The 144,179-nt window shown below is 45.6% G+C and overlaps 1 long non-coding RNA gene across 1 annotated transcript; it reads left to right on the top strand.

Annotated features, from left to right (window-relative positions):
* Nucleotides 1–24,034: 24,034 nt before the first annotated feature.
* LOC137339454 (uncharacterized) lies at nucleotides 24,035–113,910 on the top strand. The gene is made up of 3 exons (XR_010966632.1): nucleotides 24,035–24,111; nucleotides 30,376–30,444; nucleotides 113,734–113,910. It is a non-coding gene; the product is annotated as an uncharacterized lncRNA (long non-coding RNA).
* The last annotated feature ends 30,269 nt before the right edge of the window (nucleotides 113,911–144,179 follow it).

The raw sequence follows: 144,179 nt of genomic DNA, 5'->3' as shown, positions 1-144,179 counted from the left end.
TGCTGAAGTCCATGTAGACCACGTCTACTGCACAGCCCTCATCTATCTTCTTGGTTACCCCTTCAAAAAACTCAATCAAATTCGTGAGACATGATTTTCCTCTCACAAAACCATGCTGACTGTTCCTAATTAGTCCCTGCCTCTCCAAATGCCTGTAGATCCTGTCCCTCAGAATACCCTCTAACAACTTACCCACTACAGATGTCAGGCTCACTGGTCTGTAGTTCCCAGGCTTTTCCCTGCTGCCCTTCTTAAACAAAGGCACAACATTTGCTACCCTCCAATCTTCAGGCACCTCACCTGTAGCGGTGGATGATTCAAATATCTCTGCTAGGGGACCCGCAATTTCCTCCCTAACCTCCCATAACGTCCTGGGATACATTTCATCAGGTCCCGGAGATTTATCTACCTTGATGCGCGTTAAGACTTCCAGCACCTCCCTCTCTGTAATATGTACACTCCTCAAGACATCACTATTTATTTCCCCAAGTTCCCTAACATCCATGCCTTTCTCAACCGTAAATACCGATGTGAAATATTCATTCAGGATCTCACCCATCTCTTGTGGTTCCGCACATAGATGACCTTGTTGATCCTTAAGAGGCCCTACTCTCTCCCTAGTTACCCTTTTGCCCTTCTATGAACGTAGGCCAGAGGTGGGTATGCTTACCGTGGTACTTCTCCTGCTGTTACTGGACTTCTTGTGCATTACAATAAACTTTGAAGCCTGCATTCACTTGCTTGGCAACCTCTTACCATACCATAATAGGGGGTACTCAGGTAGCTGCTAACATCTTCCTAAATGCGTCCTTCTCAGAAGACAAGGCAGCACACAACCACCAAGAGGCAGTGACATAGCAATGCTTAAGCAGCTCATCCAGTATAAGGAGATGGCCTGGACATTTTTAGCCTTAAATCTGTGGAGGCAATTGATAAGGGGAGATTTGGAAGCGCGATGTCATCACCCAGCAAGTATTCTCCATTCATTATTACATTTTCTACACTTTCTTAACTCTTACAGCAGGTGCATGAAATAAAAAATGCCTTATGATCTTCTCTCTCTTTGAATGCATTGCGTTGGGGACAAACTGTAAATTTGCATTTCTGTTTTAATGAGTGGGTGGCCTTTGGAGCCAGAGTGCCACCCTTCTTCACTCTACCTCCTGGAGCAAGACCTCTAAGAAATCTGTACTAAATGGCTCCAGTGGCTGGAGTCATACCTAGCACAAAGGAAGATGGTAGTGGTTGTTGGAGGCCAATCATCTCAGCCCCAGGACATCGCTGCAGGAGTTCCTCAGGGCAGTGTCCTAGGCCCAACCATCTTCAGCTGCTTCATCAATGACCTTCCTTCCATCATAAGGTCAGAAATGGGGATGTTCACTGATGATTGCACAGTGTTCAGTTCCATTTGCAACCCCTCAAATAATGAAGCAATCCGAGCCCGCATGCAGCAAGACCTGGACAACATCCAGGCTTGGGCTCATAAGTGGCAAGTAACATTCGCACCAGACAAGTGCCAGGCAATGACCATCTCCAACAAGAGAGAGTCTAACCACCACCCCTTGACATTCAACGGCATTACCATTGCCGAATCCCTCACCATCAACATCCTGGGGGTCACCATTGACCAGAAACTTAACTGGACCAGCCATATAAATACAGTGGCTACAAGAGCAGGTATGTGGCTGGGTATTCTGCAGCAAGTGACTCAACTTCTGACTCCCCAAAGCCTTTCCACCACCTACAAGGCACAAGTCAGGAGTGTGATGGAATACTCTCCACTTGCCTGGATGAGTGCAGCTCCAACATCACTCCAGAAGCTTGACGCCATCCAGGACAAAGCAGCCTGCTTGATTGGGACCCCATCCATCACCCTAAACATCCACTCCCTTCACCACCGGCGCACTGTGGCTGTAGTGTATACCATCTACAGGATGCACTGCAGCAACTCGTCAAGGCTTCTTTGACAGCACCTCCCAAACCCGTGACCTCTACCACCTAGAAGGACAAGGGCAGCAGGCGCATGGGAACACCACCTGCACGTTCCCCTCCAAGTCACACACCATCCCGACTTGGAAATATGTCGCCGTTCCTTCATCGTCGCTGGATCAAAATCCTGGAACTCCCTTCCTAACAGCACTGTGGGAGAACCTTCACCACACGGACTGCAGCGGTTCAAGAAGGCGGCTCACCACCACCTTCTCAAGGGCAATTAGGGATGGGCAATAAATGCTGGCCTCGCCAGCGATGTCCACATCCCATGAACGAATAAAAAAATAAAATAAAATAAATAAATGCAGGAGACTTCCCCATTGATCTCATTGTATACATTTTTTCAATGAAACAATGGTATACCTCCTCCCAGCCACTACGTTTGACCATAAGATCATATAAAAACAATGCACCAGTTCCTTAAGCCTGTCCCATACTGTCATGGTGCAAGTTATGCACACCATGACCCCAACCTGCCCCTCTTCGTCCACCAGCCAGCCATGCAATCTCCTGGAAGAGGGAAAAAAAAGTACAAAACCCTAGGCCAATTTAGGGTGAAAACATCTCTGGGAAATTCCCGTCTGACCCCGAAAGGTGATCAAACAAGTTCTAAGAGACATATCCGCCAATACCCCACCTACTTTCCATACATTCAGGAACTCACGTTTTGACTCCAAATGCCACCGACTCTGGTTCCAAAGGCCACCCACTTGTTGATGGTGCCCACATTCATGAACTCCGCTTTGAATGTTCGCAGTGAATCAGCACTCACTGCATGAGCTGACAACTTGCTGCATAGGTCGACAACTCGCTGTGAAAAGAAATGCCTCCTAACATCTAACCTAGTTCGATGCTTATGTAACTTATATCCCATGGTCCTCCCTAGCCTACCTATTACAAATAGCTTATCCATCGAATCTAATCCTTCCATTCATTTATTTTAATCAACTCTCCTCAAAGTTTACGCTTTTCTAGAGTAAAAGAACAGTTTTCTAAGCCTATTGTGGTACTATGGGCCTGAGAATTGGGAGGGTTTTAGAAACCAGCAAAGAATGACCAAAAATTGATAAAAAGGGAGAAAACAAAATATGAGAATAAACTAGCAAAAAATATAAAAATGATCGTAAGAGTTTCTACAAGTGTGTAAAAAAGAAGAGTAGCGAAAGTTAACTTGGGTCCCTTAGAGACTGAGACAGGAGAAATTATAATGGGGAATAAAGAAATGGCAGAGACATTAAACAAATACTTTGTATCGGTCTTCACAGTAGAAGACACAAAAGGCATACCAGAAATAGTGGGGAACCTCGGGTCTAACAAGAGGGAGAAAGTTAAAATAATTAATATCAGTAAAGAAAAAGTACTAGAGAAACTAATGGGACTAAAAGCCGACAAATCCCCTGGACCTGATGACCTACATCCTATGGTTTTAAAAGAGGTGGCTGCAGAGATAGTGAATGCATCGGTTGTGATCTTCCAAAATTCCCTAGATTCTAGAACGGCCCCAGCGGATTGGAAGGTGGTAAAATAACCCCATTATTCAAGGAAGGAGAGAGAGAGAAAACTGAACTACAGGCCAATTAGCCTGACATCAGTTGTCGGGAAAATGCTGGGATCCATTATTAAGGAAGTGGTAACAGGGCACTTAGAAAATCATAATATGAATAGGCAGAGTCAACATGGTTTTATGAAAGGGGAATTGTGTTTGACAAATTTATTAGAGTCTTTTGAGGATATAAATAGTAGGGTAGATAAAGAGGAACCAGTGGATGTAGTATATTTGGATTTTCAAAAGGCATTCGATAAGGTTTTTTTTTTATTCGTTCATGGGATGTGGGCGTTGCTGGCAAGGCCAGCATTTATTGCCCATCCCTAATTGCCCTTGAGAAGGTGGTGATGAGCTGCCTTCTTGAACCACTGCAGTCCATGTGGTGAAGGTTCTCCCACACAGCTGTTAGGAAGGGAGTTCCAGGGTTTTGACCCAGCGTTGATGATGGAACGGTGATATATTTCCAAGTTGGGATGGTGTGTGACTTGGAGGGGAACGTGCAGGTGGTGTTGTTCCCATGTGCCTGCTGCCCTTGTCCTTCTAGGTGGTAGAGGTCACGGGTTTGGGAGGTGCTGTCGAAGAAGCCTTGGTGAGATGCTGCAGTGCATCCTGTAGATGGTACACACTGCAGCCACGGTGCGTCGGTGGTGAAGGGAGTGAATGTTTAGGGCGGTGGATGGGGTGCCAATCAACCAATCGTGCCGCATAAAAGGTTGTTACGCAAGGTAAGGGCTCATGGAGTTGGGGGTAACTATATTAGCATAGATAGAGAATTGGTTGACAGACAGATAACAGAGAGTAGGGATAAATGGGTCATTTTCAGGTTGGCAGGCTGTAACTAGTGGAGTGCCGTAAGGACTGGTGCTTGGGCCTCAGCTATTTACAATCTATATTAATGATTTAGATGAAGGGACCGAATGTAATGTATCGAACTTTGCTGATGATACAAAGCGAGGTGGGAATGTAAGCTGCGAGGAGGACACACAGAGTCTGCAAAGCGATATAGACAAGTTAGGTTAGTGGGCAAGAAGGTGGCAGATGGAATAAAATGAGGGGAAATGTGAAGTTATTCATTTTGGTAGGAAAAATAGAAAAACAGAATATTTTTTAAATGGTGAGAAACTATTAAATGTTAGTGTTCAGAGGGATTTTGGTGTACTCGTACAGAGAGTTAGCACGTAGGTACAGCAAGCATTTAGGAAGGCAAATGGTATGTTGGCCTTTATTGCAAGGGGATTGGAGTACAAGAGTAAGGAAGTCTTGCTACAATTGTACAGGGCTTTGGTGAGACCACATCTGGAGTTCTGTGTACAGTTTTGGTCTCCTTATCTAAGGAAGGAAATACTTCCCTTGGAGGTGGTGCAATGAAGGTTTACTAGATTGATTCCTGGGATGAAAGGGGTGTCCTGTGAGGAGACATTGAGTAGAATAGACCTATACTCTCTGGAATTTAGAAGAATGAGAGGTGATCTCATTGAAACATATAAGAGTCTGAGGGGGGTTGACAGGGTAGACTATTGTGGATAGCACGTTCAGTGAGGTGGTCACACTGCAGGTAAAGATTATGCAGGAAGAAAGGAAATGGGTGACCGCCAGGCAGAGTAAAAGGACTAGGCAGGTAGAGCAGGAGTCCCCTGAGGCCATCTCCCTCTCAAACAGGTATACCGCTTTGGATACTGTTGGGGGAGATGGCTTATCAGGGGAAAGCAGCAAGAACCAAGTTTGTGGCACCACGGGTGGCTCTGCTGCACAGGAGGGGAGGAAGAAGAGTGGCAGGGCTATAGTGATAGGGGATTCAATTGTAAGGGGAACAGATAGGCACTTCTGCGGCCGCAAATGTGACTCCAGGATGGTATGTTGCCTCCCTGGTGCTCGGGTCGAGGATGTCACGGAGCGGCTGCAGGGCATTCCGGAGGGGGAGGGTGAACAGCCAGTAGTCGTGGTCCATATCAGTACCAACGACATAGGTAAAAAAAGAGATGAGGACCTGCAAGGTGAATTTAAGGAGTTAGGAGATAAATTAAAAAGCAGGACCTCAAAGGTAGTGATCTCAGGATTACTACCAGTGCCACGTGCTAGTGAGTATAGGAACAGGAGAATAGACCAGATGAATGCGTGGCTGCTGGGATGGTGTAGGAGGGAGGGATTTGGATTCCTGGGACTTTGGGACCGGTTCTGGGGAAGGTGGGACCTGTACAAGCGGGATGGGTTACACCCGAGCAGGACTGGGATCAATGTCCTCGTGGGGGTGTTTGTTAGTGCTGTTGGGGAAGGTTTAAACTAGAGTGGCAGGGGGATAGGAACCTGAGCGGGGAGTCAGAAGGGAGTAAAGTTGAGAGCAGCAAAAGAGGGGAAGACCCAGGGGAAATTTACAATACAAATAGTACAAACAGTTGTTCAAGAACAAGTGAAAGGGAAAAGCGTAGAGCAGCGGAAAGAAACTGTACTTTAGGCACTACAGATAAAGTGAAAACTAGAAGGCGTAAAGAGATTGACCCAACATCAAAGCTGAAGGTCAGGCTAGGTTGTGTGGCCCAACTAAGAGTTCTATATCCAAATGCACGGAGTATAAGGAATAAATTAAATGAACTACAGGTTCAAATTCAAATTGGAGGGTATGACATGATAGCTATCACTGAGACATGGCTGCAGGATGGTCAGGATTGGGAACTAAATATACTGGGTTATAAGGTCTACAGGAGAGAAAGGGAAAATGGAAGAGGGGGAGGAGTAGCCTTAGTGATTAGAGATGAAATCACTTCAATGATAAAGGAGGATATAACGAGAGGTAAGCAGCCAACAGAGACCTTATGGGTTGAATTGAGAAATCGGAAAGGATCTAAGACTATAGTGGGGGTTGCGTATAGGACCCATGGCAGCAGCTCTGAAGTGCTAGATTGTACAAATGCAGAGATTAGACAAGTGTGTAAAAAAGGCATAGTGGTCTTAATGGGGGACTTTAACCTTCACATAGATTGGGAAAAGCAGACCAGCAACTGTCAGAAAAGTAGTGAATTTCTTGAGTGTGTCCGGGATAGTTTTCTACAGCAGTATGTCCTAGAGGCAACAAGGGGGCAAGCCATACTAGGTTTAGTAATGAGTAATGAACCAGATTGAGTTAACAGCTTAACTGTGCGCGAATATCTATCCAATAGCGATCATAACATGATCGAGTTCAATGTAGTGTTTGAAAGGGAAAAAAGTGAATCAGCTGCTAAGATTCTAGACTTGGGTAAGGCCGACTTCAATGGGATGAGACAGAGACTGTCCACAGTAAACTGGGCAAATCTGTTAATGGGTAAAACGACTGATGATCAGTGGGAAATGTTTAAAGAAACATTTAACGTGATACAGAATCGATTTATACCCCTGAGGGGCAAGAACTCTACTTGCCAAAAAAAACAGTCATGGACAACTAAAGAGGTACGGGACAGTATAAGAAATAAGGAAAGGGCATACAAAAAGGCAAAAAATGGCACAGATCCTGGTGAATGGGAAAGATACAAAGATCAACAATGGGTCACAAAACAGATAGTAAGAGCCACAAAAAGAGAGTATGAAAAGAAACTTGCAAGGGATATCAAAACCAATACGAAGAACTTTTATAGTTATATTAGGAAAAAGAGGGTGGTCAGGAGCAGTGTTGGCCCTTAAAAAGTGAAAGTGGGGATATTGTCATTGACAATGGGGAAATGGCGGACATGTTGAACGATTACTTTGCGTCAGTATTTACAGTAGAAAAAGAGGATAGCATGCCAGAAATCCCAAGAAAACTAATATTGAATCGGGGACAGGGACTCAATAAAATTAACATAAGTAAAGTAACAGTAATGAAGAAAATAATAGCACTAAAAAGTGACAAATCCCCAGGACCAGATGGTTTCCATCCCAGGGTTTTAAAGGAAGTAGGGTGAGTGCGTTGTGGATGCCCTAACTATAATCTTTCAAAGTTCTCTAGATTCAGGAACTGTCCCTCTAGATTGGAAAATTACACACCTCACTCCGCTTTTCAAGAAAAGAGAGAGAGGGAAACCAGGGAATTATAGACCAGTTAGCCTAACATCTGTTGTGGGGAAATTGCTGGAGTCTATAATTAAGGATAGGGTGACTGAACACCTCGGGAATTTTCAGTTAATCAGAGAGAGCCAGCATGGATTTGTGAAAGGTAGGTCATGCCTGACAAACCTGATTGAATTTTTTGAAGAGTGGACAGAGGAATGTCAATGGATGTTATTTATATGGACTTCCAGAAGGCATTTGATAAGGTCCCACATAAGAGACTGTTGGCTAAGATAGAAGCCCATAGAATCGAGGGAAAAGTACAGACTTCGTGAGGAAGTTGGTTGAGCGAAAGGCGACAGAGAGTAGGGATAATGGGTAGGTACTCACATTGGCAGGATGTGACTAGTGGAGTCCCGCAGGGTTCTGTCTTGGGGCCTCAATTATTCACAATATTTATTAACGACTTAGATGAAGGCATAGAAAGTCTCATTTCTAAGATTGGTGGCATTATAAGCAGTGTAGATGAAAACATAAAATTACAAAGCAATAGTGATAGATTAGGTGAATGGGCAAAACAGTGACAAATGGAATTCAATGTAGACAAATGTGAGGTCATCCACTTTGGATCAAAAAAGGATAGAACAGGATACTTTCTAAATGGTAAAAAGTTAAAAACGGTGGATGTCCAAAGGGACTTAGGGGTTCAGGTACATAGATCATTGAAGTGTCATGAACAGGTGCAGAAAACAATCAATAAGGCTAATGGAATGCTGGCCTTTATATGTAGAGGACTAGAGTGCAAGGGGGCAGAGGTTATGCTGCAGCTATACAAAACCCTGGTTAGACCGCACCTGGAGTACTGTGAGCAGTTCTGGGCACCGCACCTTCGGAAAGACATATTGGCCTTGGAGGGAGTGCAGCGTAGGTTTACTAGAATGATACCCAGACTTCAAGGGTTAAGTTATGAGGAGAGATTACACAAATTGGGGTTGTATTCTCTAGAGTTTAGAAGGTTAAGGGGTGATCTGATCGAAGTTTATAAGATATTAAGGGGAACAGATAGGGTGGATAGAGAGAAACTATTTCCGCTGGTTGGGGATTCTAGGAGTAGGGGGCACGGTCTAAAAATTAGAGCCAGACCTTTCAGGAGTGAAATTAGAAAACATTTCTACACACAAAAGGTGGTAGAAGTTTGGAACTCTCTTCCGCAAACGGCAATTGATAATAGCTCAATTGCTAAATTTAAATGTGAGATAGATAGCTTTTTGGCAACCAGAGGTGTTAAGGGATATGGGCCAAAGGCAGGTATATGGAGTTAGATCACAGATCAGCCATGATCTTATCAAATGGCGGAGCAAGCACGAGGGGCTGAATTGCCTACTCCTGTTCCTATGTTCCTATGGTCCTAGATACAGAGAGGTTGTTTCCCCTAGCTTGAGAGTCTAGAGCTGGTGCATAGTCTCAGGATAAGGGCTCAGCCATTTAAGGCTGAGATGAGGAAGAATTTCTTCACTCACAGGGTTATGAATCTTTGGAATTCTCTACCCCAGAGGGCTGTGGATGCTCAGTCATTGAGTATATTCAAGGCTTAGATCACTAGATTTTTGGATTCTAGGGGAATGAAGGGATAGGGGGATTGAGCAGGAAAGTGGAGTTGAGGTAGAAAGTTATTGAATGGTGGAGCAGGCTCGAGGGGCCTTATGGCCTACACCTGCTCTTATTTCTTATGTTCTTATGTTCTTTAAACTAGGTACAATCTAGTGACCCTCCTCTGAACCATTTCCAAGGTCTTTCTATCACCCACCCATATGAGAGGACAAAACTGTATACAGTATCCTAGATGAATCCTGACCAAAGTCTTATACAAGGACCGTACAGTATTTTTTGTTTTGCATTTGATCATCCTGGTAATTCATCCTAGCACTCTATTTGCTTTTGCAGTAGCCTTTAGCATTGGTTGTGAACCTTTAGAGATTCATGTACCATACACCAAGGTCTTTCTCCCACTCAACAGGCTAAATTCACAGCGCTGTACAGTGTACACATGCATAACATTACATTTACCTATATTAAATGACATCTGCTGAATGTGGTCCCATTCCCCCATCACAACTAGATCTGCTTGTAATGTATTTTTCTCATCTACAGCAACAACAACAACTTGCATTTATATAGTGCTTTTAATGTTCCAAGTTGCTTCACAGAGGAGTAATCAGATAAAAATGGACACCGAGCCAAAGAGATGTAGGTGGGGAGGAAAAAAGCTTGGTCAAATAGGCGGGTTTTAAGGAGGGTCTTAAAGTAAAAGAGGGAGGTGAAGAGGTTTAGGGAGGGAATTCCAGAGCATGGGGCCTTGGAGCTGAAGGCACGACTGCAAGCGGTGGGTTATGGAGAGGAGGTGATGCACAAAAGGCCAGAGTCAGAGGAACAGAGATCTGGAAGAGTTGTAGGGCTGGAGGATGTTACAGAAATATGGAGGGGTGAGGCCATGATAAAATTTAAACATGAAGAGGATGAGGATGAGAATTTTAAATTGGAGGTGTTGGGGATCTGGGAGAAAATGTAGGTCTGCAAGGGTGGGGTGTTGGGTGAGCATGAGTTGGTGCAGGATAGGATACAGGCGGCAGAGTTTTAGATGAGCTGAAGTTTACAGAACATGGAGGACGGTCAGGTGAGCATTAGAATAGTTGAGTCTGGATGGGGACAAAGGCATCGACGAGGGTTTCAGCAGAAGATGGGCCCGGGTGGAGGTGGGTAATGTTATGGAGGTGGAATTAGGTGGTCTTTGTAAAGGAGAGGATATGGTGCCGGAAGCTCAGCTCGAGTTGAATAAAACGCTAAAGTTGCAAACAGTCTGGTTCAAACTGAGACAGTGACCAGTGAGGGGGACGGAATTGATGGTAAGGTTACAGAATGTGTGGTGGGGGCCGAAGTCAATTCCTTTGGTCTTCTCAATGCTTAAGTGGAGGAAAGTGTGGCTCATCTAAAATGGACGTCGGACAAGCATTCTGACAACATAGAGGCAGTGGAGGGGTCACAAGAGATGGTGGAGAGGTAGAGCTGGGTGTCATCAGTGTACAGGTCTTAACACCCCCACAAATCTTGGTACCATCCATGAAGATGCGGACTGTTCCCCTGACACCTTCATCCAGATCATTGGTGGAAAGCAACAGCCCTAACACCAATCCCTGTGCGATTCCACTAGTAACCGGTTCTCACACAGAACCATTGCCATTGATAATAAACTTCTGTTTATGAAAATGCAACCAATTCCTTATCCAACCTAAAATCTGCCAACTACTCCCACAGGACTCTATCTTATAAAGTAGCCTATTGTGTGGCACCTTGTCAAAGGCTTTTTGAAAATTCAGGTGATCTCAACCAGGCTACATACAGTCACCAACCTAGTAACCTCAAAAAATTCAACTAGCTTGGTAATGCAGGACTTTCTTTTCCAGAAGCCGTGTTCAGATTCTCTAATAACCCATTCTCTGTTAAGGTGGTCATACAGTGTATCTCTAATGATTCGTTCTAGTAACTTACTTATAACTGAAGTCAAACTAATGGGCCTGACATTTCCCTGTTCTGACTTATTGCCCTTTTTAAATATTGGCACCACATGGGCCTCCCTCCAGTCCTTGGGAACAATCCCAGACCCCCACAAACTATTGAATATATGAACAAAGGGCTTGCAGAACACAGCTCCTATTTCTTTTAACACTCTTGGGTGAATGCCATCAGGACCAGCAGCCCAATCCATTTTGAGGCCTCTTACTCTAGCCAGGACTATATATCCGCATCCACTTTGATATTTTCAATCTTTAGCTACCTTACGATGTATGATTAATAACTCAGTATCATCTTCCGTAATGAGGTAATCATTTAAAACCTTCTGTCATATCCTGGGAGTCCACCTGAAGGAATCATTTAATAGGCCTGTACAGTCTTTAATGGCCTCCTAAGATAGCAGAAAAAGACCTTCCTATTGCTAACATATCTATCCACTATCTTCTTCTCCAATGTCATAAGAACATAAGAACATAAGAAATTGGAGCAGGAGTAGGCCAATCGGCCCCTCGAGCCTGCTCCGCCATTCAATAAGATCATGGCTGATCTGATCCCAACCACAAATCTAAAGAACACAAGAAGTCGGAGCAGGACCCGGCCACATAGCCCCTGGGCCCTCTCCGCCACCCACAGGGCATTGACCGATCCGAACTCAGCTTCATGTCCAATTTCCTGCCCGCTCCCCATAACCCCTAATTCCCTTTACTTCTAGGAAACTGTCTATTTCTGTTTTAAATTTATCTAATGATGTAGCTTCCACAGCTTCCTGGGGCAGCAAATTCCACAGACCGACCACCCTCTGAGTGAAGAAGTTTCTCCTCATCTCAGTTTTGAAAGAGCAGCCCCTTATTCTAAGATTATGCCCCCTAGTTCTAGTTTCACCCATCTTTGGGAACATCCTTACTGCATCCACCCGATCAAGACCCTTCACAATCTTATATGTTTCAATAAGATCGCCTCTCATTCTTCTGAACTCCAATGAGTAGAGTCCCAATCTACTCAACCTCTCCTCATATGTCCGCCCCCTCATCCCCCATATGTCCTTTTGACTACTCTGATTGCAGCTTTCTTTGACCATTAGCTGAGATCAATACCTATCCTTGCTCTCATGAGAACTATTTTCTTTAAGTCTGTAAAAATATTTTTGCTTGAGTTCGACTTGTCATTGTACATGACCCGTTAGCTAACTTGGCGTTGTTTTACCATGTGCCCTGCTGTTAACTCTAGGGACATATATGGCTTCCTTTTGCATGAGAATAGTTTTGAAGGTATTCCATTTTTCGTCTGTGTTGGTAATGTTCCCGCCTAGTATGGCTGCCAATCAACCTGGCTCAAGTCATCTGATTTCTTTTCCTTCTTTCCTCCAGGGAGCTGAGGCCAATTGCAGCATTCCTACTCCTGTCCTGGCTGAGATCAACTAACTCAGAACAGAATAGGAATTGAACCTGAGCCATTGGAATGTATTTAATTTGATACTTTTTCTCCCTAATTTGTGGCACATCGTAGAATGGCGCACCACAAAGAAAGTTTTCCTCTGTGCGCTATGTGTAGCGGAATCATACAATTTCACTACATGTAACACACAGAGGCAATCTTCCCCCTACATGTCCAATTTTTGCACGGAAAAAAAACTACTTGACCTTGAGAATGTGATGAACACAGCAGACACTGTCTTATGGGTGCCAGTTTTTACTGTTTGGCACCAGAGCAAACAGCAGTAACATTACAAAGGTGAAGCTCCTATGAGAGCTCTACACTAAATGGAGGCAGAAATGCAATGCTAGTCAGTGGGAGACTGGCTCTCAAACAGATTCTTAGAAAGGGAGGCATTTACCAGCCAAATACTTGGCAGAGGTCAAAATAATGACCAGACAACATGCAGCGGAGAACTGAAGAAGTCCTTTATTCCATGCAGCCTGTAACAAGCCTGGTGCTGACACCTTAAATACTTCTCAATCAATTTTAAAGTGATGCCTGGAACAAATAGGCATTGCTTTGAAATCTGCTTCCTGATTCTCACACAGCAGTTGAACAGAGCAGTCCTTGTCAGCAATGGCCACAGCAGAACAGAGCAAAAGCATTTCGATTCTTCCCAGGGACTGCTGGGGAAGCAGGCAATTTTATGCTCATTTGGGTACAATGCCATAACAAAATGATTAAAATTGAAAAAAAGTGATAATTAACTGGGAAATTATAAGTATAAAAATAGAGGTGCTCAATGCAGTGTGTAATATGATTGTGCCCTATTTTTGCTAAAGCATATGTATAAAGTTACACATATATAAACTTATTATTTACTGTACTTTTGAATATGTGAGGAAAAACATCATGTGGCCTATTGACGTATTGGTATAGGATATACTGTAGTGTCTATGAATACACAGAACAAATCAATCTCAGCTCTGATAGGGTGTCCTCTAATGTTAGACTGAGTGCCGACTCAAGGTCAGGGCAGCACTGCTGAGTACCATCCCACATACAAAACAGGACAATCTGCTTTATACTATAACAATAATAGCTGGGATTTCTGGCTCTGTTACACTGCATAATGCACATGATGCACATTTCTAACAGACGTTCTAAATGGTGCAGGAATGTCTCACCCAGAAGGAGACGGGAACTTCATCCTAATATTGTAATGAGGGGGGAATGATACAATACAGATATCCCCAGAGGTAGATAGTGTCAGTGAGGATGAGGGACCTGGTGATCAGGGAGTTGGAGGAGCAAGGAGTCGGTAAGGATGTGCCAGATCCCCAGCAGAGTCTGTGGAGATGGCTACATATGGTGACAGAGTCATGGGATTCAGATGTCATTGCATTGTATCCAAAGGAGCATAAAATTGCCTGCTTCCCCAACAGTCCCTGGGAAGAATCAAAATGCTTTTGCTCCATTCTGCTGTGGCCATTGCTGACAAGGACTGCTCTGTTCAACTGCTGCATGAGAATCAGGAAGCAGATTTCAGAGCAATGCCTGAAAAGAAGGATGTTCGAGGAACATAACACCTCTGTACAGGCTCTGAAATCAGTTTCCAAGGGTTTGTAGCAACTGATGGATGTGACTCCGGAGGCTATAGCTCTCATCTTCGGTATCATAAAGGAAGCTTTTTCCTTGTTGCAGGCATGAATGGAGCATGTAGCAGCTTCATTGGAGTTAGTGACCATCCCCCATCTCAGAAGTGGCCCAGGACCAGTTGATGCATCCTCCCACATGAAAGCACGGACTGTAGCTCTGGAGAGAGTAAGGGACAGGATAGACAGAACCCTACGTTCCAGCTTTCAGACACTTGAGGCCGTGATACAGAACACAATCTCTCAGGGCTTTCAGGATTTGAGAGCAACCATTAGATCTATCATCCCACTTATCAGTGGACAAACAGCTCCAGGGTCCAGTAGAATGTTCTACTCTTTTCTCCGAAGGGATTTTCATTTGTCTCTTTTACCTTGTTCATCTTCATTGCTTTCTGTTTCCCTTCTCGTGTTTGATCAGGTATCTACTAAAACTCACTTTCACAGCCACATCTCTTTCCTCAGCAACTGTCTCCAGCTCCAACTTATTCCTCGTGGATTCCAACTTAAATTTCAGCCTTCATGTTTCAGATCCACCCATGGTTACAGATATCTCCATGATATTTAGCGTTCCTTGAACCACTGCTCTCGCCACTTCTTGAGATCCACGTTCAACGGCACGCGCTGCCACATGCACGCTCTCTATTCTCTCTATTTCAGAGTTGTCCTGGTCCCCAGTTCCATTTCATCCTTCGCCTCATCTGGCGTTTTAGCAAAAACCTTTTTCTCTTCCTTTCAGGTATCAAGGAACGCAAGCTTCAACAACTCTTAAATGCCACATTCCTCCTGATCCTTCTTCTCCTTCACTTTCTTCTGACCCCATCCCTCCCTCTAATCTCATCCTTTGTTGTGTTTTCACTATCCCCTCTGACCTTCCCCTCTCTAACCCCAAATGATTGTTCCTCATCAAAGGCCTCAGCTTCATTCCCTTACGCCCCCACCTAAATGTATTTCAAGCTTGACACAATGCTGAGCTCTTCTTGGGTCGCCTTGGCTTTTGCACCCATTTCTTTGGCCAGGCGTCCTCCCCCTGCACAGTGGTCCCTTTTTCCTGCCTTCAGAATTCTCGTTCGACCTGGACCCCTCCCTCTGGCCTCTTAATCTCTCTTGATCTTTTCACTGGGAACTGCTGGTGCGACATCTGCTGTCTCAATTTCTCCACTCCCCTCACTCACTCTAACCTACCTCCCTCTGAACTTGCAGCACTCCATTCTCTCAGGTCCAACCCTGACATGGTCATTAAACCTGCTGATAAGAGCGGCACTGTTGTTATGTGGCGAACAGACCTCTACCTTGCGGAGGCTGAACGCCAACTCACCGACATCTCCTCCTGACTCCCCCTGGACCATGACCCCATCGATGAACATCAAGCCATCGTTTCCCAGACCGTCACTGACCTCATCTCCTCTGGAGATCTTCCCCCCCCCGGCCTCCAACCTCATAATCCCCCAAAACCCGCACAGCCTGCTTCTACCTCCTTCCTAAGATCCATAAAGAGGATTGTCCCAGTAGACCCATCGTTTCAGCCTGTTCTTGCCCCACGGAACTTCTTTCCTCCAATCTCAACTCTATTTTCTCCCCCCCTGTCCAGTCTCTTCTGACCTACATCTGCGACTCTTCCAATGGTCTCCGCCACTTTAACAGTTTCCAGTTCCCCAGCCCTAACCGTATCCTTTTCACCATGGACGTCCAGTCCTTCTACACCTCCAGCCCCCACCAGGACAGCCTGCGGGCCCTCTGCTTCGTCCTTGAACAGAGGCCCAACCAGTCCCCATCCACCACCACCCTCCTACCTGACTGAACTTGTTCTTACATTGAACAACTTCTCCTTTGACTCCACTCACTTCCTCCAAATAAAAGGTGTCGCTATGGGAGCCCATATGGGTCCGAGCTATGCCTGCCTTTTTGTGGGATACGTGGAACATTCTTTGTTCCAGTCCTACTCAGGTCCCCTCCCTCACCTTTTTTTCCGGTACACTGATGACTGTATTGGTACCGTTTCCTGCTCTTGCCCTGAACTGGAAAATTTTATCAACTTTGCTTCCAATTTCCACCCTTCCCTCGCCTTCACATGGTCCATCTCTGACTCTTCCCTTTCTTTCCTTGACTTCTCTATCTCCATCCTGGGAATAGGTTGTCAACTAATATCTATTATAAGCCCACTGACTCCCACAGATACCTTGATTACACTTCCTCCCTCCCGGCTTTCTGTAAGGACTGTATTCCTTCTCCCAGTTTCTCCGTCTCTATCGCATCTGTTCTGATGATGCCACTTTCCATACCAGTGCTTCCGATATGTCTTCCTTTTTCCTCAACTGAGGATTCCCCTCCACTGTAGTTGACAGGGCCCTCAACTGTGTCCGTCCTATCTCCCGCACTTCTGCCCTCACCCTTTCCCCTCCCTCCCAGAACCATGATAGGGTCCCCTTGTCCTCACCTTCCACCCCATCAGCCTCCACATTCAACGTATCATCCTCTGCCATTTCTGCCACCTCCAGTGCGATGCCACCACCAAACACATCTTCCCCTCCTCTCCCCTTTCAGCATTCCAAAGGCACCATTCCCCGTGCGACACCCTGCTCCACTCTTCCATCACCCCCAAAACCCGCTCTCCTTCCCATGGCATGTTCCCGTGCAAGCACAGGAGATGCAACACCTGCCCTTTCACCTTCTCCCTTCCCACAGTCCAGGGCTCCAAACAGCCCCAGGTGAAACAACGATTTACTTGTACTTCTTTCAATTTAGTGCTCACGATGTGGTCTCCTCTACATTAGGTGATCGCTTTGCTGAACACCTCCGCTCAGTCAGCAAGTGTGACCCTGGTCACTTGCCATTTTAATTCTCCGTCCCACTCCCACTCTGACCTCAGCCTCTTACACTGTTCCAATGAAGCTCAACGGAAGCTCGAGGAACAGCACCTCATTTTTCGATTAGGCATTTTACAACCTTCTGGACTCAACATTGATTTCAATAACTTCAGATCATAACATCTGCTCCCATTTTTTCAGACGGGTGCTGGTAATGGTTCTGATGTTGCCATTTACAACTCCTCTGGACCCATCTTTTGTCTCTTTACTTGTCCCATTATCACCCTCCTCGCCTCGCACCATTATCCCTTTTGTCACTTAATCACTCGTGCCCTCCACCCTATCACAGACCTTCCCTTTTGTTCTTTCCTCCCCTCCTCCCCCTCTTACCCTGGCTCTGCACTTGCTTAAAACCTGTCTAATCTTCAATTTCTTCCAGTTCTGACGAAAGGTCATCGACCTGAAACGTTATCCCTGTTTCTTTCTCCACAGATGCTGCCTGACTCGCTAAGTATTTCCAGCATTTTCTCTTTTTATTCCAGTAGAATGGCAATAGCTGGCATGGACCTTCATGAGACTTCCGTATCACTGGACAACAGCACATGTTAGGCATCTAATCTATCCTCTCAGAGGTCCAAGCAAATTGCATGTTGGAGACAAGACCAGGCTGCCAGGAAGGCATTTAAGAGTTGTAGCCTGCAGTAGGTCCTTACCAGGGCTAAGCTGTCATGATAAGAGGGCCACCTTTCTCCCATGAGCCTTTGATACCACAAAAACAGCCAACCCCTTGTAAAGAGGACAAGCTCATTTGAGCTTAATTGCTTTTTATGTTCCTAAAAATCCTTCAGTTCTTACAGATACAAATTCCCTTCCAGCAATAGTTTTTAATGACACTTCAATTATATCAGAATTTAAATTACAATGCCTTTTCGTCAAGTAACTTGAAGAGTGCTGCAGACAGATTCATCATGTGTACAATGGTATGAAGAGACCAATTTACTACCTGGTACTCTGTCACTTAATTCTTTAATGGCTGAGTATTATTCATCAAATTCAAGGTTCTAGGGCTGACAATGTTATTATTAATTCAAGGACTTGACTTCCTTTCAACAAATATAAAATTCTCAGTGAATAACAGTCAAAAAATGTCCAAACAAACATGCAACAAGACATTCTTTCAGTTAAATGAAGTAAACTGTCCATGAGGTAACAAAAGAACATTCACATCACCTTAAAACATATCTGTGAAAACAATAGCCCAGAATTTGCTGGAGCGGAGCATCTCATGGCATGTCACATTTGTTAGCTGCATATGGTGACATCGCTATTCCCGACCAGAATGGAGATGATTGGATAATTCCCCTGTCAATCACACCTGGAGTCCACCCTGCTGTAAGTGACTGGTATTGATCTTACACACATAATTTGTACGTAATTATCCTCCACTCACTGCATTTTGCTGGAGAAATCATCGTGCTTTTATCAAGAGGAATTGCTACAGTTTTGGTCATGAGTTCTGTTTGCGGCACATTCTTTTTAAATAGACTCTGTAAATAGACTTTCTTTGCTTTGCTGTTTGCTGAGTAAATAAACTTTATTTGCTGTAAAATACATTGTTTATTGTAAGCCCTGCAGTAAGTCCCACTCCGCCTTCAACTCATTGACTGACACAGTGGTGTCAATAGACTCTCTGCCGTTTGTTAGATTTTTTCCGCACCCTTCAGCTCGAAAAATTTTTGTGCCGCAAATTGCTGGAAGTGCGAACTGATAACGGCACAGCGAGGGCAATGGGGCATCTGGGACCTTGGTGAATGATGGGACCATCAGTCTCTCTCCTTAACCAATGAGATTTAGGAATAGAGAAAGAAACAGAGGAACGACGGAGGAGGAAATAGGGTGAATCAGATTGGGTACAGAAAAAGAAATAAAGAGAGAGAAAGAAAGATTGGATTAACAGAGAGAGAAAAAAGAGACAGAAAGGAAAAGTAAGAAAATAATAAAAAAATTAAAAATTAAAAATTTTTTAAAACCCTAACAACAATTTACTACCTGCAGGAATGAGAGTCCGCAGTTTCAATTGTTCCCTTTCTGGGCCGATGAGGTTGAGTGGCATTGCAGGAACATAAATCTCCTTGTTAAAAGGGTCCTTACATTGTTAAGCACCAGCCCTAACTTTCTGCGCCGAGTTTAATTCGTATTAACTGCACAAATCCAGCAATTTCTTGCAGGGGAGATTGATGATGAGATCTCGTTTTTTCGAGGCTAATGGTGGAGTGGCGCAAATAGTCCAGCAATTTGTGATGATTCACAATTCACAGGGTATGTCTTCCTTACCACAAATTACTGGACGATTTACACACTAATAACGGTGTGCGTATTAAACTCACAGTTATTTTCCCAGCAAATTCTGGGCCATTATTTCTGTGCATTATTTTGTACATTCTTTTTCACTCAAGGAAACCATGAAAAATGGGCTTGTATTGAGTAAATTGCACACAGTGAATATTGTCATGGTCTTGAATACATTTCAGGTGCTTGTGGCAAAACTGTATTTAACTCTTTTGTAAGTAAAGCGTTCAGCTGTATAATGTAACAAGTGGTCTTTATTTTAGCCTCATCTTTCCACACAACACATACAATAGCTGCTTTTAAGATCTGAGTTTGACTCATCACTAGTCAGCTTGGAAATTTAAACAAATATGCATCAGGATGATATTTGAATTAGCTGTGTAACTGAAAAAAATAATACATTTGTCCAATTTAAACCTTTCTGAGAACAGCAGGCTTTTTTTTTAAAGCAGGTATTGTTTCTAGCCAAAGATACGTTCCTGTAGCTTTAAATAAGAAATGATGTTTTGTCAAGTTTTTCTTCCAATTCCTAGCCAAGGAAACAAATTGCAGATGAGTGCAGCAGGCAGCTATTTTTAAGGTTTTTCTCACTCTCAGTTATGCGACAGGTACTATTTTCATTATTCAAGGTTTGATTTTGACAAAATTTAAATAATACAAATTCCAAAACTGAAGTATGAAGAATTGGGTGGGGGTTGGGAGCTGTTATTCTATCTTCGAGCAAAAAAAAAGGGCGATTTTAACCCTGGACGGATATCAAGCGAGTGCCGCAATCACGCCTCCTGGCCGAAGTCATTGGCATGAGGCCCGAGTCAATTTGCGGGCCGTCCAACACTTACATTAGAACAGTGAGGTGCGCTCACAGGCAGTTCACTGGTCGGGGTGAGGGTGGGGGAGCCCGATTCCGGCGAAGCCAAGATGGATATTTTATCCTGGGTCGGGGGAGGTAATCGCAGGGAGGGGGCATGGACAGGCTGGCAATGATCATTCATGCTTCTCCCGCCACCACAAAAATCAAAGAAAAATAAAAACATTTACCTTTTCCCAATTGGTCCCTTTAAGGACCACTCACTAGGCCGCTTAATACCTGATACCTAAAAATTGAGTCGGGGTCCTATGTGCACATGTTAAGACCCTCATTAGCATATTGGAACGAGACTTCCACCTGGCGTCTGGACCACCCATGTGGAGCCTGCCTGAAAAAAAATATTGGGAGGCGGGAAAAGGGCTGGAACATGATGATAAGTATAGCACCGTGACCACAACCCCCTATTCTGCCATACTCTAATAGAAAAGTCGAGAGGGTGGCAGGAAGTGTGATAAAATGAGATGCGGGACAGTTACTGAATAACACTGCGGATGAGCTCTCAGTCTGTGGCTGGCAGCAGACTATGTAACTCATTTGGTTGAAACTAATTTGTGCACAACCTCGAACAGAAAAACAGCTGTTTAACTGTGCATTTGATCTGGATTTGGAGGAAAAAGAGCTGCCTTTTCTCTAGGTTTCAGTAGGGAAAAAATTACAAGGAAGCACAATGAAAATTTAATGCTGTGCAATTTAATATAGATTTCTGACCAAAAAAAAATGCTAGGTGTCCATGAAGTTTAGATTGGATTCAGAATTCTGCTTTGCTCAGATAAGCAAACAGTATTGAAAAAGACACTACAGTGGATTTTCCGTTATCTGCACTCCAGTTAACAGCCTGCCCAATTATCGACCAGAATTCTCATGGACAAACGTGAGACGTTAGGTTATTGTGCAGCTTGCTCATATTTCATTCATTATTTGTACTCCGTGTCCTCTTTATGTTAAATAAAAACTACAATTTTTTTTTACTTTGTATTGTCTGCTCGTCATTCGGGTACTTTCGTCTTTCGGATGAGATGTTAAACCAAGGCCCCATCTGCCCTCTCAGGTGGACATAAAAGATTCCATGGCACTATTTCCAAGAAGAGCAGGGGAGTTATCCCCGGTGTCCTGGCCAATATCTATCCCTCAACCAACATCACTAAAAAACAGATTATCTGGTCATTATCAAATTGCTGTCTGTGGGACCTTGCTGTGTGCAAATTGGCTGCTGCACTTCCTACATTACAAGAGTGATTACACTTCAAAAATACTTCATTGGCTGTAAAGCACTTTGTGACGACCTGTGGTTGTGAAAAACACTATATAAATGCAAGTCTTTCTTTCTTTACTGCTATTCAAGATAGAATTTGTGGTGATTCAATTATCCACCAATTTCTATTATCCATGCCGGTCTGCATTGAGGCTGCATGGGGAGGAGGGCATGAAGAGCTCCAGATTCAGGCCAGGAATAAGCAACATATACCAGGGTGAGCAAGAGAGAAGCGATTTGATAATCAGTGCAATATAACTAACATTCATATTTTGAACTTCCTAACAGCACCAGTACTAGCATAAGCAAAAAAGATGAAAAGCATAACGGATGTTCCTGGCAGTTATTTTCTGTTGCATATGGGAAATGTCGTGCAGTCAAAGGGCTTGTCAACCATTGCTGAGGGAAGAATTAGATGAGGAAAAAGGACCTTTAGGAACTCTGGTGTGGAAAGTAGATTTATTAGAGCAAATATGACAGAGAAGGAGAAAATTAGAGAAAGGGATGAAGTATTGACTGGAAGTGGGGAGTGAAGAAACACAATCCAAATAGTTGTGGGAGTCTGAGCTTGTATTAAAAATCTCTGGACAGCTCATTACCAAAGAGGGAAGAGATGGACCACACAAAGGCAAAGAATGGATGCGAATTAGAAATATATTTGGATTGCTATAATTTATATTAGCTAAAGAGACAAGTTGTTATAAAATTTTATGATTCTTTCAAGTAATTTGACTGCAGAATGTTCCAATATTTCAGATTTTGACATTATTCTTAAAAATATACACTTGTGCACATACTCAAGGTTGATTCAGGATGTTAACAATTGATTATTTTCAGTATATTTAATTGAGTGATGGCTGGAAGAGTGAATAGAGACCCAACACAAACAACTCTCAGCCAAACGTTCGCCTGAGAGAACTGAGAGACCAGCTGCAATCCCTGAGCTGTTATTGAGATGTGTCAATCATAGGTTTAAAGGGCCAAATCAACTTCTGCATGAATCTCGCCTCCGTTTCACTGGCGTGATTGAGAAGCCATGGGAAACCTGTGCAGATAAGGTAAAATTAGTTGCTGGTTCAGAATCCACAAAAAATTACCTACCTTAAGTATTCCAAGTAGGTAAATGTGTGTGCATCCAAACACACCTGGATTAAACCCGGAAGTGGGCGCATTGGAGCATGGTTGTGGTCCCGCTGATGAAATCTACAATTTTAACTACTGACCTGCCCCCAGTCCACCCGTTCTTGGGGGTTATAATTCCCCCCATAGTGTCTGTTCTTGGATGACAAAGTTGTTGTTGCTTTAAGAGAAAAGGAACCTCCAATAGTCCAATTCTATAGGTTGTATCATGTTATAATAATCCCAGGTCATGAAGCATTCGGATATGACATTCATTTGTCATTATTGTAATTTAAACACCATTGTAATATTAGTGAAGTGTATGATGTTACAACCTTCAAATAAAGTGCTAGCTGTCAACAATGCATAAATGTCAGGAATGAGATTTATGATCAGTGAAGACTGGTACTGATTACAAACTGATTACAGCACATGGAGCTGTGGTTATTCTTCAGAGAGACAAATATCAAAATGGATCACTAATAGTTTGTACAGCTGAGTTCCAAAACGCATGGGTTAGGAAGGATATCCGAAAATGTACAGTTCTGGAATTATAAATTCGTAGCATAGATATAATGCAACATCAATGTGCCTAACAACACTAACAATACAAGATATATAAAAAAAACATAAAGTTAGACATCTGGTTTGATTTAGCATTAAGTGAGCAATATAAACAGGGTCATTAATATTGTGAACGAAAAGTAACCTTAAGAAGAATTTATCAAACTGCTGTAACAATCCCATGGGCCCCGAGATTGCTTGAGTTGCGATTTTAGCGGCTATGCCCAAAGCTGCCCTGTCTCTGCCAGAGTTTGCAGGGTCAGTGGGAGGGCACCTTATTGGCATGGGGCAGGTAGATGCAAGCGCCACTTCAGGTGCATCTCTGCCTCACGCCAATCGAAATGTTGACCCACCGGTCCGCAGTGGGGGGCTGCTTTTGCCCAACTCCCTCCCTCAACAGGCACAGTTGAGCTCTGCTCAGCCCCTGAACAAGTGGGCCAATGGATGAAATTTTGTTTTTAAACTGTTAGCTCTGTTCGGGGCACCGGGTTGCTTGCCTAGCGTGGACCCCACCGGTGGGACCCTTGTGCGTCTTCTGGAGGCTGGTGTGCCTCACCTCACTGTGAATACTGGCTCCCCTTCCAGGTCCAGGAGTGGGAGCTCCCAGTTTGGAGAATCCACACTCTTGACCCTGCCTGGCCTCTCATCTGCCTTGTAAGGGGTGAGTGGAAGTTGAGTCCAATACCGAGCACTAAGGAACCTCCCGGAACCGGGGTAACTGGGGTCTGCTGTTTCCCTGGAGAGCTCTGCCAGTTTTCTGTCAGGGTTTTGGAGGCAGGCTGGTGGAAACCCAGAGGAATTTCAAGCCCCATTGAGCTTTACGGTGAGGTTCGCCGTTTTGTGAAATGCTTGGCTGCACAGAGAGAGTGCTCCTAAGTAGCTGTGAAGAATAGCTGCTTTGCTACTTGCAGTTTATTCGAGTCTGAGGTTTAGATTTTGTTTTAGCGTGAAGACAATGTGAAATACAACAACAGACTGTAAGTTTTAATCTCTAACACGTGGTAGGTTGCAATGGTTATAAAAATTGTACAAAGTTATCCAAGGTGTGTGTTAGGTTAGGTAAAATGTAAAGAATGTGTGTCAATAATTTTTGTGGGGGTTCTCCCGATCACCCACCATCACTGTTGCGGTAGACTAGCGGAAACCCTGGAGAAATGGTGTAAATAGTTGTATCCGTCGTTTCTCCGCAGTTTATGCTAATCTTCTGCTTAAGTTGCGGCAGGAGATTGGGGACCCTCTGTGAAAACTCTCCTCCGCAGTGTTTGTACTATGTTTATTTCGAATAACTCTCAGTAGGTAAGTGCATGGCAGAGTGCGGGACTTACCTACACTGACCCCAGGTTCAATCGCTGGCCTGTGCCCAGTCAACTGATCTCAGCCACGGCGACAGGAGGAATGTTACAATTGGCTGCACCAGCCCAAGATAGGGAGGGGAAATCTCAGCCAGGGTTCCTGCATCTCGTCTTTACTCAATGTCCCGTGTCAAGAAATGCGTGCATGTGAACATCAGGTGAGGGAAAGATTGCACTTGGCAGTGATATCCCCAATTGCCTGTTTACACTCACTGTATGGGCTCATACGTGGCAAGGTAGCAGAGATGGTGAGTGGTTATGGAACCACGTCCCAGCATAAGTTAGCACCTTTGGTGGGGGCAACTCTATAAGGGTAATTAGAATTGATTAGATATTCAGCAGTATACTGGTACTATTGTGGTAGTTTATTGATTCATGTCATGTTAACCAGGAATTAGTATCATAGTAGTTACAGCACAGGAGGAGGCTATTTGGCCTTCGTGCCTGTGCTGGCTCTTTGAAAGAGCTATCCAATTAGTCCCACTCCCCTGCTCTTTCCCCACAGCCCTGTAAATTTTTTCCTGTCAAGTATTTATCCAATTCCCTTTCAGGCAGTGCATTCTAGATCATTACAACTCGCTGTGTAAAAAGATGTTTCCTCATGTCGCCTCTGGTTCTTTTGCCGATCACCTTAAATCTGTGTCCTCTGGTTACCGACCCTTCTGCCACTGGAAACGGTTTCTCTTTATTTACTCTGTCAAAACCATTCATGATTTTGAATACCTCTATCAAATCTCCCTTTAACCTTCTCTGTTCTATGGAGAACAACCCCAGCTTCTCCAATCTCTTCACATAATTGAAGTCCCTCATCGCTGATATCATTCCAGTAAATCTCTTCTGTACCCTCTCTAAGGCCTTGACATCCTTCCTAAAGAGTGGTGCCCAGAATTGAACACAATACTCCAGCTGAGGTCTAATCAGTGTTTTAGAAAGATTTAGCGTAACTTCCTTGCTTTGTACACTATGCCTCTATTAAGTCCAGGATCCCACATGCACATACTTTTTAAGAGCCTTCTCAACGTGTCTTGCCACCATCAAAGATTTGTGTATGTGCACTCCCAAGTCTCTCTGTTCCTGCGCCCCCTTTAAAATTGTAATATTTAGTTTATATTGCCTTTCCTCATTCTTCCTACCAAAATGCATCACTGCACACTTCTCTGCATTAAATTTCATCTGCCATGTGTCTGTCCATTTCACCAGTCTGCCAATGTCCTCCTGAAGTCTGTTACTATCCTCCACATTGTTTACTGTATTTCCGATCTTCGTGTCATCTGCAAACTTTGAAATTATACCCTCCATACCCAAGTCCAGATCATTAATATATATCAAAAAGAGCAGTGGTCCTATTCAAGACTGAGATCGACCGATATTTGGACACTAAGGGAATCAAGTGATATAGGGATAGGATGGGAAAGTGGAGTTGAGGTAGATGATCAGCCATGATCTTACTGAATGGCGGAGCAGGCTCGAAGGGCCAAATGCCCTACTTCTGCTCCTAGCTCTTATGTTCTTATCAAAAAGCACAGTGGTCCTAATACTGACCCCTGGGGAACACCACTGTATACTTCCCTCCAGTCTGAAATACAACCGTTCACCACTACTCTCTGCTTTCTGTCCCTTAGCCAATTTTATATTCACGCTGCCACTGTCCCTTTAATCCCATGGGCTTTAATTTTGCTATCAAGTCTATTATGTGGTACTTTGTCAAATGCCTTTTGAAAGTCCATATGCACAACATCAACCACACTACCCTCATCAACCCTTTCCGTTACTTCATCAAAGAACTTAATCAAGTTAATCAAACACGATTTTCCTTTAACAAATCCGTGCTGACTTTCATTTATTAGCCCATACTTTTCCAAGCGGCAATTAATTTTGTCCCGGATTATTGTCTCTAAAAGTTTCCCTACCACCGACGATAGGCTGACTGGCCTGTAATTGTCGGGTCTATTCCTCCCCTTTTTTGAACAGGAATGTAACATTTGCAATCCTCCAGTCTTCCGGCACTGTCCCCATATCTAAGGAGGATTGGAAGATTGTGGCCAGAGCCTCTGCAATTTCCACCCTTACTTCCCTCAGTAACCTAGGGTGCATTCCATCTGGACTGAGTGACTTTTCTACTTTTAGTACTGTCAATATTTTAAGTACCTCCTCTTTATTTTTATCCTATCCAATATCGCTACTACCTCCTTTACTGCTACAATGGCAGCATCCTCCTCTCTGGTGAAGACGGATGTGAAGTATTCATTTAGTGCCTCAGCCATGCACTCTGCCTTCACAAGAAGATTTCCTTTATCGTCCCTAATTGGTCCCACGCTTCCTCTGACTACCCTTTTACTATTTATATATTCTCAATTACATTTATGTAGTCTCAATTACATCTCCCATTTTGATTTTAGTTTAATTGTCTGCCTTTCACCCTTCATAACTCACGTGCCCCTATTCTGAAAGGATGGTCGGATGAGCTTTAGGCTGCCATTACAACACTTATTGTTGCTGTGTCATTAGTCAACTTGTGACATTACAGCAGGACAGCATTTGTCTCTTCTCGCATGGAATGTCCGGATTTTTTTTCTAGTTTTTCTTGTCTAATTGGGAGCTGATGGACCTGACTGAGCTGAGGCAAGTCCAAATGGTTAGAATTCGGAATTTACTGCCACAAATCATTTTTGGAACATCGTTTATTAATATTTTACAAATGAAAATGCCTCAAGTTGATGACCATATTTGGAGCAGGTCGAGGTTCTGTTTGAAACAGGCCATTCAGCAAACTTGAGCACTAGGTCAGGATTTGGTATAAGCAGGTCCTGGCTTGGTTCCCATGGAGCATAGATCAGAGAACTTGGTCTACAGTTTTGTATGCCTACCTCCAATCCATTTTCCATGTGAGCACAGCTCCTCAGTGGAAATGCAAATTGTTGAATCACTGACTATAGTGTCATGGAATGTTATAGCACAGAAACAAACCATCGACCTGCGACGGGGACCTGGACAGGGGGCAGGGTTTCGGAATGTTGCTGTTCCCACACCCCGAGCCACCTAAGGGATTTGGGGTAAAGTTGGCACTAACAGCTTACCACTTGGTGGAAATAGGCCCCATCTGGAGGTCCAAGCCAATCACAGCCAGACATCCTGATATAGGAACAGGAATAGGCCATTCAGCCCCTCGAGTCTGTTCCGCCATTCAATGAGATCATGGCTGATCTGTATCCTAACTCCATTTACGCCCTTTGGCTCCAAATCCCTTAGTACCCTTGGCTAGCAAAAATCTATCGATCTCAGATTTAAAATTATTAATTGAGCTAGCATCTACTGCTTTTTGTGGGAGGGAGTTCCACACTCTACCACCCTTTGCGTGAAGACGTGTTTCCTAACTTCTCTCCTGAATGCCCTGGCTCTGATTGTAAGGTTATGTCCCCTTGTCATAGACTCCCCCACCAGCGGAAAATGTTTCCCTCTATCAACCCTATCAATTCCTTTCAAAATTCTAAAAACCTCAATCAATTCACCCCTTAACCTCCTATACTCCAGGGACTACAAGCTGAGTTTATGTCATCTCTCCTCATAATTTAACCCTTGGAGCTCTGGTAACATTCTGGTGACTCCTTCCAAGGTCAGTATATCCTTTCTAAGGTGTGGTGCCCAGAACTGTACACTGTACTCCAGATGTGGTCTAACCAGGGCTTTGTATAGCTGTAGCAAAACTTCCTCCCCTTTATATTCTAGCCCTTTAGCTATAAAGGCTAACATTCCATTAGCCTTTATTATTATTTTTTATACCTGACCACTACTTTTTAGTGATCTGTGTACATGGACCCCTAAATCTCTTTGGACCTCCACTGTTCCTCGCTTTTCACCATTTAAACAAATTACTCGGATCTATCCTTTTTGGTCCAAAATGGATGACCTCACACTTACCTTTGTTGAAATCCATCTGTCACAGTTTTGCCCACTTACTTAATCCATTACTGTCTCTTTGTAATTTTATGCTCCCGTCTACACTACTTACTATGCCACCAATCTTTGTGTCATCGGCAAACTTGGATATATGGCTCTCTATTGTGTTATCTAAGTCATCAATAAATATAGTGAATAGTTGAGGCCCCAGCACAGATCCTTGTGGGATGCCACTAGTCACTTGCTTCCAATTCGAGTACATACCCATTACCCCATACTCTCTATCTTCTACCGCCTAACTGATCTGCTAACCACGTCAATAATTTGCCTTCAATTCCATGAGCTTTCATTTTAGTTAACAGCCTCTTATATGGAACCTTATTGAATGCCTTCTGGAAGTCCATATAAACTACATCCATAGACATTCCCCTGTCTACTACTTTAGTTACTTCCTCAAAAAATTCAATTAATTCATTAGGCATGACCTACCTGTTACAAATCCATGTTGGTTCTCTCTAATCAGCTCAAATTTCTCTAAGTGCTCAGTCACACTGTCCTTAATTATAGATTCCAATAACTTCCTCACAACAGATGTTAGACTGTTTATAATTTCCTTGATTCTCTCTCTCACCTTTCTTAAATAACAGAGTTACATTTGCAATTTTCTGATCTAAAGGGACAATTCCTGAATGGAGACCGTTTTAGAAGATTATGACTAAAGCATCTGAAATTTCCTCACTTACTTCCTTTAAAACCCTGGGGTGGAAACCATCAGGTCCTGGGGATTTGTCAGTCTTTAGTGTCATTATTTTTTCTACTGTTGTCTTGCTTACATTAACTTTAGTGAGTTTCCCTGGAATGTCAGGTATATTATTCTCTTTTTCTATTGTGAAGACTGACACAAAGTAATTATTCACCAAGTCTGCTATTTCCTTATTTTCATTTGCAATATTACCTACATCTGTTTTTAAAGGGCCCACATTACCCTTGAGTTCTTCTAATGTAATAAAGAGCTCCTTTAGTTATTTATTAAATGACAACTTATCCTACACGAAATACAGGAAGCTGGCTGACGTTTATGCATCTGTTTAATTAAAGCAGAAAGTTGTGGTTTCCCAGTGCTTTTATTGCTCATCCTGGAAAAACATTAACCCTATGAGGGCAGCATTGTGTTGCAATTATTTACTGCTTGGAAACATGACGGCCTAGAAATTCGATCGCGCCCGAAAATGGTCACGCAGGGGGCGGAGCTACGCTGCACGCACCTGTACAGGTGATCTCAGGGACCACATGAAATTGGTGCTGACAGCTCATTATAATAATTCTGGTGTACAGCCAGCACTACCCACACTATTCATTGGCTGCGTGCCTGTTTGGAAGGGGGGTGGGAATCTGGGCGTCTCTGATGTCACTTAAAGGCAACCAGCACCTCTTTAAGGGAAGGTTCACTCTGGTTGCAGATAAAAGGGAAACATCTGAGATTTTAAAAATGGCTGCAGAGGTCCAGAGAGCGAGTCCAGGTTCTCCGATGCCGCGCCGAAGTTCCTAGGCGGTGAACAGAAGGAGGAAGATCATGTTCCCTCAGGGGGCGAGAAAGCCCTCCAGGCAATAGCTCTACCATCAGTGAGAAGAAGTTGTAGAGAGGTCAATGCCAGGAGCTTAGCTCCAAGGACATGGCTGCAGTGTCGAAAGAAGTTCAATGACCTCACCAGAGTTGTCAAAGTAAAAATACTTACTCTCTGCTCACACCTCCATCTCCTCCAGCCTCACTACTTATAGTACTCCCCTCCCCCACTTCCCTTCACTCTCCTACAATCACTGCACTACACTTCCATCCGTTTATTTTTCCTCCTACTCACTTACCACTACTGGAACCCTTACTTCCCCACACCTCACATCTGACACACTGCATACGAGCTATTCCACACTGACAGGCACAGTCTCTAAAAACCTCAAAAGGATGTCACTAACAAACTCCCTTCTTTATTGCAGAAGGTCGTGCACAAATTGCGCCAGAGAAAACATGCTGGCCATCAAGGGTCGGCGAGAGTCATGGCCATGGTGAGTGTAATAAAGCTTAATGGTTTGTTGTAAATATGGATGCTCGGCTTTTTTTGTTGTTGAAAGTCATGCAGAATTATGCACATTTTATGCTGTGGGGTCATGCCCACCAGGAAGCAACATGAGACCGCCCAATGTTATTTTCAATTTGTGCACAGAAAGTTTACTTAAAGTTTTAAAAATGAACAGAATGTGTTGGTATCACGATATGATTATATTGGTGTAAATTAAAGTGAATTGACGAAAAAGCTTGGGCAGTGTGCACAGTTTTCCAACCTGCGCTCATGGTGTGGGCAGCTCTGCTCCAGGTGCACTCTAGATTTAAATGTACTGTATTGTCAAATTAACGTCACCTGATCAGTTCCATGCATCCTGGGTTAACATCACATGGGCTGGGAATTTCCACAGAGCTGGTCCCGCTCTGCCGGCGTAACTTCGCCGGACGCACAGCAGAAACTCCGTTTACGCCATCCTTCCGTCGAAGTTACGGCTGCGAAGTGAGAGCAGCTGTGAGGAAATTCCTGGCCATAATGTTTGATGGGATTGAGTTCAATCAGTGGTGCGCTTAATGCTAGACTGTTACTAAAGAAAATATAACAAAAGGTCATGGGAGATAATGGCCAGGAATTTCCATGGGGGTTTGCCTGATCTACAACTGTACCATGGGCGGGAGACCAGCAGAACCCGCGAAGAAACATGAAAATGGCCTTTCTCAGCAATTCACGCTGGTTCTCTGGGGGTGCGGGCGGGAGTCGGGCCTGGTGTATTTAAATGAGGTTTCATTCTCGCAGCTAGCCCCGAATTAATATCAAGGTTAAATTCTTTTTAAATCAAGAGAAACACTTCCATTTTCCATCAGTTCTCTGGTCTCCTTGTGGTACACATGAACTCCAGCCAACTAGACCTCAGGTATAGGCTCCTCGGCCTCCACCAGTGGTTCTCTCAAACACCACTAGGAGGAAGTATGACATAGTGACTCTATCGTGATTCACCTATCAGTTTTCTCTTTCTCTCCTGTGCGGAATCCCATGTCTTTCACTTGATGCTTCCCATGGCAGAACAGCTGAAACCAGGAATGCGATTGCATGGGAACTGCAGGTGTGAATATGGATTCAACCACTTCCTGCCGGCTCATAAAGGACTTCTGTGGTTTAGCGCAGTTTTAAAACTCAGAATCTTTCTGTAATTAACTGGTTATTAAGCCATTGCCTACAATGGGGTGTGCACATGCATTCCTGTACAGCAGACAAGCTGATGGATTCCCTGCTATTTCTGTAACCACCACAATATCCATACAGACTACCACAGTATAAAATCCTATAAGCATGACCAACATACAACATTTTTCAGCATAAACACTTGACACAAGTGCCCTTACTGCAGTGCTTGTAGGACATTACTGATTACAGTACTTGATTCTTTTAACATTACAGGCCACCCCCTTATACAACCAAAGATCTTTTCTGTCACATATCCAGAATAATTCTGGCTTTGAAATTATGCTGCGGGGGTGGGGGGGGGGGGCATAATAACAAACGAATGCTTAATGGATGTAAGAAATTGGTTTAAAACTAGGAATAGCCAAACATCCCAACTTGCATAGCTCGCATGTTTAGGGGGGCGAGGTTCAGCATCTCTGTGAAAACAAGCACAGCTTACACAGCAGAACATCAGGGAGAGTGAGGACAACATTCAATAAAATAGATAACATTGATGTCAGAAGGTGGTCTACACCAAATCAAGAGATGTGGTAACCAAGGACCAATACATTCCTTAGAGGAGCAAACAGCTTATAAACAGAGATGAAGGTTGAGGTCATTAGTTGCATTATGTAAAACAACTTAGTAGAGTAGAATGGGCCTATACTCCCCAGAGTTTAGAAGAATGAGAGGTGATCTCAGTGAAACATATAAGATTCTGAGGGGGCTTGACAAGGTAGAGGCTGAGAGGTTATTTCCCTGGCTGGAGAATCTAGAACTAGAGGGCGTGGTCGTAAGATAAGGCTGAGATGAGGAGGAATTTCTTCACTCAGAGGGTTGTGAATCTTTGGAATTCTCTACCCCAGAGGGCTGTGGGTACTCAGTCGTTGAGTCTATTCAAGGCTGAGATAGATAGATTTTTGGACTCTGGGGGAATCAAGGGATATGGGGATCGGGCAGGAAAGTGGAGTTGAGGTTGAAGATCAGCCATGATCTGATTGAATGGCAGAGCAAGCTCGAGGGGCCGTTTGGCCTACCCCTGCTCCTATTTCTTATGTTCTTATGTTCTTATCTTGAGTTGCTAACGTGGCGTCAGCATGATGGGATGACTTATGACTAGAAGATAAGGCCGGAGATGCTTACGTACAGAACATTGCAGCTGAATAGTATAAAGAAAGGGCATGCTCCCTCCCCAAGGTGAGAGCTTTTGAGAGGACAGTCGGAAGTCCATAGCCACAGGCAGTCTACAGAGGCCAAGTCTGATTGTTTTTGGTCCGCGGGAACCAGGTTGTATGACTTGTTTGTCATTTAATGTAATTTGAAGATAGTTATAATACTATTTACGTCAATATATTAAAACTTGTAGTTTAATAACCACTCCTGCCTGAATCATGTGGAAAGTTATTGTTGAAGGATTAATAACCCTTTTGTTGTGACATAAAGGAAAAATCCGCCAACAATGGATTCATCTGATAGTGCTCTCCCTGCTACTTTAATGGAAGCTTGAACCCATTGCCCATCTGGAGGCCATTACTCCGCGCTTTCTGGGCATACTGCTCTCCACTGATACATTAGGTCCTAACTGACCCACTTGAGTAGGAGTTCCGAGTGTTGGTAGTCCCCACCCCTGGCTCTGTCCCTTGTATCATTTGCCTTGTAAGGGGTGGACGGATGTTCTGCCCGTTACAAGGCAAATTTGAAACTCTCAGGTCTCTGCCATTTTCCAGGGAGTTCTGCTGGTCTTCCACTGGAGTTATGCTGGGACTCTGATGGGAACCCCCCACCCCCCACCAAGGAATTTCAGCTCTCCAGCTTCCATTTTTATCGATAGAATTGTGACTAAAATTGTGTTTCAACCATTATTACAGATTAAATCATTATTACAAATGTCGGGGTAGATTTTTGTTTCCACCGCCAATCATTTAGCGGAGAGGGTCGCCTGCCCTTTATAGAACCTGCATTGATTTCAATGCAATGTAAATCAGGCAGGTTTTACAATGAGTGGGTGATCCGCTCCCAGATTCCCACCCAGGCGGTAGAGACAAAGATCTACCGTTCTTTTTCTCGACACAATAATTCCTCATATATCAACACTGTGCAAAAATGATGTGAAAATAAATAACTGCTTTAACTGTCTTCAACTGTTTCAGCAGTAAGAACTAAGTTGGACTATCCAATATAACTGCAGGCTTATATGCCCATTCATTAAAAAACTGTCTGACATTCAAGTGAATTATTGACCTTCGATAGTGACATTATTGAAATACCAGGGACACCTTACACCACTTGGTATTAAATCATATGTTCCTCCTTTCTTATTCTCAGCTCACCTCTTTCCTTCTTTGGGCAGAATTGTATTATTACAACCGGCAACAGCATGAGTTAGAAAAATGACATCCTATCTGGAAACACAATGCACTTGTGTGCGCAAATACTCGCATATGTAAATGATACAACATGCGTTTAATAAACTGTCACTGCATTTATGTTACTCCACCAAATTTTGTCTCTGATTAAATATTATATTTGTTGAACGACTCAGAGCCACAGTGTGCCAGTGATGAAGGGGGTGGATACCGAGTCCAGGGGCAAAAGTGCTGATCAAATAGATTGCTCCGGGAGACCCATTGTTTCAGCCTGTTCTTGCCCCACGGAACCTATTTCTTCCTATCTCGACACCTTTTTATCCCTTTGTCCAGTCTCTTCCAACCTACATTCGCGACTCTTCTGACACCCTCTGCCACTGTAACAGTTTCCAGTTTCCAGCCCTAACCATATCCTTTTCACCATGGAAATCCAGTCCCTCTACACCTCCATTCCCAACCAGGACGGCCTGCGGGCCCTCCGCTTGTTCCTTGAACGGAGGCCCAACCAGTCCCTATGCACCACCATCCTCCTCTGCCTAGCTGAACTTATTCTTACATTGAACAACTTCTCCTATGACTCCACTCACTTCCTCCAAATAAAAGGTGTTGCTCTGGGTCCTGGCTATGCCTGCCTTTTTGTGGGATACGTGGACCATTCTTTGTTCTAGTTCGACTCAGGCCCCCTCCCTCACCTCTTTATCCGGTACATTGATGACTGTATCGGTGCCATTTCCTGCTCTTACCCCGAACTGGAAAATTTCATCAACTTTGCTTCCAATTTCCACCCTTCCCTCGCCTTCATATGGTCCATCTCTGACTCTTCCTTTCCCTTTCTCGACTTCTCTATCTTCATTTCTAGGGATAGGCTGTCAACCAATATCTACTATAAGCCCATCGATTCTCACAGCTACCTGTATTACACTTCCTCCCTGTCCTGTAAGGACTCTATTCATGGGGGGGATTTTTGGAGATCATGGTGGGGAAGGGGGTCGGAGATCATGGGGTTATTGCAGGTAGGTGTGTTGGGCTTGGGGAAAGCATTCCTGCTCCTCCGGGTCCAGAAGCTGTGCTATAAAGGCACTTGCCTGCAGTTTTGGGCCGTCTCGCCTCCTCTCACGTGGGATGAAGTAGTAGGCCCGGGAATCTCGGCCCCCATGGGTTAAAAACAAAAAACCTGTCAAAATGGAGGTTCGCAGCCTCCTTGAAAGCTTTCACTGACCTACCCGCCTCCTGAGAACGGGTTGGTTGCCCGCCACTTGTCCCGCCTCCGTAAAAAACGTAAGTGGGCAGGATGGAGGCGGGTTTTAGATTTTTAAAATTTTTACTGGCCCCCTGCCCCCAACCCACCCGTTTTTCCCATTTAAAATCATGCCCGTTATCTCTGTTTCTTTCTCCACAGATGCTCCCTGACTTGCCGAGTATTGCCAGTATTTTCTGTTTTCATGCTCTGTCCTGGTGTTTTTACAGTTGCACCCATGTAGGCAAGTGGTGACTTGAACCTTGTAGATGGTGGGGAGGCTTTGAGGTGTCAGAAGGTAAGCCATTCATTGCAGGGTACCCAGCCTCCACTTTGCTCTTTAACCAAAGTATTGATATGCCTGGTCCAGTTCAGCTTCTGATTAATGGTTATCCTGAAGAAATCGGGGATGCACAAGAGGTAAGAATTGGAGGAACGCAGAGTTCTCGGAGGGTTTTAGGGCTGGAGGAGGTTACAGCGATAGGGAGGGGCGAGGCCATGGAGGGATTTGAACACAAAGATGAGAATTTTAAATTCGCGGCATTGCCAGACTGGGAGCCAATGTAGGTCAGCGAGCACAGGGGTGATGAGTGAACGGGACTTGGTGCGGGTTTGGATACGGGCAGCAGAGCTTTGGATGAGCTCAAGTTTACGGAGGGTGGAAGATGGGAGGCCGGCCAGGAGAGCATTGGAGTCTGGAGGTAACAAAAGCATGGATGAAGGTTTCAGCAGCAGATGGGCTGAGGCAGGGGCAGGGACAGGCGATGGTGGGGATGTTTGCTGATGATTCTATAATGTTCAGCTCCATTCACAACTCCTCTGATAATGAAACAGCCTACAGCAGGGTCTGGATAATAGCCAGGCTAGAGTTGACAAAGAGCAGGTAACATTCATGTTCGATCATTGCCAGGTAATGACCATTTCCGATATGACAATGAGAGCCACCTCCCCAGATCTTCAACAGCACCAGCATCACTGAGACCTGTACAATCAACTTCTTGGGGGTAACCGTTGATCAGAAGTGGAACTGGATCAGGCATATCAACACTTTAGTTAAAGAGCAAAGCAGAGGCTGGGTACCCTGCAATGAATGGCTTACCTTCTGATCCCTCAAAGCCTCCCCACCATCTACAAGGTTCAAGTCACCTCTTGCCTACATGGGTGCAACTGTAAAAACACCAGGACAGAGCATGAAAGCAGAAAATACTGGCAATACTCAGCAAGTCAAGGAGCATCTGTGGAGAAAGAAACAGAGCTAATGGGCATGATTTTAAATGGGAAGAACGGGTGGGTTGGGGAGGGGGGGGGGCAGTAAAAATTTTGTAGGCAAGGTCATTGATGAAGCATGAAATGTGTATCCTCACTCACAATGTTATCTTGTTCACGTAGAAATAAGTATAGTACTGGACACTTTTGTGTGTATTTTGCTTGACTTGTAACATTTAAGATTCTGTGATAATTCGATGAAAGGTTTTTTTACGGGCATTAGCTTGGCATTTCTCTCTTGATAGTAATCCACACCAACAGGGTTAGTGCCAGGCGTTATTAGCTTTTTTTTTTGCCTGCTGGCAGTGGCTTTTAAATTTTTCCTTCATCCCTAATGTCTGCAGTAGGGAGCTACTACTACAGAGATGGAATAAAGTAATACATCTAATTTTCTATTTTTATAATTCAGCAGAGATAAGGTCAGTCATTTCCAAATTGTTTTTTTTCTTCAAAAGACTCCTCTTGTATTGGATATGGCTGGAATTTTGATGTCGACAGGGCTAGTCTTCAGTCAAATGACATTTCGAGAGATGCAACAAAGATACTTTAAAAACTGAAACCGAGCCCTCTTAGAACTTGAGCAGATTTTCCACACCAATGATGGTCAAAATTAATGCCAGCTGCACTGATAACGGACTCAATGAGCCAACATTTAAATTTTTGCATGTACCAAGATTACTGTCAACAGTAAACTATTACCATCCACTCAGGCCATTATATCTTTTGTTTTCATGACGCAAGTACTCGTCTAACAACAGGGCAACATGTACTGAAGCCAACAACTCTGTGCTGTTGTTCTTTCCCTTTACATGGTTTTCTCTGGAGAAACAGCCTTCTTCTATAAGGACTTTTACTTTGATATTTGGTCCAGATCCTGGTCTAGGAGCAACCAAAATCTGCTGCTCTTCCCAAAGCTTATACAATAAAGTGAGCCAGCCTCTTTGTATGCAGCTCCTGAAATGGAAAACCACTGTTTTGCGCAAGCTCTTTTATCTTCAGCAGCACTGTGAGCTTTGAGCACTGCACATATGGTGAATGTTTTAAATTCAAAGCCACAAAGCCAATTTTGGCTCTGAGCTGATCTTGTGGAACAGCATATTTGGAATTTGGAATATAGAATCATAGAATATCACAGCACAGAAACAGACTGCTCGGCTCATCAAGTCAGCAGAAGTGCTTTATTCCACGTGTGTCAACTAGTATAATTCCACTTTCTTACACGCTCCCCATTACCTTCAGTATACCTTATTTTCATGTAACTATCCAATTCCGTTTTTTTTATTTGTTCATGGGATATGGGCATCGCAGGCAAGGCCAGCATTTATTGCCCATCCCTAATTTGCCCTTGAGAAGGTGGTGGTGAGCCGCCTTCTTGAACCGCTGCAGTCTGTGTGGTGAAGGTTCTCCCACAGTGCTGTTAGGTAGGGAGTTCCAGGATTTTGACCCAGCGACGATGAAGGAACGGCGATATATTTCCAAGTCGGGATGGTGTGTGATTTGGAGGGGAATGTGCAGGCGGTGTTGTTCCATGTGCCTGCTGCTCTTGTCCTTATAGGTTGTGGAGGTTGTGGGTTTCGGAGGTGCTGTTGAGCAAGCCTTGGTGAGATGCTGCAGTGCATCCTGTAGATGGTACACACTGCAGCCACTGTGCGCTGGTGGTGAAGGGAGTGAATGTTTAGGGTGGTGGATGGGGTGCCAATCAAGCGGGCTGCTTTGTCCTGGATGGTGTTGAGCTTCTTGAGTGTTGTTGGAGCTGCACTCATCCAGGCAAGTGGAGAGTATTCCATCACACTCCTGACTTGTGCCTTGTAGATGGTGGAAAGGCTTTGGGGAGTAAGGTGATGAGTCACTCACCACAGAATACCCAGCTTCTGACCATCTCTCGTAGCCACAGTATTTATGTGGCTGGTCCAGTTAAGTTTCTGGTCAATGGTGACCCCCATGATGTTGATGGTGGGGCATTTAGCGATGGTAATGCCGTTGAACGTCAAGGGGAGGTGGTTAGACTCTCTCTTGTTGGAGATGGTCATTGCCTGGCAATTGTCTGGCGCGAACGTTACTTGCCACTTATGAGCCCAAACCTGGATGTTGTCCAGGTCTTGCTGCATGCGGGAACGGATTGCTTCATTATCTGAATGGAACTGAACACTGTGCAATCATCAGCAAACATCCCCATTTCTGACCTTATGATGGAGGGAAGGTCATTGATGAAGCAGCTGAAGATGGTTGGGCCTAGGACACTGCTCTGAGGAACTCCTGCAGCAATGTCCTGGGGCTGAGATGATTGGCCTCCAACAACCACTACCATCCTCCTTTGTCCTAGGTATGACTCCAGCCACTGGAGAGTTTTCCCCCTGATTCCCATTGATTTCAATTTTACTGGGGCTCCTTGGTGCCACACTCGGTCAAATGCTGCCTTGATGTCAAGGGCAGTCACTCTCACCTCACCTCTGGAATTCAGCTCTTTTGTCCATGTTTGGACCAACGCTGTAATGAGGTCTGGAGCCGAGTGGTCCTGGCGGAACCCAAACTGAGCATCGGTGAGCAGGTTATTGGTGAGTAAGTGCCGCTTGATAGCACTGTCGACAACACCTTCCATCACTTTGCTGATGATTGAGAGTAGACTGATGGGGCGGTAATTGGCCGGATTGGATTTGTCCTGCTTTTTGTGGACAGGACATACCTGGGCAATTTTCCACATTGTCGGGTAGATGCCAGTGTTGTAGCTGTACTGGAACAGTTTGGCTAGAGGCGCAGCTAGTTCTGGAGCACAAGTCTTCAGCACTACAGCTGGGATGTTGTCGGGGCCCATAGCCTTTGCTGTATCCAGTGCACTCAGCTGTTTCTTGATATCACGTGGAGTGAATCGAATTAGCTGAAGACTGGCTTCTGTGATGGTGGGGATATCGGGAGGAGGCCGAGATGGATCATCGACTCTGCACTTCTGGCTGAAGATGGCTGCAAACGCTTCAGCCTTGTCTTTTGCACTCATGTGCTGGACTCTGCCATCATTGAGGATGGGGATGTTCTCGGAGTTTCCTCCTCCCGTTAGTTGTTTAATTGTCCACCACCATTCTTTTTTTTTATTCGTTCATGGGATGTGGGCGTCGCTGACAAGGCCAGCATTTATTGCCCATCCCTAATTGCCCTTCAGAAGGTGGTGGTGAGCCGCCATCTTGAACAATCCACAACTGGATATGGCAGGACTGCGGAGCTTTGATTTGATCTGTTGGTTGTGGAGTCACTTAGCTCTGTCTAAAGCATGTTGTTCCGCTGTTTAGCGTGCATGTAGTCCCGTGTTGTAGGTTGGCACCTCATTTTTTAGGTACGCCTGTGATGCTCCTGGCATGCTCTTCTACACACCTCATTGAACCAGGGTTGATCCCCTTGCTTGTTGGTAAAGATAGAGTGAGGAATATGCCGGGCCATGAGGTTACAGATTGTGCTGGAATACAATTCTGCTGCTGCTGATGGCCCACAGTGCCTCATGAAACTACATATGCGCTCTGCATCAACAACAGTTTGCAGCAGAGAGTTTGACATTCTAACCACCCTCTGTGGCTTTCCACCCCCTCCACCCCCTCCACCCCTAATGGGGTACATCTCCAATGGGGTAGGATTTCCTGAGATACCACCCTGGCCGTATTTCTGACCCTGGGGTTACTTACATATGGGAGGCGGGCTCCCGGCCTCCACTGGGAAGTCACACTAGTCTGGAACTGTCTAATGTTCAGTTGTTGGTAGTTTCTACAGGCATTTGTTCAACCAAATAAGCACTGAGAGGACAGATGCTGGACTACTATTTACTCTGACAAGCCCCCTAATTAATGTATCAAAGACAAACGCCAGGAGTTTTCACGGGGGTTCTCCGCGGAACCTTCAGCAGAAGATCAGCGGAAACCATGGTTTGAACCATAAACGTCGATCTTCTGCCAAAGTTACGGCGGATAAATTGGGAGAACCTCGAAGAAATTCCTGGCAAAATAATAAACTGAACAGCCTGAGCAACAGACCACTGTCAGAAAGAAAAAGACTTTGTAGCACCAAATGCCAATAAACCATTATGAATATAGGCCTGTTCTGACAACTTGCAGTCTTCAATTGGAGTAATGCCAAATGAAGGGTTGAATTAGATTTTGTTTTTTGATCTGTGTCTGCACCACACTGATACAAAACAGTTTCATGACTGGTGTCCAGGAAATCACGATTATATTCCGCTGTAAAAACTGCTGTTTTACATTACTAAATTAGTGTCTACAATGCGCTTGCAATTTGTTTCAGGTCTGCTCTAGGATCACCATGCCAAAATTACGTCCGTGTGTTGGTGAGAAAATAGCCTAATAGTCCAGGAATAATGTAAGAGGCCATTTTATTTGTAGTTGTAGAGTGACTGTAAACAAGTAAACAGGAGGTAATGGCACAAAGACTATTGTTCTATGAGCTGTTTAAATTTGTTAAAATAAAACAAATTTTAAAAATGCTGGCACAGCCACACCACTGCAAGTTGCCAAATAGCTGATAAAGGAGCCAAGGCTCTAAATGTAATTATAACTTTGATGGTGCTGCTGCCTTGATATTTCTCTTGCTCTCTCCATTGCAACAGCAACATAATGCAAACATCCTCAGCTAGTTTTGGTTGAATGTCATACAACTGCTGCCATGCCACAGAACAGCAATAAAAAGCAGCCAAGTGTCTTTAGTAGGGAATGATTTAATGCTGTCACTGGGAGCAAAGTAGGGGGAAAAAAATCATCCATTTTCCAGTAAATCTTACATCATGTTTTGTCTTTAAAGGACAACTACCTTCAGTGCTATGGGGCCATAATAGAATGAGCAGTCTGCACCAACAAGATTATCTAAATATTGTGATTCTTATCCCCTTTCAATTATAATATTGTCATCCCTACACCAAAAGGTTTGTGAACGATGTAACATTTTTGATTCCATGGCTATTTATCAGGTTGTTACGGTCTCATAACACTTATCATCTGTGCATTTAAATGTTTAATGAACCCTTAACAGCTGGTGCCGTTTGGACCCAATTGATAACGAATGGGTCCATAGGGTAGCAGCAGTCACTGGTTTTAATGTCTGTGGAAAGACCTTTGAAGTGCCAATGAAGCGCAAAGGACTTTATTAAAATAGATCTGATGCAGCCTGTCATTTACCCAAGGATCACCTTCACCAGTGCGTCAGAGAACAAATGTTCTGTAATTCTGAGCATTAAAAATGAAGCAATGTGAAGATAATGTATTGCATATTATGTGCTTGCAGGCTGAAGTAATAGGGAGAGATTTATATTTTGATGCACTGTGTTTGATCTGTACAATTTTTTTCCAGTTTACCCAATGAGCTATTTTTCTTCACTGTGAATTTTACATGCACACATACATTTCAGGATTTCTGACTATGCCACTACATGGGGACCTTGGTGTAATATACGTTAAAAATGCTTTGAGCTGAACTTATCTTTCAAAGGTTTAAATTCAGAGGAGAGCAAGGCTTGGAGATGTAAATTAAAATGCAGGTGGCCATGTCTGAACCAGTGTGCTGCAGACAATAAAAGATAATTTAGCATTCAAGTGATTGTCCATGTTTATTGCTACTACAACAACTTTATTCTTTTGAACTCAGCAAGGATCATTGCCAAGTTAGGCTGATAGATTCTGCTTTTGGATGGGAGGTAGTAAGTTTCACTAAAAACTGACACTGCAGTCACATTGGAAGGAGAAAAGACAGAAGGCTGACAACTTCCACATAAATATTAGGCAATCTTATTTAAATCAACCAAGACAACCCACTGATCTTTATTTTGTGTCATTATGTGAAGATAAGTTGACTTGATCATAACTGTTGCTATGTATGTTTACCTAACTGTGAAATAATGCAGCTTAACAATTTGTATCATGCCCCGCCTCAACAAGCATTTGCTCGGTCCAAATTTAGAGAGATTAACAAGTACATGTGAAAGACATGACTATCAGTTCAGGTCACAAGGGGATATTATTGTAATACCTCGGGTTATGCTATCATACAAGTAGGTATTAGGCAGTGTGAGTCAACTGCCATAAAAGTAAGATCCTCAGACGACTTACAGGAGGGACTGACACCACCGAACCTCATAAGGTATCTATAACTGGTGCGGCTGTGCTAGTGCATTTCAAGACTTTACTTGAACAATCCTTTAGCTCCATGATTATCCATTCCATATGTTGCTGTGCCCCTCAAACTGCTAAGTCTTTAGTCCGGTTTCCATCCCTCCGTTCTTCCATTTACAATGTTTCTACACGTTTTTGGTCACAAGTTATTTCAAGCTAATCTATTATTTGAGTTGCAACCTTTTCCACTTTATACCAATGCTCAGATTTGCAGCCATGTTGAGTTAGGTTCAGGGCTGGACTCAGACATAACCAGGAATTTGTTTCTGTTCTTCTGTTCTTCGAACTCCAAAGTTTCCACACGACCTAACACATTCAGTCAGAATTCATTCCTCACCAAACTAATACTTTAGTTGGAATGTCGTCCCCATTACATCGGTGCTCAGATGCATGGTCATGTTCAGTAGGTTCACAAAGGGACTCGGATGCATCAGCATTTAGTTTCAGCTGCTTCGCGCCACTGATAGTTGAAGGCTTACGAATTCCGAAAACGAGGATGCTTTACACCATTGTCTGTTCACTTGGCAGCTTCCTGGTAGTTTGTAAACATGAATTTTTTTTTTCTGAATTGAATACATGTGGATTATTGAGGGTAAAGTTTGGGGCTGTCATATAACATTGTCATATAACATTCCAGTGGCTGGAATCAGACCTAGCGCAAAGGAAGATGGTAGTGGTTGTTGGAGCCCAATCATCCCAGCCCCAGGTCATTGCTGCAGGAGTTCCTCAGGGCAGTGTCCTGGGCCCAATCATCTTCAGCTGCTTCATCAATGACCTTCCCTCCATCATAATGTCAGAAATCGGGACGTTCGCTGATGATTGCACAGTGTTCAGTTCCATTCAGATAATGAAGCAGTCTGCCTGCATGCATCAAGACCTGGGCAACATCCATGCTTGGGCTGATAAGTGGCAAGTAACATTCGCGCCAGACAAGTACCAGGCAATGACCATCTCTAACAATGATGTGGAGATGCCAGTGATGGACTGGGGTTGACAAATGTAAGGAATCTTACAACACCAGGTTATAGTCCAACTGTTTTATTTAAAAATCACAAGCTTTCGGAGGCTTTCTCCTTCGTCAGGTGAGCGAGTGTGGGATTCCATGGAAGGTTACCGCATTTATATTCAGAGAACAATACCTGGTGATTACAGATAATCTTTCCAACTGCCCGTTGTCAAGGCAATCAAAGTGTTCAGACAGAGTGATGTTACCTACGGGACCACCGAATACACAAACGGCCAGAACACAAAACAGACAGAGAGAGGGAGAGAAACATCCGAAAGGAAGAGAAAGACAGAGAATGACCCGTTGTGTTAAAAACAGATAACTTTTTTTCGCTGGTGGGGTTACATGTAGCGTGACATGAACCCAAGATCCCGATTGAGGCCGTCCTCATGGGTGCGGAACTTGGCTATCAATTTCTGTTCGACGATTTTGCGTTGTCGTGTGTCTCGAAGGCCGCCTTGGAGAACGCTTACCCGAAGATCGGTGGCTGAATGTCCTTGACTGCTGAAGTGTTCCCCGACTGGGAGGGAACCCTCCTGTCTGGCGATTGTTGCGCGGTGTCCGTTCATCCGTTGTCGCAGTGTCTGCATGGTCTCGCCAATGTACCATGCTCTGGGGCATCCTTTCCTGCCTCATACGTTTCAGGAAAGGATGCCCCGGAGCATGGCACACTCGCTCACCTGACGAAGGAGAAAGCCTCTGAAAGCTTGTGATTTTTAAATAAAACAGTTGGACTATAACCTGGTGTTGTAAGATTCCTTTCATTTCTATATGTTTAGTTGGCATTGATGGACTCACATGATGTCATCAGGCTTTCCAGATTACCACACTAAGAAAGCTGAAATTAAACCCATTCATTGTTTTCACCTTGGCTAATTCTGAGCTCCTTGGTTGGGAGATAATATTTTAATCCTTTGTTCTATACACAGCCATTGTTTTTGTAATACCTATGCAAACCCTTTTCAATTTATTTACTTTTCCACATTACTTTAGATGTCTTATATTCCTTAGCCTCATTCATTTCCTTGTAATATTTTTTCTTGACATATTCTTCAGCTTGGATTTTGCTATAAGTGGTAATTTTGTAGCCCTACCCCGTTTTCAAAGAGTTTTAGTTGGCAGTAACAGTGGCCACCAATTTAGAAGATTTTACTGATGATGCCCACATAGGTGGTAAAGGCTTACCAGCCACGTGAGAATAATAATCAAGACAGGACAATAGAATTACTACTCTACATCCAATTTTCTATTGTTTTTGAGTCAGTTGTGATAATTATCATTCAATCATTCATTTTCCAGTGCTCCTTTCCTATTCCGCAGTACTGGAGATGTGTTCTTAGAGAGGCAGTGCTCAAGCTGTTTGCTTACAGTTCAATTGGAGGGGGTGCATTAGTTAATTAAAATATTTCCCTGAATCTTGTGCCAGGCTGGGAATCTCATCCCTCACTTTCACATCAGTAGTATTCTTCACTTCAGACATTCAAGCAATTTAACAGTTCCCGCAAAAAATATGTGAACCACAGGCTTCCTACTGGCAGTAGAAAATAACAGTTTAGGAGGCAACATGACTATTTTGCAAACATACTGATGTGTCCATTGTAAAATCATAGATATGCTGATGAGGTTAGATGAAGTAGGGAGGGTGGAGGCTGGTGTGGAGCATAAACACCGGCATGGACCTGTTGGGCAGAATGTTCTATTTCTGTGCAGTACATTCTATGTAAGATTTCTTTGCAAATTGACATTGATAATTAATGGGAGTTCCATTAAATTGTGTAATGCTGAGATTATCTGTGGTCATTTGAAGTGTTGAAGTCTGCATGCTAGTGGTGTCAGTTTTGGCTCTGTTGGTAGCACTCTCGCCTCTGAGTCAGAAAGTGGGTTTAAATCCCACTCCAGAGTCTTAAGCATATAATCCAGGCTGACACAATTGGAGGTGCCATCTTTTGGATGAGACGTTAAACCGAGGCCCTGTCTGCCCTCTCAGTGGATGTAAGAAATCCTACGGCACTATTCGAAGAAGAGCAGGGGAGTTCTCCCAGCGTCCTAGCCAACATTTATCCCTCAACCAACATCCAGAACAGATGATATGGTCATTTATCTCATTGCTGTTTGTGGGACCTTGCTTTACGCAGATTGGGAGCTGTGTTTCCTACAGTACAACAGTGACCACAATTGAAAAGTACTTCATTGGTTGTAAAGCGCATTGGGATGTTGTAAGATTGTGAAAGGCGCTATATTATAGTATAGTAGGTACAGCACAGGAGGAGGCCATTCGGCCCATTGTGCCTGTGCTGGCTCATCAAAAGAGCTATCCAATTAGTCCCATTCCCCTGGTCTTTCCCCATAGCCCTGTAAATCTTTTCCCTTCAAGTATTTATCTAATTCCCTTTTGAAAGCTACTATTGAATCTGCTTCCACCACCCTTTTCAGGCAGTTCATTCCAGATCATTACAACTCGCTGCGTAAAAAAATATTTCCTCATGTCGCCTCTGGCTCTTTTGCTGATCACCTTAAATCTGTGTCATCTGGTTACCAACCCCTTTGCCACTGGAAACAGCTTCACCTTATTTACTCTATCAAAACCGTTCATGATTTTGAACACCTCTATCAAATCTCCCCTTAACCTCCGCTGTTCTAAGGAGAACAACCCCAGCTTCTCCAATCTCTCCACATAACTGAATTCCCTCACCCCTAGCACCATTCTAGTAAATCTCTTCTGCACCCTAAGGCCTTGACATCCTTCCTAAAGTGTGGTGCCCAGAATTGAACACAATACTCCAGCTGAGGCCTAACCAGTGTTTTATAAAGGTTTAGCATAACCCCCTTGCTTTTGTATTCTATGCCTCTTTTAATAAAGCTCAGGATCCCATATGCTATTTTAGCAGCCTTTTCAACTTGTCTTGCCATCTTCAAAGATTTGTATATATGCACCCCCAGGCCTCTCTGTTCCTGCACGCCCTTTAAAATTGCACCATTTAGTTTACATGGCCTCTCCTCATTCTTCCTACCAAAATGTATCACTTTGCACTTCTCTGCATTAAATTTCATCTGCCGTGTGTCTGCCCATTTTACCAGTCTGTCTATGTCCTCCTGAAGTCTGCTACTATCCTCCATATTGTTTACTACATTTTTGAGTTTCGTGCCATCTGCAAACTTTGAAATTATACCCTCTATACCTAAGTCCAGGTCATCAATATATATCAGATCATTAATATTTTGTATCTGTCTTCACAGAAGAAGACACAAAAAACATACCGGAAATAGTGGGGAACCAAGGGTCCAATTAGAGTGAGGAACTTAAAGTAATTAATTAAGATTAGTAAAGAAAAAATACTGGAGAAATTAACATGACTAAAAGCTGACAAATCCCCTGGACCTGATGGCCTACATCCTAGGTTTTTAAAAGAGGTGGTTGTAGAGATAGTGGATACATTGGTTTTGATCTTCCAGAATTCCCTAGATTCTAGAACGGTCCCCATGGATTAGAAGGTAGCAAATGAAACCCCGCTATTCAAGAAAGGAGGGAGAGAGAAAATAGGCCAGTTAGCCTGGCATCAGTAGTAGGGAAAATGCTAGAATCTATTATTAAGGACGTAGTAACAGGGCACTTAGAAAATCATAATATGATTAGCCAGAGTTAACATGGTTTTATGAAAGGGAAATCGTGTTTGACAAATCTATTAAGAGTTTTTTGAGGGTGTAACTAGCAGGGTAGATAACGGGGAACCAGTTGATGTAGTATATTTGGATTTTCAAAAGGCTTTCGATGAGGTGCCACACAAGAGGTTGTTACACAAGATTAGGGCTCATGGGATTGGGGGTAATATATTAGCATGGATAGAGGATTGTTTTAATGGACAGAAAACAGAATAGGAATAAACGGGTCATTTTTGGACTAGTGGAGTACCGTAAGAATAAGTGCTTGGTCCTCAGCTGTTTAAATATATATCAATGACTTAGATGAGGGGAACGAGTGTGATGTATCCAGTTTTGCTGATGATACAAAGCTAAGTGTGAAAGTAAGCTGTGAGGAGGATGCAAAGAGACTGCAAAGGAATATAGACAGGTTAAGTGAGTGGGCGAGAAGGTGGCAGAGTATAATGTGGGGAAATGTGAAATTATCCACTTTGGTAGGAAGAATAGAAAAGCAGAATATTTCTTAAAAGGTGAGAGACTAAGAAATGTTGGTAGTCAGAGGCATTTGGGTGTCCTTGTACATGAATCACGGAAAGTTAACATGCAGGTACAGCAAGCAATTAGGAAGGCAACCCCCTTGCATTGAAGGTATGTTAGCCTTCAATGCAAGGGGGTTGGAGAATAAGAGTGAGGAGGTCTTGCTGCAATTATATAGAGCTCTGGTGAGGCCACACCTGTAGTATTGTGTGCAGTTTTGGTCTCCTGACCTAAGGAAGGATATACTTGCCTTAGAGGGGGTGCAACGAAGGTTCACTAGATTGATTCCTGGAAGGAGAAGGTTGTCGTATGAGGAGAGGTGGAGTAGAATGGGCCTATATTCGCTGGAGTTTAGAAGAATGAGAGTTGATCTTGTTGAAACGTATAAAATTCTTAGAGGGCTTGACAGGGTAGATGCTGAGGGGCTGTTTCCCTTGGCTGGAGAGTCTAGAACTAGAGGTTATAGTCTCAAGATAAAGGGTCGGCCATTTAGGACAGAGATGAAGAAAATTTCTTCACTCAGAGGGTTATGAATCTTTGGAATTCTCTAACCCAGAGGGCTGTAGATGCTGAGTCATTGAGTATATTCAAGACTGAGATCGATGGATATTTGGGTTCTAAGGGAATCAAGGGATATGGGGATAGGGCGGAAAAGTGGAGTTGAGGTAGAAGATCAGCCATGATCTTATTGAATGGCAGAGCAGGCTCGAGGGGCCGTATGGCTTACTCCTGCACCTATTTCTTATATCTTATGTTCTTATCAAAAAGAGCAGTGGCCCTAATACTGACCCCTAGGGAACAGCACTGTATAATTCCCTCCAGTCTGAAAAACAACCATTCACCACTACTCTCTGCTTTCTTTCTCTTAGCCAATTTTGTATTCACACTGCCACTGTCCCTTTAATCCCATGGGCTTTAATTTCGCAAACAAGTCTATTATGTTGTACTTTATGAAATGCCTTTTGAAAGTCCATATATACAACATCAATCGCACTACACTCATCAACCCTCTCCGTTACTTCATCAAAAACTCAATCAAGTTAGTCAAACATGATTTTCCTTTAACAAATCTATGCTGACTTTCATTTATTAGCCCATACTTTTCCAAGTGCCAAATTATTTTGTCCCGGATTATTGTCTCTAAAAGTTTCCCCATCACTGATGTTAGGCTGACTGGCCTATAATTACCAGGTTTATCCCTCTCCCCTTTTTTGAACAGCTGTGTAACATTTGCAATCCTCCAGTCCTCCGGCACTGTCCCTATATCTAAGGAGGATTGGAAGATTGTGGCCAAAGCTTTGGCACCCTTACTTCCCTCAGTAACCAAGGATGCATCCCATCTGGACCGGGTGATTTTTCTACTTTGAGTACTGCCAATTGTTTAAGTACCTCTGCTTTTCTATTTTTATCTTATCCAATATCGCTACTACCTCCTCCTTTACTGCTACAGTGGCAGCATCCTCTTCTCTAGTGAAGACGAATGCAAATTATTCATTTAGTGCCTTCGCAATGCCCACTGCCTTCACTAGAAGATTTCCTTTTTTGTCCCTAATCGGACTCACACTTCCTTTGACTTTCCTTTTACTATTTATACGTTTACCAAGCCTTTTGGGTTCCCTTTTATGTTAGCCACTAATCTATTCTCATACTCCCTCTATGCCCCTCTTATTCCCTTTTTTAGATCTGCTCTGTACTTTCTGTATTCAGCCTGGTTCTCTACTGTATTATGAAACTTACATTTGTCACAAGCCTCCTTTTTCTGTTTCATTTTAATCTCTGTTTTAACTTCTCTAACTTTGGGCGCCCTTCCTTCCTCCCCCTCCCCCCTCCCCGTATGCGAACCAACTCCTTCTTAAAGGCCTCCCATTGTTCAATTACAGTTCTGCCTACCAATTTTTGATTCCAATCCACCTGGGCAAAATCCCTTTTTAACTCACTGAAATTAGTCCTCCTCCAGTTAAGCATTTTCGCATTTGAATGTTCCTTGTCTTTCTCCATAACTATTCCAAACCTAATGATATTATGATCACTGTCCCCCAAATGCTTCCCCAATGAAACATGCTCCACCTGCCCCACCTCATGCCCCAGAACTAGCTCCAGTATAATTTCCTTCCTGGTTGGACTTGAAACACACGGGGTCCGATGTTAGCAGGCCTGCGGGTTCTCGGCGGGGGGGGGCTATCGGGCGCATGGGTAACGCGGCCGGTGAAATTAGTCAGCTTCCCGCGCGATTGCAGCATCCAATCCACTAATTGGATCCACTTACCTGCTCCTCCGGGTTCCCCACTGCTGATCTGCGCATCGGGCGGGCTGCGCATGCGCAGTAAGATCTGTCAGCTGGAGGCGCTCTATTTAAAGGGGCAGTCCTCCACTGACTGATGCTGCAACAAATAGCAAAAATTACAACATGGAGCAGCCCAGGGGGAAGGCTGCTCCCAGTTTAATGATGCCTCACTCCAGGTATCAATACATGGGGTGAGGAGGAGGGGGAGGACAGAGATCTTCCCCCCGGCGGGCGGGAGGAAGCGGCCTGCCTCTGCCACCAGGAAGGCCTGGCTCAAGATGGCAGAGGAGGTCACCAGCGCAACCAACATATCGCCCACCTGCATACAGTGCAGGAGGCGCTCCAATGACCTCAGTAGGTCAGCCAAAGTGAGTACACGTAGTCTTTCCCCTACACTCCGTCTGCGACATCACCGCCCCCACCCCACACCTCCTTCAGCACTGCCAACACAACTCTGTCACATCACCCCTCATACCCACATAAACCTCATCCTCATCTTACCTGCACCTACTCACCTCGCCAGTACTCATCCCGCCACTACCACTCAACCCAATCCTCATACAATCTCATGGCTCTATCTCATACTCACCCTCTCATGCATCTCTTGCATGGCCAGCCTCACTCAACCTGCCACTACCTGTGCTGCAGCCACAGGGCATGCATCACATATGTGCAGTAGGCAGCGTAAGGCAAACGTGTCATGAGCATGAAGGGGATGCACAAGGGTGTTTGAGGGTTTGTCATGGTTGTTACTTATATTGAATTTCTGACCAACTCACATTACATATTATATTGGCACCACTACTGCCATGTCCTCGCGAATCCTGTCCAGTTTGTGCAATAATGGCCGCTCCTGAGGATCACTATGAGGACCCACAACTGATGCCACCCATTGTGTCACTGCAGAGTGGGTGTAGGTGTATTTGCAGGGCTCTTCTGCGCAGACGACTGAGAGACATCGGCGATGTCCCCGGTTGCACCCTGGAAGGACGCGGAGGAGAAGTTGTTGAGGGCAGTGGTGACTTTGACAGCGACAGGTAAGAAGATGGTGCTCGGGCCAGCCAGGAGCAACTCGGCATGAAAGAGGCTGCAGATGTCCACGACTACATGTCGAGTGACTCTGAGCCTCCGTGTGCACTGCTGCTCAGAGAGGTCCAGGAAGCTGAGCCTCGGTCTGTGGACCCTGTGGCGAGGGTAGTGCCCTCTGCGACGCATCTCTCTCTGCAGTAGCCCTCCCTCCTGCTGTACAGCTGGATGTGTCACAGCACTGTGTTGTGGAGCTCCACGTGTCAGAGGTGGACGGCGTGGCCGGCGAGGCTGGTGAGGCTGGTGATGCTGTTCGCCCTCCGAGGAGGTCATGACTGCAGCTACGGCGGCCCCCATCCGTAAGATGTACATCTGAGGGGGTCCGCAAGGTAGGTACATGTCTCTGGACCCCGGGGTAAGTGTGCAGGTTGGTGACTTTTCTTGTCAGGAGGAGGGTGGTGGAGGCCAAACTTTGTCCCAAGTGACAGAGTGGCCTCCTGCAATGGGTGAGGGTCTCCCCCCACCCCACCTGTCAAATGGACCTTTGCAGCTGCCACTGGCTGACAGCTGCAACACGTCCATTTGACCTGGGAGTGTTTCCCCCAGTATGGGAAATAGTCCCAGTTTGCTCTAAAATCCCACCCCTCCTCACATAATCCCTTAATCAGGTCAGTTAATGACCTGAAATAGCAAAATAAATACTGTCAAGTGGAACCCCGCTGGCTTTAATTGCCTGCGGGATTCCCACCAGCGGGGGCTGTGCGCGCACGCCGGCGCGTCAGCGGGGAACCCGGAAGTGCGCGGGTTCGGGGCGGTCTCCGGTCCCACTCCGGGATTCTCCGATTTTCGGACCCCACCCACCGGGAACGCACCCGCTGGCGGGTGACAAAATGACGCTCACTGTTCCAGAACATTCTCTTGTACAAAGCCATAGCATTAGGGGCTTGGATGGAGAGAAATTTGTTGAGTGTATTCAGGAGGAATTTCTCATTCAGTATGTGGATGGCCCGACTAGAGAGGGGGCAAAACTTGACCTCCTCTTGGGAAATAAGGAAGGGCAGGTGACAGAAGTGTTAGTGAGGGATCACTTTGGGACCAGTGATCATAATTCCATTAGTTTTAAGATAGCTATGGAGAATGATAGGTCTGGCCCAAAAGTTAAAATTCTAAATTGGGGAAAGGCCAATTTTGATGTTATTAGACAGGAACTTTCAGAAGTTGATTGGGAGAGTCTGTTGGCAGGCAAAGGGACGTCTGCTAAGTGGGAGGCTTTCAAAAGTGTGTTAACCAGGGTTCAGGGTAAGCACATTCCTTATAAAGTGAAGGGCAAGGCAGGTAGAAGATGGGAACCTTGGATGACTTGGGAGATTGAGGCCCTAGTCAAAAAGAAGAAGGAGGCATATGACATGCATAGGCAGCTGGGATCAAGTGGATCCCTTGAAGAGTATAGAGATTGCCGGAGTAGAGTTAAGAGAGAAATCAGGAGGGCAAAAAGGGGACATGAGATTGCTTTGGCAGATAAGGCAAAGGAGAATCCAAAGAGCTTCTACAAATACATAAAGGGCAAAAGAGTAACTAGGGAGAGAGTAGGGCCTCTTAAGGATCAACAAGGTCATCTATGTGCGGAACCGCAAGAGATGGGTGAGATCCTAAATGAATATTTCACATCGGTATTTACGGTTGAGAAAGGCATGGATTTTAGGGAACTTGGGGAAATAAATAGTGATGTCTTGAAGAGTGTACATATTACAGCGAGGGAGTGGCTGGAAGTCTTAACGCGCATCAAGGTAGATAAATCTCCGGGACCTGATGAAATGTATCCCAGGATGTTATGGGAGGTTAGGGAGGAAATTGCGGGTCCCCTAGCAGAGATATTTGAATCATCGACAGCTACAGGTGAGGTGCCTGAAGATTGGAGGGTAGCAAATGTTGTGCCTTTGTTTAAGAAGGGCGGCAGGGAAAAGCCTGGGAACTACAGACCAGTGAGCCTGACATCTGTAGTGGGTAAGTTGTTAGAGGGTATTCTGAGGGACAGGATCTACAGGCATTTGGAGAGGCAGGGACTGATTAGGAACAGTCAGCATGGTTTTGTGAGAGGAAAGTCATGTCTCACGAATTTGATTGAGTTTTTTGAAGGGGTAACCAAGAAGATAGATGAGGGCTGTGCAGTAGACGTGGTCTACATGGACTTTAGCAAAGCCTTTGACAAGGTACCGCATGGTAGGTTGTTACATAAGGTTAAATCTCATGGGATCCAAGGTGAGGTAGCCAATTGGATACAAAATTGGATTGACGACAGAAGACAGAGGGTGGTTGTAGAGAGTTGTTTTTCAAACTGGAGGCCTGTGACCAGCGGTGTGCCTCAGGGATCGGTGCTGGGTCCGCTTTTATTTGTTATTTATATTAATGATTTGGATGAGAATTTAGGAGGCATGTTTAGTAAGTTTGCAGATGACACCAAGATTGGTGGCATTGTGGACAGTGAAGAAGGTTATCTAGGATTGCAACGGGACCTTGATAAATTGGGCCAGTGGGCCGATGAATGGCAGATGGAGTTTAATTTAGATAAATGTGAGGTGATGCATTTTGGTAGATCGAATCGGGCCAGGACCTACTCCGTTAATGGTAGGGCGTTGGGGAGAGTTATAGAACAAAGAGATCTAGGAGTACAGGTTCATAGCTCCTTGAAAGTGGAGTCACAGGTGGATAGGGTGGTGAAGAAGGCATTCGGCATGCTTGGTTTCATTGGTCAGAACATTGAATACAGGAGTTGGGATGTCTTGTTGAAGTTGTACAAGACATTAGTAAGGCCACACTTGGAATACTGTGTACAGTTCTGGTCACCCTATTATAGAAAGGATATTATTAAACTAGAAAGAGTGCAGAAAAGATTTACTAGGATGCTACCGGGACTTGATGGTTTGACTTATAGGGAGAGGTTGGATAGACTGAGACTTTTTTCCCTGGAGAGTAGGAGGTTTAGGGGTGATCTTATAGAAGTCTATAAAATAATGAGGGGCATAAATAAGGTAGATAGTCAAAATCTTTTCCCAAAGGTAGGGGAGTCTATAACGAGGGGGCATAGATTTAAGGTGAGAGGGGAGAGATACAAAAGGGTCCAGAGGGGCAATTTTTTCACTCAAAGGGTGGTGAGTGTCTGGAACGAGCTGCCAGAGGCAGTAGTAGAGGCGGGTACAATTTTGTCTTTTAAAAAGCATTTGGACAGTTACATGGGTAAGATGGGTATAGAGGGATATGGACCAAGTGCAGGCAATTGGGACTAGCTTAGTGGTATAAACTGGGCGATATGGACATGTTGGGCCGAAGGGCCTGTTTCCATGTTGTAAACTTCTATGATTCTATGATTCTATGAAGCAGACAATAAAAATGTGTTCAGAAAGCAATTAGATACTTTTCCAGAGAGGGTAGGGTTGGAAAGGGTATCGTGAAAAGACAGGTAGGTGGGGTTGATCTATCAAAAAGGTACTTGGTTATTGGGCCCAAAGGCTTTTCTTGATTCAAAAAATCCTTATGTATTAATCTGATCTCAGATGGAAATGGGAGGGGCAGGAGTCTCAATGAATGAAAATTCATTGTACAATGTGAGAATGTGATACAGAAAAGTTTTGCTTTAAAAATCAAGATTGAAGCACGTTGATGCTGAAATGACCTACCTATAAAATGAAGGCTCGGTGAGTCTATTATCAGTGTTTAATCTCATTTCTGTTAGTTAGAATTAATTGCAAAATGTGTTTCAGAAAATGAAGCTTTTAAAACCATTGACACAGCTCACTAAATAGTTGCCTGGGAGCTCTGCTGCACTGAACCTAACCTCTGCCACTATTCAAACACACGAATTGTGAGGCAAGTTATTTCTTGCCAAAAAATGACTTCATTTGCCTACATAGAGGAGCACAATTTGATTTTCTTAACCCTCTGAGGACTGTAGCATAGTTCTACACAAAAATAATAAGAAAAGACAGAGTAGGTTTCTTTTAGTTTATTGAGAGGATATAAAGATAAATGTTCTGTGGCTCCTTATATTTATCCAAATGTATTTCATAGCTAGCTGATTCCTCATGACATTGGCTAGTGGTAGTTTGGGATCTGGAGCACAGTTGTAATGTTGTGGTCCTATTCCAAGCTGGGTAGAGAAGCACAATAGGGAGCCGGAAGTAGAGCACAGCAGGGAGCCTGGGCAGTCAAGCACAGCAGTGTTGGAGAGTGCAGTACAGTGGTGGGGAGTAGGGATAGAGCACAATGAGTACAGAACTTTAAAATTAAAACCAGTGGACCCTGAACGAAGTAAGAGATTAACTGTTTGATGGCAGCTGTTCTGAGAGAAAATTTTTATTCCTGGATCTGACATATTTAGAACACAATATCTGGGGGAAATTTTATTTTAAATTGTCCAATTACAATTTCTATCTTTAAAGCACCGGACTTTTTAATGATTGAAAATCACTGACCAATCACAAAGCACGTCATGTTATGGAGATAAAATTCATCTTGGGGCGATAGTGCAAAGCAGGCACTAGCGAATCAACAGCCTCTTTTACATTCCAACCAGTTTTCTTTTCCGTGGACTATAAAATAGGCGGTCTATTCGCGATCGCTGGTTTTGTACTACTGCACAAAATGAATTTCACCCCCATGTTTGTAAGCCCACCCTTCCTGTCCACTACTGTGTTATACTCAGCAGAATGTAGTAGGCTTAAACAGCATTCTGCCAGTCATAGTTCATTAAAGTGATATGTGCAATGGCATTTGTGTGTTCTGGGAGGCTGCTTCTTGCTTGATCCTCTTTATTCAGCAGGCAAGGCCCAAGTACACTAATGTTGTTGGGGACACCTACACAGGGGAAACTTCTTGGAGGCATTTCTAACATATACTTGCTGACTTTATGCATAATTATTGAGAATTTTTAAATGTATTTATTATGTTATAAATATTACTTATATGACTATAAATTCAGCTGGGTCAGAAAGCACGATGGTGGCTGAAACATGCTTGACAAATAAGTGAATCAACATGTCTGGTTTGTTGTGTGGTAACTGTTGCTGACAGATTGATACCTTGAAAAATATTTGAGTGATTGAATTGGTCCTGATTGGTAGCTTTTCATACCTCTCTGTATTTGAGCAAGTCAGTATTGTTAACCTAACATGTAGTAGCTATTTGAGCCAATCAGAAGAGTGTGACAGGTGATTTTTTTTGAACTATAGATACATTTAATGTATAGGGTGACAGATTAAATGATGAAGCATGATAATATGCAAGATATTATTGGGTAGATGTTACAAATTCACACGCTCAGTGTGGAGCTTTATCAAAATTCCACACAGCGTTTTGGATGGATAATTCTGAGGGCCTGCTGACCTCCACATACATCAAAATTGTTCATGGCATGTGAAGGGAACGATCATGCCAGGGTTGTAAATCTTTGGAATTCTCAACCCCAGAGGGCTGTGGATGCTCAGTCGTTGAGTATATTCAAGATCGGTGGATTTTTGGACATTAAGGGAATCAAGGGATATAGGGATAGGGCAGGAAAGTGGAGTTGAGGTCGAGGATCAGCCATGATATTATTGAATGGCGGAGCAGGCTCGAGGGGCCATATGACCTACTCCTGCTCCCATTCCTTATGTTCTTATCTATGCATTTTGAAAATGGTTAGGGCTATTCAGTATTTGGAACATTAAAGCTCCTTTCACTTCACATAACTGTAGAAACTTGTAATGGAAAGTCTATGTTCCTTTTAATAATATTCTCCACAGTGATGATTTCTCCAGATTTACGTAGATCCTTAGAGAGCATTTCAAAGGAGGGCAAATCTTCCTGCATAAAATCAAAATACTGCAGATGCTGGAAATCTGAAATCTGAAATAAAAACAGAAAATGCTGGAAACACTCAGCAGGTCAGGCAGCATCTGTGGAGAGAGAAACAGAGTTTCAGGTCGAAAGGTCACAGACCTTCAGCAACCTTGCCATTGTGCCTGATTTATCTGTAAGTACACATAGAAGCTTCGAACACAGAAAATTAACTCCACTGCATTGGTGGAGTAACAAAATGATGCTATGGACAGTCAGAAAAACCCACTTCCTTGCTCTCCGATTAACAATCTAAAAGCACACTCACTGTTCTATGATTTTGAACTGCTCTTTATAGAAAATGACAACATTGTACAGAACATGCTGTCATTCTGTTAATTCATTCTACATTGTAGCATTTACTGTAAGTTTGTGTACAAATTAGAATTTACAAGACAAATTCTCAGTTGTATAAAGGGAAATTAATGCTGTAAGAAGTATAACTCTGATTTGCTGTCAGTGTTGGAAAATTAAATAGTTTGACCTACACAAGCTATTTTAGTTGCTTCTGAATGTGTCCCCTGTGGCCTTTGAAACACGCCATGGAAACGGGGGCGAGTTACCGCCAACATCCATTTGGACCTCTAAACCAGTGATTGACACGTGAAGAAAAGGTGAGTTTTTGCAGCTGGGCAATCAGTTCACTCAGACAAACATTTGGCTGGGAGTTCTTTGTATTTAGACTGAGATTTCTTGGTTCACATTCACAATTCTTGTGTTCACACATATTTACCTACATTTTGGACCACCTCAAACTGACAACATCAGGATGGGGGGCACAATGGATTTATACAGCAGTATTTCTGAGGAGGAGGCACATCACCATCTGCTGCAGGCACGGCGTGCAGTTCTGGGAGTTGCAACTCCACAAGACAGAGGTGTGCCACAAGGGCCTGCAGAAGAGCAGAGAGGGGACCAATGGAGGGGCCGACTTTGCAGGAGGCACTACTCATGAGAGGGTCAACAGACAGAGGCTGAGCTTCCTGGGCCTCTAAGGAGCAGTGCGTACAAAGGCTCAGATTGAGTCGCCAGGTGGTCACAGACATCTGCACACTCCTTCATGCAGAACTGCTCTCGGCTAGGCCTGGTGGCCACGCACGATTCCTTCATTTTGCGCGAGTCCTCTTCTACACACAAGGCAGACTTAAGGGATGGCTCCTTGGAGACAAGGGATACCCCCTGCAGACATGGTTCATTACACCTCTGAGAAACCCCACTGAGACACAGCAGCGGTACAACGACTATCACATCACCACCAGGTTGGTCATTGAACAAGCCGTTGGAATCCTCAAGATGCGGTTCAGACGCATGGATCGATCTGGGGGATCCCTTCAGTACTCAACGGTGAGGGTGTGCAGAATAATAGTCGTGTTTTGTGTCCTGCACAACATCGCTCAACAGAGAGGTTTACAGGTGGATGAGGTCCCATGTGCTCATGAAGCACCCACATCAACATTGAAGAAGAGGAGGAGGGGGGAGGGGGAGGACGGCGACAATGACAGTAGCACGAGGAGGACCAGGACCAACCATCAACACCAGCACCTCCCCCACCCCCACCCCCCCCCCGCCTCCACCCTCCCTCTCCGCTTGCACAAAACAGTCGTACAACCACACATACACCCAGCGTAAATGCGCCCAATGAGTGGCATCAAGTCTTGCCGTTCATGATGAGGCATATCTAAGGGCACTTTCATGAAAGGGACTCAAGAATGGACAAGATGTGACATTGGAGGTGACAAGTATGACATTTATTGTGAATGTAACAAAACACAAAGAGAAATGAAAATCTTGACATTTTGTCCGACACCCTTGTGCCTACCCTTGATGATCACAAAACATTCGCTTTCCTCTTCCTATTACTTCTACGGGGTGCATCCCCTGTGGCTTCAGCAGAGGTAGTGTCAGGTTGCTCAGGTCTCTGCCCTGTCTGCTGAGATGCTCTCGGCCTACGCCGTCTGGGTTTTGGAGCTCGTTTTGGAGCCCTGCCAAAGTCTGCTCCACCTGCGCAGGGGCAGACTCAGCCATCAGGAGAGGAGGCAGCATTGCCGGTACTGGTTCCCACTTCCATGTCCCCTTTTGCCATCATCCCTCTCCAGGGCCACGGCCACATCACTCCCACCACTTTCCTGGACAACAGCTTGCAGGACATCTCTGATGCCTTGTAAGGCCACTGCTAATGTATCTGTCTGCCTGTTTAAGGTGGCAGAACATTGTTCACCCTGAGTCCACATGGTCATTGTCAGGGCCTGAATGGACTCATTTGTGAGCCATGCCACTCTCCATCGCAGACATTCCTGCATTTACCTGCGCCACCAATCCACTAATGCTGGAGGTGGACTCCTCCATCCTCTCCACTATTGTGGAGTGTGTGCATGGCACGTCTGGTAGTACGTCGCAAAGGTGCATCTCTACTTCGATCATTCTCCTTCTCAAGGATGGCCCCCAGGGCTCAGTATCTGCATCCAGCTGAGCAGAGCTTGGAGGGGAGTGCGCCCACCGACGCGGACTCCTCACAGCTGCCCCTGCCACCAGTGTCTGCTCGTGCTCACTTGTAAGTGGTGAATCACCAGGTGACTACCCAACTTACTGTCTAACAGGACCCACTGAGGTGTGAGTATCTGCGTTGGTGCATGGCTTATTTTGATGTGACAGTGCATCCTCAGACACATGGAAATCCTCTGAGTAATCACCCTCTTCCAGGTCGTTTGGTCCTCCAGAAGATCCTGGAAGAGAATATACAGTAATATTAAGAATCATCACAGAAGCAATGTTGCAATGAGCATACTGAGGTGTGCAACAGGTCAATCATTGGTAACATCAATTCATGTTGTGTGTGAGGGATGTTAAAGTTCTGTCACCAGATGTTTGCAGGTTGCTGGTCTTGGCATTTCCAAAAGCCAGGCATTCGAGAGTCCGGCTGAGCTCCAAGGCATCCTCCTCCGCCTGTGTCAGGGCCACTATTTGTGGAGGCTCCCCTCCAGTCCGACTCCTCTCCCTTGCATTTTGGGCTTTCTTCTCCTACGAGTTGAGAAAGTACAGACGTGTGAGTGTTTGAGAGTGACGGGATCACCCAATGGATGCAGTGCACTGGGTCAGGCTGACAATGAAACAGATCCATCAGAGGGTGAGTATCGGACAGATTGATCACATTGCATCAGGATTGGGTGAGTGGGAGTGGTGGGTGCACAAATGGGGAGGGGAGGAAGTGCACAGAAAGTGAAGGTAACTTGACACTGAGCCTTAAGTGGGTGTGAGGAGTGATATGATGGAGTAGGCTTTGCAGGGCAGAGTGTGAGAGGGGGTACTGTGCACACAGAATGTAGGTGAATCAATGACTGTACTCACTTTTCCTGACCTGTTTTGGTCATTGAAGTCCTTCTGGCATTGCAAACAGGTTCTTAACACAGTGCTCCTGCTGGTCACTCCTCTGCCACCACGAGCCAGGCCTTCCTGGTGGCAGAGGCAGGGCACTTCCTTTTGTCAGCTGGGTACAATGCATCCCTCCTGCTCCCCACACCGTCTAATAGCAACTCCATTGAAGATTCACTGAACCGGGATGCTGGCCTCATCCTTTGCTGTTCCATATTTTAAGATTTCTCCTTTCTCCCTCAAAACCCATTCTTGCAATGGCGCTTTAAATAATGCAGGTCCCAGCACATCATTCGGGTGCGAGGTATGCCCGCTGTGCAGCTTGGAGACACGAAACCCGGAAGTCACATGAAGGACCTTCAATTGAGTTGCGATTGCTTGAGAAGACGCATGAAATTTTTTTCTGGGTTTCCCACACGTGTATTGACACCATCGCCGCCCCCCCATTGCTGAGATCCTGCCGGTATGTTACCCCTACACTTATCTTATATTCTTTGATGGAATACTCTAGAGTGTCTAAAAATGAGAGCAGCTAGTTACTACCACACCAATTTGAGTCTTTATTTGGACAAAACGGGGGTGGGGGGGGCAATGTACCCAGAAGGTCTAATTGTCGCTAATGGGAAACATTTTGAGCAGGGTTTTAATTGCCAAGTCCAGGTGGGATTGGGCCGGGGGAGCAAACAAAATTGCATATTTATGGAGCAGGAAGGAATCCCGGCTCCAACCAGCCAAAAAAACGCGTGCGACCCAGACGCACCTGGGTGCGCGCACGGATCAGGAAGCTGGAAGTCCCGTCAGTAATTAAAGTCGGCGGGCCACTATTTAAACAAGGAATTAATGTGGTTAAAGTACTTTAACTAGTTTATATTTTGTGTATTGAGGCAGGGACACGATTTTAACCCTGCCTCAACGTGTTTCCCATGGTGTTTGAAAGACACCAAGGAAACGAAGGCGGATTGCAGCCGGCAGCCATTTGGCCATTTGTTTGACAGATGGGGATAAAAGGTGAGTTATTGCAGCAGGGCACTCAGTTCTCTCACACAAACCTTTGGCTGGGAGTTCTTTGTGTTTAGACTGAGATTTCTTTGTTAACACTAAGAATTTTTGTGTTTAGACATACTTACATATTTTTGGACCCCCTCAAACTGACAACATCAGGATGGGGGGGGTGGCGGGGGGTGCGCAATGGCTCCATTCACCAGTACATCTGAGGAGGAGGAACATCAGCATCCTCGCCAGGCTGGGTGTGCAGTTCTGGCACTTGCAGCTCCACAAGACACAGGTGCGCCACAGGCACCTGCACAAGAGCAGAGAGGGGAACAACCGAGGGCCCAACATGCAGGAGGCACCACCCTTGTGAGAGCGTATAGACAGAGGTTCAGCTTCCTGGACCTCTCTGAGGAGCAGTGCCATCAAAGGCACAGAGTGAGTCGCTGGGCGGTCGCAGACATCTGCGTGCTTCTTCATGCAGAGCTGCTCCCGGCTGGGCCTGGTGGCATCGCATTGCCCGTCGCTGTTAAAGTCACCACTGCCCTCAACCTCTTCACCTCCGGACCCTTCCAGGATGCCACCGGTGACATCGCTGGCGTCTCTCAGTCGTCTGCTCACAAGTGTATACGACAGGTGACGGATGGATTGTTTCGCAGGGCATCCCAATACGTCACCTTTCCCATGGAGGACATCAGCTAGACTGAGAGGGCAGTGAGGTTCCACTCTCTGGCTGGCTTCCCATGGGTACAAGGTGCAATTGATTGCACACATGTAGCAATCCAAGGATCTCCACCTGAGCCAGGACTGTTCATCAACTAAAAGGGTTATCACTCCATTAATGCGCAACTCGTTTGTGACCACCGGAAAAGATTTCTTCATGTGTGTGCCAGATTCCCTGACAGCTGCCATGACTCCTTCATTCTGTAAGAATCCAACATCCCGGCCCTCTTCCACTCAGCAAACAGCCTTGAGGGCAGGCTCCTTGGAGACAAGGGATACCCCCTGCAGACGTGGCTCATGACACCTGTGAGAAACCCCACCAATGAGGCACAACAGCAGTACAACAACAGTCACATCACCACCAGGTCTGTCATTGAACATGCCATAGGACTGCTCAAGATGCGATTTCAGTGCCTGGATCAATCTAGGGGAGCCCTTCAGTACGCACCAGCAAGAGTGGGTAGAATTATAGTCGTCTGTTGCGTCCTGCATAACATTGCTCAACAGAGAGGGTTACTGGTGCATGAGGGTCCACATGCTCATGAAGCATCCACATCTGCCATTAACATTGAGGAGGCGGAGGAGGAGGCGGAGGAGGAGGGGGAACAACCCATCGGTAGAGCAGCGGCTCACATGGCTGCTCGTCATGCCAGGGAGGCACTAATATTTGATAGGATCTCCTAAGGAGATATGCAAGGTGAGGATGATCAAGTTCTATGACCACCTGGTATGAGCAGGGCCAACACCAGACCCCCTCCCCCACACAAAACATTCCTACAACCACACATACAACCATTGTAAAAGCACCCACCGGGTGGCATCAAAGCTCGTTATTCACGATGAAGCACATGGAAGTGCGCTATCACCAATGGGATCCAAGAATGGGCAAGACGTGGCAGTGTTGTTGAGAATCATGATGTTTAATGTGCATGGAGCAAAATACAAAGAGAAATGAAAAACATGACAATCTGTCAAACACCTTTTGCATAGCTTTTGGGATTACAAAAACTTCACCTTTTGCTTCTGACTACTTCGACGTGGTGCATCCCCTGTGGCTGCAGCAGAGGTGATGGCGGGTTGCTCATGTCCATGCCCTGACTGTTGAGATGCTTTCGGCTTATGCCCTCTGGGTCTTGGAGCTCGTGAGGGTCCCGCCAAAGACTGCTCCACCTGCACCTGTGCAGGGGCAGATTCAGCCACCTGGAGAGGAGGCAGCATTGCGGGTACCGGTTATGGGGGGGGGGGGGGCAATAGGTGAGACATGGGAGCGCTTTGGGTGGTGTCCCCTTTCGCCATCATTCCTCTCCTGGGCCACATCACTCTTACCACCCTGCTAGACAACAGTTTGGAGGACATGTGTGATGCTTTGTAATATCTGTCCGCCTGTCTAAGGCGGCAGAATGTAGTTCACCGAGTCCACACAGCCACTGTCAGGGCCTGAATGGACTCATTTGTGAGCCGTGTTTGAAGCTCAGTGGAGGCTAACCTTCTCTCTATCGCAGAAATTCCCGCACTTACTTACGCCACCAGTTCACTCATGCAGGAGTTGGATTCCTCCATCCTCTGCGCTATTATGGAAAGTATGCATGGCACCTGTTCCAGTATCTTGCAAATGTGCTGCTGTCCCTCCATCATTCTCCTTTTAAAGGATGGCCCCCGGGGTTCAGCATCTGCGTCCAGCTGAGGAGAGCCTGGAGAAGAGTGCGCCCACCGACACGGACTCTCCGCAGCTGCCCCTGCCACCAGTGTCTGCTCGTGCTCACTTGTGTGTGTTGACTCACCAGGTGAAAATGCAACTAACTGACTACTAGGACCCACCGAGGTGTGGGTATCTGCGCTGGTGCATGGCTCACTAAGATGTGGCGGTGCGCCCTCAGAGGCCGGGAGTTCCTCTGAGGAATCACCCTCTTCCATCACGTCAGTTCTTGAAGGGCCTGGAAGAGAACACAAGGCAATATGAAGAATCATCACAGATGTAATGTTGCGATGAGCATACTGAGGTGGGCAACATGTCAATCATTAATAACATCAATTCATGTTATGTGTGATGAAGGTTAAAGTTCTGTCACCAGACGGCTGTGGGGTGCCAGTCTCGGCATCCCCGAGGGACGCGCACTCGACCGTGCGGGTAAGTTCCAAGGCCTCCTCCTCTGCCTCTGTGAGGACCACTATTTGTTGTGGCCCCCCCCCCCCTCCGGTCCTTGGCCTCTCCTGTGCATTCTGAGCTTCCTTCTCCAACAAGGGAAAAAAGTACAGACGTGTGAGTGAGTGAGGGTGACGGGGTCGCCCAATGGATGAATTGATTTGGGTAAGAATGACAATGAAAAAGATGCATCAGAGGGTGACTATGAGACAGAGATATCACATTGTATCAGGATTGGGGTGAGTGGTAGTGGTGGGTTCACAAATGGGGATGGGAGGAAGTGCTCAGAATGTGAAGGGAAGTTGAGGATGAGCCTTAAATGTGTGTGAGGAGTGATATGATGGAGTAGGCTTCGCAGGATTTTTAAAAAATTCGTTCATGGGATGTGGGCGTCGCTGGCAAGGCCGGCATTTATTGACCATCCCTAATTGCCCTTGAGAAGGTGGTGGTGAGCCGCCTTCTTAAACCGCTGCAGTCCGTGTGGTGACGGTTCTCCCACAGTGCTGTTAGGAAGGGAGTTCCAGGATTTTGACCCAGCGACAATGAAGGAACAGCGATATATTTCCAAGTCGGGATGGTGTGTGACTTGGAGGGGAACGTGCAGGTGGTGTTGTTCCCATGTGCCTGCTGCTCTTGTTCTTCTAGGTGGTAGAGGTCGCGGGTTTGGGAGGTGCTGTCGAAGAAGCCTTGGCGAGTTGCTGCAGTGCATCCTGTGGATGGTACACACTGCAGCCACAGTGCACCGGTGGTGAAGGGAGTGAATGTTTAGGGTGGTGGATGGGGTGCCAATCAAGCGGGCTGCTTTATCTTGGATGGTGTCGAGCTTCTTGAGTGTTGTTGGAGCTGCACTCATCCAAGCAAGTGGAGAGTATTCCATCACACTCTGACTTGTGCCTTGTAGATGGTGGAAAGGGTTTGGGGAGTCAGGAGGTGAGTCACTTGCCGCAGAATACCCAGCCGCTGACCTGCTCTTGTAGCCACAGTATTTATATGGCTGGTCCAGTTAAGTTTCTGGTCAATGGTGACCCCCAGGATGTTGATGGTGGGGGATTCAGCGATGGTAATGCCGTTGAATGTCAAGGGGAGGTGGTTAGACTCTCTTGTTGGAGATGGTCATTGCCTGGCACTTATCTGGCGCGAATGTTACTTGCCACTTATGAGCCCAAGCCTGGATGTTGTCCAGGTCTTGCTGCATGCAGGCTCGGACTGCATGTTGCTTCTGTTGTTTAGCATGCATTTAGTCCTGAGTTGTAGCTTCACCAGGTTGGCACCTCATTTTTAGGTACGCCTGGTGCTGCTCCTGGCATGCTCTTCTACACTCCTCATTGAACAAGGGTTAATCTCCTGGCTTGTTGGTAATGGTAGAGTGAGGAATATGCCGGGCCATGAGGTTACAGATTGTGCTGGAATACAGTTCTGCTCCTGCTGATGGCCCACAATGCCTCATAGATGCCCAGTTTTGAGCTGCTAGATCTGTTCTTAATCTATCCCATTTAGCATGGTGGTAGTGCCACACAACACGTTGGATGTTGTCCTCAGTGCGAAGATGGGACTTCATCTCCACGAGGACTGTGCGGTGGTCACTCCTACCAATACTGTCATGGACAGATGCATTTGCGACAGGTAGGTTGGTGAGGACGAGGTCAGGTAAGTTTTTCCCTCGTGTTGGTTCGCTCACCACCTGCCGCAGGCCCAATCTGGCAGCTATGTCCTTCAGGACTCGGCCAGCTCAGTCAGTAATGGTGCTACCGAGCCACTCTTGGTGATGGACATTGAAGTCCCCCACCCAGAGTACATTTTGTGCCCTTTCTACCCTCAGTGCTTCCTCCAAGTGGTGCTCAACATGGAGGAGGACTGATTCATCAGCTGAGGGAGGACGGTAGGTGGTAATCAGCAGGAGGTTTCCTTGCCCATGTTTGACCTGATGCCATGAGATTTTATGGGGTCCAGAGTCAATGTTGAGGACTCCCAGGGCCACTCCCTCCTGACTGTATATCACTGTACCGCCACCTCTGGTGGGTCTGTCCTGCCAGTGGGACAGGACATACCCAGGGATGGTGATGGAAGAGTCTGGGACGTTGGCTGAAAGGTATGATTCTGTGAGTATGGCTATGTCAGGCTGTTGCTTGACTAGTCTGTGGGACAGCTCTCCCAATTTTGGCACAAGTCCCCAGATGTTAGTAAGGTGGACCTTGCAGGGTCGACTGGGCTTGGTTAGCTATTGTCATGTCTGGTGCCTAGCTGTCCGATGCCAGGTGGTCCGTCCGGTTTTATTCTTATTATGACTTTTTTTAAGCAGGACTTTACAACTGAGTGGCTTGCTAGGCCATTTCAGAGGGCAATTACGAATCAACCACATTGCTGTGAGTCTGGAGTCACATATAGGCCAGACCAGGTAAGGACAGCAGGTTTCCTTCCCTAAAGGACATTAGTGAACCAGATGGGATAAAATGCGAGGGAGGGGTTAATGTGTACCACAGAATGCAGGAGAATCAGTAAGTGTACTCAGTTTTGCTGACATGTTTAGGTCATTGAAACACTTCCTGCACTGGACCTACTGCAGGAGATGTTGCCGGTCACCTCCTCTGCCACCTCGAGCCAGGCCCTCTTGGTGGCAGAGGCAGGACACTTCCTCCTGTCCTCCGGATAGAATATTTTCCTCCTCCTCCTCACCCTGGCCAACAGCACCTCAAGTGAGGAGTCACTAAATTTGGGGGCAGGCTTGCTCCTATGATGCTCCATTATTTGCAAATCCTCCTTTCTCCAACAAAAGCCATTGCATCAATGGCCCTTTAAATACTCCAGCTGACAGCAGGACATGCGGGTGCGCAGTCCGCCCGTTGCGCAGCTTTCAGACGGGAAACCCGGAAGCCACGTTGAGGGCCATCAATTAGGTTGTGATCGTGTGGTGAAAGGTCGAGATTTTTTTTGGCTTTCCCCTGCTGACATCCTGCTGGCATGTTAAAATCCTGGCCTTTGTGTTTTACTTGTAAAATATTTTAGCCTGTAGTATAATAATAATTTCCAGGAGTGCTTCTTACTAGCCTTAAGACATACCTTAAGAATAATAAGAAGCACTCTCGCGAATGATTGTTGTCTCAGTGATAGCACTCTTGCCTACGATTTAGAAGGTTGTAGGTTGAAGTCCCACTCCAGAGACTTGAGCAAATAATCTAAGCTGACACTTCGGTGCAATACCGAGGGAGCACTGCACTGTCGGAGTTGCCATCATTTGGATGAAATGTTACACTGAAGCTCCATTACACCTCTCAGGTGGACGTAAAAGATCCCATGGCTTTAATAGAAGAAGAGCAGACGAATTCTTCTGGCCAACATTTGTCCCTCAACCAACACCACTAAAACAGATTCTGTGGTCATTTATCTCATTGTTGTTTGTGAGACCCTGATGTGCGCAAATTGACTGCCATGTTTTCCAGCATCACAACTATGACTACATTTGAGAAGTACTTTATTGGCTATCAAACGCTTTAGGATGCTCTGAGGATGTGAAAGGTGCTACATTAATGCATAAATCTGTCTTTTCTTTTTGGATGCTGATGGATCTGTTGTGTGCATTTTTTCTTTTTTAACATTTCCAACATTTCTGATTTTTTAATCTAAAATTAAAAAAAGATAGGTTAACATTTAGGGTAGAGACCCTCCAGCATTTCTGGGATTTTCTAAGTGAATGGAAGACAACTAATAGAGTCGGAAACATTCAGCTTATTCTGCTTTGATAGTATATGGAATGAATAGTGGAAACCTATGACTCTCCATTTCATAAACTATTTCTATTGGATATAACTATATCAGTTTTCATCATTAACCTGTACCTCGTATCTAGTATCTAATTTGTCCTTAAGTTCAACCGAAGTACAATAAAAGTGTAACTGGCTTCCCAAGAAATGTTATGCATTAAACAGGATTACACTTGTATTAGGATTTCTTTAAACTGTGTGAATGCAGTGAACAATCTGTAATACATGAAATCTTATTATTTTTCTGTTAGTGTAAACCTCATTAGAATTAACAATTTCCCTGGTTTTACTCTAAAATACCATAGACATTGGGGGAGCTCAATCCTTGATAAGATTCACCTCAAATTTAAAGAATCGCTTTTCAAGATCCAAATAGTTTGGAATAATGACAGTTGCCAGTACAGGACCTTTGGTCATTTTGTCAATCATTTTTAAAATAACTCCAAAAACAATACAAAAATAACGGTTATATTTTAGTATTGTTGGCACCATGGGTACAGGAGTCAAATGTAATTTGTTGTAACAGAATTCTTTTATTGTTGTAGATAGCACATTTGTGTCAGATTCTTCAATGTTTTTATGTATTGAGATTAGATTTTAAACTAATTGTCAGATCAGCTAACTATAAAGTAAAACAGTAATTACACCACACCCCAATTTGGGGCAATAATATGGAGTAGTTACTCTTGAGTGTTGAGCGATGATGAATGACATTTATGCGCACATGAACTATTTGTCTTCAATTTGACCCATGGATGTCATAACTGTGAAAACAACTAACTGTTGAACAGGAATAACAAGCAGTGAAGTAGTGGTGATGGAGACAGGAAAATGACTGATTACTCAGCTAACACCTCACTGTTCTTGATTACAAACTTGAAACTATTTTCAATACAGAAGAACCTCCAACTGCTATCAAAGAAAATGCACAAGAAGAACAGCAGGAGTGTGAGAGTTAAAAATTAGGAATGTGAAAGAGTCCGCGCCAACTGCTTTAATAACCATTGTGGATGCCAGCGTGGTAATGCTTGAAGAAGCAAATCAATGCAGAGAGTTTACTATTAATAGAGTGGCCCAAAACCAGAGTGTTTAATGGACTACACTCACACTTCAGTGTCAATGAGCTTGAGTCTCAGTTGTGACTGCCATTGTGGTGAATCATATAAAAGCTGAGACTTGGAATTTCTGTGGAATTCATATTCAGCATCTGTAAAATTGAAGTCTTACATGAAGCTGAGAACCAAAGATCCAATCCCACTAACCAGTACAAGAGCATCTGGAGTAAATTTCATAAGAACATAAGAACATAAGAAATAGGAGCAGGAGTAGGCCATCCGGCCCCTCGAGCCTGCTCCGCCATTCAACAAGATCATGGCTGATCTTCTACCTCAATGCCATTTTCCTGCACTATCCCCATATCCCTTGATGCCTTTAATTTCTAGAAATGTATTGATCTCTGTTTTAAATGTACTCAATGACTGAGCCTCCACAGCCCTCTGGGATAGAGAATTCCAAAGATTCACCACCCTCTGAGTGAAAACATTTCTCCTCATCTCAGTCCTAAATGGCCGACCCCTTATTCTAAGACTGTGACCCTTGGTTCTAGACTCCCCAGCCAGGGGAAACATCCTCCTTGCATCTGACCTGTCGAGCCCTGTAAGAATTTTGTATGTTTCAATGAGATCACCTCTCATTCTTCTAAACTCTAAAGAATACAGGCCTAGTCTACTCTATCTCTCCTCATATGACAATCCCGCCATCCCAGGAATCAGTCTGGTGAACCTTTGTTGCACTCCCTCAATGGCAAGTATATCTTTTCTTAGGTAAGGAGACCAAAATTGTACACAATACTCAGGTGCGATCTCACCAAGACCCTATATAATTGCAGTAAGACATCTTTACTCCTGTACTCAAATCCTCTTGTAATAAAGGCAAACATATCATTTGCCTTCCTAATAGTTTGCTGCACCTGCATGTTAGCTTTCAGTGACTCATGTGCAAGGACACCCAGGTTCCTTTGAACATCAACATTTCCCAATCTCTCACCATTTAAAAAATACTCTGCATTTCTGTTTTTCCTGCCAAAGTGGATAACTTCATATTTTTGCACATTATATTCCATCTGTCATGTTCTTTCCCACTCACTTAGCCTGTCTATATCCCCTTGAAGCCTCTTTGCATTCTCCTCACAACTCACATTCCCACCTAGTTTTGTGTCATCAGCAAACTTGGAAATATTACATTTGTCCCCTCATCCAAATCATTGATATAGATTGTGAATAGCTGGGGCCCAAGCACCGATCCCTGCGGTACCCCACTAGTCACAGTCTGCCAACCTGAAAAAGACCCGTTTATTCCTACTCTCTGTTTTCTGTCTGTTAACCAATTCTCAATCCATGCCAGTATATTACCCCCAATTCCATGTGCTCTAACTTTGTTCACCAACCTCCTGTGTTGGACCTTATCGAAAGCCTTCTGAAAATCCAAATACACCACATCCACTGGTTCCCCTTATCTATTCTACCAGTTACATCCTCAAAGAAGTCCAATAGGTTTGTCAAACATGATTTCCCTTTCATAAATCCATGTTGACTCTGCCAAATCCTATTATTATTTTCTAAGTGTCCTGTTATCACATCCTTTATAATATAGATTCTAGCATTTTCCCTACTACTGATGTCAGGCTAACAGGTCTGTTGTTCCCTGTTTTCTCTCTCCCTCTCTTAAATAACTGCAGGAACCGTTCCAGAATCTATAGAATTTTGGAAGATGATAACCAATGCATCCACTATCTCTATAGCCACCTCTTTCAAAACCCTGGGATGTGGATCATCAGGTCCTTGGGATTTATCGACTTTCAGTCCCATTAATTTCTCTAATACATTTTTTTACTAATACTAATTCCTTTCAGTTCCTCATTCTCGCCAGACCCTTGGTTCTCTTGTATTCCTGGGAGGTTTTTGTGTCGCCTTCTGTGAAGACAGACACAAAGGCTCAATTTTGAGATGGTGGCGGGTTGGCAGTGGGGGGGGGGGTGAAGTTGCACGTGGCAAACCCGAATAAACAAAAATAACCGTTTCCAACGCGATTGCATCGTGATTGATGGTGATTAATGTGCTCTCTGGGTTTCATGCCCGGCAGCCAGCCTGATTGAGAGGATGGCTGCCGTCAGGAGCTGCAATGCGAGGAGGGAGAGAAAGAGAGAGACCGAGACATCATGAGGCTCTGAAAAGGAAGATCGGGGTGGGGGGTGGGGAGAGAGGGGACGATCGGGGGGGGGGGGGGGGAAGAGATGGGACGATCGGGGGGGAGAGAGGGGACAATGGGGGGAGGGGGAGGGGGACGATCGGGGGGGAAAGGGGATGATCGGGGGGGAGCGAGGGGAGATCGGGGGAGGCGGGAACGATCGGAGGGGAAGATCGTGGGGGAGAGGGGAAGATCGGGAGGCCATTGGGGGGGTGAAGAAGTGGAGATCGGGGGGACATCGAGGGGGTGAAGAGTGGGAGATCGGAGAGGGAGACATCGGACATCGGAACAGGGTGGAAAGGTAGGTTGATTTTGTGTTTTAACTTCGTGCAATGCTTTTTTATTTAATTTATTTTGTTTCTTTTTGCCTGATCTGGCCCTTCACGCCTGGTTTCACCAGGTATGAATCAAGCCGTGGGAAAACCGCCCAGGTAAGTTATAAATCGTTCTATCTACCAAATATGTCACAAGTGCCTTAAGTACTTCAAAGTGGTACATTTGGCTCTTTAACTATCATGGCGGGACTTCCGGATTCGGGACGTCCACGCACACATAGGTGCGTCCGTGGGGAACTCGGAAGTCGGTGGGCTGGAGCTAGCTTTCGAACCCGCTCTGCATTTTTGCAATTTTCGCAGCCCCCCCGCCCCGGCAATTTACGTGTAAAATCGAGCCCAAAGTATTTGTTTAATTGCTCTGCCATTTCCATATTCCCCATTATAAATTCTCCTGCCTCTGTCTGTAAGGGACCCACATTTGCCTTTGCCATTCTTTTCCTTTTTAGATACTTATAGAAGCTTTTACAGTCCGTTTTTATGTTTCTCGCTAGTTTACTCTCATATTCCATTTTCCCTTTCTTTATCAATTTCTTGGTCCTCCTTTGCTGAATTCTAAAATGCTCCCAATCCTCAGGCTTACTGCTTTTTCTGGTAACTTTGTATGCCTCTTCCTTTGATTTAATACTATCTTTAATTCCTCTTATTAGCCATGGTTGGACCACTTTTCCTTTTGGGGTTTTTGTGCCTCAAAGGAATATATATTTGTTGCAAATTATGTATTAATTCTTTAAATGCTAGCCATTGCCTGTCGACTGTAATACCTTTTATTGTAGTTCCCCAATCAACCACAGCCAACTTGCGCCTCATACCTTCGTAGTTTCCTTTGTTTAGATTTAAGACCCTAGTTTCGGATTGAACTACATCACTTTCAAACTTAATGAAGAATTCTATCATATTATGGTCACTCTTCCCTAAGGGCTCCTTTTCAACAAGATTATTAATTAACCCTTTCTCATTGCACAATACTAGATCTAAAATATCCTGTTCCCTAGTTGGTTCCTCAACATACTGATCTAGGAAACCATCTTGTATACATTCCAGGAATTTGTCCTCCACAGTATTAGTGTTAATCTGGTTTGCCCAATCTCTATGTAGATTAAGGTCCCCCATGATTACTGTATTACCCTTGTTACATGTACTTCTAATTTCCTGCTTTATACCGTGCCCTACATTGCCACTACTGTTTGGTGTCCTATAAACAACTCCCACCAATGTTTTCTGCCCCTTGCTGTTTCTTAGCTCCACCCAAACTGATTCTACATCTTGATCATCTGAGCCAAGATCCTTTCTCGCTATTTTACTGGGTCATCCTTTATTAACAACGCTACCCCACCTCCTTTTCCTTTTTGCCCGTCCTTCCTAAATATCGAATATCCTTAAATATTCAGTTCCCGCCCTTGGTCACCCTGCAGCCACATCTCCGTAATGGCAATAAGATCATACCCATTTACTTCTATTTATGCCGTCAATCCATCTACCTTGTTGTGAATGCTGCGCGCCTTTAATTTTGCCTTTAGAACATTTTTTCCTACTTTGACCTTATTTGCTGCTGGCCTTTGTTTCTGCTGCCTTCCAATTTTACTTACTACTTTTCTGCCTTCCACTTCCAGCTTTGTTACTCTCCCTTCTGAATCTCGACTCAGGTTCCCATCCTCCTGCCAAGTTAGTTTAAACCCTCCCCAACAGTACTAGCAAACCTCCCTGCAAGGATATTGGTCCTGGCCCTGTTGAGGTGCAACCCGTCCGGCTTGTACATGTCCCACCTCCCCCAGAACCGATCCCAATGCCCCAGGAATCTAAAGCCCTCCATCCTGCACCATCTCTCCAGCCATGCATTAATCCGCTCTATCCTCCTAGTTCTATACTCACTAGGGCGTGGGCGTTAAGAATCACCTGGACAGACAGCAGAGAGGAAAACCCAATGGGGACAATTGGACGTGGCCTAAAGAATCCGTCTGATTTTCCTTCCATTTAAATTAAAGAGAAGGTCCTATAACAGGTGTGCCAGCCTTCCTGTCCAATTTTCCTCTCTGCGCTCCACCCAGGCGATGTTTAACATCCTGGCAGAAAAGGCGAAATTCTACCCTTCTATGTCCTATAGAGAGCCTGGGAAACATTTGGATTACCCATTGTAAAAAAAATAGATAAAATCATACTTCTGTTACGACTGAGGTTTGGAACAGACCTGCCCCTATCTAGTTGATCCATCTGCTACCTCTGCCAGGAAAAATTGATCATACTTTATCATTACCTGTCCAAGGGTTATACCCTCCTCCCCCTTCCTCCAGAATAAGGTCTTCTGAGTAATAGAGAAAATAAATGCCATTTATCTTTGTTGCTTTAGTGAGTTAATAGATAATTTTTTTGAGCACATGCCCTTTGGACAAGACCTTAACAGATTTTACCTGCTCAAATGGCTAACTTATCCATATGAATTACTAAGTTGACAGAATTAACTATTTCTATTTTTTTCTATCCATTGAATTGCAAGGATCAATTGCAGGCAGCCTCTTGTTACAGGCAATCTAGGTACTGTACACTTACATACTGTTAGAGAGCACAGTAAAAAGAGCCAGAGTTTGAACCCAACTCTTTCAATAATTAGGATATAAAAATAGCAGTTCTCTTACAATTGGTTCACACCTTTAATTGTCCTCTTTTCTATGTCTTTACTCCTTCCTCTTCTCTAACTCTGTGCTCTTCATGTTTCTGATTCCTTTTCATGATTCTGATCTCCCTTATCCTTCTAATTTTACCTCCCTTCAGTTAAATTTGGATGAGCTGCTCTCTGGGAGCCCTGGCAGCTAGGGGTAATGGCGGTCAATGTTGCTCCTGCTCTTCCTCCTCTTCCTGCTGCCTAGATGATGGTAAGGGCTGGTACCTCAGTATAACAAAGTTATGCAGCATGCAGCACACAATCGCAAATCTGGAAACCCGGTCGGGGTGTACTTCAGAGCTACTCCCAAATGGTGCAGCAACAGAAGCATTGCGTGAGCACGCCACTGGTCTGCTAAATTATATTTCTGGTAGTGTCATGGCTCTCGTTGTAGGCGTGCTCTTCATCTGTGCCCATGTTCCTGACAGAAGTCATGAGCCATGTGTGGGGGGGTATCCCTTGTCGCTCATTAGCTAGTCTGTGACCTAATTGCCTTGTTAGAATAAAGGCAGCACAGAGTACTGGCAGTGTGAATGAAGCACGACTGCTGCCAGGAAACCGGCCACAGACCTGCATGATGCTTTGCCTGAGGTTGCAAACAAGCTGCACATCCAGGGACTGGCATCCATTTCTATTGAGAAAGATACCAGAATGGCGTTGGGGAGCACATAAGGCAATGTGGGTGCAGTCTGTAACACCTCGCACCCTGAGGAAGCCTACAATGCAGGTAAAGCCTAGTGCATTCTCATCCTGCTTTGCCCTGACCATAGGAAAAGAGATGTAGGTGTTCCTCCTGGCGTAGAGGGTCTCAATGACCTCCTTGACACAGCAAGTGCACAGCAAACTGGGAGATGTTGCTGATGTCACTTACTGCAGCCTGAAAGGAGCCCATAGCATAAACATTAAGGGCCACGGTGACCTGGACAGCCAAGGCAGTAAGGTCCGTGCCCTGATTTGAGACTCTGGTTGTGGCTACAGCAGGTGGCCTAGCTTCGTGACAGCAGTCTTGGTGAAGTGAAGGCACCTCACACAGATATGAGAAGTGCTCCCTGAAGGCCTGCTGTGGGTATGACCCCATTTTCCTCTGAAATGTCCATTAGGAATGGGTGCTGAGTGGCTGGAGAACTGCTCAGGTTCTCGAGCTGAAATATGGAGAGCCTGTCCCACCAATTTACACCATATTTGTGGCTTTGATGAGCCTTGTGCATTTTGATTTGCAGGTTCCCAGTGCACTATGTGGTGGTCAAGCATTGCCAAGCACTAAGCATATTGAATATGCAGTAGGCCTCAGGCTCCGCACCCAACAATAGAGAGCTCCCATACCTAAACTATAGCTGCACTTTAGATGCCAAGAATCACATTATTAGCCCTTATCATGTGGCCCACAACATCATGACAGCAAGGTTGTAAAGATGTGCATTGCATCTAATCACTGCTACACCAAACCTGGGACCTTTTGACCAATGAGATTGGATAAATAAAAAGAAAATCTTCCATTGCCTAGTATTGTTGTTCCTTATCTCGATAGTGGGGGTATTACTTTGCTAAGCAAATTGCAAAGTTACCCATCATAATTAACACTCAAAAGACTGCTTAATTGGAACTTCCAATGATTCTGCCCAAATCGGGAGGGTAATGTCAAAGCCAAACAGGGTCAAATGGTGCTCCATTATTCCTGAATGCCCTAAACCTAACTGTGTTTGCATTGCTTTGACACAACCTAATAGCATAACACTGCCCCAATTCAATTTGACACTGAAAAGATTAACATAAGAAAATAATCATTTTAATCTAGCTTTCTCTTATTAAGTATGGCAGTTTTATGGTCCTTAATTTAGTGTCAGGGAGATTATTATACCCTTCACCTCCATAGTTTCAGCAGGTACATTCAGGCCTTGAAAATCCTATGAAAACCATTTCTCAACCCTCTTATCCCAGGAATCAATCTAGTGAACTTTCGTTGCAACCTCTCTAAGGCAAGTATATCCTTCCTTAGGTAAGGAGACCAAAACTGTACACAATACTTGAGTGTGGTCTCACCAGAGCTCTATATAATTGCAGTAAGACCTCCTTACTCTTATACTCCAATCCCCTTGCAATAAAGGCTAAAATGCCATTTGGCTTCCTAATTGCTTGCTGTACCTGCATGTTAACTTTCTGTGATTCATATACAAGGACATCCAAATCCCTCTGACTACCAACATTTCTTAGTCGCTTAACTTGTAAAAAATTTTCTGCTTTTCTATTCTTCCTGCTCCATCTGCCACCTTATCTCCCACTCACTTAACCTCTCTATATCCCTTTGCAGTCTCTTTACGTCCTCCTTACGGCCTACATTCCCACCTAGCTTTGTATCGTCAGCAAACTTGGATACATTACACTTGGTCTCCTCATCTGGGTCATTGATATACATTATAAACAGCTGAGGTCCAAGCACTGATCCTTGCGGCACCCCACTAGTTACAACCTGCTAGTCCGAAAATGACCCGTTTATTCCTACTCTGTTTTCTGTCCATTAACCAATCCTCAATCCATGATAATATATAACCCCCAATCCCATGAGCCCTAATCTAGCGTAACAACCTCTTGCGTAACAACCTCTTATTGAATGCCTTTTGAAAATCCAAATATACTACATCCACTGGTCCCCTCTTATCTACCCTGCTAGTTACACTCTCAAAAAATTCTAATAGATTTGTCAAACATGATTTCTCTTTCATAAAACTGTGTTGACTCTGCCTAATTATCTTATGATTTTCTAAGTGCCCTGTTACTACGTCCTTAATAATAGATTCTAGCATTTTCCGTACTACTGATGTCAGGCTGACTGGCCTTTAGTTCCCTGTTTTCTCTCCCCCTCCTTTCTTGAATAGCGGGGTTACATTTGCTACTTTCCAATCCACAGGGACCGTTCTAGAATCTAGGGAATTCTGGAAGATCAAAACCAATGCATCTACTATCTCTGCAGCCACCTCTTTTAAAACCCTAGGATGTAGGTCCAGGGGATTTGTCGGCTTTTAGTCCCTTTAATTTCTCCAGTACTTTTTTATTAATCTTAATTACTTTAAGTTCCTCACTCTCATCAGACCCTTGGTTCCCCACTATTTCCAGTATGTTTTTTGTGTCTTCTACTGTGAAGACAGATACAAAATATTTGTTTAACGTCTCTGCCATTTCCTTATTCCCCATTATAATTTCTCCTGTCTCTGCCTCTAAGAGACCCATGTTTACTTTCGCTAATCTCTTCCTTTTTATATACTTGTAGAATCTTTATCCATTCACCTTTGCATGAGCCTGGAAAAGCCAACTATGCTCAAGTATCTTTGGGATAAATAGAGTTAACCATACATTAAATTAAGAGCATAACAATAACAGGTATTATTGGAGTATTAACATTAGTATGCTCTTGAGCTCAGAGAATTTTATACCCTTTTAGCTTAAAGTTTTGTCCCAAAGGGCACACTTTCTGTTGCTGGCATTTTGCAACATTAATCATGCAGTAAAGGTGTCAACAAAAGTAGTGAAAGCCTGCTGGACCGGGATTTTCACTATGCGCCGCTGAGGCCAATGCCTCTCCTTCTTTAAACTCATCACCAGTTAAAGTAGGCTATCCTTCTCTGTCATGATGTGCTGTTTATCCTGCTCTGTTCCAGGATAATTCCAATAGTCCCACCACTGCACAATCTCAGTGCAACAGATCTAGTTGGGGAATTGATGTTGTATTTTACTATTGTTTTTGAAAATGATTGAATACAAAAGATTGGGTTGATATGCCTTTATGATCATGGCATCATGACACAGCAGATACTTGGATTATGATGAGAGATGATTTTCAGAAACATAGTGTATATAAAGGCTATTAGAAATGTCTTCTGTAGTTACAGAAAGATAATCATAATTATTCAGAATCCTAGAGATTTAGTGCAAATAAAACTTGTTTTTAATCCACATTTTACTGACTCCCATATATGAATGAGGTAAAGAAACAGAAAGAGACTGTAGAGGAAGGAAAGGTGTCAAGTGCAGAAACACAATGTGGAGTATCCATTAGAATTGTCCAGAAATTCAAAGTGCCTAATCCCTCCTAGCACCAGCACAGAAGCAATGAGCTATATGGCTTCCTTCTGTGCTGCACTGTAATTTATATCATGTCAGAGCTCTAAAACTGTGAGAAGTTTTAAGAGTACACAGACCTCAATTCCAAAGTCATTGAAATAAATAGAGGTGGGGTTGTTTTTTTATATACAGAAAGATATATTTTTCAAAAGAATCAGCGAGACTCAGTGTTACTTATGCTTTTTATATACTGAATAAAATATTTCAGTGTTCTCTGAGTATTTTGTTCTTGTGGATATGATGAACTTGTTACAGTTAGGGAGCTACAGGAAATTCTTCATCAACATGGTTCAAGAAATGATCCAGCAAAATCAAAAACACATAATAAGTCACATGTAGCAGCCAGGTTACAAATTAGATTTAGTCAGTGTTTGAAGTAACTGTATGTATATCTATACCACAATCTCAACTGATGTGTACCTAGTGATTTGAATTCAATAAAGTAATTTCAGTCCGAGGTGCTCGACATTCTGTTCCTGTTGTGTACTTCACATGTACCAGTAAAATTGGATCGTAAAGTGTTGTAATTTTTCATGGTTTTGACATTGATTTATATTGAAGGTTTGCACCTAGAGAGCTACATTCCTTAGAATTTACAATTTTCTATTTTGTGTGTGTGATAACTTAGCAAACAAGAAAGGCATGATAACAAAGCTTTCTACATAATCTGCAAATCCTTTTTTAAGGTGTGGGTTTTAAACTGAGTTTTTAAAAATTCTCTAGAGGCCACCTAGTGCTAATACAATAAATCACACAATTTGAATTGAGCATATATTACACAGGAAGATATTTAATCTCCATCTCAATTTACAACGTTAGGATTCCATTTATTTCTTAGTGATTGAATCAGCCATATTAGTTATTTTCCAATATTCCTTCAATTTGAATTGCCTATTTAAGTAGTAATGCTGGTTTGAAGTTTAATTTCATTATACAAATTTAATTCTAGTTCATTGACTTTCTTCACAAAAATATCTGGTGTTGAAAGGCTTTTGCAGTTTTGTCATAATGAAACCAATCTCTTAATCTTATTCACTCATTCTATCTTTGATTATATCCTTTAATATGAACAAGTCTTTAATTTTCCACTGTCAATTTATTTTGTTTGTTCTTTCTTTTCATCTGATTTTTTTCTTTTCCTTTTCTTTCTTTGTTCTTTTCTTTTAACAGGTATATTTTTTCTCTGTGAATCTTTGTAGGTCAGTTGATGTTTGACATGCATGAAAACCCAAGTTTAAGAGTCTCCAAACCAAACTACTGAGAAATCTACACATGTAGAGTTTCTGTTTGCCTTGGCTCAGTGATAACACTCTTGCCTCTGAGCCATAAGGTCATGGATTTAAGCCAGAGACTTAAGGACATAATTTATTGATATACACAGTAAACAGAAGCAGTACCAGAACAGAACACTGCTACCCACTTCCAACCACTCTGACAATCTGCCCTCTCTCGGTTTCCTCCCCTCCAACCAATTTTTAAATCTAACTTTCTACCCCCTTCCTAGTTCATACCCCTTAATCTTCTCCAGTAGTCTCTTTTGTGCTGCCTTGTCAAAGGCATTCTGAAAGTCCACGCACACTATATCCACTTCATTTCCCTATTTGCCACATCTGTCACCTCCTCAAGGAACTCTATCAGGTTTGTCAAGCATGATCTTCCTTTCTGAAATTTGTGTTGACTGTTTCTAATTATTTTTTATTCACCTAGTTATTTAGTAATTTCATTTTTGAACTAGTGGACACCAGGTACTAGGAGCTCCTCACCAGCAGCATGGTGAACAGCAGAATTCATGTGTGCCTATATTGCTACCATCCTACTGGTCACAGCATGGGCGCACACCACATCCCATTGACTAGTGGTACCACCAGTTAGAGGTGTGGAGCATCCGTTTGCCTCTCTGCAACCCAGTGCCTCTGTACCTTTTCTTGTTTCATGTCTACCACAGTCTTGGCTAAGATCAGCTAATTCAGCACATATCAAGGATTGAACCTGCAATTTCCAGGGCTTTATGCCTCTACCACACCACAAGGTGCATGTACCCACTAAGGCATCAGTGGAGTCACTCTGTTGTTCCTCCACTCCCTTCTCTATCCTCACAATCTCCTGAATGGGTTTTTCCTTAATTTCCTAAATCTATCTCAATGAAATGCAGGTCTGCTCTGCTCCATCAATGAGGTCTATCTGCCCCCATCCCCTGCCTAACACCAGTTTAGAACAGACAACTCAAATCTCCAGCTGAAATCTACTGAATTTTTCCAGCAGTTTTTGGTGTGGGATGAAAATCTCTCATGGCCTGTACAAGCTCCAGAGTTTTTCAGAAGATGAAAACAAACTTTGACATTTCTCGAAATAACCTGAAACGTCTGTTAGATTTGACAAACCAGCTCACCATACCCGCCTGCTGTGAAGGAGCTAAATGAAGCAGCTCAGGTATAGCACCTCGTACAGATAATTCTGCAAACTAGGGCTCGATTTTCGGATGTCCGAGTGGGTGCGTTTGTGGGGGGGGGGGATGGCTCTGAAATTTGGGGATTCCCGGGGCAGTTCCGGAGCCCGGCTCCAACCCGCCCACTGCCGGGTTCCCCAATGACGTGCTTAGATGCACGCGCAGTCCCCGCATGCGGGACTCCCATCGGCAATTAAAGTCGGCGGGATCCCACTTAAATCAATTAATTGGATACTTTAGGTCGTTTGGAGACCTGATTTGTAGGATATTTTAGGAGGGGTGGGATTTTCAGGTCAACTGAGCGTGTTTCCTGTACTGGGGGAAACACTCCCAGTTGAAATGGACGTGTTGCAGCGACCAGCCTGTAGCATCTGCAAAGGTCCATTTGACAGATGGGGGCGGGGGAGACCCTCACTCATTGCAGGAAGCCACTCTGTCATTTTGGACAAAGTTTGGCCTGCACCACCCTCCTGCTAACACAAAAAATCACAAACTTGCAACCTCAACCCCGGTGTGCAGACACATTTACTTACCTTGCAGACCCCCTCATACGTACATGTTCTGGATGGGGGCCGCCATAGCTGCAGTCATGACCTCCTCGGAGGACGAACAGCATCACCAGCCTCGCCGGCCACACCGTCCAGCTCTGACACGTGGAGCTCCACAACACAGTGCTGTGACACATCCACCTGCACAGAAGGAGGGAGGGCAACAGCAAAGAGAGATGCATCGCAGAAGGCACTACCCTCGCCAGACCGAGGCTCAGCTTCCTGGACCTCTCTGAGAAGCAGTGCTCATGGAGGCTCAGAGTCACTCGACATGTAGTCGTGGACATCTGCAGCCTCCTTCATGCCGAGCTGCTCCCGGCTGGCCTGAGCACTATCTTCTTACCTGTCGCTCTCAAAGTCACCACTGCCCTCAACAACTTCTCCTCCGCATTCCTTCCAGGGTGCCACCGGGGACATCGCCGGCGTCTGTCAGTCGTCTGCACAAAAGAGCCCTGCAAATACACCTGCACCCACTCTGCAGTGACACAATGGGTGGCATCAGTTGTGGGTCTTCATGGTGGTCCTCAGGAAAGGGCATTATTGCACAAACCAGACAAGATTTGCAAAGACGTGGCAGTAGTGTTTTTTTGTAAAACAAACAAAAGTAAATCAAAAACTTGACATTTTGTCTTACACCCTTGTGCATCCCCTTTGTGTTCACAAAACCTTAGCCTTACGTTTACGGGAACCCCTATGTGGTGCTACCCCTGTGGCTTCAGCAGAGGTAGTGGTAGGTTGCTCTTGTCCATGCCCTGACCGATGAGATACTTTGCGCGGACGCCCTCTGGGTTTCGGTGCCCGTGAGGGCCCCTCCAAAGACTGCTCCACCTGCACCTGTGCAGGGGCAGACTCGGCCACCTGGAGAGGGGACAGCATTGCAGGTACTGGTTGAGAGGGGGGCAACGGGTGAGACGTGGGAGCGCTTTGAGTGGCGTCCCCACTTCCATGTCCCCTTTCACCATCATCCCTCTCCTGGCCCAAGCCCACATCACTCCTTCCACCCTGCTGGTCTACAGTTTGGAGGACTTGTGTGAAGCCTTGGAAGGCCAGTTGTAAGGTCTCTGTCAGCCTGTTTAAGGTGGCAGAATGTTGCTCGCCTTGAGTCCGAACGGCCGTTGTCAGGGCCTGAATGGACTCATTGTTGAGCCGTGCTTGAAGCTCGATGGAGGCTAGCCTTTCCTCCATCACAGATATTCCCGCACCTACCCGCGACACTATCTCAGAGATGCCCTCACGTCCCTGTGACACTATCTCCAGATACCCTCCTGTACCTGTGCCACCATTCCACTCATGCAGGAGTTGGACTCCTCCATCCTCTGCGCAATTGTGGAGAGTGCGCGTGGCACCTGTTCCAATACCTCGGCAATGTGCTGCTGGCCCTCGATGACTCTCCTTTTCATGGATGGCCCCCAGGGTTCAGCATCTGGGTCCAGCTGAGCAGAGCCTGGGGAAGAGTGCTCCCAACGACGTGGACTCTCCACGGCTTCCCCTGCCACCAGGGTCTGCTCGTGCTCACATGTGCGTGGTGACTCACTATGTGCAAGCCCAACTAAGTGAGGACGAGGACCCACCGAGGTGTATGTATCTGCGCTGGTGGTTGGCTGGCTCAGATGTGACGATGCACCCACAGAGGCTGGCAGGTCCTCTGAGGAATCACCCTCCGCCGTCAAGGCGCTCGCAGATGGCCCTGCAAGTGAACAGAAAGCAATATTAAGCATGTGGACAGATGTTGAGGTGCTCCAGATGCCAAGTGATGCTAAGATTATTCACTATCATGAGTGCTGAGTTAGATTTCTGTCACCAGCCACGTGTGCACTCCCAGTCTCGGCGTCCGCCACGGACAGGCACTCCTGCGGTCTGGCTTATTTCGAGTGCCTTCTGCTCTGCGTCTGTTAAGACCACCTGGTGTGGCGGGCCCCCTCCAGTCCTTGCCCTCTCCCGAGCATTTTGGCATCTCTACTCCTATCAAGGCAAAACACAGAGGCGTAATTGAGTGATGGTTGCATGGTGACCCGCTGCATGCATTGGTGTGGGTGGGGGTGAGCGTGAGGGAGATGCATGGGAGGGTGCGTTTGAGACATAGCCATGAGATTGTATGAGGATTGGGTTGCGTGGTAGTGTTCGAATGGGAACTGGGGCGGTGAGTAAGTGGAGGCAAGGTGAGGATGATGGTTGAGTGGATGTGAGTGGTGATGTGAGAGCGTTGTGGTGGCAGTGCAGAAGGAGTTGTGTGGTGGTGGAGGTGATGTGGAAGACCGAGTGTGGGAGAATGCGTAAGTATACTCACTTTGGCTGACCTGGTTAGGTCATTAAAGCGCTTCCTGCACTAAACCCAGTTTCGGCACACATTGCTGCTGCTGCTGACCTCCTCGGCCACCTCCAGCCAGGCCTTCTTGGTGGCGGAGGGAGGCCACCTTCTCCCATCCGATGGAAAAAAAATTTCCCTCCTCCTCCTCACCCCATCGAGCAGCACCTGGAGTGAGGAGTCAGAGAACCTTGGAGCAGCCTTGCCTCTGGCCTGCTCCATGCTCCAAAATTGGTTCTTTGCTGCAGGAGGAGCATTGGAGGACTGCCCCTTTAAATAGGGCTCCTCCTGCTGACAGCCTGTGATGCGGGTACGCAGTGCGCCCGCTGCGCAGGTCTGGAACGGGAAACCCAGAACCACGTGTAAGTACCTTCAATTAGGCTGCGATCGCGTGCGGAGCACCCCGAATTCACTGGGCGGGTTACCCACGCGCCCAGTCGAAACCCCGCTGCCAACCTACCTCCCTCCTAATATTGGGCCCTAATCCCCCAGACTTGGATCACATCCTATCTTCTACCTTCTATCTTCTAGCTAGCCACCCCCTCCCCTTCACTTCATCTGCATTGTTGGGAGCAACTTAACCATACAGACGTATTTGGGGCTATTTTTGCCTCAATACCACCCCGTTTATCAATGCGAATGGGGTAGCAGTGCAATGAAAATGTAAAAAACAACTCACTTGCCACCTGAGGCCTGCCCAATGGAACCGAGTGTGGAGTGGTCAAACCAGCAGTCCTTAAAGGGACCGCTGCAGCCCCCTCCAAAAAAAGTTTACCAAAGCATTTTAATGATTTTAGTGGAGCCAGGAGGAGGAAGCATGAATGCTTTCCCGGCCCCACAAAAATTTTACGACCTGCTGTGGGATCCTCTGTGAACCCCTCAGGATTGCCTTCCCCTTCCCCCCTCCCTTTTTATGAGAAAATTACGGCTTGCCACAGGAATCCCCCCCACCCCCCCCACCCCACTGACTGGTGAGCTGCCAATCAGCGCTGGTTCAGAGCTGGCTTTTTTCAATTCTATTATAATGATGCTCGACCATGAAAATGGCTCGGACCTCCCCGTGACATCACTGGACAGGTGGGCAGAGTCAGATACCAAGACTGCCCCCATTGTAATTCTAAAAAATAGCAGCTTCTGTTCCTAACCTTACTATGGTATCATTTTAAACAGATTTTAAACTGGAGGTGATGTGGAAGACCGAGTGTGGGAGAATGCGTAAGTATACTCACTTTGGCTGACCTGGTTAGGTCATTAAAGCGCTTCCTGCACTGGACCCAGTTTCGGCACACATTGCCGCTGCTGCTGACCTCCTCGGCCACCTCCAGCCAGGCCTTCTTGGTGGCGGAGGGAGGCCACCTCCTCCCATCCGATGGAAAAAAAATTTCCCTCCTCCTCCTCACCCCATCGAGCAGCACCTGTAGTGAGGAGTCAGAGAACCTTGGAGCAGCCTTGCCTCTGGCCTGCTCCATGCTCCAAAATTGGTTCTTTGCTGCAGGAAGAGCATTGGAGGACTGCCCCTTTAAATAGGGCTCCTCCTGCTGACAGCCTGTGATGCGGGTACGCAGTCCGCCCGCTGCGCAGGTCTGGAACGGGAAACCCAGAACCACATGTAAGTACCTTCAATTAGGCAGGTAGAGCAGGAGTCCTCTGGGGCCATCTCCCTCTCAAACAGATATTCTGCTTTAGATGCTGTTGGGGGAGATGGCTTATCAGGGGAAAGCAGCAAGAGCCAGGTTCGGGGCACCACGGGTGGCTCTGCTGCACAGGAGGGGAGGAAGAAGAGTGGCAGGGCTATAGTGATTGGGGATTCAATTGTAAGGGGAACAGATAGGCGTTTCTGCGGCCGCAAACGTGACTCCAGGATGGTATGTTGCCTTCCTGGTGCGAGGGTCAAGGATGTCACGGAGCGGCTGCAGGGCATTCTGGAGGGGGAGGTTGAACAGCCAGTAGTCATGGTCCATATTGGTACCAACGACATAGGTAAAAAAAGGGATGGGGTCATGCAAGGTGAATTTAAGGAGTTAGGAGATAAATTAAAAAGCAGGACTTCAAAGGTAGTGATCTCAAGATTACTACCGGTGCCACGTGCTAGTGAGTATAGGAACAGGAGAATAGACAGGATGAATGCGTGGCTGCAGGGATGGTGTAGGAGGGAGGGATTTAGATTCCTGGGACATTGGGACCGGTTCTGGGGAAGGTGGGACATGTACAAGCGGGACGGGTTACACCCGAGCAGGACCGGGACCAATGTCCTCGCGGGGGTGTTTGCTAGTGCTGTTGGGGAAGGTTTAAACTAGAGTGGCAGGGGGATGGGAACCTGAGCGGGGAGTCAGAAGGGAATAAAGTTGAGAGCAGCAAGAGAGGGGAAGACCCAGGGGAAATCTACAATACAAATAGTACAAACAGTTGTTCAAGAACAAGTGAAAGGGAAAAGCGTAGAGCAGCGGAAAGAAACTGTACTTTAGGCACGACAGATAAAATAAAAACTAGAAGGTGTAAGGCGATTAATCCAGCATCAAAGCTGTGGCAGGGGGTTGGGAACCTGAGCAGGGAGACAGAAGAAAGCGTGTCAGGAAGGGACAGAAGGTATGGAGTAAAAGGTAAAGTGTTAAAAAAGGAAAAAGCAGGAACTAAGGGCCCGATTTTAGCACCCGCTATCGGGTGCGTTCTCTGCGGGGGGGCCTCGAAAATTGCGAAATCGAGGATCCCGACCGGATCCCGCCTCAATCCCGCCCACTTCCGGGTTCCCCATTGACGCGCCGGCGTGCGCGCGCAGCCCCCGCTGGTGGGAATCCCGCAGGCAATTAAAGCCAGCGGGATGCCACTTGAGAGTACTTACTTAGCTATTTCAGGTCATTGACTGACCTGATTAAGGGACTGTGTGTGATTTTGGATCAACATGGGACTTTCCCACACGAGGGGGAACACTCCCAGATCGAATGGACGTGTTGCAGCTGTCAGCCTGTGGCAGCTGCAAAGGTCCATTTGACAGGTGGGGGGGGGAGACCCTCACCCATTGCAGGAGGCCACTATGTCACTTGGGACAAAGTTTGGCCTCCACCACCCTCCTCCTGACGGTCAAAGTCACCAACCTGTACACGTACCCCATGGTCCGGAGACATGTACCTACCTTGCGGACCCCCTCAGATGTACATCTTGCGGATGGGGGCCGCCGTAGCTGCAGTCATGACATCCTCGGAGGGCGAACAGCATCACCAGCCTCACCAGCCTCGCCATCCACGCCATCCACCTCTGACACGTGGAGCTCCACAACACAGTGCTGTGACACATCCACCTGCACAGCAGGAGGGAGGGCTACTGCAGAGAGAGATGCGTCGCAGGGAGCACTACCCTCACCACAGGGTCCACAGACCGAGGCTCAGCTTCCTGGACCTCTCTGAGCAGCAGTGCACACGGAGGCTCAGAGTCACTCGACATGTAGCCGTGGACAACTGCAGCCTCTTTCATGCCGAACTGCTCCTGGCTGGCCCGTGCACCATCTTCCTACCTGTCGCTGTCAAAGTCACCACTGCCCTCCCGAACTTCTCCTCCACAGCCTTCCAGGGTGCAACCGGGGACATCGCCGATGTCTCTCAGTCGTCTGCGCAGAAGAGCCCTGCAAATACACCTACACCCACTCTGCAGTGACACAATGGGTGGCATCAGTGGTACGTCCTCATAGTGATACCCAGGAGCGGGCATTATTGCACAAACCGGACAGGATTCGCGAAGACATGGCAGTAGTGGTGCCAATATAATGTGTGATGTGAGTTGTTCTGAAATTCAATAGAAGTAAGAACCATGACAAACCCTCAAACACCCTTGTGCATCCCCTTCATGCTCACGACACGTTTGCCTTACGCTGCCTATTGCACATATGTGATGCATGCCCTGTGGCTGCAGCACAGGTGGTGGCAGGTTGAGTGAGGCTGGCCGTGAGAGAGATGCACGAGAGGGTGAGTATGGGATAGAGCCATGAGATTGTATGAGGATTGGGTTGAGTGGTAGTGGCGGGGTGAGTACTGGCGAGGTGAGTAAGTGCAGGTAAGATGAGGATGGGGTTTGAGTGGTTATGAGGGGTGATGTGACAGAGTTGTGTTGACAGTGCCGAAGGAGATGTGGGGTGGGGGCGGTGATGTGGCAGACGGAGTGTAGGGGAAAGACTACGTGTACTCACTTTGGCTGACCTACTGAGGTCATTGGACCGCCTCCTGCACTGTGTGCAGGTGGGCGATATGTTGGTGGTGCTGGTGACCTCCTCTGCCACCTCGAGCCAGGCCTTCCTGGTGGCGGAGGCGGGCCGCTTCCTCCCGCCCGCCGGGTGGAAGATCTCTGTCCTCCCCCTCCTCCTCACCCCATCTAATGATACCTGGGGTGAGGCAACATTAAACTGGGAGCAGCCTTCCCCCTGGGCTGCTCCATGCTGTAATTTTTGCTATTTGTTGCAGCATCTGTCAGTGGAGGACTGCCCCTTTAAATAGAGCGCCTCCAGCTGACAGATCTTACTGCGCATGCGCAGCCCGCCCGACGCGCAGATCAGCAGTGGGGAACCCGGAGGAGCAGGTAAGTGGATCCAATTAGTGGTTTGCCTGCTGCGATCGCGCGGGAAACCCACTAAATTCACCGGGCGCGTTATGGGGGATTTTAACTATCATTAGCGGTTCTCCAGTCCTCTGGCCACAGGGGATGTGCCAGAGGACTGGAGAACCGCTAATGTAGTACCATTATTCAAGAAGGGGAGTAGGGAAAAACCGGGGAACTACAGGCCAGTGAGCCTAACATCAGTGGTAGGAAAATTATTGGAAAAAATTCTGAAGGACAAAATTAGTCTCCACTTGGAGAAGCAAGGATTAATCAGGGATAGTCAACATGGCTTTGTCAAGGGAAGATCATGTCTGACTAATTTGATTGAATTTTTTGAGGGGGTGACTAGGCGCGTGGATGAGGGTAACGCAGTGGATGTGGTATACATGGATTTCAGTAAGGCCTTCGATAAAGTCCCGCACAGGAGACTGGTCAAGAAGGTACGAGCCCATGGAATTCAGGGTGCCTTGGCACTTTGGATACAAAACTGGCTTAGTGGCAGAAGGCAGAGGGTGATGGTCGAAGGTTGTTTTTGTGACTGGAAGCCTGTGGCCAGTGGGGTACCACAGGGATCTGTGCTGGGGCCCTTGCTGTTTGTGGTCTACATTAACGACTTGGATATGAATGTAAAAGGTATGATCAGTAAGTTCGCTGATGATACAAAAATTGGTAGGGTGGTAAATAGCGAGGAGGATAGCCTCAGTCTGCAGGACGATATAGATGGGTTGGTCAGATGGGCGGAACAGTGGCAAATGGAATTTAACCCGGAAAAGTGCGAGGTGATGCACTTTGGAGGGACTAACAAGGCAAGGGAATACACAATGTATGGGAAGACCCTTGGCAAGACAGAGGGTCAGAGGGATCTTGGTGTGCAAGTTCACAGATCCCTGAAGGCGGCGGAACAGGTAGATAAGGTGGTAAAGAAGGCATATGGGATACTTGCCTTTATTAGCCGAGGCATAGAATATAAGAGCAAGGAGGTTATGATGGAGCTGTATAAAACACTGGTTAGGCCACAGCTGGAGTACTGTGTGCAGTTCTGGTCGCCGCACTACAGGAAGGATGTGATCGCTTTGGAGAGGGTGCAGAGGAGATTCACCAGGATGTTACCAGGGCTGGAGCGCTTCAGCTATGAGGGGAGACTGGGAAGATTGGGTTTGTTTTCCTTGGAGCAGAGGAGGCTGAGGGGGGACATGATTGAGGTGTACAAAATTATGAGGGGCATAGATAGGATGGATACTAAGGAGCTTTTTCCCTTCGTTGAGGGTTCTATAACAAGGGGGCATAGATTCAAGGTAAAAGGCGGGAGGTTTAGAGGGGATTTGAGAAAGAACTTTTTCACCCAGAGGGTGGTTGGAGTCTGGAACTCACTGCCTGAGAGGGTTGTGGAGGCAGGAACCCTCACAACATTCAAGAAGCATTTGGATGAGCACTTGAAATGCCATAGCATACAAGGCTACGGACCAAATGCTGGAATATGGGATTGGATTAGACTGGGCTTGATGGCCGGCGCAGACACGATGGGCCGAAGGGCCTCTATCCGTGCTGTATAACTCTATATTAACTGGACAAATCAAATTGGGCAGGGCAGCCTTGAGGAAGAGTTTATTGAGTGTATTCGGGATGGATTTCTTGAGCAGTATGCAACTGATCCTACAAGGGGGCAAGCAACCTTGGACCTGGTCCTGTGTAATGAGCCAGGATAAATTAATAATGTCCTAGTAAAGGATCCCCTTGGAATGAGTGACCATAACATGGTTACATTCCATATCCAATTAGAGGGTGAGAAGGTTGGTTCTCAAACAAGCGTACTGAGCTTGAATAAAGGAGACTATGATGGTATGAGAGTGGAATTGATTAAAGTGGACTGGGAAAATAGATTAAAGGGCAAGACGGTACACGAGCAGTGGTGTTCATTTAAGGAGTTATTTTACAACTTTCAAAAAATGTATATTCCACTGAGGAAATAAGGGTGTAAAAGAAATGACAGCCATCCGTGGCTAAGTAAAAAAATTAAGGATCGTATCCGACTAAAAACAAGGACATATAAGGTAGCCAAACTTAATGGGAGGATAGAAGATTGGGAAGTCTTCAAAAGACAGCAAAAAGTAACTAAAGGATTGATTAAGAAAGGGAAGATAGATTATGAAAATAAATTAGCAAAAAATATAAAAACAGATAGCAGGAGTTTCGACAGTTATATAAAAAGAAAAAGGGTGGCTAAGGCAAACGTAGGTCCCTTAGAGGATGAGACCGGGAAATTAATGGTGGGAAACATGGAGATGGCAAAAATACTGAACAAATATTTTGTTTCAGTCTTTACGGTAGAGGACACTAAGAATATCCCAACAGTGGACAAACAGGGGGCTCCAGGGGGGGAGGAGCTAAATACGATTAAAATCACTAAGGAATTGGTACTCAGTAAATTAATGGGACTCAAGGTGGATAAATCCCCTGGACCTGATGGCTTACATCCTAGGGTCTTGAGGGAAGTGGGAGTAGGGATTGTGGATGCTTTGGTAATAATTTTCCAAAATTCTCTGGACTCGGCAAAGGTCCCAGCAGATTGGAAAACTGCTAATGTAACACCCTTATTGAGAAAGTGTAGTAGGCAGAAGGCTGGAAATTATAGACCAGTTAGCCTAATATCTGTGGTGGGTAAAATTTTGGAGTCTATTATTAAGCAGACAGTAGCGGAACATTCGGATAAACATAATTTAATAGGACAAAGTCAGCATGGCTTTACGAAGGGGAAGTCATGTCTGACAAATTTGCTTGAGTTCTTTGAGGACATAACGTACAGGGTGGATAAAGGGGAACCAGTGGACGTAGTGTATTTCGACTTCCAGAAGGCATTCGACAAGGTGCCACATAAAAGATTATTGCTCAAGATAAAGAATCACTGGATTGGGGGTAATATTCTGGCATGGGTGGAGGATTGGTTATCTAACAGGAAGCAGAGAGTTGGGATAAATGGTTCCATCTCGGACTGGCAACCAGTAGCCAGTGGTGTTCTGCAGGGGTCGGTGCTGGGTCCCCAACTCTTTACAATCTATATTAACGATTTGGAGGAGGGGACCGAGTGTAACATATCAAAGTTTGCAGCTGATACAAAGATGGTAGGGGGAGGTAGAGAGTGAGGAGGACATAAAAAACCTACAAGGGGATATAGACAGGCTGGGTGAGTGGGCGGAGATTTGGCAGATGCAATACAATATTGGAAAATGTGAGGTTATGCACTTTGGCAGGAAAAATCAGAGAGCAAGTTATTATCTTAATGGCGAGAAACTGGAAAGTACTGCAGTACAAAGGGATCTGGGGGTCCTAGTGCAAGAAAATCAAAAAGTTAGTATGCAGGTGCAGCAGGTGATCAAGAAGGCCAACGGAATGTTGGCTTTTATTGCTAGGGGGATAGAATATAAAAACAAGGAGGTATTGCTGCAGTTATCTCAGGTATTGGTGAGACCGCACCTGGAATACTGCATACAGTTTTGGTGTCCATACTTAAGAAAAGACATACTTACTCTCGAGGCAGTACAAAGAAGGTTCACTCGGTTAATCCCGGGGATGAGGGGGCGGACATATGAGGAGAGGTTGAGTAGATTGGGACTCTGCTCATTGGAGTTCAGAAGAATGAGAGGCGATCTTATTGAAACATATAAGATTGTGAAGGGGCTTGATCGGGTGGATGCGGTAAGGATGTTCCCAAGGATGGGTGAAACTAGAACGAGGGGGCATAATCTTAGAATAAGGGGCTGCTCTTTCAAAACTGAGATGAGGAGAAACTTCTTCACTCAGAGGGTAGTAGGTCTGTGGAATTTGCTGCCCCAGGAAGCTGTGGAAGCTACATCATTAAAGAAATTTAAAACAGAAATAGACAGTTTCCTAGAAGTAAAGGGAATTAGGGGTTACGGGGAGCGGGCAGGAAATTGGACATGAATTTAGATTTGAGGTTAGGATCAGATCAGCCATGATCTTATTGAATGGCGGAGCAGGCTCGAGGGGCCGATTGGCCTACTCCTGCTCCTATTTCTTATGTTCTTATGTTCTTATTACCCCCAATCCCATGTGCTTTAATTTTGCACACTAACCTCTTATGTGGGACTTTATCAAAGGCCTTCTGAAAATCCAAATAAACCACATCCACTGCTTCTCCATTATCTATTCTACCAGTTACATCCTCAAAAAACTCCAGTAGGTTTGTCAAACATGATTGTCCTTTCATAAATCCATGTTGACTTTGTTTAATCCCATTGATATTTTCTAAATGTCCTGTTATCACATCCTTTATAATAGACGCTAGCATTTTCCCTACTACTGATGTTAGGCTAACCGGTCTGTAGTTCCCTGTTTTCTTTCTCCCTCCTTTTTTAAATAGTGGGGTTACATTTGCCACCCTCCACTCTGCAGGAACTGTTCCATAATCTATCGAATTTTGGAAGATGACAACTAATGCATCCATTAATTACATGGCTACCTCTTTTAGTACTCTGGGATGCAGATTATCAGACCCTGGGGATTTATCAGCTTTCAGTCCCATTAATTTCTCCAGCACTATTTTTTTACTCATACTAATTTCCTTTAATTCCTCCTTCTCACTAGTTCCTTGGTTCCCTAGCATTTTTGGGAAGTTATTTGTGTCCTCTTCCGTGAAGACAGAACCAAAGTATTTGTTTAATTGCTCTGCCATTTCCCTGTTCCCCATTATAAATACTCCCGTTTCTGACAGTAAGGGACCTACATTTGTCTTCACTAATCTTTTTCTTTTTACAATCTTGTAGAAGCTTTTACAGTCCACTTTTGTGTTCCTTGCAAGTTTATTCTCATACTCTATTTTTCCCCTCTTAATCAATCTCTTGGTCCTTTTTTGCTGAATTCTAAACTGTTTCCAATCCTCAGGCTTGCTACTTTTTCTGGCAACTTTATATGACTCCTCTTTGGATCTAATATTATCCTTAATTTCTTTTGTTAGCCATGATTGGGCCGCTTTTCCTTTTGTGTTTATGCGCCAGAAAGGAATGTATAATTGTTGCAAATCCTGCATTCATTCCTTAAATGTTAGCCATTGCCTATCTACCGTCATGCCTTTTAATGAAGCTTCCAAATCTATCATAGCCAACTCACTCCTCATACCTTCGTAGTTTCCTTTGTTTAGATTTAGGACCCTACTTTCAGATTGGACTACTTCACTTTCCATCTTAATGAAGAATTCTATCATGTTATGGTCACTCTTCCCTAAAGGACCCCGCACAACAAGATTATTAATTAACCCCTTCTCATTGCACAATACCCAATCTAGGATAGCCTGTTCCCTGGTTGGCTCCTCAACGTACTGGTCCAAAAAAGCATCTCGTACACATTCCAGGAATTCAGCCTCCACAGTATTATTGCTAATTTGGTTTGGCCAGTCTATATGCAGATTAAAGTCACCAATGATTACTGTAGTACCCTTGTTACATGCATCTCTAATTTCCTGTTTGATCCCATTCCCATACATGAAACCTAGAAAAAGGCAACGGATTTGCCACTGAATTCATTCATGCAATTAGATTCTGGTTAAGTACATTTCCTGCTTATTTTTATTCTGTTATTTCCTATTGGCATAAGTGCCACAACTTAACAGCTGAAATTCTGCAATGGATTCTAAATCATTACAACATTCTGAATAAATCAAGAGTAACATGCACTGAGATCATCGTTGTGTCTTAAGATGGAAAGGGTTGTTGGGTACCTTCACTCTCGAGTAAAACATGTCTCATTTCCTGGGCAACTCTCAGCCCATTCAGCACAATACACTTTGAAAATAAATCACAAGTGAAACATTTTGCATGAATCCCACTAAATTACATGAGACAATATCTCAGTAGATACCCATACAATGATACTGTTAGCTTTAGAGGAAAATTTCATTTGGAAGAGGAAAAGATTCAGTTATCAATGGCTTATTAAATGCTTAAAAAGCACTTCAAACTTAATGGGCTGGGTTTTGCTGTGAGCGGGGAACCAACGGCATCAGCCGTTCGATAGACTTGCACTTGCCCACAGACTTTCTATGAGCTTTTGCACAGCAGGTCACTGTTAACGGGACAGCCATTCAGTGCGGCGTCCTGTACAGGGCATCTGGAACCTGTGTGAACAGGGCAAGCTACTGACCAATCAGATTGAAGAATCGTTAATAGCAGCGCAGAGTCAGAACCAGGAAGTGTAAATTAGAATAGTGAATTCAATGTCAGATCAGGTACAGAAAGTGAAATAAAGAGAGGGAAAGAAAGATTGAATTAAGAGTCAGCGATAAAAGAGATAGAAAGAAAAAGTAAAAAAAAGTATTTAAATGTTTTTTAAATGTCCAACAATAATTAAAATCTGAAGGAAGGAGACTCCACACTTGTAAAAGTTAATTTTCAGTGCCTGCGAGCTTGTTTGGCAGTAATTAAGACTTACCACGCTGTTAAACGGGTACTTTGACTTGAAATGACTTGACGTAACGTTTTCTGACGAACTTCGTCCGATTCTACGGCGTCACTACAGGAACTTTATGCCATTCAATTAATTTGAACGGGGAGTCAGACGGCGGGATGCCATTTTCACGCAGCTTTTGGAGGAGCATTGAATCTCGAACAGCAACACCCCGATTTTAGCGTTTAACTGCACATGTGCGGTCGCCGGAAGTTACTGTTCGATTTACACACAAATAACGATGAGCGCTGTTAGCCTCACTGTTATGTTTACAACAAAATCTGGCCCATTCTTTTTCATATCAACTCAGGCTCGAACAAATTTTTCAGCTGTGTATTTATAGGCAGCAGTCACCATAGAAACAGAGCTGTGGAGTTTGGATTTGGGGGAAGAGATATTGCAGAAAGTCAAGTCTGCTCAACAGTCTGTCACAACCAATACATAGCGGATAAGAAAAACCCTGAAGCTAAATTCAGCAGTTCCCGATTGTCAAGTTTTACAATTTCTGACTATGTAACCACAGGGAACCTTAATGTAATAGATATTAAAAACGCTATTGTTGAGTTAAACTCAAATCCCAATGAGTTAAATTCACAAGACAGCAGGTCTGAGAGATGTAGATTAAAATTCAGATGGTGGGGCTGATCTTAAGTTGCTCCGCCTGGTGGGAATGGGGTGGTAGCAGCCCGAAAATCATAGCGCTGTATTTACTGCCCTGTTGCCACCTGCTGCCATTTTGTTCGGGGCCTTCCCGAGTGTGGCTAATTGCCTGCCTGAGACAGGTGGAAGCTTCATTAAGGTATTTAAAATGGGGTCCTATGGTCTTTAGGACCCCAATGCCATTTTGATTAGAAAAAGCAGAAGTATTGCGTAGTGCTGGACCTTCCCAGTACTGCTAGGTGGTACAGGCATAAAATGGCATTTTGAAGCAATGTTTAAAAGGGCACTCAGATTCTTGGAATCTGTTTGCAATTCACCTGGTTGGACTTCTTCAGAAGTTTTTGCCTCGGAAATCACTATATTTCTGCTTTATCCTGCTTTAAAACCTTCAAGAAACGCAGGGAGGGAATGCAAAGTGCTCGTCATGGGAGTCATCCAAGCCACTTGACTCATTTTTTCCTAGGCTGCAGTAGGTGTCCCCAGTCATATTAGTCAGCCAGCATCCATGCCTACATCGAGCAAGTCACTGATGCCGTCTTTCCCAAGGCAAACCAATTTTGTATGTTCCCCATGGATGCCAGGAGCCAGCAGGATTTGCAGTCATAGCAGGCTTTTCCCAAGTATAGAGTGTGATTGACAGCATCCATGTAATCATCAGGGTACCTCCCAATGAGCCATCAGCCTTGATGAACGGAAAAGGCTTCCAGTGTTCAACTGGTGAGTGATCATCATCATGCAGGTCTGTGCCCTTTCTCCTGGCATCATGATACCTCCATACAGTCCACCATCAGCACCCCCCCACCGACTCTGTTCTTTGACCCAGCAGATCAAGTCAGAGGCTGGTTGCTTGGAGACGAGGGCTATCCTTGCTCGCCTGGCTCATGATGCCTCTATGAGACCTACTCTCGCCCACTGAACAGAGATACAACCTGAGCCAGTGGGACCACTAGACCCATCATCGAACAGCCTATTGGACTGCTCAAACAATGCTTTAGCTGCCAGAATAGGACTGGGTGCTTTGTGCAGTACCCAGAGTCTCCTGTGTTGTGGTTTTTGGCTGCATTCTGTACAACTCTGCTGTGAGATTCCACTTCATGGGTCAAAATTAACAAACAAGGAGAGAAATCCTTAAGTTCATGGTCAGTCAGGTTTATCTTTTTAATGTTAAAAAAGAGCCATCTGTCCTTTTGGCTCTTTGTTCACAATAATTTTTAACCACCATATGAACGCTGGCGAATGGAGCTCTGTACACGCTCAGCTTTCCTGGGCAGAGAGCAATTGGAGCCAGTACTATGACTTGGATCTGCCAGCCTCACATATGAGTAGGTATCAGTCTCAAATCAATACCTGTAGTATAAATATGCTCAAAATAGTCCTGAGCATTTTCAATTAAAATTACTATTTCATAATAATGAAAGCTTCTGAATGAGAATGAAATTGTGCATATATCATGCCTTTTACCGTTCTCCTGATTCAGTTAAACTTTCCTTTAGGTCTGTCTGGACTTATTGGCCTAGAAATTTGACCACGTAGTACCCATTTGTCGGCTGCTCCTATGCCTCCAATATGATGGGCAGGAAGTGCACGCTCATTACGAGCCGGAAGTGTGCCACTCGCCATATTGATATAGGCAAAAAAATAGATCCCGATCGCCACCAACTGTTACCCACTCTTCCCAATTGCCCCGACTGCTACCTACCCTTCCCAATTCTATTCACCAGTACCCACCTTCTGCCCACCACTACACTCCATCCCGGTCGCCCCCTTCCCAATCCCCTTTAGCGACTTACCTAAGAGTCACTGTTGGCCCAATCTTCGAGTCCTCTTCTCCGGCAAGCTGCCTGGGTGTGCCCATTAAGAGTCCGCAGCTTGCTGGCTCAATGATAATGAGGCCCAAGGCTGAATATTATGTGCGCAATATTCAGGCGCAGGGATAGTTCCCTTTGTGTCCGTATTTGGGTATGTTCGAATTTCTAGGCCATAAAGTAATTAAAGTTTGATGTTCAGCTTTATGCCAGAAACACGAGGGGTGAAATTCATCTTGGGTAGAAGTGCAAAACAGACGTTAGAAAATCGGCAGCTCGTTTTACACTCCCTCCGCCTGAAAATCGGTGGAGTGTAAAATGAGCTGCAGATTTACTACTGCCCAACGTGAATTTCAATCCCCTCACCCAAATTCAAATTTTCTTTTACTAATGATTCCAGCTATCTGTACACCAATCAGGTTTTCCAAATGAAATTGCTTCTGTCAAGGTCACTTTTGTGCAGCTACTAAAACACTGTGGAATCAGAGCGAAACTACGCACGCAGGAAATAACATAACAAATAGCTTAAGGGGAAAGGTTAGCAGAAAGTTCACCATCATCTTAAAATGCACAGCAGATAATGTCTCAGTTCTGAACTACATGTTATATCGATGAGTAGATTTATTCAAATTTTTCTTAAACCAGATCAGTTGCAAAATATTAAATACATCTAAAAATCTTATGACTGGACTAAAAAGAAATGTGTTCATTTGTTTCATGTTCTAAACTTCTTGTTTATACTCAGGGGCCTATTTATTGAGATTTTGGAGCCGGTATTAACAAGCCAAAATTAGCATTAACTGGATGGTGATGGCCTCAAAATGGGGTTGGTAGTCTTACCACTCCATTAACTTCGATATTTGGCTGCCAACATTTTTAAAGGGGCCTTCCCTTGGCAGTAGCAGTGCTTGCCTTTTTCAGGCAGTATGCGTCTTTGCGATGCAAATCAGGGTCCTATGACACACTTAGGACCCAATTAGAATTTTCAGGGAAACATGGATCATGGTGTCCTGGCATTGAGTGGCCTAACCAGCGTTTTTAAAGGGACCCCTGCTGGCTGCTCCAAAGATGGCCCAAAAATGTTCTCCAAGTTATATTTTTGCAGATACAAGAGTGCTCCTTCTGGCTCTGCAAAAATACTGCTGGTCGCTGCCGATCTGGGCTCAACCTTTCCACTTTGCTTATCCCCACCCCACCCCCTCCTCCCCAAGATCTACCTGCGAACCACCAGATATTGTGCAGGCCTGAAACTAGTAAACTGCAGTGAGATTCCAATTCAGGGTGTGCAGCTTGCCAGTGGTTTGGAAATGAGGCCCTGGCCTCCCACTGACAGGAACCGGCGGGCGGCCAGTGAGCTCTGCTGGTCGACTGCCCGAGAGTTAAAATCTACCGCTTTATTTCTGTAGAAATGCGAAGCATGTTTCTGGTAAAAAAAAATCAATTTTTATTTGAAGAGATGAAATGGAGGTGAGCATTGCAGAACTTATTTCAGAAGTATTTCTGTGCCTTTTCCATTGGATCTCTGAGGCTCTGGATTGAAATCGCCTCCTGGTGTTAAATGTCAGAGTGGCCATTCTCCCCCCTCGCCATACTTCTGAAAAATTAATTTTCACAAGAACTGGAAGTCCCCCAAATACTATTTGGAACTTTTATGTCACCCATATGTGACAATGCCACCTACATGATCAACTGCACTGATCTTAGTCTTGTGTTCATATCTGTATTTTTTTCTTTTACTTGTTGGTGCTAACATATCTAGGACTCACATCTATATTGAAGGGGTTGGTGAAGTGGGTTACATGCCTCCATGAAGAGCTATACTGTCACTAATGGAGTCAAACACAGGTGTGTGCTTTATGGATCATTCTTCTTTGCTATGCATGATGACATAACAAGAGTGCTGGATGTTGGTGTTGCAAACACCTGAATCAACAATGAGACTTGACAAAGTTCACAGAGAAGGTCATGCATTACCTTTGTTTACAGATGACTGTGCTTTCGAGGCACAGATTGAGGGAAACCTACAGCTCATTACTAACCATTATAAGCATACTTATTTTTATTGCAAAAAATATTTGAACAGTATGCACTTTAGTTTCAATTAACTACAAGAGAAGCAAAGAACTACAGCAAAAAAGAAAACAGCTGCAGGGAAAGGGCAATCTCCAGTTTCTCCACATAACTGAAGTCCCTCATCCCTGGTACCATTCTAGTAAATCTCTTCTGCACCATCTAAGGCCTTGATGTCCTTCCTAAATTATGGTGCCCAGAATTGAACACCATTGAATACTCCAGCTGAGGCCTAACCAAGTACTTTAGAAAGGTTTAGCATAACTTCCTTGCTTTTGTACTCTATGCCTCTATTAATAAAGCCCAAGATCCCATATGCTTTTTTAACAGCCTTCTCAGCTTGTCCTGCCACCTTCAAAGATTTGTATATGTGCACCCCCAGCACTCACTGTTCCTGCACCCCCTTTAAAATTGTACCATTTAGTTTGTATTGCCTCTCCTCATTCTTCCTACCAAAAATGCATCACTACACACTCCAGTGCGTTAAATTTCATCTGCCATGTGCCTGTCCATTTCACCAGTCTGTCTATGTCCTCCTGAAGTCTGTTACTATCCTCCACATTGTTTACTACATTTTTGAGTTTCGTGTCATCTGCAGACTTTGAAATTATACCCTCTATACCCAAATCCAGGTCATTAATATATATGAAAAAGACCAGTGGTCCTAATACTGACCCCTGGAGAACACCACTATATACTTCCCTCCATATACACATCGTCAACTGTACTACCCTCATCAACCCTTCTCCATAACTTCAGCAAAGAACTCAATCAAGTTAGTCAAACATAATTTTCCTTTAACAAATCCATGCTGACTTTCATTTATTAGCCCATACTTTTCCAAGTACAAATTATTTTTTTCCCGGATTATTGTCTCTAAAACACCAATTTAAGGCTGACTGGCCTGGAATTGCCAAGTTTACCCCTCTCCCCTTTTATGAAGACAGGTGTAACATTTGCAATCCTCCAGTCCTCCAGTGCCGTCCCTATATCTAAGGAGGATTGGAAGATTTTGGCCAGAGCATCTGCAATTTCCACCCTTACTTCCCTCAGTAACCTAGGATTTATGAACCTTACATCTTTCAGTATCAGTAAGTTGTGTAATATTTTGATTTTGCGTGAGTCATGTGATGTATTTGCTGTACTGTAACTATGGGTGAACTGCCATTGATTTTAGGCTGCTTCAGGACCACAGTAAAACTCAAAAGGCACATTCCAGGTCCTGAACTACCAGTGAAGGATATCACAGTACTAGTATTATTACAATGTTTATGCAGTGTGGTCAAATGTCAAGAATGAAACTATTCATTTCTTATTTCAATCTGTATTAACTTCAAAGTGGAATACTTTGGCCCCGTTACAGTCAAAGGTTCCAAGAACATGGCTAGTTATTAAACAGGCTTCTGCTGATTTGGAACTGGTACTTTTCTACCATTTCTGAACATCAAACCTATATCTCCCTACATGAAATAAATGCGAAGTAACCACTTTTTCCAAACTTGTGGGAACTAGATTGTGGAAAGTTCATCAGCTATATTTCTATTCTTCCTTTTCTCTAAATCAAGGTACATATGTTGAAGCTTTTATGTGCTACTTTAGGCAATAGCAGGAATAGGAAATAGGCTCAAAAGGAGATCTTTTTAATAACTATTATAGTAATTACTTCTTTTAACAATTACCGTAGAGTAACCTTCACAAATCTTGGTGCTAGAGCATCTATCATTTCTAATCTACATAAGTAATCTGGATTCAGAAATGCAATGCAATTTAGTCAGATTCATAGATGATATTAAACTTCGGGGAAGGGGGTGAGGGTGGTGGTGGGGGGGGGGCAGCAGAGTCTGAAGGAGCTATGAAATAACAGAAGCACCTAGATAATATTTCCAAGTGGACCAAACTATGGCAAAACCGATTAAATACAGGTACATGCAAGGTGTTGCCCAATTTAAGAAAAAATGGGAGACATACTTAATGATTGGAGATGAACTGGCTAGGGGAGAGGCTGAAAGAGATCTGGAGGGTGATAGTAGATTCAAAACACTTATCATGTCCAGCCGCTGCACAGCAGCAGTCATCAGGCAAATAGAATGTTGAGCTGTGTTATCAAAGTATAAAGTTAGAAGCCTGAAGCTTGCATACCGAAGCAGTGCCATATTATTCTCAGGCTGCACCTACATTTTGTTATGGTCACTGAGGTAGAAGGGAAATTCTGAAAGTAAAGCAGAGAAGGACCATGAAGCTGATCTTTACTGTCAGAGGGCTGAGCTATGGGGAAAGTTCATTCTTGAAAAGAAACTAATGCAAGGAGATCTTATAGAGCTATATAAATTACTAATTGGCATTGAAAGCATTATTCCTGGCTAAATCATGTCTGTAGGACAAGGAGACATAGGTATGGACTAATAAAAGGCAAGTTCAGGACTGTTGTAAGGAAGCATTTCTTCATACAAATTAATTATGTAATTAATACCTGGAATGTTCTTTTGGGTAGCAGAAGCAAAAACTCTGGAGTCATTCAAATTGGATGCTGTGATGGGGAGGCAGGTGGGGGTATCAGTTTCGGTGGAAGAATGAGCTAGATGGACAAAAAGGCCACTCTCATCTGTACTTTTCTTTGTGATCTTTGAGTTCGGGAAGCCTTAACCCAGCTTTTAATGACGTATGAAAATTGGCATTAATTTGGTAATTTCAGTCAGAGAGACTATAAGGATGACAAGTGTGGGAAGTTAAAAGTTCTGATGTTAGGCTAAAGGCACGTTATTGGGGTGGAGAAGAGGATACTTTACTCTGCATTTGCTTCCAACTTGGAAGTCTTTGGTGCTGACGTTGGTTGGGAGGAAGTGAGGTAGATTTTTTTCTCTGCACTATGTGTAGCAAAACTGCAAACAAATTTATAAAGAATGGGTTTATGATTTTGATGTAAAGGGGAAATCTTTCCATTGGGTGTCCAAAATAGAAAAATGTTCTATTCCCAGCACCAATATTCTCCACATTACAAATTCAGTAGTTTTGTATTGATGAAGCTAGGAAAGCTGAGGAACTCATCATTGGCCATTTTGTAGTGGATAGTGGATATTACAGCTACATTGTAGCAATGCAGGATACCAAATGCATTGTCCAAAGATAGACGTGTTTTGATTGAGCCCTTAGTTCCAAGACGATATCAACTATGATGAGGGCTTTTCACAATTTTAATTAATCACAGATCAGCAATGACAGACATAGTGGAATCATGAAGAGCCATCTACCCTTCTTGTACAAGATATAGACCAAGACTAAAAAATGTTTATGTCTAACATCTACTTCTCAAATTGCATAAAAACACCAAAAAAAAATCATATTTTTAGAGGATTTAAATAAAACAAAGGGCAAAACAGGCAGTTCTTGTTATAAGACATGAATATCAAACTCTTGGATCTGCCTTGGTTAAACTTTGCACTTAGGGATATTCTTAAATGGTGAGTGTTGCCAATCTCAGACTATTTGTGAAAGTCAGGAACATTGGTGGGTGAGGAAGAGAAAGAGGGGTAGCTGTCTACATTAGTTAAGGATATGGCTCTAGATGAAGATGACTGAGAAGCAGCATTAGTGACATCTATGGAGAAGTCTTCATTTGTGGAGGTATCTGTGGGTGCTCAGAAGAAGGGTGAAGTAGAGAATAAGGAGGATGGCTGCTTTGCACATTTATAACATTAAATACCAGAAGAGTAGTCAACCGTGCCAGTTTAAAAGAGTGATTAACAAAGATGAAGCTTTGCATTGCATAATGTGTGTGGTTGTGGTGGAAACTTGCAGGTTTTTAACTTAAGGTTAACATTCTTGATGTATGTGCAAGGTCATGGTGTTTAAATGTACTTTTGGTAATCCTTTGAGAAAACATCGGCAAAGCTTAAATGTCAAAGTCACCAATAATCACAATGAAGACTAAAAACACATTTGCAGCATCACCGATCAGAACATTTTGTAAACTGACTTGAAAAGTGCTGGAATATTCCATTTGTACCGTTGGTACCTCCGAACATTGAGCTCCCCTTGCAGCTTTCAGAAAATAAAAAAATTCTAATTAGAATCCATTTGATTTCTGTCAAATTATAATTTAAGCTTAACAAAGAGAATTTGACACAAATGTGAAACTTTGCCATTTTCTGGGCACAATGAAATGTACCAAGAACCTTTCTGACATTGTGCAAAATCACACCACAGACTGTATTTTATGGTTTTCATCCTTTTTTTGGACTTAACAGCCTGTGAAATTTTTTTTAATAGAAAAGATGCGCATTGCACTTTACTAGATACATGGCTCATTAATCCATATTGAGTTACATCTCATTTAAAGTACTGAAAGCTAATTGCCTGAAAGGTACTTTCAATAACTATTAACCCATAGTTCTCTAGATTCTCTGTGACCGGTTCCTCGTGCATTATCTCTGAAAATATCTGTCTGTATAATTGAATGGAATTTGCTTAGAACACAACAAACAAGTAAGTTTCTTTCAAGAGCTCCCCAATGACAACCTCATGTAGTAATGAGCAATACAGACCAGTAAGGTCCCAGGAGTCATCCCAGTCTATGCTGAGTTAGCTGATTTTGACTGATTTAGTGGTAAAATACTAAAATTCGTTTCAACACCTTCCAGCTGGGATGGGTGGGAGAGGAATCAGCTAGGATTCACGGCCATTATCACTATCTAGTGACCCCTGCGGAAAGTGAACATGGATTGAAGGATATGATTGAGTTCAGTTTAATGCCCTCCCATGGTTAAATAATTATTGTCTAAGCACATAAATGAAGAATGTGCACTTGAGTGAGGTACCAGAGGATATCAGTCCCTTCTTGAGGGTGGGAAGAGAATTGGTGAGAAAAAGTTCACAGTTTCAACAATTTAATCGTAAACAAACTCTCTTCCAAGCTTTTTGATTTGTGTACAAGTGTGAACGAAGTCAGTGCATATTTGTCACCACTAGGGGACAGCCACTGTATTTCCTGCATGCAGTGCAGTAAATACTTTGTCAGCTTGAGCTCTGTAGCTGTTCTATTGCACATTTGAGGTGGAAAAAAAAACAAAATATCGCTTTTGCTATTTGTGAGTTAGAACTTTGTGGAAAGTTTTATGGAATGCAGCCAACCAAAGTTATGATATAATCTCTGTCAGGGTGCACGCGCTGTATGAAGGAGAAACAATGACATCCCACTGACGGGGGAATGTGGTGATACAACACAGCAGCAGAATGTTCTGAACAGTCTGAGGGATGACAATGGTGGGAACGGAACATTGTAACCTACATTGGACACCAAGCATCACATTCTCACTTTATAAACATTGCATAGTTGTAAAGAACAACTGGGACATAAATGAAGCAGTAGGTACTTGTGTACAAATTGCTTGGCTGGCTGCCCTTTTGGACCAGCAACTGTGTTCCTTTGTGGTTGCTTTTATTAATTCTTTAAAACACTATTGCTTTTCTCATGGTGAAGAAAATGAAAACACATGATGCAAGGTTTCCCCTTTAGCAAAAGTTAAATGAAAATTACTTATTGTTCCACAAACTTCAGTGGAAATATTCCATCAATTCAATCGTGAGACATACAAATATTATTTTTACTTCTTTGATTGAATGGAGAAGAATTTAATTAAACCCAGAGGCAAAAATGTATCTCAGTTAATAGAAGAGAATTAAGAGAAACTAAAGAAAAGGGAGACGACATTGGAGGCAAACTGCCATAATCAAGGTTTATTAAAACATACAGCGAGCCTTGCAGTTGTACAGTCTTTGATATTACCTTCAACCTTTTCATATTTGCATCTCTGTGAAGCTTGTTCTTTGCTGCAAACACATCATCATGTCCAAACTTGCTCTTTCCTATTATCATGTGTGAGAGAATGGAATTACTCATTTTCATATTAATTGCTTCAGTTAACTGAGATAATGCTGATGCTGAAATGAGCAATAGCATAAATCACAAATGCTGTCATGTTTAGCTAAACAAATTTCTCAGGGGCCACACAAAAGACTGCTTTAATTTGACTTTATATAATTGCTTATCATTAAGCCCAGCAGCTCTGTGAAGTACCTTTATTTATTGAAATCTGCTGCGAACCTTGTCTCCGATTTTGATTGAAAATTAGTGAGCCTCATATCAGGAAAAGCACACTGTTCTCCTACCGGGCAACTTGGCCAGTAGATACTCTTGAGAACCCCAGCATAAAAAGGTTGATGTGCATCTTGAATATCAAATATAGAAAGTAATTAAAGTTGCTGCTATACCCTATGACGCCCGAGAGTTATTAAACAAGACAAAGTCTAGCAAAACTCAAATAGCTTTTATTAACAGTGTCTTATAGGAAAGTCCTTTGCCTGAATTCTCTCTTCCATTTTAAAACTATTAGAATCATCTCTATTGCACCTTTAAAAAATGTTCTTAAACACTTGGTCGGATTATTAGCTTAAGGTCTTAACTGCAACACTCCGAGTGTGGAATTTCTGAAATACTTTTTCAGGTCATACAATCGGTTTTATCTTCACTGAAAGTCCTCCAGGATAACAAGTAGAGTGAAATGGTTGGAGAAAGGAAGAGATTAAAAATTCATCAAGTCTCATTATAAATAATATTCTTTAAAGAAATTGAAAATGTAATAAAAACAGGAAATGCTGGAAGCACTCAGCAGGTCAGTCATCATCTGTGGAGAGAAACAGAGGAGTTGATGTTTTGGGTGTGCAACCTTTATCAAAACTTGACAAAGGGTCCACACTCAAAACATCAACTCAGTTTGTCTCTCCACAGATGCTGACTGTTTCCAGCATTTCCTGTTTTTATTTTAGATTTCCAACATCTGCAGTTTTTTGCTTTTTGAAAAACTAACAGTCAGCCCATTCAGCTAAACTGTTTTCAGGATACTTGTGATTTGCATGAAATCTTTACGTACTTCGGGCAGGTGATTGAGTAATCGGACTATAGGGTTTGCTGACCACAAGTGACTGAGTAGTGCTGTTCATTGGAGCCTCATTCTGCTGCATCATGGAATGGAAGGATATGGATTCATGGAATGGAAGGATAAGGATTCATGCCCATGACTCTCAACATATTGGATGTAATGTTCACCTTCCCCATTGAACTTGCTGAGCAGATCGCTTTCTCGTAATAGAACCCACCTGTTGAAGGTGAAAATTATCCTCACTGCATTCCTGAAATCAATCGCACCACTAAGAAGCAGTGCTGAATAGATGCTAGATCCTAATTTAGGAGTATGATATTCATGCAATCTGTGGCAATGGAGGAGAAATTTGGAGTGAGACCCAATTCCTTCGTGTCTCTATCCTTTTTTGCACCTATTCCAAAATTCAATAGGATTACTCCTGTGGCGAGACTAGAAGAGCCAAGAATGGCTGGATAATTCCTGAAATGTATGCAAGAGAACTTTCTTGATCAGTATGTTTCCAGCCCAACCAGGAAGGAAGCAGTGCTGGATCTGATTCTGGGGAATGAAGTGGGACAAGTGGAGCATGTTTCAGTGGGGGAGCATTTGGGAAACAGAAATCACAATATCATTAAACTTAGAATAGTTATGGAAAAGGACAAGGAACAATCAAACATGAAAATACTCAACTGAGGAGGGCTAATTTCAGTGAGCTGAAAGAGAATCTGACCCAGGTTAATTGGAATCAAAGATTGGCAGGTAAAGCAGTAAATGAGCAATGGGAGGCCATCACAGAGAAGATAGTTCAGGTACAGACTAGATACATTCCCAAGAGGGGGAAAGGAAGGGCATCCAAAGCTAGAGCCCCCTGGATGACTAAAGATATAGAGATCAAAATGAAACAGTTAAAGGAAGCTTATGATAAATGTTAGGCTCATAATACAGTGGAGAACCAAGCTGAAAAGAGAAAGTACAGAGAAGAATTGAAAAAGGAAATAAGAGGGGCTAAGAGAGTGTATGAGAATAGATAAGCAGGTAACTTAAAAGCAACCCAAAAGTCTTTCATAAATATTTAAATAGTAAAAAGATAGTCAAAGGAAGGGTAGGGCTGATTAGAGATCAAAAAGGAGATCTTGTTGTGGAGGCAGAGGGCGTGGCTGAGGTACTAAATGAGTACTTTGCATCTGTCTTTACTAAAGAAGAGGATGCTGCGAATGCTACAGTAAAGGAGGAGTAGTAGAGAAATTGGATAGGATAAAAATAGATAAAGAGGAGGTACTAAAAAAGTTGGCAGTGCTTAAAGCAGGAAAGTCATCCAGTCAAGATGGGATACATCCTAGGTTGCTGAGGGAAGTAAGGATGGCGATAAGGGAGACTCTGGCCACAATCTTCCAATCTTCCTTAGATACAGGAGTGATGTCAGAGGTCTGGAAGATTGCAAATGTTACACCCCTGTTCCAAAAAAGGGAGAGGGATAAACCTGGCAATTACAGGCCAGTCAGCCTAACATAGACTAGTGGGAAACTTTTAAAGACAATAATCCGGGACAAAATTAATAGTCACTTGGAAAAATATGGGTTAATAAATGAAAGCCAGCATGGATTTGTTAAAGGCAAATCGTGACTGACTAACTTGATGGAATTCTTTGATGAAGTAATGGAGAGGATTGACGAGGGTAGTGTGGTTGTGTATATGGTCTTTCAGAAAGTGTTTGATAATGTACCACATAATAACTTGTCAGCAAAATTACACCCCATGGGATTAAAGGGGCAGTGGTAGGGTTGATACAAAAGTAGTGGTAAACGGTTGTTTTTCAGACTGGAGGGAAGTATGCAGTGGTATGTCCCATGGGTGGGTATTGGGACCACTGCTTTTTTTGATATATATTAGTGACCTGGACTTGGGTATACAGGGCATCATTTCAGAATTTGCAAATGCCACGAAACTTGGAAATATAGTAAACAATGTGGAGGATAGTAGCAGACTTCAGGAGGACATAGGCAAAATGGGCAGACACATGGCAGATGAAATTTAACACAGAGAAGTGTGAAGTGATACATTTTGGTAGGAAGAATGAGGAGAGGCAATATAAACTAAATGGTACATTTTTAAAGGGGGTGCAGGAACAGAGAGACCTGGATCTGTGCACAAATCTTTGAAGGTGGCAGGGCAAGTTGAGAAGGCTGTTAAAAAGACATATGGGATCATTGGCTTGATATACAGAGGCATATGCCCCGATATTTACAGGAAGGTGGGGAGGGAACGGGAGAGAAACCTGGAAATGCCAGACACGCGGAGTTCCTGCCGAATTTGACGGCAGGACCTCATTATCAATTTTTTACTCCGTTCCTCACCCGGCAGCCGAACAGATTGACAGACGGGCCGCTTGACGGGTGGAAAAGCCAGCGTTAGAAGGCCGCAGCCGGGGACCATAGGGGATGGTCCCTGGCAACCGGGAAACACCAGTGGGTTGGTGGTGGTGGTGGTCGGACCAGCAATCGGGAAGGAAGGGGGACTGGAAAACATCAAAAGGTTGGTGGGGGTGGGGCGGGGGGGGGGGGGGGTAGGTCAGACCGGCAATTGGGAGGGATGGTGGATCGGGAGAGATCGAGGGTTTGGAGAGGGGGTGTAGCCGATCGCGGCAGAAGATTTGCGTGAGGGGCCGGGCGGAAACACCCCTGCTCCTGCTGGCCCACAAGCAGTGCTCTATAAAGCACTTACCTGCTGGATACGGCAGTTCTCACCTCCCTTTAGCTGCCGGGTTTCCCGAGCCTTGGGATTAAATTCAAATGGCTGGCAAAATCTGAGGAACAGAGCCTCATTAACATATTCTAATCACGGACCCACCTCTCCAGAGCAGGTTGCCCGAACACCCTGAAAGCCCTCGCGGTTAAAACGGATGCAGGTGCGTTCGCAGCAGGTTGGGGTCAGATTTTTCAAATTTGCCGATTTAACCCCCCAATCCTCTCCTGCCCATCGCGGGGCGGGGTGGGGGGGGGATTACAATTACCCCCATAGAGTATAAAAGCAAGGAAGTTATGCTAAACCATTTTAAATCATTTGGTTAGGTCCCAATTGGAGTATTATATTCAGTTCTGGGCATCACACTTTAGAAAGGATGTCAAGGCCTTAGAGAGGATGGTGCCAGGGATGAGGGGCTTCAGTTACATGGAGAGACTGGAGAAGTTGGGGTTGTTCTCCTTAGAGCAGAGAAGGGTTTTGATAGAGTAAATAAGGAGAAACTGTTTCCAGCAGCAGAAGAGTCAGTAGCCAGAGGACACGAATTTAAGATAATTGGCAAAAGAACCAGATGCGGGATGAGGAGAAATATTTTTACCCAGCGAGTTGTTATGACCTGGAATGCACTGACTGAAAGGGTGGTGGAAACAGATTCAACAATAACTTTCAAAAGGGAATTGGATATATACTTGAAGGGGAAAAATTTGCAGTGCTTTGGGAAAAAGGCAGGGGAGTGGGACTAATGGGATAACTATTTCAAAGAGCCGGCATAGGCATGATGGGCCAACTGGTCTCCTTCTGTGCTATGACATTCTATATTTCTATGATTCTATATCAGATGTCCTAAATCCCTCAAGTTCCACCTCAGTTGTCTTCGATGCAATGTATGTCTGCATAAAGCACATTTACAGTGTGTGCTAGGAATAAATTCTGGTGGAAATGGGGCCTAGCAGTTCTTGAAAAGTCTTCTGACCCTCTTGTTGTGCAGAATCTTCAAAATAAGAGAAAATGAGATGGGAATGGTTGTACAGCATCCAGACAGAGTGACAAAGTAGAGAAAGCAGCACTGCTTGCATGGAAGGCATATGAGAGGAGTTCCAAATACAGGTTTCAGGATGAAGAGTTAGAACCATTGAACTGGGGCACTCTGAATGATGATTTTTTTCATTTATTTAAGAAGTGAGGGTAATCAGTGGAGGGGTCTCTTGGTGCCAAAGTGAAAAAGATGGCAGGTCCCAGTACATTGGTAGCCTTTGTAAGGTCATTAAACTTTTTGTGGTATCGTTCCGCTGTACTGGGGTGAAAGAGGTGGCATTCAGTATGGCTCTGGTAAATGCCTTCGGTGGTCTCCTTCCATGCAAGCCCAGCAGGCCGTCTCTCCGCTGGCAAATCTCACCCAGGAGGAGCTATAAGTTTGTGTCAGAATAATTCTGGGCTGTTTTCACTTGGCTAGGACCTTCTTTGCAATTGTCCAGTGATGTGGATGCCATTAAGTCTTGAGGAAGCACAAAGGGGGTAATTTTAACTTTTGGAAGATTCAGCGGGTTTGACTGTTGGAAGCAAGTCACTTACCGAAGCAAATTAGTTCTTTCCCTCCATTCCACACAGTTGTAAAAAATAGAAAATGACATAGTGCAGCCCCATGAAGGAAACGAAAGACTTCCAATGAATCTGAAAATACTGCCAATTTGCTAAATGCAAAGCTTATATCTGAGCACAGAACTTACCAACAACTTGCATTTATATAGCCCTTTTAATGTAGTCCCAAAACACTTCACAGAGGCTTAATCAATAAAATAGATGCTGAGAAAAGGAGCTCTGGAATTCCCTCCCTAAACCTCTCCGCCTCTCTACCTCTCTCTCCTCCTTTATGCCTCTTCTTAAAACCTACCTCGTCACCTGTCCTAATATCTCCTTATGTGGCTCGATGTCAAATTTTGTCTGATAAATGTGAAATGCCATGGGATGTTTTACTATGTTAAAGGAACTATATAAATACAGTTGTTGTTATTATTAGGAAGGGTGATCAACCCCTTGGTCAAAGAACAGGGTTTTAAGAGGATCATAAAGGAGGAAAGGTAGGTGGAAAAGCATGGCAGTTTAGGGAGGGAATTCAAGTGTATAGAGCCCAGGTGGCTGAAGGCACAGCCCAATGATGGGGCAAAGGGTGCAGAGTCAGAAGAACAGAGAGTTTGAGGAGGAGTGAATTGTAGGGCTGGAGGAGGTTACAGAGATAGGGAGGGACAAGGTCATGAAGGGATTCAAACACAAGGCAATGGGGGACCAGGAGCCAATGTAGGTTAGTGAGGACAGGCATTGGAAGTTTCCAACACCCAATATTTCCCTGAGTCTCTAGATTTCTCTGAACAAGTGGTTACTGATCTTGTTACTACTAGTGGCAGCCCCAATTACAAATTTCTACTACAAAAATAATTTAAAGGGGTATTGAAAATGTATGGTGAAACTATTAAACAGGTTCCGTTTCTGGGATAGTCAGCAACAACCTGCTCCAGGATCTCCACAAACATTGCCATGTTGGCATTTTGGGGACACCTCATGCAGCAGCAGATTCAGTCACCACATAAGAGAGAATTTTTGCAATGCACAGCTATCTATTTGAACATTTAATAGGAAAAAACGGTCAAATACCTACATTTTAAAGAAACAACATCCTCTTTTTCTTTATTTCTCTTTTCAATTGTTTCCAAGCACATGATTCATCAATCTTATTGTTGTTTCTGTGCATGTTAACTCTGCTCTTTGACTGTCAAGTTTAACAAATCCCTCAAATTAGTATTCCGTGATATTGTTTTCAGCATTCACTGTTTTACACAAAAACAGCAAAAGAAAACAACAATTAGCAGCACTGGGTGATGCGATGGTTTAGGCACTGGCATGATACCTCTGCAATGTGGATTTGAATACAGCTCCGACAGCTGAGATGAACATTTCTATCTGCTGGCTGTGAGAACCCTCTCTGAAGTGACCTTTTATTATTTTTATTGAGCATGGGCCAACAGCAAAAAAGTGCCATGAATATGACAATATGATAATCTCACTCAGAGATGGTTAAAACGGAATATGTCACACAGGTGCAGTAATAGAGCAGTTCTGCGGTCAGGGCTGAGATACGTTGAGGCAGATTAGAAGGTGTTTTATTCTGCATCTAGCTCGTGACCTGGAAGTAGTTGATGTTAACACCAAGGCTGTGAAATTATTCTTTGCAAATACCCGTAACGTATCTGTATGAAATTTGTTTATACGCTGCATTAAAATAGCGCACAAATGAACTTGTGCAGACAAACAGTCCATTTGAATAAAATACATTAAACCTTCATATGCTAATTAACTCACACTTAATTTCAAGACCTAAATGCCCAAAATAGAAAATACTCCATTTCCTAGTGCTAAAGTCCCCCACCTTAATGAGCAGAAACATCTATTAAATTTTAAAAGATAAATAAATTAACAGAACTGGCTAGGAAAACAAAAGGCCAGTGCTGCTCTTTGAAGCTGTTTGATTTGTAAAAGCAATATCAATGGTGAGATTCCCACAAGATTATACCTCCTATCCTATCTGTGAGTTGTCTTTTTCTATCCCTAAATAGTTATTATTGCCTTATCTACAATCTGATGTAAACCCTCAAAAAAGAAACAATACTCCTGATGGACAATACATTAGACCAAGCTGTGAGAAGAGAGAGATGGAAAGAAAAAGAAGCAAATTATGGCAATTTTCTCTCTCTTCTGGAAAATATGCCACATTAATATGAGAAAATTATAACGAAATGTGATGCTGGAAATCTGCAGCCTGACTCCAACATTCAACAGCAGTTTCACATGTATATAATTTGTGATTGCATATTGCACCCGAGCAGATTGTATAACAAAAAAATGCAGCATACATAAATACAGTAATAGAATAGACGTACAAATTTGAAGATTTTCATAGTGCTTAAAGAAAAAATTTGTGTGTCAATGAAAAGGAACATTAGATGGAGGTATATAACAAGCTCTGACTTCCATGCATTTAGATGCAACGTGAAAGCTGCAGTACTGCACAGATAGCCCATGCAAACAGTGTAGTACCCAAATGGACAAGTGTACTTAGTTACTCATAATCTGCTCATTTCACAGAGCAAGGAGAGCCCTCTCTTTGATTAGATGTACCTGGAAAGCACTATACGTCTCAGCATCAATGCAACATTCATTATGCAGCGAGTTGTTATGATCTTGAATGTACTGCCTGAAAGGGTGGTGGAAGCAGATTCAATAATAACTTTCAAAAGGGAATTGGATAAATACTTGAAGGAGAAAATTTTGCAGTGCTATGGGGAAAGAGCAGGGGAGTGGGACTAATTGAATAATTGGCACAATGGGCTGAATGGCCTTCTTCTGTGTTGTACCATTCTATGATATTATGATCAACCATTACCACCTCAACATAAAGCATTACCAGTACACATGCGGGTAGAAATTCACTGCTATTGCTTGTGAGCTTGCCCTGCAAGAAAGAAGGGAGAGTGTTAGTGGTAGCCTAGTGAGATGCTTCAAGAATGTGCATGTCAAGGTAGAATAGTGGTGATGGTGTGTGAAGGGGGGAGAGGTGAGAGGAGGTGAAGGCAGTAATAGTGAGGACATTAGGAGGTGCAGAGTGTGGCATTAGGAGCAGATGGAGGTGGAATGAAGTCTGCTGCAGTGAATAGAGGAGAATGCTCGTAATTAAGAGAGGGAAGGGATGTGAATGACTAGTGTAGTGTTATGTGCAGTTAGGAGTTAGGAATCTTACCTTAGCAACCATGATCAGCTCATTGAACCTTTTCCTGCATTGCAGCCAGGTCCGTGGGGTGATGTTCCTGACACTGACTCCCTCTGCCACTTGTGCCCACGGCTGCCAAGCAGCTTGATGAGATACCTTTCTGCCACCTGGTGAGAAGATGATGTCCCTTCTCCTGCCAATCTCATCCATCAAAAGCTCCAATACTGCACCCGAAAAAGGACCCAGACGAATTTCTACCCCATAGACTCCTGTGGGAGATGTTAATGCTGATGAGCATAAGGAAGCACAAGGTGAGTCACTGAACAGCTGGTATGAGGCAGAGGCCTAGCATGATGTACATTCCTACTTAGATATCTGAGATCTGGGCCTGTTACAGGGGCATGACTGTATTGAGGAGTTACTTGCTTCCTTGCACATGACATAAGAAGCTGGTCTGGGGGAGGAGTCCAACATTCAGATATTTACTGCCTTTTCCCACATGAGCGATGTTATGGAGAAAGGGCATATAGCAACAACAGTGTCATATGGAGCTACATAAGCACAGTAAAAGTATCTCTCACGAATTCTCACACTGCTGCTACAAAGGCTTTTGGGTTCAAACTGCAAGATGCAGATATGACTGACGTCCAATGTTCATTAGCTGAAAGAGTAACATCAGCTGCAGAGCCAACTGCGGATATTGATAGAAGCAAATAACATTGATACATTTAAGGGGAGGCTTGATGAATAAATGAGGGAGAAGGGAATGGAGGAATACTGGTACAGGATGGGAAGGGGTAATGAAAGAAAGAAAAGAAAGACTTGCATTTATATAGCGTCTTTCACCACCTCAGGACGTCCCATAGCGCTTTACAACCATTGAAGTACTTTTGAAGTGTAGTCACTGTTGTTATGTAGGAATGGGAAAAGGCTTGTGTTGAGTAAAAACACCGACATAGAACAGTTGGGCCGAATGGACTATTTCTGTGCAGTAGATTTTAGATAATTCTACGTGAGTCACTTGGATAATGGTTACAGGCAACCATGAGGGAGATATTTCAAAACTTCATAGATAATCCTTTATATCTAGAGGGCTAGAATATGAAGTGGAGCAAGTTTTGCTACAGCTATATGGGGTATGGTAGCATAGTGGTTATGTTACTGGACTAGTAATCCAGAGGCCTGGACGAATAATCTGGAATCTATGAGTTCAAATTCTGCCATGGCAGCTGGGGAATTTAAATTCAATTAATTAAATTAAATCTGGAATTAAAAAATCTAGTATCAGTAATGGTGGCCATAAAACTACCAGATTGTTGTAAAAACCCATCTGGTTCACTAATGTCCTTTAGGGAAGGAAACCTGCCGTCCTTACCCGGTCTGGCCTATATGTGACTCCAGACCCACAGTAATGTGGTTGATTCTTAATTGCCCTCTGAAATGGCCTAACAAGCCACTCAGTTGTAAAATCTTGCTTAAAAAAAAGTCATAATAAGAATAAAACCGGACGGACCACTAGGCACCAGACATGACAAAGGCCAAACCAAGCCCAGTCAACCCTGCAAAGTCCTCCTCACTAACATCTGGGGACTTGTGCCAAAATTGGGAGAGCTGTCCCACAGACTAGTCAAGCAACAAACCTGACGTAGCCATACTCACATAATCATACCTTTCAGCCAACATCTCAGACTCTTCCATCACCATCCCTGGGTATATCCTGTCCCACTGGCAGGACAGACCCACCAGAGGTGGCGGTACAGTGATATACAGTCAGGAGGGAGTGGGCCTGGGAGTCCTCAACATTGACTCTGGACCCCATGAAATCTCATGGCATCAGGTCAAACATGGGCAAGGAAACCTCCTGCTGATTACCACCTCCTGCCCTCCTTCAGCTGCTGAATAAGTCCTCCTCCATGTTGAGAACCAGTATGGAGGAAGCACTGAGGGTAGCAATGGCACAGAATGCACTCTGGGTGGGGGAATTCAATGTCCATCACCAAGTAGTGGCTCGGTAGCACCACTGCTGGCCGAGTCCTGAAGGACATAGCTGCCAGACTGGGCCTGCGGCATGTGGTGAGGGAAAAACTTACTTGACCTCGTCCTCACCAATCTACCTGTCGCAAATGCATCTGTCCATGACAGTATTGGTAGGAGTGACCACCGCACAGTCCTCGTGGTAGAAGAAGTCCCGTCTTCGCACAGAGGACACCATCCAACGTGTTGTGTGGCACTACCACCATGCTAAATGGAGTAAATTCAGAACAGATCTAGCAGCTCAAAACTGGGCATCATTGAGGCGCTGTGGGCCATCAGCAGCAGCAGAATTGTATTCCAGCACAATTTGTAAACTCATGGCCCGGCATATTCCTCACTCTACCTTTACCAACAAGCCGAGGGGATCAACCCTGGTTCAATGAGGAGTGTAGGAGAGCATGCCAGGAGCAGCACCAGGCGTACCTGAAAATGAGGTGCCAACCTGGTGAAGCTACAACTCAGGACTACATGCATGCTAAACAGCGGAAGCAGCATGCTATAGACAGAGCTAAGTCGATTCCACAACCAACGGATCAGATCAAAGCTCTGCAGTCCTGCCACATACCAGTCATGAATAGTGGTGGACAATTAAACAACTAACGGGAAGAAGGAGGCTCTGTAAACATCCCCATCCTCAACGATGGCGGAGTCCAGCATGTGAGTGCAAAAGACAAGGGTGAAGCATTTGCAACCATGTTCAGCCAGATGTGCCGAGTAGATGATCCATCTCGGCCTCCTCCCGATATCCCCACCATCACGGAAGCCAGTCTTCAGCTAATTCAATTCACTCCACGTGATATCAAGAAACGGCTGAGTACACTGGATACAGCAAAGGCTATGGGCCCCGACAACATCCCAGCTGTAGTGCTGAAGACTTGTGCTCCAGAACGAGCTGCGCCTCTAGCCAAATTGTTCCAGTACAGCTACAACACTGGCATCTACCCAACAATGTGGAAAATTGCCCAGGTATGTCCTATCCACAAAAAGCAGGACAAATCCAATCCGGCCAATTACCGCCCCATCAGTCTACTCTCAATCATCAGCAAAGTGATGGAAGGTGTCGTCGACAGTGCTATCAAGCGGCACTTACTCACCAATAACCTGCTCACCGATGCTCAGTTTGTGTTCCGCCAGGACCACTCGGCTCCAGACCTCATTGCAGCCTTGGTCCAAACATGGACAAAAGAGCTGAATTCCAGAGGTGAGGTGAGAGTGACTGCCCTTGACATCAAGGCAGCATTTGACCGAGTGTGGCACCAAGGAGCCCTTGTAAAATTGAAGTCAATGGGAATCAGGGGGAAAACTCTCCAGTGGCTGGAGTCATACCTAGCACAAAGGAAGATGGTAGTGGTTGTTGGAGGCCAATCACCTCAGCCCCAGGGCATTGCTGCAGGAGTTCCTCAGGGCAGTGTCCTAGGCCCAACCATCTTCAGCTGCTTCATCAATGACCTTCTCTCCATCATAAGGTCAGAAATGGGGATGTTCGCTGATGATTGCACAGTGTTCAGTTCCATTCGCAACCCCTCAAATAATGAAGCAGTCCGTGCCTGCATGCAGCAAGACCTGGACAACATCCAGGCTTGGGCTGATAAGTGGCAAGTAACATTCGCGCCAGACAATTGCCAGGCAATGACCATCTCCAACAAGAGAGTCTAACCACCTCCCCTTTACATTCAACGGCATTACCATCGCCGAATCCCCCACCATCAACATCCTGGGGGTCACCATTGACCAGAAACTTAATTAGACCAGCCATATAAATACTGTGGCTACAAGAGCAGGTCCTCCCAAACCCGCGACCTCTACCACCTAGAAGGACAAGAGCAGCATGTACATGGGAACAGCACCACCTGCACGTTCCCCTCCAAATCACACACCATCCCGACTTGGAAATATATCACCGTTCCTTCATCGTCGCTGGGTCAAAATCCTGGAACTCCCTTCCTAACAGCACTGTGGGAGAATGTTCACCACACGGACTGCAGTGGTTCAAGAAGGCAGCTCACCACCACCTTCTCAAGGGCAATTAGGGATGGGCAATAAATGCTGACCTCGCCAGCGACGCCCACATCCCATGAATGAATAAAAAAAATACAAAGCTCTGGTTAGACCACATCTGCAGTACTGTGTGCAATTCTGGGCACCTCATCTTAGAAAGGATATGTTGGCCTTGGAAAGAGTGCAGTGCAGATCCACCAGAATGTTACCAGTGTTCCAAGGGTTAGATTATGAGGAGAGATTTTATTTACTTGGCTTGTGTCCCCTGAAATATAGGATATTAAAGGGTGATATGATTGAGGTTTTCAGGATTTTGAAAGGAATTGATAGGGTAGACAGAGAGAAACTTTTTCCGCTGGTGGGGGAGTCTAGGATAAGGGGACATAAACTTAAAATCAGAGCCAGGCCATACAGGAGAGAAGTTAGAACACATCTTCACACAAAGGGTGCTAGAAGTGTGGAACTCTCTCCCACAAAAAGCAGTCAATTAATAATTTTAAATCTGAGATCACTAGATTTTTGCTCGCCAAGGATATTAAGGGATATGGAACCAAGGTGGGTGGATGGAGTTTGGAGTCAGATCAGCCATGATCTCATTGAATGGCATAACAGGCTCGAGGGGCTGAATGGCCTACTGCTGTTCCTATTTTTTTTAATTCATTCATGGGATGTGGGCGTCGCTGGCGAGGTCAGCATCTATTGCCCATTACTAATTGCCCTTGAGAAGGTGGTGGTGAGCTGCCTTCTTGAACCGCTGCAGTCCGTGTGGTGAAGGTTCTCCCACTGTGCTGTTAGGAAGGGAGTTCCAGGATTTTGACCCAGCGTGATGAAGGAACGGCGATATATTTCCAATTCAGGATGGTGTGTGACTTGGAGGGGAACGTGCAGGTGGTGTTGTTCCCATGTGCCTGCTGCCCTTGTCCTTCTAGGTGGTAGAGGTTGCGGGTTTGGGAGGTGCTGTCGAAGAAGCCTTGGCGAGTTGCTGCAGTGCATCCTGTGGATGGTACACACTGCAGCCACAGTGCGCCGGTGGTGAAGGGGGTGAATGTTTAGGGTGGTGGATGGGGTGTCAATCAAGCGGGCTGCTTTGTCTTGGATGGTGTCGAGCTTCTTGAGTGTTGTTGGAGCTGCACTCATCCAGGCAAGTGGAGAGTATTTCATCTCATTCCTGACTTGTGCCTTGTGGATGGTGGAAAGGCTTTGGGGAGTCAGGAGGTGAGTCACTCGCCACAGAACACCCAGCCTCTGACCTGCTCTTGTCGCCACAGTATTTATATGGCTGGTCCAGTTAAGTTTCTGGTCAATGGTGACCCCCAGGATGTTGATGGTGGGGGATTCGGTGATGGTAATGCCGTTGAATGTCAAGGGGAGGTGGTTAGACTCTCTCTTGTTGGAGACGGTCATTGCCTGGCACTTGTCTGGCGCGAATGTTACTTGCCACTTGTCAGCCCAAGCCTGGATGTTGTCCAGGTCTTGCTGCATGCGGGCAGGGACTGCTTCATTATTTGAGGGGTTGCGAATGGAACTGAACACTGTGCAATCATCAGCGAACATCCCCATTTCTGATCTTCTGATGGAGGGAAGGTCATTGATGAAGCAGCTGAAGATGGTTGGGCCTAGGACACTGCCCTGAGGAACTCCTGCAACAATGTCCTGGGGCTGAGATGATTGGCCTCCAACAACCACTACATTTACTTTGCAACAAAATGGGTTCTGCTTTGAAATGACATTAAGGCTGCAGTTTAACTTTACAATTGAGACCTGACCGGACTCTGGAGCAAAGAGATAGTAAACCCTCAAGAGGAGGTACTTTGCAAGGTGTATAATTTCAGTGCACAGTCAATCCTAGTTTAAAAAGTGCTCCAGGCTTATCGGGTTTCCTGGGCACTTGATAAACCCACCCGGAGTTTATTTAAGTGTATTGAGAGTGTAGACACTCCCACCTGTGCCCTCAATACATATACGCCTTGAATTTCCATGAGGGTTCCCCTGATCTCCCGTCATAATTTTAATGGACGATCAGCAGAGACCTCGGAGTGACTGCTGTCTCCGGAGGATCTGAGACCGGCTTAAAGAGAGCTGTTCTTACCACTGCCTCTAGAGGCAGTGCTGCGAATGACAGCAATGTAAATATTGGCACCATCGGTGCAGGCAGCTCTTTTTCTGGCTGCCAGTGAGCTGGGATGCCCAGACCACCCTTACAGGTCAGTGAAGCAGTTTTGTACTCATTGGCCTGTAAAAATCTTCCACAAGCTGCTCCAAAACACAACTTTAAAACAACCATACATGCACAAAGAGTTATTTTTTTCTGTTGCTCTGGCTAATGTGGAACCCACCTTACATATATCGTAGGCCTGCTTCTGCAGTACCTGACCCCTTAGGCAATATGGCGGAATCATTTCTTGAAACTGCTCTCCAGTATAAATGTGCCATTAAAAGGCAACCATCTCAACCTGCAAGGATCTTCACCTCTGAGAGAGTCTGATGTATAATATGTATTCTAGTCATGATAACCCAAATACTAGATTGATAAATAGAACTAAGGTAACCACATCATGAGTTGGTATATCAAACAATCTCTACACACACAAATACCTGTATAATTTGCTGACAGTAAGCTTCAAGGTGCACTGGGATTGTACATAATAAATGGGGTCTCCAGTTTGTTCCTGTCTTCGGTACTATGAAAGAATCCTCCAGGATGTTTTGATTCACTGCTTTGAGGTAATGAGTCAAAATATCCTGAATGAATTTCTATGCTGCACTGAAGATAGAAACAAGACAGAAGTCCAATTCATTATATATAATAGGCTGAAGCTAGTGCAAGGTACACTGTGATGAATCATTGCAGTATTCAGCATTTTGCAACTTATCTTGCCAAGACCTGAACTTACTATTAAAATCTATAGAATTATACATGAATTCAGATGAAATTAAGTGATGTATTGTGTGGGAAAGCAATGCATTTTAGCAAAATGGCAGTAGTAAGGCATCGTTATAATTGTGATAATGCCCATTTATGCAAGGAGTAGAAAAACAAAAGGCCTGAGTTGTAGCCTACCTCTATCAAATTCCTCATTATTTCAACAGAGGTGTTGACCCATTTAAAACAAACAGGAGACAGAACTTGTTGCAAGTGAGCTAAACATTCATACAATATCATCGTCAGTAATAAATTCCGGAGATAATGTTAAGGGAATAACTTACAGCATCCCAAGAAGCCTGTGTATGTTCTTTCCACCTCCCTCACTATCTTGAGAATTGGTGCCTCTTTCTTTTCCTGTGCAACCCATATCCATTCTTCATCCACTTTTGTCGGCCTCTGTTATTGACCACTTTTAAAGACCTGCAGTAGAATTTCTGCCTGTGTTCTCCCAATCTTCTGCCATGACTTTGGCAGAAGAACGGTGGAAACCCGGGAGAGATGGTATAAACCACCGTTCGTGCAGTATCTCTGGGGTTTCTGCCGAAGTTACGGCGGGAGGTTGGGAGAACCATTGCGGAAATTTTGTACCCATCTGTTTCAAGTTTTTTTAATATATTTCTCAGTCTTCCTGGAATGTTGGGACATTGGTTAATTTTGACGTCCCGAAGTCGGTTGGTAGTTTGACTGAGGGACCAAAATTATAGTGACAAAAGTTAAATACTTTTGTCCAGTTTGGTTTGGTAGCTGTTCCTTTAAATGTGGTCATAGTGCATAAGCAGTTAACAAAAAATGACTACAGTTCAGATTCTTGTACCAAGCCTATATTAGTACAATTTCGCAAGCTTCATTGTTACAGACTGGAGAGAGAAATAATTTAGATTGAAATAATACTGTGTAATTGCTTTAGTTTGTAAGTGACTGCCAGTTCCTTTTAAAATTTGGTCCGATATTCAAAATCCAGGCAGTCTCACAAACACTTTTCTGGGACATAAAAAAGACCAAATCTGTCTGAATTGGGTGTGTCGGTTTGAAAAGAACCGATCAGTTTGAAACTCTTGAAAGAGAGAAAAGTCATTTTTGAATTTCTAAGAACTGGGGTCCCACAGTAATGAAAGGTTCAACGCAAATAAACACTATTATTTAAAATAAAAACAGAAAATACTGGAAACACTCAACAAGTCAGGCAGCATCTGTGGAAAGAGAAACAATGTTTCAGGTCGATGACCTTTCATCAGAACTGGAAGAAGTTAAGAGATTTAACTGTTTATAAGCCAGTACAGAGCCAGGGAAAGGAGGGGGGCGGGGGGTGGTTGTGGAAGGAACAATGGGGAAGGTCTGTGATAGGGTGGAGGGCATGACAAAAGGGATGATGGTACAAGATAAGGAGGGTGGTAATGGGACAAATAAAGAGACAAATAAAGAGACAACAGATGGGTCCAGAGGAGGTGTAAATGGTAACAGCAGAACCATTACCAGCACCTGCTAGCTGAGAAAATGGGAGCAGTGGTTATGATCTAAAGTTGTTGAATTCAATGTTGAGGCCGGAAGGTTGTAAAGTGCCTAATTGAAAGATGAAGTGCTGTTCCTCGAGTTAAATAACTATTATTTAAAAGTTATTTGCAAAGATTTAGCTTGATTCGTAGAGTTGTAATCTTTTTATTATTTTGTTTACACAAGGAGTTAGGTAGAAAGATGTTGTCATGTCTGGGGTTTTATGCTAAATATATATGAATCCAACACTCTGTTGTATAGTTAATAAGGTATAAATCAACAATCTGCTTTCACTGCGATACCATTATATGTTTATATGTTCTGCCTGCACAATAAAAGTAAAACCAATTTAAAGCAATTCCAATTGAGTGAAAGGTTGCCTCCTTAGTGACCAGAGCACAGCAATACAATGACAAGATGGAACACTGAAGGAGAGAAAAGCCTGGCACAGTGCAGTTTTTGCAAAACAACCACAAGGCTCAATAATATCATAACATGATGCTAATCATTGACTGCAGTAAATAGCCTTGATGATTAATCTGAAATGTCAGTCGCTTTATTTTGTGTTTTACGGAATAAACGAAGAAACTCCTCCAGGCAAACCAGAAAAACAAACAATTGCCCTGACTTTCCTTAGACTTTCTGCTGCTGTGCCGCTGTAACTTCCCCGGAAGTACGGCGACAAGTGGGAGCAGCTCTGAGGAAATTCCTGACCAATATTTTGTTTGGGAAATTCTCAGCAAAACACTAAAATATTTGTTGAAATTCTGTCACTTGAGTGCAAAAGGAGAGAGGGATATGAAAGGTGTTGACGGTTGTTGTAACAGTCAGAAACCTCAATATTGTGCGATAGAATTGTAAGTTTTAGGATAATGTCACATTTCAAGATTTTTGGCCATTTTTCCATAGAAAGGATTTGAAAAGAGGAGTTCCGTATGTTATTGATTTATTTTGTATGCAGGGTTTATTGTTGCAAGATTAAAAAAAGACACCAGGCCAAAGGTGGTTAATATGCCAAATGGAAATTGATTTCCCCATAGACTAAGCAATAAACAATTCTTTAGCTTGTCTAGGAATCAAAAAACACCTTACATGCATTGTGTTGGAAAGCCCTTTGATCCCTGTGCATCTCTGAATAGAGGAAGATGAAAAGAGACAGAGAAAGATATTTTTGGAAAACACGGTGGCTGTAGGGGTGATCTGGCTTTTAAACAGAGAGCTGCAAGCATTTTCGGCAAGCTCAGCAAGTCACAAAAAGCTGGAAGAATAGTTCGAAGACCTCTTCTTTAAGTCAACGAAGAGGACCCACTGATGTGGGAATGCATGGCATGTTCTTTATTTTGTATCATTATACAAAAGGACAGTGTACTGATTGAACTAGGTGAATATGATCATAACTGTTGCATCAAAGGATCATGAAAGAAAGCAGCTTAATGATCCCTATCAAATGGTGACTTGGGAGTCAATTTTCAGATGGCCGAGCGGGTGCATTCGTGGCCGGGGGGGCTCCTAAAATTGGGGATTCCTGGAGCGGGTCCGGATCCCGGCTCTAACCCGCCCACTTCCGGGTTCCCCAATGACGCGAATCGGTGCATGCGCAGCCCCCGCATGCGGGACTCCCACCGGCAATCAAAGCCGGCGGGATCCCACGTAAAATCATTATCTGGGTACTTGAGGTCGTTTACAGACCTCATTAGTTAGAGATTTTAGGAGGATTCGGATTTTGGACTACCCAGAGCTTGTTTCCCATGCTGGGGGAAACACTCCCTGTTTAAACAGACATGTTGCAGCCAGCAGCCAGTGGCAGCTGCAAAGGTCCATTTAACAGGTGTGGGGTCAACCCTCATTCATTGCAGCAGGGCACTGTCACCTCAGACAAAGTTTTGCCTGCCACACTGTTGTCTCCACACTCAAAATTATTAAATCATACCCTAGACTCTGCTGTCCAAACACATTTACCTACTTTGTGGACCCCCTCACACTGTCAGGATGGGGGGGGGTCCATTGCTGCATTCATCACTCCATTGGAGGATGAGCAACATCACCAGCCTCGCCAGGCACGCCGTCCACCTCCGCCACGTGGAGCTACACAACACAGTGCTGCGCTACAGGCACCTGCACAAAGTAGTCGTGCAACTACACATACACCCACTGTAGGATGACCCAATGGGTGGCATCAAGGGTGTTCATGGAGAACCTCATGAAAGGGCAATATTGCACAAGCCAGTCAAGAATGGTCAAGACGTGGCAGTAGTGGTGACAATAAAATATGTAATGTGAGTTGATCAGAAATCAAATATAAGTAAAAACCATGACAAACCCTCAAACACCCTTGTGCATCCCCTTCATGCTCACGACACGTTTGCCTTATGCTTCCTACTACACATATGTGATCCATGCCCTGTGGCTGCAGCACAGGTAGTGGCAGGTGGGGTGAGGCTGACCGTGAAAGAGATGCATGAGAGGGTGAGTATGAGACAGAGCCATGAGATTGTATGAGGATTGGATTGAGTGGTAGTGGTGGGATGAGTACTGGCGAGGTGAGTTAGTGCAAGTAAGATGAGGATGAGCTTTGAGTGGGTGTGAGGAGTGATGTGATGGAGTAGTGTTGGCTGTGCAGAAGGAGATGTGGGATGGGGGCGGTGATATGGCAGACGGAGTGTAAGGGAATGAGTAAGTGTACTCACTTCGGCTGACCTACTTAGGTCATTGAAGTGCCTCCTGCACTGTATACAGGTACGTGATATGTTGGTGGTGCTGGTGACCTCCTCTGCCACCTTGAGCCAGGCCTTCGTGGTGGCAGAGGCAGGCCGCTTCCTCCCATCCGCCGGGGAGAAGATCTCTGTCCTCCTCCACCTCACCCCATCCAGTAGGACCTGGAGTGAGGCATCATTAAACCTGGGAGCAGCCTTCCCCCTGGGCTGCTCCATGCTGTAATTTTGGCTCCTTTCTGCAGCATCGGTCAGTGGGGGACTGCCCCTTTAAATAGGGCTCCTCTAGCTGACAGCCTATGATGCGGGTGTGAAGTCCGCCCGCTGCGCAGCTTTCCAGCGCGAAACCCGGAAGCCAAGGTAAGTGACTTCAATTTACTTGCGATCGCGTGGGGAACCCACCGATTTTACTGGGCGGGTTATCAACGTGCCCAGTCGATCCCCCGCTGGCAACCCACCTCCCTCCTAATATCGGGCCCTTGGTCTGCCTTCAGAAAAATTCAAGAAGCATTTGAACAATAGCCACGAATATCCAATCCAGATCACAAGGGGAAGCTATTGTTATCTTCTAGGTTACAACATCATGAAAGTAGATATAGGGAAAGATGACACATACTATCATAGTATGGTACAGCACAGGAGGAGGCCATTCAGCCCGTTGTGTCTATGCCGGCTCTTTTAAAGAGCTATCCAAAAAGTCCCATTCCCTTGCTCTTTCCCCATAGCCCTGCAATTTTTTTCCCTTCAAGTATTTATCCAACTCCCTTCTGAAAGTTATTATTGAATCTGTTTCCACCACCCTTTCAGGCAGTGCATTCTAGATCATTATAACTTGCTGCATAAAAAAATGTTCCCTCATGTCGCTTCTGGCTCTTTTGCTGATCACCTTAAATCTGTGTCATCTGCTTACGGATGCTTCTGCCACTGGAAACAGTTTCTCCTTATTTACTCTGTCAAAACCGTTCATGATTTTGAACACCTCTATCAAATCTCCCCTTAACCTTCTCTGTTCTGAGGAGAACAAGCCCAGCTTCTCCAGTCACTCCACATAACTGAAGTCCCTCATCCCTGGCACCACTCTAGTAAATCTCTTCTGCTCCCTCTCTAAGGCCTTGACATCCTTCCCAAAGTGTGGTGTCTAGAATTGAACACAATGGGCCCGATTTTACCAGGGGTGTGGGTTGGCAGCGGGTGGTCAGTCGGGCTCGAGGAAAACGCGCCGTCCAAATTGAGTGCGTTGCGCGCGCGATCGCGGGATGATTGATGTAATTAGCCGGCAGTTACGGGTTCCGCGCTTCTCAGGTGCGTGCCGGCGGCCTGCGCATGCGCATTGACGTCTGAGCGATGGTGGCGCTCTATTTAAAGGGGCAGTCCACCAAAGCCCCTCCAGCCACAAACTATACTCCATGAAGGATGGAGGAGCACAGGGGTAAGGCTGCTCCCCATTTCACGGACCACGCCCTCCAGGTGCTGCTGGACGGGGTCCGCATGAGGAGGGAGACGCTGTTCCCCACGGATGGAAGGAGGTGCCCTGCCAGCGCCACCAAGAGGGCATGGGAGGAGGTGGCCGCGGAGGTCACAAGCAGGGGAAACACCACCCGCACTTGGATTCAGTGCCGCAAGAGATTCAATGACTTCACCAGGTCCGGGAAAGTGAGTACACTAACGCACTCTGCGTCACTCAGTCTTCCACATCACCTCAAACACCTCACAACCCCATCTCCACTGACAGCACTGCGCTCCCGCACCAATCCTCACAGCCACCCAACTATCATCCTCACAGTGCCTGCACGTACCCACCGTCCCTGTCCCCACTCGACCACTACCACACACCCCAATGCCCATACAATGGGATGGCCATGTGGCACACGCATCCTCCCATCCATCTGGCACACGCTCAACCCACTCACACCAATGCTTGAAGCGTCTCACATTGTAATCATCACTCAATAACGTTTTTGTGTTTTGCCCTCACAGGAGAAGAGGGCCAGGAACGCACGCGATAGGGTACGCACCGGAGGGGGCCCGCCACACGAGGTGGCCCTGACAGACGCCGAGGTCGAGGCGTTGGAGATCAGCCGCACGCTGCATTGCCTGTCGGTGGCGGATGGTGAGTCTGGTTCTGGCGAAACGGCCGGTAAGGGAAAGCTGGCACTCATGACTCATGAGCGCGAATGATTTTAGCATCACATGGCATATGCCGCACCGCCACATTTGGTCACATGCCTGATATTTCCCTCTGTTCTCTTGCAGGACCGTCTGCGATTGACGTTTCGGTTGAGGGCGATTCCTCAGAGGACATGCCCGTCTCTGAGGGTGCATCGTCACACATGAGCCTTGCATCCACCAGCGCAGATACACACACCTCGGTGGGTCCCCCCCCTCAGTTAGTTGGGATTGCACATGGTGAGTCACCGCGCACACGTGAGCATGAGCAGACCCTGGTGGCAGGGTCAGCCGCGGAGGGTCCGCGTCGGTGGGAGCACTCTTCTCCAGGCTTTGCTCAGCCGGACCCAGATGCTGAACCCAGGGGGCCACCTGTCAAAAGGAGAGTCGTCGAGGGGCACCAAAACATTGCTGAGGTACTGGGAGAGGTGCCACGCGCACTCTCCACAATCGCACGGAGGATGGAGGAGTCCAACTCCTGCATGAGGGGAATGGTGGCACAGGTGCAGGAGGGTATCGCCGAGATAGTGTCGCAGGGACGTGAAGGCATCTCTGAGATAGTGTCACGGGTAGGTGTGGGAACGTCTGCGGTGGAGGACAGGCTAGCCTCCCTCGAGCGTCACGCACAGCTCACCAATGAGTCCATCCAGGCCCTCACAACGGCTGTTCGGATTCAGGGTGAGCAACATTCTGCCGCCATCAACAGGTTGACAGATACATTGGAGGTGGCCTTGCAAGGTCTCACCCACGTCATCCAAACTGCCGTCCAGCAGGGTGGAAGGGGTGATGTGGGCCTTGGCCATGAGAGGGAAGATGGTGAACGGGGAAATGGAAGTGTGGACGCTACTCAAGGCGCCCCCACGTCTCACCCGTTGCCCCCCTCTCAACCAGTGCCTGCAATAGTCCATCCTCTCCAGGTGGCCGAGTCTGCCCCTGCACAGGTGCAGGAGGAGCAGTCTGTGGAGGTGCCCTCACGGGCACCGAAACCCAGGGGGCGTCGGCCCAAAGCATCTACCCGGTCAGGGCACGAACAGGAGCAACCTGCCACCACCTCTGCTGGAGCCACAGGGGTAGCACCACGCAGGGGTACCCGGAAACGAAAGCCTAAAGTTCCGTGAGCACACAGGGATTGCACCAGGATGTTTGTCTATTTGTTTCTTTTTAATTTCCACTCTTTGAATGTCACCACAAAATAAACTCACTTTTTCTCACCAATGCAGCCACCTCTTGTCCATAATTCTGCGACTTGTGCAATATGTCCCTTCCGTGCGCCTCATCATGACGACGACCACCCCGTCCCGCCCATTGGGCATAATACAGTGGGTGCAGGTGTACAGGCACCACTCTTCTGTGGAGGGAGCCTGTATGGACCCTCGTCTGTGCACGTTATGACATGTGAACGCCTCACACAGTGTGATTTTAGGAGAACCGTTGGCATATGAGTGCCTCCCTGGCCTGACGAGCACGCAGGTGAGCCGGTGTTCGGCGCATGGGTCGTTCCTCCTCCTCTCCCTCTTCCCCCTCCTCCTCTTCCTCCTCCTCCTCCTCCTCATTGTCGTCCTCAATGTGGGTGGCGGGTGTGCATGGGGCCTCGTCCAGCGGCACCCCTCTCTGTAGTGCCATGTTATGCAGGGCACAGCAGACAACTATAATTCGTCCCACTCTGAATGGCGTGTATTGGAGCGCTCCCCCGGAACGATCAAGGCACCTGAAGCGCATCTTGAGCAGCCCAATAGCCTGCTCACTTGTAGACCTGGTAGCAATATGGCTGTCATTATACCGACGCTGTGGCTCGGTAATGGGGTTCCTCAGAGGTGTCATAAGCCACGTGTGCAGGGGATATCCCTTGTCGCCGAGGAGCCAGCCGTTGCCAGCGTTGGGTGCGTGGAAGAGGGGCGGGACGGTGGACTCCCTGAGGACGAAGGCATCGTGGCAGCTGCCAGGGTATCTGGCGCACACGTGTAGGAATCTCTGGCGGTGGTCACAAATGAGCTGGGCGTTCATGGAGTGATACCCCTTCCTGTTGATGAACAGCCCTGGCTCATGTGGAGGTGCCCGTATTGCTATGTGGGTGCAATCGATTACACCCTGCACCCGTGGGAAGCCAGCCACATCATGGAATCCAACCGCCCTCTCCGTCTGGCTGCGCTCATCCATGGCGAAGTTGATGTAGGTCGAGGCCCTGCGGAACAACCCATCGGTGACCTGCCTTATGCACTTGAGTGCAGACGACTGACAGACCCCGGTGATGTCCCCCGTGGCACCCTGGAAGGATCCGGAGGCGAAGAAGTTGAGGGCAGTGGTGACTTTGACGGCGACGGGTAAGAAGATGCTGCTTGGTCCATCCGGGAGCAGCTCGTCATTGAGGAGGCTGCAGATGTCGGCGACTACCTGGCGAGTGACTCTGAGCCTCCGTATGCACTGCTGCTCAGAGAGGTCCATGAAGCTGAGCCTCGGTCTGTAGACCCTGTGCGGAGGGTAGTGCCTCCTGCGACGCATCTCTCTCTGCGGATGCCCTCCATCCTGCTGTGCAGGTGGATGTGCCACAGCACCGTGTTGTGGGGATGCACGTCTCTGAGGCGGACGGCGTGGACTGCGAGGCTGCTGAGGCTGGTCATGCTGTTCGTCCTCCGAGGATGTCAACGCAGCACCCACCTGGCAGGTTTAGGTTTGCGGGGTTGTGCACGCTAGAAAAGTGTGTCCTCGCACAGGGGTTGCACTTCCACGCCGGTGAATCTTCTTGCTTGGAGGAGGGTGGTGGAGGGCAGGCGTTGCCCAATGTTACGGAGTGTCCTCCTGCGTTGGTGAAGGCTCTCCCCCCCGACCTGTGGAATGCACCTTGGCAGCTGCCACAGGCTGCTGGCTGCAACACGTCCGTTGGGAGTGTGAGTGTTTCCCCCAGTATGGGAAACAGTCTCATTTCACTGTAAAATCCCACACCTGGGGCCCGATTTTACCAGGGGTGCGGGTTGGCAGCGGGTGGTCAGTCGGGCTCGAGGAAAACGCGCCGGCCAAATTGAGTGCGTTGCGCACGCGATCGCGGGATGATTGATGTGATTAGCCGGCAGTTACGGGTTCCGCGCTTCTCAGCTGCGTGCCGGCGGCCTGCGCATGCGCATTGACGTCTGAGCGATGGTTGCGCTCTATTTAAAGGGGCAGTCCACCAAAGCCCCTCCAGCCACAAACTACACTCCATCAAGGATGGAGGAGCACAGGGGTAAGGCTGCTCCCCGTTTCACGGACCACGCCCTCCAGGTGCTGCTGGACGGGGTCCGCATGAGGAGGGAGACGCTGTTCCCCACGGATGGAAGGAGGTGCCCTGCCAGCGCCACCAAGAGGGCATGGGAGGAGGTGGCCGCGGAGGTCACAAGCAGGGGAAACACCACCCGCACTTGGATTCAGTGCCGCAAGAGATTCAATGACCTCACCAGGTCCGGAAAAGTGAGTACACTAACGCATTCTGCATCACTCCGTCTTCCACATCACCTCAAACACCTCACAACCCCATCTCCACTGACAGTACTGCGCTCCCGCACCAATCCTCACAGCCACCCAACTATCATCCTCACAGTGCCTGCACGTACCCACCGTCCCTGTCCCCACTCGACCACTACCACACACCCCAATGCCCATACAATGGGATGGCCATGTGGCACACGCATCCTCCCATCCATCTGGCACACGTTCAACCCAATCACACCAATGCTTGAAGCGTCTCACATTGTAATCATCACTCAATAACGTTTTTGTGTTTTGCCCTCACAGGAGAAGAGGGCCAGGAACGCACGCGATAGGGCATGCACCGGAGGGGGCCCGCCACACGAGATGGCCCTGACAGACGCCGAGGTCGAGGCACTGGAGATCAGCCGCACGCTGCATTGCCTGTCGATGGCGGATGGCGAGTCTGGTTCTGGCGAAACGGCCGGTAAGGGAAAGCTGGCACTCATCACTCATGATCGTGAATGATCGTAGCATCACATGGCATATGCCGCACCGCCACATTTGGTCACATGCCTGATATTTCCCTCTGTTCTCTTCCAGGACCGTCTGCGATCGACGTCTCGGTTGAGGGCGATTCCTCAGAGGACATGCCCGTCTCTGAGGGTGCATCGTCACACATGAGCCTTGCATCCACCAGCGCAGATACACACACCTCGGTGGGTCCCCCCCCTCAGCTAGTTGGGATTGCACATGGTGAGTCACCGCGCACACATGAGCATGAGCAGACCCTGGTGGCAGGGTCAGCCACGGAGGGTCCGCGTCGGTGGGAGCACTCTTCTCCAGGCTTTGCTCAGCCGGACCCAGATGCTGAACCCAGGGGGCCACCTGTCAAAAGGAGAGTCGTCGAGGGGCACCAGAACATTGCTGAGGTACTGGGAGAGGTGCCACGCGCACTCTCCACAATCGCACGGAGGATGGAGGAGTCCAACTCCTGCATGAGGGGAATGGTGGCACAGGTGCAGGAGGGTATCGCCGAGATAGTGTCGCAGGGACGTGAAGGCATCTCTGAGATAGTGTCGCGGGTAGGTGTGGGAACGTCTGCGGTGGAGGACAGGCTAGCCTCCCTCGAGCGTCACGCACAGCTCACCAATGAGTCCATCCAGGCCCTCACAACGGCTGTTCGGATTCAGGGTGAACAACATTCTGCCGCCATCAACAGGTTGACAGATACATTGGAGGTGGCCTTGCAAGGTCTCACCCACGTCATCCAAACTGCCGTCCAGCAGGGTGGAAGGGGTGATGTGGGCCTTGGCCATGAGAGGGAAGATGGTGAACGGGGAAATGGAAGTGTGGACGCTACTCAAGGCGCCCCCAAGTCTCACCCGTTGCCCCCCTCTCAACCAGTGCCCGCAATAGTCCATCCTCTCCAGGTGGCCGAGTCTGCCCCTGCACAGGTGCAGGAGGAGCAGTCTGTGGAGGTGCCCTCACGGGCACCGAAACCCAGGGGGCGTCGGCCCAAAGCATCTACCCGGTCAGGGCACGAACAGGAGCAACCTGCCACCACCTCTGCTGGAGCCACAGGGGTAGCACCACGTAGGGGGTCCCGAAAACGAACGCCTAAAGTTCCGTGAGCACACAGGGATTGCAACAGGGTGTTTGTCGTTTTTTTTTAATTTTCTACTCTTTGAATGTCACCACAAAATAAACTCACTTTTTCTCACCAATGCTGCCACCTCTTGTCCATAATTCTGCGGCTTGTGCAATATGTCCCTTCCCTGCGCCTCATCATGACGACGACCACCCCGTCCCACCCATTGAGCATAATCCAGTGGGTGCAGGTGTACAGGCACCACTCTTCTGTGGAGGGAGCCTGTATGGACCCTCGTCTGTGCACGTTATGACATGTGAACGCCTCACACAGTGTGATGTTAGGAGAACCGTTGGCATATGAGTGCCTCCCTGGCCTGACGAGCACGCAGGTGAGCCGGTGTTCGGCGCATGGGTCGTTCCTCCTCCTCTCCCTCTTCCTCCTCCTCCTCTTCCTCCTCCACCTCCTCCTCATTGTCGTCCTCAATGTGGGTGGCGGGTGTGCATGGGGCCTCCTCCAGCGGCACCCCTCTCTGTTGTGCCATGTTATGCAGGGCACAGCAGACAACTATAATTCGTCCCACTCGGAGTGGCGTGTATTGGAGCGCTCCCCCGGAACGATCAAGGCACCTGAAGCGCATCTTGAGCAGCCCTATAGCCTGCTCAATTGTAGACCTGGTAGCAATGTGGCTGTCATTATACCGACGCTGTGGCTCGGTAATGGGGTTCCTCAGAGGTGTCATAAGCCACGTGTGCAGGGGATATCCCTTGTCGCCGAGGAGCCAGCCGTTGCCGGCGTTGGGTGCGTGGAAGAGGGGCGGGACGGTGGACTCCCTGAGGACGAAGGCATCGTGGCAGCTGCCAGGGTATCTGGCGCACACGTGTAGGAATCTCTGGCGGTGGTCACAAATGAGCTGGGCGTTCATGGAGTGATACCCTTTCCTGTTGATAAACAGCCCTGGCTCATGTGGAGGTGCCCGTATTGCTATGTGGGTGCAATCGATTACACCCTGCACCCGTGGGAAGCCAGCCACAGCATGGAATCCAACCGCCCTCTCCGTCTGGCTGCGCTCATCCATGGCGAAGTTGATGTAGGTCGAGGCCCTGCGGAACAACCCATCGGTGACCTGCCTTATGCACTTGTGTGCAGACGACTGACAGACCCCGGTGATGTCCCCCGTGGCACCCTGGAAGGATCCGGAGGCGAAGAAGTTGAGGGCAGTGGTGACTTTGACGGCGACGGGTAAGAAGATGCTGCTTGGTCCATCCGGGAGCAGCTCGTCATTGAGGAGGCTGCAGATGTCGGCGACTACCTGGCGAGTGACTCTGAGCCTCCGTATGCACTGCTGCTCAGAGAGGTCCATGAAGCTGAGCCTCGGTCTGTAGACCCTGTGCGGAGGGTAGTGCCTCCTGTGACGCATCTCTCTCTGCGGATGCCCTCCATCCTGCTGTGCAGGTGGATGTGCCGCAGCACCGTGTTGTGGGGATGCATGTCTCTGAGGCGGACGGCGTGGACTGCGAGGCTGCTGAGGCTGGTCATGCTGTTCGTCCTCCGAGGATGTCAACGCAGCACCCATCTGGCAGGTTTAGGTTTGCGGGGTTGTGCACGCTAGAAAAGTGTGTCCTCGCACAGGGGTTGGACTTCCACGCCGGTGAATCTTCTTGCTTGGAGGAGGGTGGTGGAGGGCAGGCGTTGCCCAATGTTACGGAGTGTCCTCCTGCGTTGGTGAAGGCTCTCCCCCCCCCCACCTGTGGAATGCACCTTGGCAGCTGCCACAGGCTGCTGGCTGCAACACGTCCGTTGAGAGTGTGAGTGGTTCCCCCAGTATGGGAAACAGTCTCATTTCACTGTAAAATCCGACACCTGTTAAATAAACAGCTCAATCAGGTCATTTAATGACCTGAAATACCTCGATAAATACACTCAAGCGGAACCCCGCTGGCTTTAATTGCCTGCGGGATTCCCACCAGCGGGGCCAACGCACGCACCCCCGCACGTCAGCGCGCAACCAGGAAGTGGGCGGGATCGAGGCGCGATCCGGTCCCGCTCCTCGAAACCGGGATTTTAGAGGCCCCCCCGCCGAGAACGCACCCGGAACCGGGTGCTAAAATCGGGCCCCTGTTAAATAAACAGCTCAATCAGGTCATTTAATGACCTGAAATACCTCGATAAATACACTCAAGCGGAACCCCGCTGGCTTTAATTGCCTGCGGGATTCCCACCAGCGGGGGCTACGCACGCACCCCCGCACGTCAGCGCGGAACCCGGAAGTGGGCGGGATCGAGGCGCGATCCGGTCTCGGTCCTCAAAATCGGGATTTTAGAGGCCCCCCTGCCGAGAACGCACCCGGAACCGGGTGCTAAAATCGGGCCCAATACCTCCAGCTGAGGCCGAACCAGTGTTTATAAAGCTTTAGCATAACTTCCTTGCTTTTGTACTCTATGGGCCCGATATTAGGAGGGAGGCGGGTTGCCAGCGGGGGGTCGACTGGACGCACGGGTAACCCGCCCAGTAAAATCGGTGGGTTCCCAACGCGATCGTAAGTAAATTGAAGCCACTTACCTTGGCTTCCGAAATCCGAATCCTCCTACAATCTCCAACTAATGAGGTCTGTAAATGACCTCAAGTACCCAGATAATGATCTTAAGTGGGATCCCGCCGGCTTTCATTGCCGGTACGAGTCCCGCTTGCGGGGGCTGCGCACGCACCGATTCGCATCATTGGGGAACCCGGAAGTGGGCAGGTTGGAGCCGAGCTCCAGACCCACTCTGGGAATCCCCAATTTTAGGAGCCCCCCCGCCACGAACGCATCCGCTCGGCCATCCGAAAATTGACCCCTATGCCTCTGTTAATAAAGGCCAGGATCCCATATGCTTTTTTAACAGCCTTCTCAACTTGTCCTGCCACCTTCAAAGATTTGTGTATGTGCACTCCTAGGTCTGTCTGTTCCTGCACCTCCTTTAAAATAGTACCATTTAGTTTATATTGCCTCTCCTCATTCTTCCTATTAAAATGTATCACGTCATACATCTCTGCGTTAAATTTCATCTGCCATGTGTCTACCCATTTCACCAGTCTGTCTATGTCCTCATGAAGCCTGTTACTATCCTCCACATTGTTTACTACATTTCTGAGTTTCGTGTCATCTGCAGACTTTGAAATAATCCAGGTCATTAATATATATCAAAAAGAGCCCTGGGGAACACGACTATATACTTCCCTCCAGTCTGAAAAACAACCATTCACCACTACTCTCTGCTTTCTGTCCCTTAGCCAATTTTGTATCGATGAAACCACTGCCCCTTTAATCCCATTGGGTGCAATTTTGCTAACAAGTCTATTATGTGGTACTTTATCAAATGCCTTTTGAAAATCCATATACACAACATCAACCTCATGAACCTTCTCCGTTACCTCATCAAAGAACTCAATCAAGTTAGTCGAGCACAATTTTCCTTTAACAAATCCATGCTGACTTTCATTTATTAGCCCATACTTTTCCAAGTACCAATTAATTTTGACCCGATTATTGTCTCTAAAAGTCTCCCCACCACCGATGTTAGGCTGACTGGCCTGTAGTTGCTGGGTTTATCCCTCTCCCCATTTTTAAACAGGGGTGTAACATTTGCAAACTTCCAGTCCTCTGGCATCATCCCCATATCTAAGGAGGATTAGAAGATTGTGGCCACAGCCTCTGTAATTTCCACCCTTACTTCCCTCAGTAAACTAGGATGCATTCCATCCGGACCGGGAGTCTCGATTCCCATAAAAGTAAGATGTTCAGACTACTTACAGTAGCTACTGACACCACTGAAATTGAGACGGTATCTATTGCAGACCTCAATTTGTGACAAGATAGTTTGAGGATTAATTTTCCAAAATATCACCAAAATTTATTCTGAGACATCATAATTTTTCAGAATTTTAATTCTCCACCTAAACAGACGAACTGGTCATTCATCTTATTTTCTGTTTTGAGCAACTTGCTATATTAAAACTGATTGACGCATTTGCCTACAAAAAAGTGACCACTTCGATAGCAGTTCATTGGTTGTGAAGCACTTTGGGATGTCAGAAGATATGATAAGGTGTTGCATGAATAGGAATTCCTTTCTTTTCTTTTTGAATGCTTTATTTATTGCCATGCTTGCACACTCAGTCCTGGTGTGAGAAAGAAAGAAAGACTTGCATTTATATAGCACCTTTCAAAACCTCAGGACCACCCAAAGCGCTCGACATCCGAGCTGCTCCCGGATGGACCTTTTGAAGTGCAATCATTCTTGTAATGTAGGAAACACGGCAGCCAATTTGCACACAGCAAGATAGGACGAACAGCAATGTGATAATGATCGGATAATCTGTTTTTCAGTGTTGGCTGAGGGATAAATATTGGCCAGGACACCAGCGAGAACTCCCCTGGTCTTCTTCGAAATAGTGCCATGGGATCTTTTACGTCCACCTGAGAGGACAGACAGGGTCTCAGTTTATCATCTGATCTGAAAGACGGCAGTGCAGTACTTCCCTAACACTGCACTGGAGCGTCAGCCTAGATTTTGTGCTCAATTCTCTGGAGTGGGACTTAAACCTACGGCCATCTAACTCAGAGGCGAGGGTGCTGCCACTGAGCCATGGCTGACACCAGGTGCAGAATAACGAAGTACCCAATTAAGCAGAGCAAAACTAATCAGAACAAAATAGCCTTCCTTCCTTTCCGACCCTAATCTATCAATTTTTAATTAATTGCAATATGAGTATTTACTGCCGGATATGCTGTAAGATCTAATGGCATCCTCAGTAATATTACAAATACTAATAAAGATAAGAATCCTAAACTTCGTTATCATTTTTCTGAAACATAAAGCTCCTATTTTAGATGGGGAAATAGAGCAGCTCAGTACTATTCTTCAATGTATGTTTGGAAGAATTGCAGCAAAGGAGGGTTGGTCTCTTTGGTAGCCCAGGGCACTAACAGTTTCCTCTCCCCGTTACACCCAGGGCTGCGGGTTCTCGGCGGGGGGGCTATCGGGCGCGTGGGTAACGCGGCCAGTGAAATTAGTCAGCTTCCTGCGCGATTGTAGCATCCAATCCACTAATTGGATCAACTTACCTTCTCTTCCGGGTTCCCCGCTGCTGATCTGCGCGTCGGGCGGGCTGTGCATGCGCAGTAAGATCTGTCAGCTGGAGGCGCTCTATTTAAAGGGGCAGTCCTCCACTGACAGATGCTGCAACAAATAGAAAAAATTACAGCATGGAGCAGCCCAGGGGGAAGGCTGCTCCCAGTTTAATGATGCCTCACTCCAGGTATCAATACATGGGGTGAGGAGGAGGGGGAGGACAGAGATCTTCCACCCGGTGTGCGGGAGGAAGCGGCCTGCCTCTGCCACCAGGAAGGCCTGGCTCGAGGTGGCAGAGGAGGTCACCTGCACCACCAACATATCGCCCACCTGCATACAGTGCAGGAGGCGGTCCAATGACCTCAGTAGGTCAGCCAAAGTGAGTACACGTAGTCTTTCCCCTACACTCCGTCTGCCACATCATTGCCCCCACCCCATATCTCCTTCAGCACTGCCAACACAACTCTGTCACATCACCCCTCATACCCACTCAAACCTCATCCTCATCTTACCTGCACTTACTCACCTCGCCAGTACTCATCCCGCCACTACCACTCAACCCAATCCTCATACAATCTCATGGCTCTCTCTCATACTCACCCTCTCGTGCATCTCTTTCACGGCCAGCCTCACTCAACCTGCCACCACCTGTGCTGCAGCCACAGGGCATGCATCACATATGTGTAGTAGTCAGCGTAAGGCAAACGTGTCGTGAGCATGAAGGGGATGCACAAGGGTGTTTGAGGGTTTGTCATGGTTGTTACTTATATTGAATTTCTGACCAACTCACATTACATATTATATTGGCACCACTACTGCCACGTCTTCGCGAATCCTGTCTGGTTTGTGCAATAATGCCCTTTCCTGAGGATCACTATGAAGACCCACAACTGATGCCACACATTGTGTCACTGCAGAGTGGGTGTAGGTGTATTTGCAGGGCTCTTTTGAGCAGACGACTGAGAGACGTCGGCGATGTCCCCGGTTGCACCCTGGAAGGATGCGGAGGAGAAGTTGTTGAGGGCAGTGGTGACTTTGACAGCGACAGGTAAGAAGATGGTGCTCGGGCCAGCCAGGAGCAGCTCGGCATGAAGGAGGCTGCAGATGTCCACGACTACATGTCGAGTGACTCTGAGCCTCCGTGTGCACTGCTGCTCAGAGAGATCCAGGAGGCTGAGCCTCGGTCTGTGGACCCTGTGGCGAGGGTAGTGCCCTCTGCGACGCATCTCTCTCTGCAGTAGCCCTCCCTCCTCCTGTACAGGTGGATGTGTCACAGCACTGTGTTGTGGAGCTCCACGTGTCAGAGGTGGACGGCTTGGCCGGCGAGGCTGGTGATGCTGTTCGCCCTCCGAGGAGGTCATGACTGCAGCTACGGCGGCCCCCATCCGCAAGATGTACATCTGAGGGGGTCCGCAAGGTAGGTACATGTCTCTGGACCCCGGGGTACGTGTGCAGGTTGGTGACTTTGACCGTCAGGAGGAGGGTGGTGGAGGCCAAACTTTGTCCCAAGTGACAGAGTGGCCTCCTGCAATGGGTGAGGGTCTCCCCCCACCACCTGTCAAATGGACCTTTGCAGCTGCCACAGGCTGACAGCTGCAACACGTCCATTTGACCTGGGAGTGTTTTCCCCAGTATGGGAAACAGTCCCACTTTGTTCTAAAATCCCACATAATCCCTTAATCAGGTCAGTTAGTGACCTGAAATACCTAAATAAATACCTTCAAGTGGAACCCCGCTGGCTTTAATTGCCTGCGGGATTCCCACCAGCGGGGGCTGTGTGCGCACGCCGGCGCGTCAGCGGGGAACCTGGAAGTGCGCGGGTTCGGGGCGGGCTCCGGTACCGCGCCGGGATTCTCCAATTTTCGGAGCCCCCCCGACAGGAACGCACCCGATAGCGAGCGCTAAAATGACGCCCTACATGGCAAGCCCTCAGAAAATAACTCTTTCCAAGCTTCACATTCATGCCCACACAACAACAACAACAACCAAAAACAACAACAACTTGCATTTATGTAGCACCTTTAAAGTAATAAAACGTCTTAAGGTGTTTCACAGGAGCATTATCAAAGATTCAGGAACTGTCCCTCTCGATTGGAAAATTGCACATGTCACTCCGCTTTTTAAGAAAGGAGAGAGAGGGAAACTTGGGAATTATAGACCAGTTAGCCTAACATCTGTTGTGGGCAAATTGCTGGAGTCTCTAATTAAGGATAGGGTGACTGAACACCTCGAGAATTTTCAGTTAATGAGAGAGAGCCAGCATGGATTTGTGAAAGGTAGGTTGTGCCTGACAAACCTGATTGAATTTTTTGAAGAGGAGATTAAAGTAGTCGACAGGGGAATGTCAGTGGATGTTATTTATAAGGACTTCCAGAAAGCATTTGATAAGGTCCCACATGAGAGACTGTTAGCTAAGTTAGAAGCCCATGGAATCGGTTGGAGATGGTCATTGCCTGGCACTTATCTGGCGCGAATGTGGGACTTAGGGGTTCAGATACATAGATCATTGACGTGTCATGAACAGGTGCAGAAAACAATCAATAAGGCTAATGGAATGCTGGCCTTTATATCTGGAGGACTAGAGTACAAGGGGGCAGAGGTTATGCTGCAGCTATACAAAACCCTGGTTAGACCACACCTGGAGTACTGTGAGCAGTTCTGGGCACCGCACCTTCGGAAGGACATATTGGCCTTGGAGGGAGTGCAGCGTAGGTTTACTAGAATGATACCCAGACTTCAAGGTTTAAGTTACGAGACGAGATTACACAAATTGGGGTTGTATTCTCTGGAGTTTCGAAGGTTAAGGGGTGATCTGATCGAAGTTTATAAGATATTAAGGGGAACGGATAGGGTGGACAGAGATGAACTATTTCCGCTGGTTGGGGATTCTAGGAGTAGGGGGCACAGTCTAAAAATTAGAGCCAGACCTTTCAGGAGTGAGATTAGAAAACATTTCTACACACAAAGGGTGGTAGAAGTTTGGAACTCTCTTCCGCAAACGGCAATTGATACTAGCTCAATTGCTAAATTTAAATGTGAGATAGATAGCTTTTTGGCAACCAAAGGTATTAAGGGATATGGGCCAAAGGCAGGTATATGGAGCTAGATCACAGATCAGCCATGATCTTATCAAATGGCGGAGCAGGTACGAGGGGCTGAATGGCCTACTCCTGTTCCTATGTTCCTATATCAGACAAAAATTGACACTGAGCCAAAGAAGGAGACATTAGGACAGGTAACCCAAAGTTTGGTCAAAGTGGTAGGTTTTAAGGAGTGTCTTAAAGGAGGAGAGAGAGGAGGAGAGGCAGAGAGAGTTAGGGAGGGAATTCCAGAGCTTAGGGCCTAGATGGCTGAAGGCACAGCTGCCAATAGTGGGGCAAAGGAAGTCGGGGATGCAAAAAAGGCCAGAGGTGGAGGAACTTCAATAAGACACACTTTGTCACTGCAAACTGGAACTGTTATCACTTGGCCATTTGGAAAAGTATCTCTAGAATGTAAGCTTCCAACACAACTAACCCTCATGATGCATGTTCATGCACACACACACATAAGTTGCAATTTAAGGTGGTAACTTAATTCTCACTCATCTCCGTGCTCTGCATACTTGCTACACTAGCACTATTTCCGTGCTTGCAGGACATTATAGGAGACAGGAGACAGTAGGGCTGTTTCAGTTTAGACGCCTCAGCCTGTATGAACATGCCACATTGCACATGATAGTTATCAGTAAGCTTGTTATTGGCTTCTTTAATTCTGTCATGGCACATAAGCTGTTAAAAACCAACTTGACTGACAGAAATCATACCCTGGCTTAACTCAATACAATGTTGTAACAATGAGGTGGATAATAACTGGGCAGTTTGCTTGAGGGTTGAGCCAAGCGATCAATTAAAATACAAACATGCTGTGTGATTTGTTCAGATATATGTCAGATTGGCACCTTCTTGAATTTAATAGTTATTTCAATTCATGATGTTTTTATTACTGTTTCGAATGGACATATCAGCATGCATTTTTTAATCATTGGTTTTGATCTGGAGCTTTCAAAAGTTTGACTGGAACTCTGAAGACAACAAGATAAGCCAAACAATTTCAGTAGCCAGTGAGGAAAGGATTTTAAAATGAATAAAGCTTGATTTTCCGATGGCCCAGCGGGTGCGCTCGTGGCAGGGGGGCTTCGAAAATTGGGGATTCCTGGGGCAGGTGCGGAGCCCCGCTCCAACCCGCCCACTTCCGGGTTCCCCAATGACGCACTTAGATGCGCGCGCAGCCCCCGCATGCAGGACTCCTGCCCGCAATTAAAGCCGGTGGGATCCCACTTAAATCAATTAATTGGATACTTCAGGTCGAGGAGACCTGATTTGTAGGATATTTTAGGAGGGGTGGGATTTTCATCCAAACTGAGCGTGTTTCCCGTACTGGGGGAAACACTCCCAGTTGAAATGGACGTGTTGCAGCCACCAGCCTGTGGCAGCTGCAAAGGTCCATTTGACAGGTGGGGGGGGAGACCCTCACTCATTGCAGGAGGCCACTCGCTGCCAACCCGCCTCCCTCCTAAAATTGGACCCAGCGTCACAGTTTTAACACTAGAATTGTGCACTATTTATTATTTTCTACTACGTGCTGAACAATTATAGAGTAACTACTACTGTAAATATATATCATGTTTCTGTTATTATTCAGTTGTTCATTTACTGTTTAATAAATTTGTTTGGCAATTAAGGCCTAAAACAAGTTCTATGGTTAGTATTATGTTGCCACCTCTCATAAGAACATAAGAAATATGAACAGGAGTAGGCTGCATGGCCCCCCGAGCCTGCTCCACCATTCAATAAGATCATGGCTGATCTTCTATCTCAACTCCACTTTCCCACACTATCCCCATATCCCTTGATTCCCTTAGTGGCCAAAAATCTATCAATCTCAGTCTTGAATATACTCAACGACTGAGCGCCCAGAGCCTTCCGGGGTAGAGAATTCCAAAGATTCACAACCCTCAGAGTGAAGAAATTTTTCCTCATCTCAGTCCTAAATGGCCATGAGACTATCCTGAGACTATGACCCCTAGTTCTAGACTCTCCAGCCAGGGCAAACAGCCTCTCAGCATCTTCCCTGTCAAGCCCTCTAAGAATTTCTCATCTAATTCAATATAGCACATTGGAACCATCCAAAAGGATTCCCATCCTTGCAACTTGTAATGCAGCAGCAATTGAAAAGACTGCAGGAAAGTATTACCTTGCTGAGTTAAGGCTATTGCAAAATGCAGAAATACAGAGGCAAAAAATAAAGCTATGTAAAATGTTAAATGCAAAAATAGATAAATGCTCACTGCCAACAAATCTAAAGTTCACCACCAGCTCCAAAATCAACAATCTTACTTTAAGGATCATACTAAACCAGCCCTGCTCCGTGGAGTAGTTTAAACAGCCATTTCATATGGGCGAGGAGTGTGCTGCAGGGAGTAGGGTGGAGCTTTATCCAAAGTTGTTAAATTCAGTCAGGGGCCTTATTTAAATAATGATTACATTTTATTGAAGCTTTGCCTGAAGAGCTGCTGGCCGGTAAAATCATACCTCATAAAATTCAGTGTGACCCAAGCCTGCCACCAGCGATACTCCATGTTGCTATAAGAGTGTCATAAAATCAAAAGTCTTATTTAAAAAAACAAAGCCCATTCTTCCCGTTCTATATCATATGGTTATGGAGGTATTAGTTAATAAGGATTGCAACTGTGGTAATAGCTGCCGGCTGTGAGTCCTAGGGCTCGATTTTACCGTCGGGTTTCCTGCGGGTTTCCAGCGGGGGGGGGCCCCGAAAATCCCGATATCCAGTCACGTGACCGGATTGCGCCGAGATCCCGGCCACTTCCGGGTGCCGCGCTGATGTGCGGGGCAGCGTGCGCGGCCCCCGCTGGTGGGAATCCCGCAGGCAATTAAAGCCAGCGGGGTTCCACTTGAGTGTACTTACCTTGCTTGTTGATGTCATTAAATGAGCTGAAGCAGCTGTCAAAACAGGAAGTGTGGGATTTTAGCTTCAACGCAGAGTGTTTCACACACTGGGGGAAACAGTCTCCCTTCAACCGGTCATGTTCCAGCCAGCAGCCTGTGGCAGCTGCCAAGGTGCACTCCACAGCGGGTGGGAGAGCCCTCACCCACGCAGGAGGCCACCGCGTCACGTAGGGCAACCCCTGCCCTCCACCACCCCCCGGCAAGCCAGAGGACAGACCGACGTGAAACCGCAGCCCCAGTCCCAGGAACCACCCACCAACCCTGCACAACCTCTCAGACCAACACCTGCCAGATGGGTGGTGCGTTGACATCCTCAGAGGACGAACAGCATGACCAGCCCCAGCAGCCTCGCAGTCCACGCCGTCCGCCTCGGAGACGTGGAGCCCCCCAACACGGTGCTGTGGCACACCCACCTGCACAGCAGGAGGGAGGGCAACCGCAGAGAGAGATGCGTCGCAGGAGGCACTACCCTCCGCACAGGGTGTACAGACTGAGGCTCAGCTTCATGGACCTCTCCGAGGAGCAGTGCATACGTTGGCTCAGAGTCAATCGCCAGGTAGTCGCTGACATCTGCAGCCTCCTTAACGACGAGCTGCTCCCTGATGGACCAAGCAGCATCTTCTTACCTGTCGCTGCCAAAGTCACCACTGCCCTCAACTTCTTCGCATCCGGTTCCTTCCAGGGTGCAGCCGGGTACACCGCCGATGTCTCTCAGTCGTCTGCGCGGAAGAGCCCTGCAAATACACCTGCACCTACTCTGCAGTAACACAATGGGTGGCATCAGTGGTGGGTCCTCATAGTGATACCCAGGAGCAGGCATTATTGGACACAACAGACAGGATTTGCGGAGACATGGCAGTGGTGGTGCCAATATAATGTGTGATGTTTGTTGCTCTGAAATTCAATATAGTTAACACCCATGGCAAACCCTCAGACACCCTTGTGCATCCCCTTCATGCTCACGACACGTTTGCCTTACGCTGCCTACTGCACATATGCGATGCATGCCCTGTGGCTGCAGCACAGGTGGTGGCAGGTTGAGTG

Source organism: Heptranchias perlo, chromosome 1, assembly GCF_035084215.1.
Source record: "Heptranchias perlo isolate sHepPer1 chromosome 1, sHepPer1.hap1, whole genome shotgun sequence".
NCBI lineage: Eukaryota > Metazoa > Chordata > Chondrichthyes > Hexanchiformes > Hexanchidae > Heptranchias > Heptranchias perlo.
Note: the sequence above shows the minus strand (reverse complement) of the source record. Positions and strands in the feature narration are given on the sequence as shown.